The 144,179-nt window shown below is 36.6% G+C and overlaps 1 protein-coding gene and 1 long non-coding RNA gene across 6 annotated transcripts; both read right to left on the reverse strand.

Moving 5' to 3' along the window:
* Positions 1-2,330: 2,330 nt before the first annotated feature.
* Positions 2,331-44,540, reverse strand: LOC141279173 (uncharacterized). Of its 2 annotated transcripts, XR_012333066.1 has the most exons (5): positions 37,680-44,540; positions 36,326-36,482; positions 34,054-34,111; positions 20,597-20,785; positions 2,331-7,185 (listed from the first exon to the last, which is right to left on the reverse strand). It is a non-coding gene; the product is annotated as an uncharacterized lncRNA (long non-coding RNA). The 2 variants fall into 2 exon arrangements; XR_012333065.1 differs by having other exon boundaries at positions 36,326-44,540.
* A 6,704-nt stretch (positions 44,541-51,244) lies between these two features.
* MTX2 (metaxin 2) lies at positions 51,245-114,943 on the reverse strand. 4 transcript variants are annotated; one of them, XM_019923185.2, is made up of 10 exons: positions 114,735-114,943; positions 91,472-91,519; positions 90,378-90,424; positions 68,263-68,335; positions 63,182-63,258; positions 61,835-61,927; positions 61,289-61,327; positions 60,778-60,903; positions 59,483-59,559; positions 51,245-51,709 (listed from the first exon to the last, which is right to left on the reverse strand). In XM_019923185.2, the coding sequence occupies exons 1-10, from the start codon at positions 114,772-114,774 to the stop codon at positions 51,535-51,537; spliced, it is 795 nt and encodes a 264-aa protein (XP_019778744.1). In that variant the 5' UTR covers positions 114,775-114,943; the 3' UTR covers positions 51,245-51,534. The 4 variants fall into 4 exon arrangements, with proteins under 4 accessions (XP_019778744.1, XP_019778746.1, XP_019778745.1 ...); XM_019923187.2 differs by lacking the exon at positions 114,735-114,943 and adding an exon at positions 70,365-70,442; XM_019923186.2 differs by lacking the exon at positions 114,735-114,943 and adding an exon at positions 76,544-76,690 and having other exon boundaries at positions 91,472-91,517.
* Positions 114,944-144,179: the final 29,236 nt, after the last annotated feature.

A 144,179-nucleotide genomic window follows, 5' to 3' on the forward strand; every position in this document is an offset into this window, starting at 1 on the left:
GAGTTATTTGTAGTGAGGTGGATGGACCTAGAGTCTGTCATACAGAGCGAAGTAAGTCAGAAAGAGAAAAACAAATACTATATGCTAACACATATATATGGAATATTTTTTAAAAAGTGGTTCTGAAGAACCTAGGGGCAGGACAGGACGTAGAGAATGGACTTGAGGACACGGTGAGGGGAAAGGGTAAGCTGGGACGAAGTGAGAGAGTGGCACGGACATATATACACTACCAAATGTAAAATAGATAGCTAGTGGGAGGCAGCCGCATAGCACAGGGAGATCAGCTCGGTGCTTTGTGTCCACCTAGAGGGGTGGGATAGGGAGGGTGGGAGGGAGACGCAAGAGGGAGGAGATATGGGGATATATGTATATGTATAGCTGATTCACTTTGTTATAAAACAGAAACCAACACACCACTGTAAAGCAATTATACTCCAATAAAATGTTAAATATATATATATATCTCCTTAAGGGGAAAAGAGAAAATATCGTATCCATGAAATAAGAAGAAGGTATAAAAAGGGAACAAATAAAAACGAAGAGCTTTTAGAAAAGAAAAATATGACAGCGAAAAGAAAAAGTCCAGTACAAGAACTGGAAGATTAAGTTAAAAAAAAAAAAATCTGCCAAGGAAATCCACAATGAAAGAAAAACATAAGAGAATTTGAGTATCAATGTAGACTGTTGTTGAACAGCTGACGAACAGAACTGACAGAAAGGAAAGTGAAAGTGGTTGGGGGAAAATTATCAAATAAATAATATAAGAAACATTACCAGAACTAAAGTTTACAAATCTGAAAAATGAAAGGCCTTGTGAGAGTCTGGTATAACTAATGAAAATATCCACGTCAAGAAATCTTAGGACACTAGAGATAAAGAGAAGATCCTAATAACTTCCAAACGAGAGAGTAGTAAACCCGAGACACACAAAGGGTCAGGAATAAGAATGGCATCAGACTTGTCAAAAGCTATATTGGAACACAGAGGACAATGAAACAATTTTTTTTCTCAGGAACTCTTTTTTCTCTCAAAACAAGTGAGCAAAAGAAGAAAGAGGAAAATATGCGCTTCAAGAAAACAGAAAATTCAATGAAGGAAAAAGGCAAAGGAAAATCCCGGGACCACAGCCCTCCAGAGCTACTGGTTCAGATCAGGGCAAGAGGACACAGGATCCAGGAGAGATGTTTCCAGGGAGAAAAAGTCAGGAGGGAGGGTACAGGGAGAATGTGAGAGAGATCTGACAGATTAACCCCGAGGGGAATTGTACTGGGAGACCAGAAGAGAGTATAGAAAGACATACTAATGGGTACAAAGAAAACAAGTCCAGTGAAAATCAAGGGAGTTAGTAACTCCAGAGAAAGGAAAACATACATGAGAGAAGAAATGTAATCACAGTACACTACATGGCTCAGGCAACAATATTTATAGTCATAATTTTATAAACTCTGAAATACTGATTGAACCAAAAATCATGGAGAAAGACTGGAGGGTTGTGTAAGAGAGCTAAGTTCTCTCTACCAGAGGAGATATTCCACAGATAGTGAGTAAAACTGATGACTCAAGGGGAAGGATCATACACTTATTGAGAAATATGGAAGTCATTCCAAGAGAAACAACTAAAAGAGCTGAAAGTAGTCAGAGGATGAGAGGGAGAGCTTTATCATGTAGTGAATAAGACAATTACTCTTCACGGAAGACTTTTATAGCTTTTACCTAACGATGAACATCAGTTCTGATATACTACTACGAAGTGCCTTAGCTCTACACTTTATTTATTATTTATTTGGGTTGCGCTAGGTCTTAGTTGCGGCATGCGGGCTCCTTAGTTGTGGTATGAGGGCTCCTTAGTTGTGGTATGAGGGCTCTTAATTGCGACATGCATGCGGGATCTAGTTCCCTGACCAGGGATCGCACCCCAGCCCCCTGCATTGGGACCACGGAATCTTAACCACTGCACCACCAAGGAAGTCCCTAGTTCTACACTTTAAAACGTAGATTATCATGTTCCTGTAAACACTTACTATCAAAAGGCAAAGAAATTCCTCCTATCCTACCCCTTTCATCACAGGCCTGCAAAGCCCTCCGTGCCAAGATGAACTGAATCAGACTAGACAGTCTTCTGCTGGCCCGAATAAAATACCAACTGTCTCCAACTTGCAGATGGATTTGTTTCAGAAATCCCCAGGCCAGTTGTTTGGAACTTGGGAATGTTTTTTCTTCCTCATCCCTATCCCAGGAGACATATTTTAGATGATTATTCATCACAGGATTCTGGATGGTGGCTTCCTTGGATTGAGGAGCAGGGAAATGGATGGGGGGAAGGGGGGATGACCATAAGTAAGATGTAGGTTATTGTTAAGACTGAGCTTTTGTGTTGGATGGTGGGTTCACGGATACTTATTACCTTATAAAATTATATTAATAAACAAGTAAACAATAAAAGCAGGACGAATGATAAGAATGTGTCATGAACCAAAAATTATCAACCCATTTCTACATACCTGAAGCCCAGTGGAGACAAAAACACATTATCCCAGGATCCTGTTTAGCTGATAATATAATAGATGGCACATTTACCTATATAATCAGCAATTACCTGAAATAATTTTTTTTTTAATTTTTATTTATTTATTTATTTTTGGCTGTGTTGGGTCTTCCTTTCTGTGCGAGGGCTTTCTCTAGTTGCGGCGAGCGGGGACCACTCTTCATCGCGGTGCATGGGCCTCTCACTGTCGCGACCTCTCTTGTTGCGGAGCACAGGTTCCAGACGCGCAGGCTCAGTAGTTGTGGCGCATGGGCCTAGTTGCTCCGCGGCATGTGGGATCCTCCCAGAGCAGGGCTCGAACCCGTGTCCCCTGCATTGGCAGGCAGATTCTCAACCACTGCGCCACCAGGGAAGCCCTGAAATAAATATTTATTAAACATATCCTCAGGGGTAACACACTGAGCAAGTCCTATAGTTATGGTAATCCATAGAGACACGGCCCCAGGGCTGGGGGTATTGGAGAATCATCTTTATCTTTCAGAATTCATAAATTATATGTAAATATATGGACCATTTCAAAGGTCTTTAAAACATACACGTAGTAGTTCCCTTATGTATCCCATGACTAGCAATCCAAAAAAGAAAAAGAAACACAACTGTAAAATACGTTAGGAAAAGTATATTTTTATCTTGAGTGTTGGGACTGTGAAAGCAGATTTGATTAAGAATATGGAGAGTTCCAAGAAGATCCAAGCAGGATCTGAAGAGATACCAGGGCCCTTTTGAGGCCTATAGTTGCTGATGGTGCTGGTCCTTCCCTCTCCCTTGACACATACGTCCTTGAGTGCTGCTTTAAGCTCATCAGTCAAGATTAGGGACATATTTAGGTATAGTAAGTACATGTTAATACCGTGAAAGTAACTAAAGTCTCTAAATTCTCTACAAAAAGCAAATTTTCCCATTATTTCTTGATTCTTCCTCTCTTTTAAGCACATTCTTCTTCCAGAGTTTCTCTCCAGTTCTCTTGAGTTTCCTTCTCTCATTCTAAAAATGTCTCTGAGAGTCTCAAGTACGAAACAGGCTTTAACCCAGAGAGATTCTGGTTTGACACCGTATTCCACACACCTCACAGACTACACACACTCACCTCACATATACCTGCTGGCTGCTCCACAGCCTGCAGAACCCTGGAGGTCAGGTCATACATCAAGGCCAAGGCTCCACATGGGCTCATTCAGAGAAAATGTACGAACCCTGCAGTTACACCTTTGCTGGGGGCTGGGCCTGTAGGCAGGTGATGCCTGATTCCTGGTCCCAAGACACAAAGCCTTGTCTGCCTGCCTCCCAAAGGAACAAAGCTATAGGAAAATAATAGGCAAGGTAGTTAGCAGAAAGGTTTAGGAGGAAAACGTTCTCATGATTTGAGCAACGCTTCCATAGCATTTGCTCTTTGCCAGGTCCAAGTGCTTTACGAAAACTATTAACCTGTGAGATAGACACTGTTATACACATTAAAAGATGGAGGCCAGAGAAAGTAAGTAACCTGTCTAAGGTCACACAGCTACAAAGCGATGGATTTGATCCAAGCAGTCTGGCTCCAGAATCTGTGCTCTTTATTATGATTCTGTGCAACCTCCTTCAGCCTGAGACAGGAAGCCTTCTCTCTACCCTTCTAATTCCTGGAATCACTAATGAGCTGATTTTTCTATAAAAACAAAGAGAGTGCTTAGCATAAACCCAGAAGCTACCTTTCCAGCCAAGCAGAGGGGCAGAAGCTACAATGGGGAGTGAGGGAAGGAGGGCCAGGGAACAGGTGCTTTAGACACTGAGAATCGGGTCTTCCTGACCAGACACACATGCAGTGGATAATCCTAGTGGCCAAGGGAGGGAGAGTTGATGCCAGGTATGGAGGTCACTCACAGATAGAAAATAAACCACAAGAATCCACTTGCCAATGCAGGGGACACGGGTTCGAGCCATGGTCGGGGAAGATCCCACATGCTGCAGAGCAACTAAGCGTCACAACTACTGAGCCTACGATCTACAGCCCGCGAGCCACAACTACTGAAGCCCGTGCGCCTAGAGCCCGTGCTCCGCAACAAGAGAAGCCACCACAGTGAGAAGCCCACGCACCACAACGAAGAGTAGCCCCCTCTCCTCGCAGCAACTAGAGAAAGCCCGCGTGCAGCAACGAAGACCCAACGCAGTCAAAAACAAATATAAATTTAAAAATTAATTAAAGAAAAAAAAAAAGAAACCAGAAGCGGAGGTTAACGTCTGCCTGAACTGAGAAGAGGATGCTCTGGCTCTCTGTGGATGGAGCACATTGAAAAATGAAGCCAAACCACTCTCATCAGAGAAGCATATAAATAGCATTTACAGACCTTGGCTTCTGTGCCCATTTAATTCTGTGAACTCTCAGAAAAGGCCTACTATGAGGAAAGCACGACATACGACAGAATGGAGTAAGGAACACGGCCCAGATTTTTCTCGTCTCAGTGAAGTCTTGATTGTGGGCTTGGTATGCGTGAGTGGAGACCTCAGCTGCCAAGGGCACTTGAGAGCATCTGACAGCACAGTCTGCGGGGCTGAGAGCAGCTGAGCTTCTTGGAAGCACCACCAGTTGGAGGGAAAATAAATAAATAAATGGGGAAAAACCAGAGAAGCCCACGTTCGTCAAGATAAAAGAAATCCACAATAGGAAGGTCAGTCACTCTAAGAATAACTGTCCTGCAAACACAAAACCAAGGCAAATATAACGTCCCCCATCTCAGCCCCAATCATCTGCCTTTTGAAGTCAGTGCTATGTTTCTGTATTTTTTTCTCCTTTATTCCCTATGGGTTCTTCTAAGGTAGGCCATTCTCTGTGAAAAGATATATGTGAGGGAGGTTTCATTTGACATCCGTTTTCCAGCTATTAAATTTGCGTTGGTTATTTTTAGAACAAAAGATAGTTTAAGAAATAATTAGATGCCCATATGTGATACAGGCCAGATAGCGGCAAGTGTTTTTAAGATTATGTCTAAAAAATTCAAACTGACTGAAAAGTAGGAAAAAATGATGTGGATTTGAAGTTTATTCAAATGATCAGGTTTTTAAAATTCAGCAGTATAATGTAGCTGTACCTCGATTTCCCCAGTTGCATGCCTCACTGTTGTTTGCATAAAACAACTGCCCCGACCCCTCCCAGCCCCCAGTCTGTGAGGCCAGCATGATCAGTTGGGCTTCCAGCAGTGGTGATGGATTTGCTGTGATCCACCCTCACCCTCTCCTGTTTCTGCCCATGATGAATGGACACCATTACAAGATGGCGTCTGGGGTTAGGAGTGCAGCCTAGGGGAGCTCACCCCCATGGGGGAATCAAACCCTGGACCTTGGCCTCTTTTGTGTGATGCCTTAACCTACAGAACTAATCAGCCATGGAAAAATAAGGATGCTTATCACTGACTTGCCAAATAGCAGTGTTCGAGAATATATTCTTTTTAAAAAAGAAAGAAAGAAAGAAGGGTGATCTTAGAAGCTTTGCTTCCACAGTAAAACACCTATTTAAACACCAACTAATATTATTTTAAGTCAGGAACAGAGGCAGTGGCAATAAAAGAGGTTTCTCTAAGTCAACAACTGGCTAGAGACTACATGTGCCTACAAAACGAGTTTCATAAGATCGTGCTTATTTTAGAAACATCAATACTAAAACAACAGTAACAGTTTTTCCCCTTAGTTTAAGCACTGCTTGGATATGCATTATATCCAGCCAAGCGATAACTGAACAAATTCCCCTCTTAAATTTCCCCAAGTTCAAGTACAAGGCTTTGAGCATACCACAAGCTTTATAAAACAGCCCAGCTTTAAGTATGCAATAATCGCTCATTTCCTGGCCATTAATTCAGACATCATGCAATCACTCAAAGGCATCCATTTTCCTTTGCTGCTATTTTGGGGACTGCCGCCCTATTGTCATCCCTGCCTTAGACCCCTGACTTCGCCTTCTTTTAATTAGAGCAGCAAGAACGACAGGCGGAGTCAGTCTGCTGAGGGTGATCCATCACAGGGCTCACTTTGCTCCCTGGCCTCGTAGATGACAGTTTATAAACAGGACATCTTGGATATCAAGATAACTGCTTAAGGAAACAGAAGAACAAATGGTGACCATCTTGTAAGCTACTTGCCTAAGACTATAAACTCTAGTCTAGGGCTGTATTTACTGACACTGTGTTTTTTTTTTATATAAATTTATTTATTTATGGCTGTGTTGGGTCTTCATTGCTGTGCACGGGCTTCTCATTGCAGTGGCTTCTGTTGTTGCGGAGCACAGGCTCTAGGTGCATGGGCTTCAGTAGCTGTGGCTCAAAGGCTCTAGGGCACAGGCTCAGTAGTTGTGGCGCACGGGCTTAGTTGCTCCACGGCACGTGGGATCTTCCTGGACCAGGGCTCGAACCCGTGTCTCCTGCATTGGCAGGCGGATTCTTAACCACTGTGCCACCAGGGAAGCCCATGACACTGTGTTTTGATTAAATATCCAAATAGACTTTACCAATGATGATACTTTAGAAGATGTTTTGTCTGAGCTTGCTCTCAAACTGATGTCATAACCTAAGAGTTGCCCACGGCGTTAACTCATATTCTCACAACTGAGCGATGGGATCTGCTTTTGAGCTAAATCCTTTCCACATTGGTCAACAGCAGTAGTCCCAGTCCTGAAAAAGAAAAAAACTCAACACTCGTGGGCTCATTCATTGTCATTACAGAAAGCACTACATATTAGCCTGCAGAGTATTGAATACTACTATTCAATAGTATTTTCCAGGTAAAACTAAAGGACTGATTTATGCCTGCTGTAATCTAACCCTGTTATCCGGAAGAGAAGACATAGGACCCAAAGTTATATTGCGCTGTAATTCAACTCTACAATGTGGTGAGCTGGTGCGTGTGCTAGGTGCTGGATTACAGATACCCAGCCTTGCACTGCAGAAGCTCATGACACACGTAAAACCAGCAGTGTACAGTACCGAAGATGCTAAGACACAGGCTAGAGCCAGTCTGCCTAGATTTGACTCCCAGCTCCTCCATTTAGGGTGCAGTTTACTTAAAACATCTGTATCTGTTTCATTACTATTTTGATGTATTTCCTTCCAGTCTTCTGTGTCTGTACCTAATGTATATATACACATATACATACAACAAAGTTGAAATCATATTTTTGCATATTTACATATTTTATACACTAAAGAATACATCAGAAGCATTATTCCATGTTAATATTATTTCTCATGCCTTATAAGAATACACTGTATACATACCCATTAACTTATCAAGCAACTGCCGATTGTTGGACATTTACACTGTTTCCATTTTTCACTATGGTAAATTGTGATGCATATTTTTTCCTATCTTCTAAAAGAGTTTAACAGTATTGGGTTGAAATATTCCATGAAAGATTTAAAAATCTCAATAAAATTGTTAAAACCCAATAGTTTAGGAGGTAATTATTCCATAACTTTTTCATTCTTCCTTGGTGATGTTCTATTCCTTTTTTTTTTTTTTCTTCTTTTTTTTCGGTACGCGGGCCTCTCACTGTTGTGGCCTCTCCCGTGGCGGAGCATAGGCTCCGGACGTGCAGGCTCAGCGGCCATGGCTCACGGGCCCAGCCGCTCCGCGGCATGTGGGATCTTCCCCGACCGGGGCACGAACCCGTGTCCCCTGCATCGGCAGGCGGACTCTCAACCACTGCGCCACCAGGGAAGCCCTATTACATTTTTTAAAACAATGCAGACTTTACAGATACTGTAAGATAGAAAATAAATTCGATATTGAACAATGAATGTTGATTGACTTCCTAGGCTATTTCCAGGCATTGATTTAAGTGCTGAAGATACAGCACTGAACAAAACAGACCAGCTTCAGCCTTCATGGAGTTTACCTGCCAGCAGAGGAGACAGAAAAACAAACGCACAAATAAACATAAAGTATTTACATCAGAAGGTGACGGTACTTGAGAAAAAGCTTGAGAGGGACACAGGTAGTGCCTGACAGGATGGGGGAGGTGCTATTTTTTTCTAGAGTAGCCAAGGAATAATTCAGTAAGAAGGTGATATTTGAGCAGTGATTGAAGAAAGAGAGGTGAGAAAGTGGTCCAGGCTTAGTGAACAAGAAACAGCATGGAGGTCCGTTTGACTGGAGCCTGGTAGGTGAAGGAGGATGTGGTAAAGGTGTGTTCAGAGAAGTAGGAGTGGCCAGATCGTGTTGGGCTTAAAACAACTTTGTAAGCACTTGGAGTTGATTTGGTAGACATGAGTTCTTAATAGATGCTTTCATACACATTCTGAAAGTATCCAATTCTTTCTAAAGTCGTTACACTCCAAATAACACTATCTAGTATGCATTCTCATTGACGCATTTTTATAGACCTTCTTCCCATTCTAATAACCCAATATAAGTCCTATTAAAATCATTCTTATCCAAATGGCTATTCATGAGTTTAAGAGCTCTGTTCTTAAAAGCTTTGTGATTTTGTCAAGGAGAGAGAAGTATAAAGGCTAAAAACAAAAGGCAAGTAGAAGTCAACATTTTCCTGTACAAAAAATGAGTTTCCATAGAGATCAGAATTGGGACCATCTGATGTTTTATAAGTATCCTGCAAGACAGCACAAGAAAAAGCTCCTGGATTATAAATGATACTAAGATAGCTAACATGTGAAATGCCCATAGAAACAAAATACTAGAAGGATCTCTCAAAATTCTGTGATTTCATGTAAATGAAATGAGTGATGAGTGTCAGCATTTAGAAGTCATGCAAAATGTCCCTATGAAACTCCAGGATCTGGGTTTTCAGTTATACCAAAGAATTCAGGGGCTTTCTCTACAGATACTGCCCCCCTGCCATGGGTACAAAGAAGTGGATAAATGTAGGATGGCATCAGAAAATGTAACAAATAAACATTCTTTCAAATAAATATGTACTGAACACAGACTATGTGCACTGTGTTTGCTGCTGGAAATACAAAGCTTAGAGTCTCACAGCATGACAAATTGATGGAATGTGATGAATTCTTTCCTGGATGACATCACATAATGCTACATGGAAGGAGAACACATAGCCTAGATGGTCAGGGGCAAGGAAGGTAAAAGAAGTGGTGGGAGTTAGCTGGAGGCAGATGGGTTGAAAGGATTTGGTGTCCCAGAATGAAAAAACTAGAAGAGAAAAGGCCCACAGGGAACCTAGGAGGTGTTGATGAAGCTCTTCTGAGTGGGTGGAATGGAAGTGGAGAGATGGGGTCTGGGAGTGATGAGGGGTGAGAGGTAAATACTTGTTCTTATCCTCCTGAGTACAATGGTACATCTGTATCTGGAAAAGTGTATGCAATTCTGGTCCTTGTACTTAACATCCACACATGGCCAGAAGCTTAGGTAAAAGGCGAGTAAAATGATCATGTTCGTGAAGCAGTTTTCATAGAAAGAGAGTCTTAATAAATTAAGATTCCCTACCTCATAAAGACTAAAAGGGAAAATGTACCAAAATCTATGAAATTAAGATAAACAATTAGTAGGGTAACATGATGTACTTACTCATTAAATCCCACAGATCAAATTCTAGACAAAATCCAGCCAACCAGAGTATTTCATACATTAACCCTATCTAAGTCAATGTCTCCTAAACTTGCAGAATCTCCAAAAGATGGGCCTTGAAATTTATATTTTAACAAATGTCTCAGATGCTTCTTACACTTAGGCAAGCCTTATACAGCTTAATGAATACGGTATGTAGATGCTTCTAAAACATACTTACGTTTCAATAGTTTGTAATAAATGAATGTGTTCTAAGTAAGAGCTCGGCTCTTACTTTGTAACTAGAATTTGTAACTAGAATCACAAATACAACTGTTTCACAGCCCAAATCCCAAACTCCAAATGGTTGGACAAGGGTAAGAGCTTCATTAGTCTGAGTCAAATTTGATCCCTTGTTTTTTGGTCAGTTCACTGCTTGCTAAAGCCTTCAACAAATGGCAGGGGAAACATCACAAATCAACCAAGGACAGATGCTGATTCACTATATAGGGACACCCACAGTCTGAAAAGTCCAGAAAGACCTTTTCCTGGATAATATAGGAGACCAAGAGAAGTTTCTTCCGGGCAAAATTTCTCATATGCTGGGCTCCCCTGGTGGCGCAGTGGTTCGGAGTCCGCCTGCCGATGCAGGGGACGCGGGTTCGTGCCCCGGTCCGGGAGGATCCCGCATGCCGCGGAGCGACTGGGCCCGTGAGCCATGCACCTCCGGAGCCTGTGCTCCGCAATGGGAGAGGCCACAACGGTGAGAGGCCCGTGTACCACAAAAAAAAAAAAAAAAAAAATTTCTCATATGCTAAACAAGTGCAACAACTGTACAAACTAGGTTTACAACTTAATAAAGGTTACCAGCCAAGATCAGGATCACCCTACTACAGCCAAATAACTTCTTAAGAGAAGTATGTGAATTTCTTGTATAATAGGGAAAAGACACTATCGCCAAAAGAAGGCACCTGTTATTTTTAAAACACGTATTGCCCTCACGTGATGAGTGTGTAGGCCATTTGATAATGGTAATTCACCTATTCAGATGCTTTCCCAGGAATGGGTTGTGTTCATTCTATCACTTCTGTTTCTCCATATAATTAAAGACTGGCCACTTGTGATGTGGACCATTATTTAGAAAAGGAGATAATTCTCTAAAAATGTCAGCCCTAGTCATAGGTACCTATCAACTATCTTTCATTACTTAGCACTTTGTATTACAAGACCCTTTTCAAAATAAATTATGAGCCAATATACTTGTTCATCTGGTATATCTGTGGACCCCAGACACACATCAATGTTATTTTCTTATTTCCCCTTCAGTTCACTGGATGATAGATCTTAGCGCTGAAATGTTTCTTTCAATTAAGCTTGCAGTAGATCTAAAGATTCAGGATTGTAAATTCATTGTGATGGGGGTAACATAGGAGAACAATACCACTGCTGGTGTCCCTGGATATCCAGATGTAAGCGGGTAGGGTCCCTTATAACAAGTTTCAAATTATATCTTTGTGTGAGTAGATTCAATGTCTATGAAGGAGACAGAATCGAAAAATCAAAATCCAATAAAAGGAACACTGGGCATGCAAAATTCGTAGTTGTGAAATATTTAACAAAAGCCAAATATTGAACTTGGACTGGGGAAAGAAGACTTTGTTCCTATTTTGACCTGTTGGAGGTGAAGTGGAAACACCCAGTCTCACAGCAAGCCAGAAAGCAGAAAGTGGCTGTGTGAGCCAGCTCAGAGAGACTTAACTCCCTACGGAAGGGGAGTGTTTTCATTCTCAGAACATTGTACCTTACTATTTAATCATTCTAAAGGTTCTAAATGCCAGACAGGTAAGTTGTACCAGGGCCTCTGGACAAGGATTACAGACAGATGTCTATAAAGACAAAATAAACACATAGGTTTGGGCTTATTTTAGCCACAGTTCTGTGTTAAACTTTATAGATAGTAAATTCTTACCATATTCTTACCATGAATATGGTTGCCAAATTTAGCAAAGAAATATACTGAACACCAGTTAAATGTGAATTTCAGATAAATGATAAATACATTTTTATTATTGAAGTAGGTCCCACACAATACTTGGAACATACAAAAATATATTTGTTCTTTATCTGAAATTCAAATTTAACTAGGCATCCTACATTTTATCTGGTAATTCTACCAGCTCACTGCCACAAAGGGAGACCACACTTGAGTCTACTATAAGAAACTAAATTTAAACTAATTTGCCTGGTTCAATATTAGCTGAAGACCACGAGTGCTTAGGCCAAGAGCAGTAGATTTGGTGCAAAGGAAAACCTCAGTGATAATCTTGTCCTTTCCTAAAGTAGAAGGACATTGCATGTTAATGTAATGCTTTTATTTTTGTTAAATTCCCTGGAGTTAACATAATACAAAAACGTAATACTTTGCATTTTATAGTAGCCTGTGTGAGGAATGTCGTCTCTACAAGAGTTTATGCACATTTCTCACGAGACTACAGTGACAAGGGACTAAGTACACACCTGAATTATATTTAACATAGGGAAGGAAGGGGTTGTTGATATGACCCTTAACACTTATAGATGGGCAAATTTGGGGGGGGGTTGACTTGTTCGGGTTTAAGGTTTGTGTATATGCGTGTGTTTCAGGGTTCCCCCTTACAACAAAATAAATCTCAGAAAAGCACTGACAGGACTTCCCTGGTGGCACAGTGGTTAAGAATCCACCTGCCAATGCAGGGGACACAGGTTAGAGCCCTGGTCCAGGAGGATCCCACATGCCGCGGAGCAACTAAGCCCGTGCACCACAACTCCTGAGCCTGCACTCTAGAGCCCGCAAGCCACAACTACTGAGCTCACATGCCACAACTGCTGAAGCCTGCGTGCCTAGAGCATGTGTTCCACAACAAGAGAAGCCACCACAATGAGAAGCCCACACACACCGCAACGAAGAGTAGCCCCCGCTTGCCGCAACTAGAGAAAGCCCACGTGCAGCAACAGTGACCCAACGCAGCCAAAAAAAAAAAAAGAAAAGAAAAGAAAAGCAGTGACTATTGCACTGATATGAACAAATTATTTTTTTAAGTTGGCAATAAAAAATAAAAGTATAAATATTTTGGGCAATGCAGAATATGTTTACCTCTTTTTATAAAAAGGTAACTGTAAAGGGCACAGAATACCTCTAATTAAACATTTATTTGATTTAAGAAATTAATTTGTAGTAAAAATACCAAGGTGACTCAAGATCAAAGATTACCATATATCATTCATTTCCAATTATACGAGATATCTTTGAGACTGAAGAAATTATTCAGCCAGCTACTATATTTCTTGGGTATTTGGATTTTCTTTTAGTATACATAGAATCCTATTATTTCCCGTTATGCACCTGGAAATCAGAAACTGATTTCAAAATAAAACTGAGATTGCACTTTATTACACACATTAGTTTCCCTTTTTTTATCTAGAAATCACTTAAGCAAAAGAAATTCACCTTAATTGTTTTTTATGTCCCTGAAACCTGGCAGTGCCTTACTCACCATAGGCACTCAGTAAGTTGTGTTAAATGGCTGAATCAATGATTCCAGCAAGAATTGTTTGGAAAATAATTCAGATATTATACACAATATTAAAAAGTGTCAAATGCCTTTTGGCATGGGTTTCATCAGATAAGATTTGAAACGAGTTTTTTTTTTTTTTTGATCTATATAATTGGGGAATCTAAAAAACAACTGAAGTCAAGCTTGAGCTCTAAGCCAAAATGGTGTATTGGTTTTCTCTACATTGGGGAAGGACTCCAACTGTGTCTGTGGAGGAGAGCAGCAGACATTCCTGGATCTATTCATATCTTCAAGGAGACTCCCTCATGAAAGGAGGAAGTTTACCTACCACTTTCTAATTTGCCAGCTCTTGTTTCGAATACCATTCTAGCAAAAAGACAAACATTCTTTTTCTTCTATAACATTCTAACTCCAAATAAAATGAAATAAAAATTAAATGTGAGTTTCTTCACCAACACAGTGATAATAAAGCCAAGATCACAGTTTTAACTCCCAGATGTGTCCACTGGCATACTACAGAGAAAAACCAGGGCATGAAAATAAACCATAGCCCTCTCTACTCACACCTGCATTCATGATGCCTTAATAAAAGAGACTACTACGCACTTTACATTTAACTAGCTCAGCACCTATAAGGTAAGCATTACATACTCATCTTACAAACAAAGAAACTGACTGCCCAAGGTCATAACCAGAAAGAAGTGCTAAGATTTGAACCCAGGTCTGATTGATTCCAAAAGCATTGCTTTTGCTAAAGCATCTGGATGTCCCCCATTATATCAAGGGCAGATGGCTTACGTCAGGCCATCATTGCTACTGGCTAGTTACTTTGGTACACATATCTGATTAAGACTGGATCAGGGGTGTCTTTTCCTATCTGAAAGGGCAGCAGACAATTCTGTTCTTTTATGGGGTGAGAAATGCCAAAGTTAGGACAAATCAGCTTTCACTAAGAACTGCAGAGGGGCACATAAAATCAGATTAGCACAAAAAGAATGAGATACATTATTATTTCTTTCACTGTTATTTTTGGATTTCTGTTCTCTGTATTTTTCATGCTAGCTTGCTGAAATATCAAGGTTAATGTCTCAGTCAGGTTCCAACTTCCCAAATGACCTTTATCCCAATTACCCTTTGATGCAACACCTACTTCAGAAAAATTAACCTTCAAAGTGCTCCTGAAATAGAACATTCTCTATAGATCTGTATCCCCTAAAAAATAAGCACTTCCCTCTCATCTTCCACTCACTTTTGGAGTTAAACAAGTTGAGGTAGCTGGGTCTACCGAATATAGCACATACTATCAAGGCTCAAATATTAAAACAGTATCATTTTGATACACTAATAAACAGAACAATAAAACAGAATGAAAATCCAGAAGTAGATCCAGCTGCATATGGAAATTTAGTATATGATAAAGGCAGCATCTCAAATCAGTAGGGGAAAATGGATTTTTTAATAAGTAGCATTGGATGAACTTGAGAGCTATATGTAAGTTTTCTAAACCTGAGAATGATATAAATCCAGAGATCCCAGAATTTCAATAAACCCCAGTAAGAATAAATGTACATGCATGCACGCACACACACACACACACACCACCACCACACCAAGGTATCAAATTGCTGAAAACTAGGAAAAATTAGAAAATCTTAAATATAGACAGAGGAAAAAAGATACATTACATAAAGAGAAACATAAAAGGAATGACCACAGATTCACATCCAAAAGAATGTAACAAAAAGACAATATCTTTAAAATGTTTAAAGAAATTATTGCCAATTTAAAATTCTATGCCTAAAAAAATCCTTCAAAGTGAAGGCAAATAGACAGTTTTAGAGACAAATAAAAGCTGAGAGAATCTGTCATCAGCAGACCTGCACTGCAAGGAAGGTTCTCAGACTAAAAGCACAAAAAAGAATGAAAAACACTTAGCAATGACAAATATGAGGATTTATGTGAAAGACTTTTTTCTCATTTATTAATTTCATTAAAAGACAATTGACTAAGAGCAAAAATAATAAAAATATATTTTGGGGTGTATAACATATGTATCAATAAAATAAATGACAATAATAATCAAAGGATGGGAGGGGGAAATGGAAGTATATCATTGTAAAGGCCTTACGTTATACAGGAAGTGGTACATTACTATTTGAATCTAGACTGTAACAAGTTAAAGATGCTTATTCCAAAGCCTACAGCAACCACAAAAATAAATAAATAAATAATGAGCGAGAGGGGGCAATAAAAAGCCAACAGTAAAATTCAAATGGAATACAAAAAAATTACTCACTCTCAAATAAAGAAAGAGAAGAGGAAAAAAGAAGGAATGAAGAACAGATAGGATAAATAGAAAACAAAGAGGACTATGGTAGACTTAAAGCCAAATACATTGATGATTACATTAAATATTAATGGAATAAATATTCTAATTAGAAGTCAGAGATTGTCATACTGGATTTTTTTTAAAGCAATATCCAACTGTATGCTGTCTAAAATGTACTTTATAAGCTAAAAAGTAAAAGTATGGGGAAAATATACCATACAAGCACTAACTATAAGAAAACTGGAGTAGCCACAGAAATATCAGACATAGTAGATATCAGAACAAGGAACAAAGAGGAACATTTCATAATGATAAGACAGTAAATGTATCAAGAAGATATAACAATATTAAATGTGTATTCACTTAATAAGAGAGCTTCAAAATATAAGAAAGCAAGAACTAACAGACCTGAATGGAGAATTTACAATCCACGAGTATAGCTGAAGACTTCAATGCTCCTGTTCTAGTAATTGATAGAACAGGTATACATAAAATCAGTAAGAATATAGAAGACAAACAACACTATAACCAATTTGGTCAAATTGACATTTATAGAACACTATAGACAAAAACAACAAAACGTAAATTTTTTTCAAGTGCATATGGAACATTCACCAAGATAGACCTTATGGTGGACCATAAAACAATAAATGTAAAAGGACTGAAATCATATGGAGCATGTTTTCTGACCATAATGGAATTAAGTTAGAAATCAATAATAAAAAGATACTTGGAAAATCCTCAAATATTTTTAAATAATACATATATGGATTAAAGAAGAAATCACAAGGGAAATGATATGCTATTTTGAACTGGAGGATACTAAACAGTCATCATAAATCTAAGCAGTGGCAAGAGAGACTTTATAGCTTCAAATTCTTATATTAGCAAAGAAAAAAATGTCTAAAATAAACTATGCTTCCACCTAAGGAAGGTAGAAAAAGAAGAATAAATCAAACCCAAAGTGAGTAGAGAGAAGGAAATCATAAAGCTGAGTATGGAGCTAATTGAAATAGAAAATGGACAAAGTACAGTGAAAATCAATGAATCCAAAAACAGGTTCTTTAATAACATGAATAAAATTATAAACCTTTGGCCAGACTGATCAAGAAAAAACAGAGAAAACAGAAATTAATAATACTATGTATCAAATAGGGGACATCACTACATATCATACAAATATTAAGAGGATAAGAAGGGAATTTTATGAACAAGTTTAAACCAACATATTTGATAACTTAGATGAAGCGGACAACTTCTTTTAAAGACACAATCACTAAAGAAACACAAGACGAAACAGAAATTCTCAATATTCCTATATCTACTAAATATATTGAAATCATTAACAAAACTCCCAGAAAGAAAAGTTTGGGACCAGATGGTTTCACTAGTGAATTCTATCAAACGTTTAAGGAAGAAATAATGTCTATAGAAAATAGAAGAGAGGGAATTTTTAAAAAATCATTTTATGAGGCCAACATTAATCACGTTGATACCAAAATAAGACAAAGACACTACAAATCCCTTAAGAACACAGGTGCAAAATTCCTTAATAAAACATATGCAATTTGAATTCAGCAATATCTAAATATAACATACTATACCATGACCAAATGGGTTTATCTCAGCAATTCAAGGGTGGATTGATACTTTAAACCAACCAATGTAATTCATTATGGTAACAGAACAAAAGAGAAAATTTCATTTCACTAGAAATTAAACAGAAAGAAGAACCCCACAACAAAATATTGGGTTGGCCAAAAAGTTCATTTGGGCTTTTCCATAAGATGTTACAGAAAAACCCAAACGAACTTTTTGGCCAACCCAATACAACTAGAAGGGAACTTTCTCAACCTGATAAAGGGAATCTATGAAAAAAATTACAAAAAATGTCATGTAATGGTGAACATATGAGATTCTAATATTGAATAATAACATGGATTACTTAGTGATAAAATTTTTTAAAAAGTGTTAAGAACTGTACACTAAAAACTATAAAACATTGCTAAGAAAAATTAAAGAAGACCTAAATATGTACTACAATAATTAGATGGAGGAAACAATATTATTTAGATGTCAATCTCCCTAAATTTAAGGAAATCCCAGTAAAAATCTCAGAAAGTTTTTGTTTTTGGTAAAACTTGATTAATGGATTATAAAACTTATATAGAAATGCAAAGGACCTAGAATCACCTAAACTATTTTGTTAAAGAAGAATAACATAGGAGGACTTACTCTGCCTGATTTTAAGACTTATTATAGAACTATAGTAATCAAAACAGTGTGGTGTTGGCATAAGAACAGACATATAGATTGATGAAACAGAGTAAAGTGTCTAGAAACAAACTGTTACCTATGTGGTCAACTGATTCACAATAAAGGTACCAGAGTAATTCAATATGGAAAGAACTGTCTTTTCAACAAATGGTGCTACAACAGCTGAATGACCATATGAAAAAAAAAAAAAAAGGTCTATGACCTTCACACCATACACAGAAATAAATGTAAAAACTAAGACTCTAAAATTTCCAGAATAAAATACTAGAAAATTTCCAGAATAAAATAATAGAAAATCTTTGTGGCTTTGGGGTGAGGAAAATTGTTTTTAAATGGGACACAGAAAGTACAAACGTAGAAAGAAAATAATAATAATTGTACTTTATCAAAACTTACAACTTTTGTTCTTCCAAAAACATTCTTTATAAAATGAAAAGGCAATCCACGTCCTGGGAGAATATATTCATAACGATGACAAAAGGCTTATACCCAGGATATTTTTAAAAATAAACTCTTAGAACCCAATTGAAATTGGACAAAAGGTTTAAACAGACACTTCACAAAAGGCGACACATGACTGGCCAGTGAGCCTACAAAAGATGCCCAATATCACTGTCATCAGGAAAATGTAAAATAAAATCACAGTGAAATACCACTACTCATGCACTAGAATGGCTAAAATTTAAATGACTGCCAACACCAAGAGATAGCAAGGATGAGGAGCAACTGAAACTTTTAAATATTGCTGGTAGGAACGCCACATAGTACAATCACTTTGGAAAATATTCTGTAGTTATTAATAAGTTAAATATACATGTGTCATATGACTCAGCAATTCAACTCCTAGATGTTTACCCAAATGAAAACATATATCCACACAAAAACTTATACACAAATGTGAATGTTTATAACAACTTTGTGCAAAATAGTCAAAAACTTAACACAAATGTCCATCAACAGGCAAATGTATAAACAAACTGTAGTATATCCATATGATTTATAAAATGGATTTTTAAAAATGAACAACTGATACATGGGACAACAGGGATGAATCTCACATAGTGTTGATTGAAAGAAGTCAGACACAAAAGAGTACATATAATATGATTCCATTTATATGAAATTCTAGAATAGGTAAAGTTAATCTATAGTGATAGAAAGCAAATTAGTGGTGGTCTAAGATCAGGAGTTGGGTAGGGAGTGAGGATTGCCTGCAAAGGGTCATGAAGAACTTTGGAGGATGATGGAAATATTCCATAGGTTGATTTTGATGATAGTCACCCAGATGTGTACTTTTCTAAACCTGAATACTGTACACCTAAAATTTACATTTACTGTATGTAAATTATACCTCAATAAAATTGATTTTAAAAACTAGACTGAGATACTATTTCTTACCTATCAGATTAGTAAAAATCAAAGAGTTAGAAAACATATTTTGTTGATGAGGCTGTGAGGGGAAAAGTAACTCTCATACATTACTATGGACAATACAGAATTGGATTATCCATAGGAAACTTGCCAATAGTTACCAAACAACATATGCATTTACCTTTAACCCGCATATCTCACTTCTAGGACTTTATTACAAAGGTATATTAGCAAAAATATGGAAAAATATGCACACAAATTTTTATTAAAGCACAGTTTGTTCTGCAGTAGAATGCAGAACAATGGGAAAACACCTAGATACCTAGAGAATATGGTATATTCAGGACAGAGATACAAGCTAGACTTCTCTGAACATGTCTTGTGTATCATTTACATATATGAATATACTTATAATTATAGTTCCTAGCTCTGTTCACCGAAAATGCCTAAAACGATGACCAGCCCCAGGAGCAATGAGTATCACTAAATACCACTAACCACCAAAAAGAACCGGAGTTTTTAAGAGATACAGCTGATCCCAGGTCTGAGAAAGAAAATGTATAAATGGATCACAATAAAAACCAAGGAAGCTGCCAAATACTACCCCAGTCAAAAGGACTCAGAGGTCAAGCTGAAAAACCTCCCACTGGCCAAAGATGGGACCATCTGAGCGTCAATAAAGATGACAAATGCGTGGATTAAACAAACAAACTTTTAAAAATCCATTTGTTCATAATGATTCTAAAACAACAACAACAAATACACTCATTGGTCATTGAAGAGCGTTAGGGAACAAATTCATTTATTTGGAAACTGGTAGATAAAGGGAAAGAAGATGCCATCAGCAAATTCAGACTGCAGAAAAGGCTACAGGACAAATACCTAGTTTTTGCCACAACTAAATGCCAAGAAAAAATAAAGAGATGGAGGAGTTCTTTATAGCTTAATCAAGAGTAAATGATGCATCAACCTGACAGCAATGTGTGGACTTTATTTAGATCTTTATTCAAACAAACATAATTTTCAAAATACCTTTATGAGGGCTTCCCTGGTGGCGCAGTGGTTGAGAGTCCTCCTGCTGATGCAGGGGACACAGGTTCGTGCCCCGGTCCGGGAAGATCCCACATGCCGCGAAGCAGCTAGGCCCGTGAGCCATGGCCGCTGAGCCTGCACGTCCGGATCCTGTGCTCCGCAACAGGAGAGGTCACAACAGTGAGAGGCCTGCGTACCGCCAAAAAAAAGAAAACCTTTATGAGACAACAAAGGAATATGAACATTGACTGCATATTAGATGATAGTCAGGTATTATTGTCAATTTTTCTAAGTGTTATAATGGTGCTTAATAAGGTTTCAAGAGAGCCCTTACCATTTAGAAATATATACTATGTTTAAAGATGATATATATCATCTAGGATCTGATCCAACACAATGACTTACAGAAAAAATGGGAAGAGAGGTATAGATGAAACAAGACTGTCCACGAGTTCATTACTGTAGAAGCTGGGTGATGGGTACAGGGAGTTTATTACATTAGTCTCTCTAGATTTTTGTATGTTTAAAATTTGTCATAATAAAAAAGATTTTTTAAGTGCCAAATGTTAACAGTTGAAAGAAAAAGGGAAATCAAGAACTGGACATGTGAGTAAAAATAGTCACGTACAGGAGAGATCAGACCTGGTGAAAGCTATTAATAACATGTAAAGAATTAGTTCCAAATCTCAATCAATGCAGAGAGTTAACAATCAGATAATATTTGATAAGTCCTGTTTGATTAATTAATCAATTAATTAATTAAGGCCATGAGGTCCCTGGAGCAGGAAGGGAAAAGCAGCATATGGACCATGAGGAAACAGGTGCCCAACTAGAGCAGAGACAGAAAGGGGGCACCTCAGTCTGGAGGGAATAGTTAGCAAAAAATAAGAGAACAGTGAGGATCTGAAACCAGGAACAAAGCAGTGGAATGAAGATGATGGGTGAATTCTAGAGACTATTCATAAGAACAACTGACAGTACTTAATATTGCAATGAGGAAGAGAGAGGAGCTAAAGCTGACTCAGTTCTGTTCAACAAATATTTACCAAGTATCTGCGTGCCTTTCAAGATCTCGAAGAACTAAGAGTCTTCTTGAAGAGATAAATAATTCAAACTATAACATATACAAATGTTTTATAACAGAAATTAGCATGAAAGTTGTAGGAGAACAGAGATGAAGGAACAACTGAATAAATACTGATATTAACCAAAATGGGGAAAATACTGGAGGAACAGTCGTTTAGAAAGGACTGTATTTTTTTTTAGGTGCTTATGGGACATTCTGTTGAATAGCTTCAATAGAGATGAGACATAGAGGTCACACATCAGCATAACGGCAATGACTTTCAAAATAAATAGACTAGTTAAGTTTGTTGGAAGACAGTTGCCACCTTTACACTTTGGTCCTATGAGTAAAATATTTGCTACTATCAGCATCTTCATCACATCTATTTATTTAAATCTTTCCTGAATGCTAAGTAAAGAATATTCTAATTTAATGTTACAATAAAGAATTCCTGAAATCACCTAAACCTTAATGTCAAATTCCCTGATGTAACATTTAAGTGCATCATTTAAGAGAGATTAAAACAATTTATTTATAAATGCTTGCCTCACTGTACTTATCAGTACAGATATAAAATAGCATAGTGATAATGGCTACCTTCAATGAGAAAAAATGTTATTTCAAAGATGGAAATGTAATAAATCTTTGTTTTAAAGGTTATATAATGAGAGAAGGCAGATGCAGCTCTGCTGATATAACTGAATGGAAGTAACTTTTCCAAATGAAAACAAATCATATTTCTCTTTAGAAATTTTTGTACTCGATTTCTGAATGCCCTGTTTTAGAATTTATAATTTCCTATAAATTAGAATTTATAGTTTTCTTGGAAACTCTGGGAAATTGAGAAACTGTCTCTAAAGTTCATTTATCAGTGATCCAAATACCTGCAATAGAGCAATGACTCAGGAGTGTTTATAACATTTGCTGTGAATGTTTACACTGAAAAACAGTTTTCAATAACAATTGGCATCAAGAACTCAATAGTAAAAAGTGCCATATGGTATTACAGTCATTTGGTAGAAACAGGGACAGTGCTGCCTCATTTTAATCACCATTTACAGTCATTTTCTTGGGTTGAAAAAGAAATCCAATAATACCATATATAAAATTAAAGGTGACTATGACGTATCATTGAACATTTGCACTTTAACTTCTTAAATTTATTAGAAAACATAAGAAAAATCCTTACGATGAGCCATTTTCATCTTACACACATTCTATATATCTTTATAGTGAGAAACGGAAGTCAATATTCTAAAAAATAGCCCCACCAATTTGAAAAATGAAGTAAAGTTGAGTAATGGTGTGGATGGAAAAGTTTATTTAACTACAACCTCACCTAGATATGGAACGGAAGACTGCCTCAAGATCCCTATCCCATACAATGCGCGTTTTTATTTTTATCTAAGCACGATACAGTCCATGACTAAACATAATCCAATTTGATTTGTGTTGCCGTGGTTCTCCAAAGAACAAATCTGTGAAATTACAACATGTGAAAGCTTAACACAGTGATATAAAATGGCAGTGGCACGGTTCATATCTTAAACTGACAGACTGATGGTGATTATTGCAAGGACAATGCCCTGCATATGTCAAACGATTTGCAAATAATTTATGTCACCTTCCCCTCCATTATTGTTTTTGCAGAGGACATAAACTGTGTCACCAATATTAAACTGTCTGCAGAAAGAGCCGAGCTCAGCTCTCTCCTCTGTGAGAACGCAGAGCCATCTGCACCCAGACAAACATGCACGTGGCCATCATTTGTCCAACATCTTACACAGTGTGAAGGTTTTTTACTTGAAATGCCAACCTGTGTGGCAGATGATGTATGTGTTTCCTCAGTCCTGTGATTACCGGGCCCGCGCCGCTGCGCCGCGCTCTCACCTCATCAGTTCCACAAGCTGCGCTCCAACGTGCGTGAGGCATTTGCCGCAATATGGCTTCTGACACGTGCGGGGTGGAGGCGCTCTGGTGTGAATACCCGACTCCGGATTTTGTTCCAATCAGGGTCAAAGTCTGACCCGCAGAAATTAGTGTGGGTAGGGATTTAGGACTCAAAAACAGCGATTTAAAAACTGGAATGAATATATTTTGATAAAGGGGAAAGCAAAGGGCACTCTTGCTATCCCCTGGTTAACTACTGTGTCAAATGCCTCGGGAATGGCCTTTGTTTTGTTCCTTTGGAAGAGAACAAGGTGTAAGGTATACTTGAAATCACCGGTGGTAAACCAAACTGGCTACACCTACAACCAGAAGGTGTGATTAGTTTTAGGGATTTGCTACAGACAGGAAGTAGAGGGAATCGTCATCCCTGCAGGCTCTCTCACACACACAGACACACGGTAAGAGTGAGATCGTAAAACATAATTTCTAAACTATTCAGATATCTTTTAAGAGCTCTGCAGAATCCAGACACTCGATTCAAGGCAGAATACAGCATTTGCCTCTGTTTTTATCAGGGAGGGAGAGGGAACCACAGAGGAAGAGAACTAAGAAGTTTAAAGATTGTCCCAAAGGGATCCGTTTAGACATCAAATAGCTTTTACAAAACCACACATTTTGATGAGTGAAGTGTAAGTTCATCAGAAACAAATGGATTTACTTTCCTATAAAATTCACGTGGACATAAAATATCTCCCCAACCTCCCTCTTTCAGTGATGGGTGGGCAGCAGGGAGGGGGAGAAGCACTAAAATCAGACATGATATTTAGCTCTTGTCCTCCACCATTTATCAGATTTGGACATAAAAAAGTTTTCTAACATGGACATTGAAACTTCGACCAAAAGTACCTAATTTTAATTTAAGAAAATAATTCCTCAAAACTTTTTTTTTTTTTTTTTTTTTTTTTTTTTTTTTGCGGTACGTGGGCCTCTCACTGTTGTGGCCTCTCCTGTTGCAGAGCACAGGCTCTGGACACACAGGCTCCAGACACACAGGCTCAGCGGCCATGGCTCATGGGCCTAGCCGCTCCAAGGCACGTGGGATCTTCCCGGACCGGGGCACGAACCCATGTCCCCTGCATCGGCAGACAGACTCTCAACCACTGCGCCACCAGGGAAGCCCGCTGACGCTACTTTTTCTTTCTCCACATCTGATTAGCTATCAGCCCTGTAAGCTTTTCCTTCCACACTTTTCTCAGATCTGCCCTCTATTTCCTTTTACTTGGTGACCTTCCTAATCCAGGTCTCTTACCTCAATTTAAATTAATGAAACGGCCTTTCATTTTTGCCTCCTAGCTACAGGAAGCATCCAACACCTCACTTCCTGATCAAGCTGGCTCAACAGCCAATTTAATCATATCTTATTCTTCTCTCCAATTACAATAACACTTTGGATTTGTGGAATGCTTCATAATCCACAAAGCACTTTCACATTAATTAATTTGTTTGATCGTCACAACAAGCCTGTGAGGTTGGCGGAACGGGTATTCACATTTCTGTTTTGTAGACCAGGAAGCTAAAACTTGGAAGGGGAGTGACTTGACTGAAACCATGTACATAGCTACCAACTGGAGCCAAGGGTCCAACTCAAGTCTTTTTGACTCCAAGCCTGGAGCAATTTCCATTATACCATTCTGTGTAGGATGACTGCACATTGCCTAAATGTCAAAATTTCTTAAGTGCACTCAAAGTATTTTGTAATCTAGTACAAATTTACATTTATAACTTCATCTTTCATGGCTATCCTAGAGAAACCTTCTGATCCAACCACATTGATTTACCTACTGTCCATGAACTTGCTGGGCCCTTTTTACTCATACTGTGACCTTCTAACAAAAGTTTTCCCCTATTCAAAATCTACCTACCTACATTTAAAAATGTAATTTAGTTGACCTTCTCCATGAATCTTTCCACAATCATTCTATTAAATGTTTATAATTTTTCACATGTTTAAACTCAGTGTCATTTCTTGAATACTTAACTATGTATTACCATGTCCCTTCTTAAATTGTTGCTTTTTTGTACTCTCATTTAACTTTTCACACATCTTTGTCTCATCTACCCATATAGATTATATATGGGTATATATGGCTTTTTGACAGCAGGCGCTATGTCTATCTTTGTACCTCCTTCAGAACCTAACAAATGCAATATTAAAATGTTCAACAAATATTTTTAATTGAATTGAATTCATTTTGATTGAGTTTTGTTAGTAGATGGTTTTTAGACTTGGCATTTCCATTCTGGCATTATAATAGGATTCCATATACAGATATCCTGACTACCCTCTTTTAGATACTTTCAATCTAATTTGATATATTCTTTTAAATTTTATTTTAAATACTATATTATTAATCATCATTAAATGAGGAGTTTAAAATAAAGTAACCTTTTTCTTGGCCTCTTCTGGAAATCAAGTTTTCATGTGACACATTATTTTCTGATTAGGTTTACACAGAGATGGTGTTCACTGACTCCTATTAGAAAACCACTTGAAACAACTTCACTAGGAGAAATGTGTCATTAATCAGTGGTAATTATCAAATATATTGTAAAGCTTTGATGGCATACCAAATGAAAAGAACATAAACCTACATTCTGTTTATTCCTTTGTATATTTTTAATCATTTTAGGATAATTTTAACACAAGCATAAATATAATAAAGTTCAGCATTTCAATTTGCCATTCAGGATAATTTTCCTATTGTTTGAAAATACAAATGACAAATTTCTCAAGGCTTTCTCTACTTACTAAAATGCATCTTCTGAAAAGTCAATCATATTAATCCTGGCTTATTTGCATTGATTCAGTCCTTAGCACACTTTTAAAGCTCTAACATCAATTGTCTACCTAGAATAACACTTATTTTACATAACACTCTCTCATCTACCTTCTTGTACATAGGAAGTATAACAGCTGTTGTAACATCCTTATGTACTAATTGTGTCACCTCTGTCATTTCTGGGTCTACTTCTACTGACTAATTTTTCTCCTCATGTTTCTTTGCATGCCTGGTAATTTTTTCTTGCAGGCCAGACATTGTGAATTTTACATTATTGGGTGTGGCAGATATTTATGTTAAGGTTTTGTTCTGGGATGCAGTTAGTTATTTGGAATTAATTCCGTTCTTTTGAGACTTGCTTTGAAGCTATAGTAGGCAGGTCCAAACAGTCTTCAGTCTAAGTCTAATTTGGCCCTAATCCCCTTCTGAGGCAATGCCCTTCTGAGGACTCCATTTGATCCCCATGTTTACCAGGTAATCTTTCCAATCTGAACTGGTGGGACCACAAGTTCTTTGCAGCCCTCCATGAGCTCTAAAGATTGGTCTGCTTGTTCTTTTCCAATAGTTTTTTTCCTGAGTCTTGGTAGTTTCTTCATACCCTTGTGATGATCAACACTCAGTTGAACACTAGAAGTGGAACCCTCTACAGCTCTCCAGAGTTCTCTCTCTGTGCAGTTGGCTTATCACCAGTAATTTGTGAATTCTAACCACCTTGGCCTTCGTGAACTCTCAACTCTTGTCTTCTCAACTCAGGAAATCTACTGAGCTCTGTTAGGGTTCCTCTCTCCTTTGCTGCAGCGTGGAGATGCTGTCTAGGCAGAAGCGGGGGTAACTGAAGGTTCACCCTGTGTTTCCCTTTCATGCAAGGATCACTGTCCTGAACTGACTATTGTTTCGCGTCTGAAAACCATTGTTTCATCTATTTTGTCTGTTTTCTTTAGCTGTTTAAGGCAGGAAAATAAATCCAGTCCCTGTTACTCCCATAATGACTGGAAGTGGAAGCTCTTAGATGGCATTAATGAAAAGTAAAGATTACTCTAGAAGTCAGAGTAAAAATGAGTTTTTCTTATTTGGAGTTGTGAAAAAACAAAACAAAACAAAACCTAACGAACAGAAATGAAACTTTACCCTTTCTAAAATAAGCCCTTCAGAAATGGTATTTAGTTCAAAGTAGAAAAAGTAAAATACATTGATGTTTATAGTAAAGTCTTTAATTTATACATGTATGAGGAGATAATTCAACATTTAAAAGGTTATTTACCTAACCTCTTTTGAACTCAGTTTAATTTCTTAATGGTCACAAAAATCATTGCTTTGATAGCCAGAAATATTTCCTAATGTACTATTAAAATATAAAGTATTGGCCCACTTGTGTTATTTGGTAGCAAAAAGCAAAAAATAATGTGACTGGCTACACAAGTCTGTTCATAGTAAAAAAAGAAAAAAGTGAGGGAGAATGGAGAAAGGGCAAGAAAAGGAAGGAATGAAATAAACAGAAAAATTGGTCTGAGCAAGCTGGTACTTTTTTGCTTACATGCCCCACTTTGTATTGGTAAGACCAGATAATGAGTAGCACTTTTTCTTTGTAACAATTCATTAATCAGAGAAATGATCCTTGCTAGTGTTTGGATGTTTTACTTAATTTGATACCTCTGGCCTGCTGCCCCACTAGTGCCAAAATTATTATTTCTCACCCAGCAGGTGATAAATAACAACTTCAGTCCTGATTAATACCATGAATCCTTCAACCTGACTAATGCAAAAAACTTGAGACCTACAGAACAAGAGGGTGATAATTGTTGTGAGAACTGTTGAAGCTCTGCTCAGCTTGTGAGGAAAGAAAGCCACAGGAAATGAAGCATTTGCTAGCAGTCCAGCTGATCCTAAGAGGCTTCATTAAGCCCATCTCAGTGACATTCACCATTTGAATACCAGTGCTAGATATTCTCCCACCCAACACTAAGTTTTAAGTATCTTCAGAGAAAAGAAACCACTAACTCATTTTTGCATACATTTAAATATTTATTGAATGGATGAATAAATGGATAGATGAATAATACATGAGAAAAGAGAATTCTTGCCCAAGTACTCGACATTGTAATATGGGTCATTTGAGAACTACATATGGTTATCTCTTGTCATTTCTCTAATAATGCAATTGTGCACAAATGTAGTTCTGCTAAAACCCACAGCAAAATTAACATTCTCTGCTGGCAAAAAGAAAATTGTTAGCAATGGCCAGTAACTAAAGCCACATGGTGCCATCAACTTGATTATGATCATTTAGCACCGGATACCAAGGTAGTATACCCGTCATCCTCAGTTAGGCAGATGGTAAGGGGAATATGTATTGTTTGAAAAGCTTCCCAGGATATTCCCTCTTAATTGAGAAACTTCTTTAAATGGTACTATATATTTTAAGTCACAAGTCAATGGATTCATAATGGTGTCAACCAGTTGAACGTGGCCTAAAGACATATTTGCTTGGCAGGCAAGTTGTTTTAATTTCTTTATGCTATTTAAATGCCTTAGTCAGAGGGATGCGTTCTCCAGTTTTGCACAGCCTCCACCATTCTCTATTGTCTTAATATCCTGTCCAGCTCACTCATTCTGACTTCCAAACTGAGTTTATGATCCCTAGCTAAATGGAAAGATATAAATAATAACAACCAAGGGAAAAAAAAACTGAGACAGTAACCTGGATCAAGATATGTGGCTAAATATATCCAGAGATTTTTCAAGAATCACAAATTATCTAAGCATCAATTTCTTCAGTTAAGAAATATTTTACCTCTGCCCTACCTAAACAAGCAATGCCTGGCATGGTATCAAGATCTCTTGAAAATTGCACAATGTTATAAGTGATATGGAAACACAGAAGAGCAGAATGTAACCCAGCCTAGATCTCAGGATAACTCTTAAGAATAGTTTAGCCAAGGTTTGAAATAAATGGAGAAAGAAACAGAATGAAACAAGAACCCTCTTCCCTCAGTAACCAAACATCTCATAACGCTTAATAAGAAGTGAAGAGGGCTTCCCTTGTGGCACAGTGGTTGAAACTCTGCCTGCCGATGCAGGGGACACGGGTTCGTGCCCCAGTCCGGGAAGATCCCACATGCCGCAGAGCGGCTGGTCCCGTGAGCCATGGCCGCTGAGCCTGTGCGTCCGGAGCCTGCGCTCCACAACGGGAGAGGTCACAACAGTGAGAGGCCCGCGTACCGCAAAAAAAATAAATAAATAATAAAAAAAAAAGAAGTGAAGAAAAGTACCTTAAATTGAAATTCTAGACTATTGATTCATCACTGATTTTCGCTTTAAATTAAAATATAAAATCTAAATAAATTAAATACAAATAATATAAATTGAATTGGTAGTCAAAAATCTACTCCTCCCCCAAATCCAATAACCTTTAAGAATGACAATCCCTATAAGTTTCAGAGAACAGAGTGTCATCTAATTCATAACTTTATATCAACTTTATATAGGTACAATTTGCATAGAATAAAATGCAGTTTGATGAGTTTTGACAAATGTATACAACTTATAAACAAAATCAAAATATATAGAATTTTTTCATTCCCCCCCAAATCTTCCTTGTGCCCCTCTGTATTCAAGCAAAAACAAAAACCCCCCAAACCCAAAATACCTCACCCCAGGCAACCACTGATGTGCTGTCAATATAGGTTAACTTTCCCTATTCTAGAATTTCATATATCCATACATAGAGTATGTATGTTCACTTCTGGCCTCTAACCTTCAGCCTACGTAATGGTTCTAAGATTCATCCAGGGTGCTGTAAGTCATAGTACTCTGTCCCTTTTACTATGAGTAGTATTCCATTGTTTGAATAAACCATAATTTGTCGATTCATCTGTGGATGGAATTTGTTTTTTTTTTTCAAACTCCAGGCTATTATGAATTCAACTGCTATGAACATTCAGGTACAAATCTTTATATGGACGTGGTTTCATTCCTCTAGGGCAAATACTTAGAAGTGGATTTGCTCAATCATACAGTAAATGCATATTTACGAAACACAGTTTTCCAAAATGCTTGTACCAATTTATACTCCCGCTAACAGTGTGTGAGAATTCCAATTTTTCTACATCTTTGTCAACACGTGGTAATGTCAAACTTTCCAATTTTAGCTATTTTAATAGGTGTGTAGTGATATCTTGTGGCTTAATTTACTTCTACCTGATGGCTAATGACATTAAGCTTGTTTTCATGTATTTATTGGCCATTTATATCTTTTCTTTTGTATAATGTCTGTGTTATGTCTTTTGCTCACTTCTTAACCTGGGTTGTCTTTTTATTAATTTCTAAGAGTTATTTATCTGTTCTGGATAACAAGACTTTTATCAGATATATTATTACAAAATATTTTCTCCATCTGTGGCAAGCCTTTTCATTTTATAAAGTGTCTTTGGAAGCGCAGAGTTCTAAATGAAGTCCAATTTTTCAATATCTTTTTTTCGTAAGTGCTTTCTGTGTCCTATCTATAAAACCTCTGCCTACCCAAGGACACAAAGATTTTTCCCCAGTGTTTTCTTCTAGAAGTTTTAGAGTTTTAACTTTTACATTTAGATCTATAATACATTTTGAGTTGTTTCTTATGCTTGAGGTAATATTGGGGTTTTTTTTCCATATGATATTGAGTTGTTCCAGAATCATTTATCTAAAAACCTATCTATTCTCCCCTTTGAATTATCTAGGGTTTTATTGGTTTTCTCTATCTTGTCTCTGTTTTCTATGTCATTTTGGGTTTACTTTCTCTATTGTTTGTCCATTTCCGATTTTATTGATTTTCATTCTTTGTTATTTCCTTCATAGTACTTATTGGGGGTTAATTGCTCATCTTTTTCTGGATTCTAGAGATGGAAGCTGAGATAGTTGATTGTAAACTTTTTTCCTTTTCTAATATAAGCATGTACAGCTATAATTTTCCGACTAGGCACTGCTTAAATTAAATCACATGAGCTTGGATATATTTTCATTATTCCTAAATTCAAAACATTTTCTAATATCCTTTGTGATTTCTTCCTTGACCATGGGTTGTTTTGAAGTGTTTTGTTTAATTTCCAAATGTTAGGGGGTTATCCATGACCTAAATTTACTCGGAAACTATTTGTTGAGCACCTGCCATATGCTCAACAAGTTAGTAAGTTTCTGGAGATACGGGACAGGAAAATAGCAGATCTTCATCCTGACTACTTAACCTTGCACAGTCCCTGGCAAATTAAAGGTGTTTACTGAATGAATGAATATAAGCACTTTGGGGGAACGTACAAATGAAATGTGATTAGAACTTAACTCTCAAGAGTATTAATCTAGTGATGAAGAATATGATTGATACCAAGGGACAAAGACTACATGGGTATTCAAGAACTTGCCAAAATAATGCTTCTTGTGCTAATGAGAAATTCAGCACTTCTAAATTCTCCAAGGGAACAGATAATGGATGTCTAATCTGATACTGCTTTTAGTTGGAAAAAACTTTTAACATCACATAGTCAAATGACTGCCAATAAATGATACAGTAGATCTACCCCGTATGAATAATGTGTTAAATTCTTGTTTACACAATTATAGCCTTATATGCAGGAACATATCATAGACTGTTAACTAACTTTCCAGTCTATTTAAAAAATCAGGGACTTCCCTGGTGGCACAGTGGTTAAGAATCCGCCTGCCAATGCAGGGGACAGGGATTCGATCCCCGGTCTGGGAAGATCCCACATGCCGCAGAGCAAGTAAGCCCGTGCACCACAGCTACTGAGCCTGTACTCTAGAGCCCCTGAGCCACAACTACTGAAGCCTGCATGCCCTAGAGCTTGCGCACCGAAACTACTGAAGCCCGCACACCTAGAGCCCGTGCTCCACAACAAGAGAAGCCACCGCAATGAGAAGCCCGCTCACCGCAACGAAGAGTAGCCCCTGCTCGCCACAACTAGAGAAAGCCCACACGCAGCAATGAAGACCCAATGCAGCCAAATAAATACATAAATAAGTAAATAAATAGTCAACTATCATAATAAACACCTAGCTAGTTGGAGAAAGATCTTTCCTATTTAAAAGCCTAGACATTTTTAAAAATTCAATTGACTTAATTTAATTAATTAGCTTTGTCTTTTCATTTTGAAACTCTATGTATGGTCAATAATGAGACTCTCGTATGTTTTTCCTCATGCACTTTCTTCTTGTCTTTCAGTTTCCCTGTTTGTGATACAAATTCTCAATGATATCCTTAAGTACATACCTTGCTTATTCCAACAGAAAAAAGTAAAGAGAACTGGGAATTCAAACTAAATATTTACAATAAAAAGCTAAAAACAGCAATATCCTTACTGTTTTATTTTTAATGCTCTCTGGTTTTATAGGAGTGAAACATTACACTGATGAAAGTACATTGTATTAAACTCGGTAAGCCAACATTTCTGATTAAAATCCCATAAAATTAGTCATTTTTCTGGTCTAAGCTATATTATAGTCTTTTATACATTATTTTTAAAATAACTTTTGTTTAGTTTTAAAACCTAGGCAGTGAAAAACAATAAGGAGCTAATCCCCCAGAAACAACTTTGTGCCTATAAATGGTATTTCTTTTGAATGTATGATTAAACCAAAATGAAATAATTACATGTTCAACATTAACAAAATACACGTTATGTGGGCACAGAGAGATTTAAGTATGCTCTTCCCTCCCCAGTTTCAATTAAATAATCACTGAAAGTTCACATATTAAATATTTGGGTGTGAAATGCACAAACATACTGAATAATATCTAACACACCAAACTTGGGACATTGATCTAATACTCAGTATAAATTAACAATCCATCACCTAAGATATTAGGTAATATTTGTAATTTGGTAAAGTTTTCAAAATACTTAGTAAATACAAAGGGTATGATTGTTTTTTAAGGTATAGCCTTTTACTCTCTCTCACTAATGGAGGAAGTTAGGACTCAGGAGGGAGAAACATTGTTTTTCAAATTAGAATCAATATTTTTTCCTCCAATACGATCTCATCAAGTAGGCAGGTGAGGATAAAATGAATACTTTATATCTTTAGTGTTTAAATAGAATGCGAGCAAATCAAATAAGCTATGTTTTAGAACTTTATAAATATTAATAATTATGATGTATCTAGCATTCTAGCAATAGATATAATCAATTGGCACTAAAATTCTTCATTCTAATTATAACTGATTTTCATAAAAATAACCTGAAGCATTATAATATCCTAGAATACCTTCTGCTTCATTCTGAGTAATTAAGTTATGCCTGATGCTATTTCACTATTAATTACATCCTACTGCATTTTAATGATTTGAAAACTGAAAATCCATGTAACAAGCAATACTGTAATTTACCATAATAACAAAAGTTAGTGTAACATTTCTGGACAAAATTTCAAATTGGAATTTAGTATGATAAGTATGGCATTTCTAATCAGCGAATTCATAAAATTCTGTTGGACCAACTGGCTAGCCATTTGTATGAATAGGTAAATAAATGAACATACAAATAATAAAGCCAAATCCTTAACTCTCTCAATTCTTGCCTCAAGATAACTTCCAGTTAGACCAAAATAAGCATACAAATCAAGCCATAATAAAAAAGAATATATGACAATACATTTAAAAAAGTTTAACTTACTTCTGGAAAAAATGAAGTCAAAAGCAAATGGCAAGCTGAGGACAAAGATCCACAATACCTATGAAAACAATGGGTTAATTTATGCATGATACAAAGATCACATGTAAATCAATAAGGAAAAGAAACAATCTAATTGACAATGAGCAAAATTAGACATTACAAATAACTAATAAAGATATGAAAATATGTTTAATCTCACTTATACAGAAATACAAAATGAAAGAGTAATGAAATACTACTTTTCAGTTAGATTGGCAAATATTTAAATGTTTCATGGTGAAACACAGTTTTGTGTGATGTGAACTGATATAATTTAGCTATATGACCGTGAACAAATTTCTTAATCTCTCTGTGCCCCCTTAGTTTTCTCATCTCTAAAATGGGGATAATATTACATCATAGGGTTATTGAGAAGAACACATTATTTAATATCTGTAAAGAGCTTAGAATAATGACTCACATCTGCAACTACTATAAGTCTTTACTAAATAAATACACTTTTAAAAATTAAGACTTTGTTTTTTAGAGCAATTTTAGGTTCACAGCAAAATTAAAGGGAAAGTACAGAGATTTCCCATATATTCCCTGCCCCCAAGTATGCAGAGCTTCTCCACCATTATCAGCATCCCTCACCAGAGTGGTACAACTGTTACCACTGATGAACCTACAATGACACATCATAGTCACTCAAAGTCCACTGTTTGCAGTTCATTCTTGGTATTATACATTCTTTGGGTTTGAACAAATGTAAATACACATTTTTAGAAGGATAATTTGACAACGTATACTCTTAAAATTTATCAAAAGCAAGAAACATATATGCTTTCACAAAAAATTTCCATTAAAAAATTTACCCTTCAGAAATATTTACATATTTTAAGATATATGTTCAAGAATGTTTACTACAATGTAACATATGTACACTGTAAACCACCTAAATCTCTTATTAATAAGGGTGATAAACTACTTATGGTACACCTTCATATAATGAAACATGTAACCACTGAACACGTGTCCACAATATTCTACCCTATAGCCCATAAACTGTCAGAAAAGATAAGTATTTTAAAAGAATATATCTATAGCAACAGTAGAAAACAAACAAACAAACAAAAAGGGCTACCAGAGAGGCAGAAATTCTGAAGAAATTGTGCTTTAAAATATAATGCAGGGGCTTCCCTGGTGGCGCAGTGGTTGAGAGTCCGCCTGCCGATGCAGGGGACATGGGTTCCTGCCCCGGTCCAGGAAGATCCCACATGCCGCGGAGCGGCTGGGCCCGTGAGCCATGGCCGCTGAGCCTGCGCGTCCGGAGCCTGTGCTCCGCAATGGGAGAGGCCCCAACAGTATGAGGCCCGCTTGCCGCAAAATAATAATAATAATAATAATAATGCAGATGGCATAAGATTTACACAGAAATAAGTTTGGAGGAAACCAAAGCTCCAAGTAGAAGCAGAAGGTTATCACAAAAAATGGCAACAGTCCAAGGAAACTCCGCTGGTAGGTACCACCGTATTATACAAATTGCAGGAAGGGATTTTAGGTATTCAAGTGATTAATTAGGAAAATTAATTCAGAGCACCTTGGCTAATGGGGCTCTCCTCCATCTCCAGCTTTGGCTAAGAAAGAGGTGCTCAACAGCAATATAGTATTTGCTCTCAGAATGATGTAGTGAACATAGATCTGAGATTAGAGAGACAGTGAAGCACACAAGTAACAACTAATCCCAAGAATGAGGAACAACACACTCACAAACTGCCACCAAACTCTATTTAGAAGCACATCATGGAAAATGAGAAGAACCAGACAAGGTAATATAACTAGCACCCACAAAGAAATGTGTAGCAATTCTCAAAAACAAAGAAAGACGAGCAGACAATGAAGAATTGGCAAACATATAAAGAAAACCAATTCCATGAGAGAAAAACACCCAAATTCAACTGAAAACTGCATCCCAGAACAAAGCTCAAGAATATTCATAGGGGGTTTCCCTGCTGGCGCAGTGGTTGAGAGTCTGCCTGCCGATGCAGGGGACACAGGTTCCTGCCCCGGTCCAGGAAGATCCCACATGCCGCGGAGTGGCTGGGCCCGTGAGCCATGGCCGCTGAGCCTGCGCGTCCGGAGCCTGTGCTCCGCAACGGGAGAGGCCACAACAGTGAGAGGCCCGTGTACCGCCAAAAAAAAAAAAAAAAAAAAAAAAAGAATATTCATAGGAATACAAAAATATGCAGACCCCCAAAAGACATAATTAACAATATCTGACATCAAAAGTTACCAAGTATGGGGCTTCCCTGGTGGCGCAGTGGTTGAGAGTCTGCCTGCCGATGCAGGGGACACGGGTTCGTGCCCTGGTCCGGGAAAATCCCACATGCCGCGAAGCGGCTGCGCCCGTGAGCCATGGCCGCTGAGCCTGAGCGTCCGGTGCGTGTGCTCTGCAATGGGAGAGGCCACAACAGTGAGAGGCCCGCGTACCGAAAAAAAAAAAAAAAAAAAGTTACCAGGTATGCAAAGAAGCAGGAAAATACAACTTGTAACAAGGGGGAAAAAAATCAGTTTATATGCAACACAATATAAAACTTTCAAGAAGTACTCAAAAGAAAATCTAAATGAATGGAGATATTTACCATGTTTTAAGAGCAGAAACTCAATATTTTTAAACTGTCAATTCCCATCTAATTAATCTACAAGAAAAGGATCTTCCATTTTTATTTAACATTAACGTAGAGGTGCTAGTTACCACAATGTGACAAGTAAAAGAAACGAAAGTTTAAAAGAAACAAACCTGCCATTATCTAGGCATTATATTATTTTATCTATAGGAAACCCAAAAGGATCCTTAGAAAGATCATTAGAATAAAAACATTCAAAACATTACTGGGTAGATTTCATACAAAAGTCATGAACATTTTTTATATCAACAACTTAAATTTTTAATTGTTATTTATAATGGCTAAAAATAGAGTGAAAAAATAGAAACAAAATCAACCAAAGATGTTCAAAACCTCTATGGAGAAAAACCTTACTGAAGGACATTAAAGAGATATGTGGAAGCATGACACATTCATGAATATAAAGACTCAATTTTGTAAACGTAGTGATTCTTCCCAAAATGATCCAGAGATTCAATGTAAACACAATCAAAATTCTTCTTGTTTTTGATGGAATTTTAAAAGTTGATCCTAAAACTGACATTGAAGGGCAAAGGTCCAACTTCAATTTATGAAGATAAAGAATAAAATGGGGGATTTGCATTATCACATATCAAAATTTGATATAAACTATAGTAATTAAGAGAACTTGATTTTGATGCAAAGTAGGATAGCCATACATGGCATAGACCAATATAATAGAGTCATCATAAATTATCTCCAAAAAACTCTGTATAGAACACAGAAGCCAGGTAGACAGAGTTTAGTTTTTTGTAGAACAATTCTTCAAGCTAACCAGTTCTTGAAGAACTTGACTTTTTTTCTTTTCCTTAAGTTTTATATAGGAGTGCTATGCAGTTGAAAATTATACCTTTCTCAACATATCTGCTGTCAGTTTCCCATTGTCTTTCTCCACAAATTTCAACAAAAAGTAAACTGAATGTGCTTAGGAATTTCATAAAGTGTTCTTTGTGGTATTACCTTTAACATCTCATTTAAGGTCTCCACTCAGTTGGTAAAGCAGGCAAGAACTTACAAGGGGAACACTAAAATAAATACATGGAAATATTTTAACATCATACAATGGGTATAGTTTCCAGTTACCCGCTCTATGACACTGAGACCTACCATAACCATACTGGTTCACAAGACTGTGTGCACTGGACTGATTAAAATACAGAAAGTAAACTAGCCACAAGGCTTTAGGAGTCACTTCCCATGGAAAAAAAAGTAAGGCCTTATTTTGGAGTCCCATGAATGAGAGGACTGTAAGACTGAAGCCTGACTTATACATAAGGATTGGGAAGGATGTCCTGTATAAACTAGGCACAAATATCTCAAATCATGAAGGAAAAGATTGATCATCACTGACTATATAAAAATTGAGAACTTCTGTACATTAGAATACACCATAAAGGGAGTGAAAAGACAAACAACAAGCTAGGAGATATTTGTAACCCTTATAACCAAGTAGGCGTTAATATCTATAATACAAATAGGACTCCCATAAATCATAAGAATAGGCAAACAACCCAGCAGAAAAATAGGCAAAGCCACTAGGAAGAGTCATTTCAAAAAAAAAAAAAAAAAAATGGAAGAAGAAAATGGCCAATAAATATAAATATGTACTCAGTTCATTGGTAATCTGGAAAATACTAACTAAAGCCCAAATGGAAAAAAAAATGTCCAATAATTCCAAATATCTGCAAAGTGGTAGGTAAGTGTAAGTGTGTAAACTGGCACAAACATTTAGGAAAGCAATTTGGAATTACCTAGTGAAAGACACATACCTGACAACCCAGCAATTACACTCCTAAGTATATACCCTGGAAAAATTCTTACACATTTATATCAGAACATACGTACAGAACTGTTCATAAGCAGCATTTTTTTAACAGCAAAATTCCGTACACAGCCAAAATGCCCACTGACAACAGAACAGAGAAATAAAGTGTTGTATTTGCATATAAAAGAATACTATGTAATTAACCACTGCTAGGTGCAACAAAATGAATGAAAATTTTAAACGTAATATTGTGTGAAAGAAGAAAAACACAGCAGAATGCATATAGTATGATTCCATTTATAGAAATATCAAAAGTAAAAAATTAAATCACGGGAATGATTAACACAAAATTCAGGATAGCGGGAACCTCCAGTGGTAGAGCAAGGAGTTGGGATTAGATGAAAATAGTGTCAAATAGAGGTTTTAAGATACCAGTAATGTTCTATTTTTTAACCTAGGTGTGGATATAATCTACATAACAACAAAATATTTTTAAGAACATGTTTATATATTACATCTTCAAAAGCAGACTTACATGAACTTTTGGGCAACATACATTATAAAGTAAATAAAGCATATAAAAAAGAATGGGAGTACAGACCGCCCTGACTTGGTAACTGTTGAAGTGAGGTAGTGGTTCATACGTACATGGGAGTTCTTTTTATTTTCTCTTCTTTTTGTATGTTTGAAATTTTCCATAATAAAAATGCTTTAAATAGTCAGCACTTAAAATTCTTAATGAGCATTTCTTGCCTCAAGAGTAAAAAACAGATGGCGGAGTAGAAGGAGGTGTGCTCACTCCCTCTTGTGAGAGCACTGGAATCACAACTAACTGCTGAACAATCATCGACAGGAAGACACTGAAACTCACCAAAAAAATACCCCACATCCAAAGACAAAGGAGAAGCCGCAATAAGATGGTAGGAGAGGCGCAATCACAATAAAATCAAATCCCATAACCACTGGGTGGGTGACTCACAAACTGGAGAACACTTATACCACAGAAGTCCACCCACTGGAATAAAGGTTCTGAGCCCCATGTCAGGCTTCCCAACCTGGGGGTCTGGCGATAGGAGGAGGAATTCCAAGAGAATCAGATTTTGAAGGCTAGCAGGATTTGATTGCAGGACTTTGACAAGTCTGGGGGAAACAGAGACTCCACTCTTGGAGGGCACACACAAGGTAAGTGTGTGCAACAGGACCCAGGGGGAAGGAGCAATGACCCCATAGGAGACTGAACCAGACCTACCTGCTAGGGTTGGAGGGTCTCCTGCAGAGGCGGGGGATGGCTGTGCTCACCATGGGGACAAGGATACTGGCAGCAGAAATTCTGGGAAGTACTCCTTGGTATAAACGCTCCCAGAGTCAGCCATTAGCCCCACCAAAAGGCCTGTAGGTTCCAGTGCTGGGTAGCCTCAGGCCAAACAACCAACAGGGAGGGAACTCAGCTCCACCTCTCATCAGACAAGCTGATTAACGTTTTACTGAGCTCTGCCCACCAGAGCAACACCCAGCTCTACCCACCACCAGTCCCTCCCAACAGGAAGCTTGCAGAGCATCTTAGATAGCCTCATCCCCCAGACGGCAGACAGCAGAAGTAAGAAGAACTACAATCCTGCAGCCTGTGGAACAAAAACCACATTCACAGAAAGACAAAATGAAAAGGCAAAGGACTATGTACCAGACGTAGGAACAAGATAAAACCCCAGAAAAACAACTAAATGAAGTGGAGATAGGCAACCTTCCAGAAAAACAATTCAGAATAATGATAGTGAGATGATCCAAGACCTTGGTAAAAATAATGGAGGCAAAGATCGAGAAGATGCAAGAAATGTTAACAAAGCCCTAGAAGAATTAAAGAACAAACACCTAGAATAATTAAAGAACAAACAAACAGAGATGAACAATACAATAACTGAAATGAAAAATACACTAGAAAGAACCAATAGCAGAAGAACGGATAAGTGACCTGAAAGAATGGTGGAATTCACTGCCACAGTACAGAATAAAGAAAAAAGAATGAAAATAAATGAAGACAGCCTATGAGACCTCCGGGATAACGTTAAAAGCACCAACATTTACACTATAAGGGTCCCAGAAGGAGAAGAGAGAGAAAGGACCTGAGAAAATATATGAACAGATTATAGTCGAAAACTTCCCTAACTGGGGGAAGGAAATAGCCACCAAGTCCAGGAATTACAGAGTCCCAGGCAGGATAAACCCAAGGAGAAAGATGCTGAGACACACAGTAATCAAACTGACAAAAATTAAAGACAAAGAAAAATTATTAAAAACAATAAGGGAAAACGACAAGTAACATACAAGGAAACTCCCATAAGGTTAACAGCTGATTTCTCAGCAGAAACTCTACAAGCCAGAAGGGAGTGGCACAATATATTTAAAGTGATGAAAGGGAAGAACCGAAAACCAAGATTACTCTACCCAGCAAGGATCTCATTCAGATGTGACAGAGAAATCAAAAGCTTTACAGACAAGCAAAAGCTAAGAGAATTCAACACCACCAAACCAGCTCTACAACAAATGCTAAAGGAACTTCTCTAAGTGGGAAACACAAGAGAAGAAAAGGATCTACAAAAATGAACACAAAACAATTAAGAAAATGGTAACAGGAATATACATATCCATAAGTACCTTATATGTGAATGGATTAAATGCTCCAACCAAAAGACACAGGCTCACTGAATGGATACAAAAACAAGACCCAGGGCTTCCCTGGTGGTGCAGTGGTTGACAGTCTGCCTGCTGATGCAGGGGACACGTGTTCGTGCCCCAGTCCAGGAAGATCCCACATGCCGCGGAGCAGCTAGGCCTGTGAGCCACGGCTGCTGAGCCTGCACGTCCGGAGCCTGTACTCTGCAACGGGAGAGGCCACAACAGTGAGAGGCCTGCATACTGCAAAAAAGAAAAAAGAAACAAAAACAAGACCCATATATATGCTGTTTACAAGAGACCCACTTCAGACCTAGAGACAGATACAGACTGAAACTGTAGGGGATGGAGAAAGATATTCAATGCAAATGGAAATCAAAAGAAAGCTGGAGTAGCAATACTCTTAAGAGATAAAATAGACTTTAAAATAATGTTACAAGAGACAAGGAAGGACACTACATAATGATCAAGGGATCAATCCAAGAAGAAGATATAACAATTATATATACATATGCACCCAACATAGGAGTACCTCAATCCATAAGGCAAATGCTAACAGCTCTAAAAGAGGAAATCGCCAGTAACACAATAATAGTGGGGGACTTTAACACCTCACTTACACCAACAGACAGATCATCCAGACAGAAAATTAATAAGGAAACACACGTTTTAAATGTCACAATAGACCAAATAGATTTAATTGATATTTACAGGACACTGCATCTGAAAACAGCAGATTACACTTTCTTCTCAAGGGCACATGGAACATTCTCCAGGATAGATCACATCTTGGATCACAAATCAAGCCTCAGTAAATTTAAAAAAATTGAACGAATCAAGCATCTTTTCCTACCACAATGCTATGAGATTAGAAATCAATTACAGGGAAAAAAACGTAAAAAACACAAACACATGGAGGCTAAACTATATGTTACTAAATAACCAAGAGATCACTGAAGAAATCAAAGAGGAAATAAAAAAATACCTAGAGACAAATGACAATGAAACATGACAATCCAAAACCTATGGGATGCAGCAAAAGCATTTCTATGAGGAAAGTTTATAGCAATACAATCCTACCTCAAGAAACAAGAAAAATCTCAAATAAACAATCTAACCTTACACCTAAAGGAACTAGAGAAAGAAGAACAAACAAAACCCAAAGTTAGTAGAAGGAAAGAAATCATAAAGATCAGAGTAGAAATAAATGAAATAAAAACAAAACAATAGCAAAGATCAATAAAACTAAAAGCTGGTTCTTTGAGAAGATAAACAAAATTGATAAACCTTTAGCCAGACACATCAAGAAAAAGAGGGAGAGGACTCAAATGAATAAAATTAGAAAAGAAAAAGGAGGAGTAACAATGGACACCGCAGAAATACAAAGCATCCTAAGAGACTACTACAAGCAACTCTATGCCAATAAAATGGACAACCTGGAAGAAATGGACAAATTCTTAGAAAGGTTTAACCTTCCAAGACTGAACCAGGAAGAAACAGAAAATATGAACAGACTAATCACACATAATGAAACTGTGATTTAAAATCTTCCGACAAACAAAAGTCCAGGACCAGATGGCTTCACAGGTGAATTCTATCAAACATTTAGAGAAGAGCTAACACCCATCCTTCTTAAACTCTTCCAAAAAATTGCAGAGGAAGGAACACTACCAAACTCATTCTACAAGGCCACCATCACCCTGATACCAAAACCAGACAGAGATACTACAAAAAAAATTACAGACCAATAACACTGATGAATATAGATGCAAAAATCCTCAACAGAATACTAGCAAACAGAATCCAACAACACATTAAAAGGATCGTTGACCATGATCAAGTGGGATTTATCCCAGGGATGCAAGGATTCTTCAATATATGCAAATCAATCAATGTGATACACCATATTAACTAATTGAAGAATAAAAACCATATGATCATCTCAATAGATGCAGAAAAAGCTTTTGACAAAATTCAACACCCATTTATGATAAAAACTCTCCAGAAAGTGGGCAGAGAGGGAAGCTACCTCAACATAATAAAGGCCATATATGACAAACCCACAGAAAACATCATTCTCAATGGTTAAAACTGAAATCATTTCCTCTAAGATCAGGAACAAGATAAGGTTGTCCACTCTCACCACTATTATTCAACATAGTTTTGGAAGTCCTAGCCACGGCAATCAGAGAAGAAACAGAAATAAAAGGAATACAAACTGGAAAAGAAGAAGTAAAACTGTCACTTGTGCAGATGACATGATACTATACATAGATAATCCTAAAGATGCCACCAGAAAACTACTAGAGCTAATCAATGAATTTGGTAAAGTTACAGGATACAAAATTAATGCACAGAAATATCTTGCATTCCTATACACTAACAACGAAAGATCGAAAAGAGAAATTAAGGAAACAATCCCATTCACCATTGCAACAAAAAGAATAAAATACCTAGGAATAGACCTACCTAAGGAGGTAAAAGACCTATACTCAGAAAACTATAAGACACTGATGAAAGAAATCAAAGATGACATGAACAGATGGAGAGATATACCATGTTCATGGATTGGAAGAATCAATATTCTGAAAATGACTATACTACCCAAAGCAATCTACAGATTCAATGCAATCCCTATCAAATTACCAATGGCATTTTTTACAGAACTAGAACAAAAAATCTTAAAATTTGTATGGAGACACAAAAGACCCTGAATATCCAAAGCAATCTTGAGGGGAAAAAAACAGAGCTGGAGGAATCAGGCTTCCGGACTTCAGACTGTACTACAAAGCTACAGTAATCAAGATAATATGGTACTGGCACAAAAACACAAATAAAGACCAATGGAACAGGATAGAAAGCCCAGAGATAAACCCACATACGTACAGTCAACTAATGTATGACAAAGGAGGCAAGGATATACAATGAAGACAGCCCCTTCAATAACTGGGAAAACTGGACCGCTACATAAAAAAGAATAAAATTAGAACACTCCCTAACACCATAACACAAAAATAAACTCAAAATGGATTATAAAGACCTAAATGTAAGACCGGACACCATAAAACTCTTAGTGGAAAACACAGGAAGAACACTCTTCGACATAAATCACAGCAAGATCTTTTTTAACCCACCTCCTAGAGTAATGGAAATAAAAACAAAAATAAACAAATGGGACCTAATGAAACTTAAAAGCTTTTGCACAGCAAAGGAAACTATAACCAAGAAGAAAAGACAACCCTCAGAATGGGAGAAAATATTCACAAACAAATCAATGGACAAAGGATTAATCTCCAAAATATATAAATGGCTGACACAGCTCAATATTTAAAAAAAACCAAACAACCCAATCAAAAAATGAGCAGAAGACCTAAATAGACATCTATCCAAAGAAGAGATACAGATGGTCAAGAGGCACATGAAAAGCTGCTCAACATCACTAATTATTAGAGAAATGCAAATCAAAACTACAATGAGGTATCACCTCACACTGGTTAGAATGGGCATCATCCAAAAATCTACAAACAACAAATGCTGGAGAGGGTGTGGAGAAAAGGGAACCCTCTTGCACTGTTGGTGGGAATGTAAATTGATACAGCCACTATGGAGAACAGGATGGAGGTTCCTTAAAAAACTAAAAATAAAATTACCATATGACCCAGCAATCCCACTACTGGGCATATACCCAGAGAAAACCATAATTCAAAAAGACACATGCACCCCAATGTTCATTGCAGCACTATTTACAACAGCCAGGACATGGAAGCAACCTAAATACCCATCAACAGACAAATGGATAAAGAAGATGTGGCACATATATAAAATGGAATATTACTCAGCCATAAATAAGAACAAAACTGGGTCATTTGTAGAGACATGGATGGACCTAGAGACTCATAGAGAGTGAAGTCAGAAAGAGAAATACAAATATCATATATTAACGCATATATGTGGAATCTAGAAAAATGGTACAGATGAACCCATTTGCAAAGCAGAAATAGAGACACAGACGTAGAGAACAAACGTATGGACAGGAAGGGGGAAAGCGGGGGGAGGGGTGGTGGGATGAATTGGGAGATTGGGATTGACATATATACACTAATATGTATAAAATAGATAATAAGAATCTGCTATATAAAAAATAAATAAAATTCAAAAAATAAAAAGCAACTCAGATTTCCCATTTTAGAATGTAGAAGGCTAAAAAGAGCATTGCTCCCCCCCTTACAGTAATGATGAACACCATACAATCTGCAAATTCACCCTGGTTCTTGTACCCAGCAGCAGAGAGCTGAGGTTGCAGGGCCAACTAACCCAAAATCTAAGGAGAAAAGGGACATAAGCACTTGCTTACCTGAGACAGACACTACTGGACAACAGCAAGAACTTAGCTAATATTTTAAACTAATGGTTAAAGGCTGAGTGTGAGCTAACAAAAGCCTAGCAAAACCCTGGAGGCCACAAACGAAAAGAGGAATTCACATTTACTCACAGGGTCTTCTCGAAGGAACTCACAGGAAGTTAACCAAAAAAAAAAAAAAAAAAAAACCCCAAACGGGAGACATGGTGGGAATCTGAGAAAGTGTCCCGTGTGGTTCCCTGGAGAGGAGAATAGCAGCAATTACAGGAAAGGCACAAAACCCCCACCTAGATCCTTCTTCCCTATTTCTCACATGAAACAAATATATCAACAAATCAGTTGTATATCCACATGCAAAAAACCTCCAGAAAACACTTAAGACTCTTACCTCACCTCATTAAAATTAACTCAATATGGATCATAGACTTAAATGATATAAGAGCTAAAACAATATAACTTCTAAAAGAAAACATGGAAGAAAATCTTTAGGACTTTGGATTAGGCAAAGATTTCTTAGATATAACAACAAACGCATAATCCAGAAAGACTTGATAAACCGACTTCATCAAAATTAAAAATTTCTGTTCTCCCAAAGACACCACTGAGAAAACGAAAAGACAAGCCACAGACTGGGAGTAAAGCAGTATATACTATTTGAACACAGGCTCTGATTAAAGATATATATTGTAAACCATGGGTAATCACTACAAAAAAAAAAATTAAGGTATAAATAATAAGCCAATAGTGGGGATAAAATGGCCTCATTTTAAAAAACACCTCAATCAATCCAAAAGAAAGAAGAAATCATTAAAAGAAACATAGAATAAAAGCAAATAGAAAATATCTGGCACGACGATATATTTTAACCCATTTTCATCAATAATTACATTAAATGTTAACACCTTAAACAATTAAAAGAGGAATTGTCAGGTAATCCAAGATCCAATTCTAAGCTGTTTATAAAAAAAAATTTTTTTTAAGTATGTAAGAAGGCTAAAAGAAAAATGATAAGATATATATAGACCTTGCAAACTTTAAAGAAAAACTGAGTAGCTATATCAAATAACTAAATTAACTGAAATAACTAAATTAATATCAGACAAATAACTTCAGAGCAAGAAATATTACCAGCAATAAAGAAGGACAGTATATATCAATGAAGGGATCAATTTTTCAAGAAGAAATAATAATCCCAAATATATATATACCTAACAAAAGATCTTCAAAATGCATGAAGCAAACTGATAGAAATAAAAGGAGGGGAAAAAAAGCCATAATTCAACACTCCTCTCTCAGCAATGTAGAACAAGTAGGCAGAAAATTAATAAGGATATAAAAGACCTGAGCAACACTACCAATTAGATGAGCTTAACATATATAGAATTCTCCATACTATAACAGAAAAATGCACACTCTTTTCAATTACACATGGAACATTCACCAAGATAAACCATACACTGGACCATAATGCAAATATTAACAAATTTAAACGAACTGAAATACAAAATATGTTCTAGAAATACAACAGAATTAAACTAGAAATCAATAATAGATACCTGGGAAATCCTCAAGTATTTTCAAATTAAAGAATACACTTACAAATAGCCCATGGGTCAAAGAAGAAATCACAAGGGAATTAGAAAATATTTTGAACCAAATGAAAATAAAACCATGGCATTTCAAAATTCCCTCCAAGCAGTGCTTTGAGGGAAATTTTTAGCATTGATGCTTACATTAGAAAGGAAAGCTTTGAATCAGTCTATGCTTCTATATTTAAAAACTATAAAATGTAGAGCAAGTTAAACTCAAAGCAAGAAGGAAGGAGATAATAATAAGGGTAGACAAGAAAATGAGAATAACAAAACTACAGAGAAAAATCAATGAAACCGAAAGCTGGATTGGGGAGGGGGCTGATCAATAAAAATTGATAAACCTAGCACAGACTGATCAAGAAAAAGAGAAGATAAAAATTACAAATATGAAGAATAAAAGAAAGGACATCACTACAGGTACCACAGAAAGGATAAAAATGGAATACCAAGAACAACTCTATGCCCATAAATTCAACAACTTAGAGAAAATAAATTCTTTGAAAGGCACATGCCAAAGCTCACTCAAGAAGAAACAGATGATCTGAACAGTCCTAAATTTATTAAGTAAATAAAAATGTTAAGCTTAAAATCTTCCAACGAAGAAACCTTCAGGCCTAGTTAGCTGCATTGGTAAATTCTACCAAACATTCAAGGAAAAAGTAGTACCGAATCTAAACTCCAGAGTATAGAAGAGGAAGGAATACTTCCTAACTCATTTAATGAGACCAGCAATAACCTGATACCAAACCCAGAAAAAAGCATTACAAGACAGCCAGAGACCAACATGCCACATGAATATGGAAACAAAAATCGTTAACAAAATACTAGGAAATCAAATCCAACAATATATAAAAAGAGTAATACATCTTGACCATATGGGGTTTATCCCAGGAAACTAATGTTGATTCAACATTTGAAAATCAATTACATAACTCACCATTTCTATAGTCTAAAGGAAAAAATATATATAATCACCTCAACAGATATGGAAAAAGCTTCTGATAAAATACACCATTCATTCATGATTGAAACACACACACACACAAACTCTGAGCAAACTAGAAACAGAAATTTTCTCAACCTGATAAAGGGCAGCTAACTACAAAAACCTACAATTATACTTAATGGTGAAAGACTGAATACTTTCCTCCTAAGATCATAAATAAGGCAAAGACGTCCATTCTCACTACTCCTGTTCAACACTGTACTGGAAGTCCTACTGCAATATGGCAAAACAAGCAAAAGGCATACCGATTATAAAGTATTAAATAAAATTATTTCTATTCACAGAAAACAAGACTAAGTAGAAATACTCAGACTGGGAATTCCCTGGCGGTCAGTGGTTAGGACTCTGTGCTTTCACTGCTGAGGGCCCAGGTTCAATCTCTGGTCAGGGAACTAAGATCTCACAAGCCAGCATGGCCAAAAAAACGGAGAAATACCCAGAGATTCTACTACAGTCTTATGACAAATTCAATTACCATAATTTGATAAAAATGTAAAAAAAAATGAAAAATAGAAATCCGATCCCAATTCTTAGGAACTTAAAAATAGATTAGGAAAATATTTCTATCGATCTAGATATAATCAAACTTTTCAATATTTCCTTTTGACTCAATGAAATTTACAAATTATCTCATAAGAAGCAACTGGTTGTAATACTTTAAAAAAAGAAAGTAAAATAAGTGCAAAAATTTGTATCTTAAATTTTACTTTAGAATGTAGTATCTTGAAATATCTCAATGTACAACTGCTTTTTACCCATTCTCACTAGACAATCATAAACAACAGTAAGAAAACTACTTGTTATCTATTCATCAAAAAAGTATCAAAATATATTAGTCTCTTAGATTGACATATTTTATAATTTCTCCTTTTCCTGGATTTAGGGTTCCAAATGAATTAATACAATATCTACTCATCCAACATTCAAATCAATTAAAAAAGTAACAAGTTGGGCTTCTAAAGGGTTTGATAGAAGATACAGTTGGCCCTCCATATCTGCAATTTCCACATCAGCAGATTCAACCAACTGCGTACCTAAAATATTAAAAAAAAAAAAAAAACCAGGAAGTTCCAAAAAAGCAAAACTTGAATTTGCCTTGCACCAGCAACTATTTACATTGTGTTTACAACAATTTACATGGCATTTACAAGTCATCTAGAGATGATTTAAAGTATATGGGAGAATGTGTGTAGGTTATTGCAAATACTGTACCATTTTATGTGAGGGACTTAAGCATCCAAAGATCTTGATATTTGTGGGAGGTCCTGGATGACTGTAGTTATTTTAAACCCAACAATGTACATCATTCAGAAGTCATCAAATGACAGGGTAGACTATACCCATCTTGATTTAAAGTTTCTCACTACTTATGACTTAAATTTTAATTTAAATAAGGAATCATGCTACTTACTTTAAAATTCAGTACACACCTAAGTGTTTTGGCAGCAAAACCTTTAACTCTTTGGTCAGCAAACTAGCTTTTCAGTGGTAACTTTTAGCTACTGTGACTTGGTTTGATGGACCCAAATTTAAAAGATAAAAGCAGGTATTAAATAACCATAATTGAATGTCAAGTTTTCTACTTTTTAAGACATTCTGTTTTGAGGGTGATTCACTCAACACTAGAGAAAAACAAGACCTCTATCAAAGTGATCCATAGTCAGTAAGTCTTAAATAAGAGTAAATATCTCAACTTGGAATAAACAACCATTGTCTGCCAAAGTTTCTCATATTAAGATAATACAGCCAGCCAGTTGTAATGATTAAGATTAAAATATCAGAGCCCATGTTGTTGTAATATCTTTATATCCAAAAAGCTCGAAGAAAAAAGTCTAGATTTTATATACTGAGTACAGAAGGTACTTGTTCTATGAAATGAACGTTATGGCATTATTATTATTTTTTTTCTTTTGCGGTACGCGGGCCTCTCACTGTCGTGACCTCTCCCATTGAGGAGCACAGGCTCCAGACGCGCAGGCTCAGCGGCCATGGCTCACGGGCCCAGCCACTCCGCGGCATGTGGGATCTTCCCGGACCGGGACACGAACCCGCGTCCCCTGCACCGGCAGGTGGACTCTCAACCACTGCGCCACCAGGGAAGCCCTATGGCATTATTAAAAGAGCATCATTCAGTATAAAACAAGCATACAAAAATACATACCAAAAAAAACTGTCATAAAAATTGTACAAAAGCACAGATAACTTGGAAATTTTTATTTTAATAATAAAACAAATTACAAAATTAGTTCAGGAAAATAATAAATAGCACCATAGTCAAAAGGGAGCACCCAAAGTTTATGTGGGACTTGGGCTAAGGAGAACCTAATACATCCCTTATAAGGTATAAATCTATAATCTTAAAAAAAAAAATGTAGTTTTCTTTAAAAGCCAAACAGATGCCAGACGCCTAGGTTTGAATTCCAACTCTACCACTTACTAACTCTATGACCTTGGGCAAGGTATTACCCATTTTGTGTCTCCATTTCCTCTTCTGTGAACTGGGAATAATAACCTTCATAGTTTTTGTAAGGATTAAATGAGTTAAAATGTCTGGTACATAAAAAGGAATATAGAAGTACTACTATTCTAGACATTTTCAAGAAATTATTTGTACATCTGACTCTTTTATAGCATCTCTGGCTTTACATAAAATATTAGAAAAACTGAAAGAAATACAGCATATAATCTTTTATGCTTATGTATAAATTGATACTTCTGTGAAATCTATCCTCCCTTCTCCACAAAAGGAATAAAACAGCATTATTAAAATATTATTTTCTCCAAAAAGAAGTTTCAAAAAAATAAGGTCCTTGAAACTTATCCCTTTATCAAATGTAAATAATAGCTGCTCTGATAAAATGTTTTTAAGTTCAATAAAGTTTAGATAAGAAAAATGCTCTTAAATGGTAATCTGTTCCAGGATTTAATCACTTTGTAATCATGCGCATTTTCTAAGTGCTCACCGTTAAGAACATTCTTCCCGTGACCAGGTTTACCATGCATTACATCTACAAAGTAATCTTGGGAGTATGGAATACAAATTATTGCCTTAGAAAAGACACTGTTTATTCCATGTATAAAGCTCAGAGAGTAGCTTTCAGAAAGATGGAAAGAAAGTAAATACACCGGCCACACAGTTGTTTGAGCTTTATTTTTATATGCATACATGTGTCAAAGAAACCAAAAATTTCAAGATATAGAGTACAACATATCAAATGAAATCATTCAAAATTATTTTAATGTATACACAAATAGCAGTATAAGGTACACGTATACGATACATTACGTAATTTGTTTTGAGGTTGTGAAAAGCAGTATTTTTGGTTGTAAAATTCTGATACTATTATCTATTACATCATTCAAGTAACATATATTTCAAAAGTCAAACTTTTTAAAAATAATAACTAAATTAACACATAACTCTAAGACAATCTGATGGATGAGCTGACTTTACCAAAATAGTGTTGTTCGATTCTTCTACAGAAAGCAAGGAGGTTGCTATAGTTTTTCACCTTCTCAGAAAGTTCATCATTGGTCAACTGTGTGGTAAGAATGGTGTACAGATGGCCAAATACCAGTGCATCTAGTTCAGTAGGCCTAAGACAAAAGCAGAAATGAGAGTAACATGAACAGTGTTTAACTTGTATGGTAGACTATATACTATTTTTTTAAACACTTTATTCATCTATTTAAAAGAAAAAAAGTCATGTAAGCAATAAATCCTACCCCAACTTGATAGAATTTATTCTATTTTATTGGAGTTTCTGTTATAAGATATGAAAGAAAAAAAGATCTTTTAAACTACGATTTGCTAGTTGTGTGACTTGCTTTTTTAAATAGCATCATTTAAATGTGTTAAAATAATATTGGTGTAAAAGAAAAAAGAATGTCACACAAATGGAATTATATAGTGTGTAACCTTAAAATAATAATAATATTGGTGTAAATGATCATATTCATTTTATTCATTAATTTATTCACTAAATATATACAACAGGTCTCCAGTGTGCCAGGAACTATGCCAGATGCTAAAGATATAAAAGCAAGAAAGATATTCTAAGACATGGACACAAAACATAAATTACCACAACACAATTTAGTAAGTGCTTTTGTAGATGCATAACCAAAATGCTGTCAAAGCAGAGAATTTCACTGTGGTGCTAGGAAAACAGAATGATACCTGATTACCTGATCATCATATTACAACATGATTTAATTTTAATTTTACCATTTTAAAAGTAAACTTAGATTTCTGAAGGAGATGTAAGAATGGCTTCAACAAAATTTTTTCTATGTTTTCTTTCCCTTTAATTATATATTACTAACAAAAAGATGAAATTTATCTACCTTGCTACTAACGGTCTATAAATGGGACATCACCAATCTATATTACATTAAAATAATTACAGTAGACCCTTGAACAACACTGGTTTGAGGGCTTCCCTGGTGGCGCAGCGGTTAAGAATCCACCTGCCAATGCAGGGGACAAGGGTTCGAGCCCTTGTCTGGGAGGATCTCACATGCCGCGGAGCAACTAAGCCCGTGCGCCACAACTAAGCCCATGCACCACACCTCTCTGAGCCTGTGCTCTAGAGCCCTGAGCCACAACTACTGAGCCCGTGCTCCGCAGCAAGAGAAGCCACTGCAATGAGAAGCCCACGCACTGCAACAAAGAGTAGCCCCCACTCTCTGCAACTAGAGAAAGCCCGTGCGTAGTGACAAAGACCCAACGCAGCCAATAATTAATTAATTAATTAATTTTTAAAAAATACTGGTTTGAACTGTGAAGGTCCACTTACACGCAGGTTTTTTTTCAATAAATACGTACTACAATACTACACAATCCAGGGTTGACTGAATCTGCAGATGTAGAACCACAGATGCAGAGGTCTGACTGTAAAGTTATACATGGATTTTCAGCTGCAGCAAAGGGTCAGCACCCTGAGCCCCCTCATTGTACTGTACTAGTACAATATTACAAAAGGAGAAAATACCATCATTATTATGAACTAATTATTGCTGTCAGCCCTACAGTGAAAAAGTTACTGAGAAAACATATTAGTCGACCTAAACTGTAAAAATATGTTGCAGTAATCTGGTTTGGCAAAACAGATTTGGGGGTCCGTCAAATCCTAATTCTGTCACTTACTAGCTATGTGGCCTTGATCGCCACTGATGAATGACTTCTTTTAATAGTTGCATGGCTTTGTATCTCTTCATGCCACTAATTCCTAAAATATTTATCTCCAATCTGAATCTCTCCCCTGAAGTCCAGAATCATACATTCAAAGGCCTATATAACAATTCCACTTGAATGCTGAATAAGCATCTCAAACCTGCTTGTCCCCTCATCTTCCCAAAATAAAAGTCACCACTACCCACCACCTGTTCAAGCTAAAAATCTGAGTTACTCTTCAGTCCTCTCTTTCTCTTACCCTCCCATATCCATTAGCAAGCCTGGTGAGACACAACCACCAAAATATGTCCTGAATGCCACCACTTATCTATATCTCCTCCAAGCATAAAACATTGGAATGAATTTCCACTCCACTTACACTAACATGCCAAACTCCTTATCCAAAACATACAAATCTTAGAAGATCTGGCTCCTGTTTACCTCTTCAGCCTCATCTCCTACCATTCTCTACACACAACCATAAATGGTTTTGCTTCTTCCATTTGAACATAAACTCTAGCCAATCTTAGGGCCTTGACCCAACTATTCCTGCTGCCTGGAACACCCTGCCCTTGACTTCATACTGCTGGCTCCTCCTTGTTTTTCAGAATACAACTTAAATATCACATCTTAGTTTGAGTGGTCAGCGTCCCCTGACCACTCAAACTAAAGTGGACATATAGCCGCTTATTGTGATGTGATTCTATTTTAATTCTCTATATGGCACTTAAAACTATCTAATATTTGTTTTTAATTAACTGTCTATCTCTTTCTACCAGGACATAGTCTACTTGTTTCCTGCTGTGTCCCCAACACCTGCAACAATGCCTGGCCCAAAGTAGGTTCTCAATAAATATTTGTTTAATGAATCGATAAAAAGGTGAAGTACTTCTCATACCATACTATAACTGTTTACTTAATGTTTCCCCCATTATACTCTAAGTTCTCTAAAGATAACACTGCATATATCTTTATAACCCCAGTTCTTAGCAAAGTATCTAAGGAACTGAATGGTTATTTGCTGAATGAACACACGAAAGAGAAAGAAAGCATCCTGCCTAAGTTGTATAGGATATTTAATTTTTCAATAGTAGTTACTCACATTCTTCCAAAGCCTTCCCTCTTTTGACACATTCATGAAGTATTAATCAAAGTCAAATGTGCAATTTATGGCCATGTTTAAGAGGGTAGTCAATAGGATAGTTTTAAAAACTCACAAGTGTCCTGGGACTTAATAGCACCATGATCCTAGCATTACAGATGAAGAATCAATAACAAATGGATACCTGAGAAAAACCAAGGATGTAGAAGGTGGATAAATATTGAGCTGAGGCACTTTGTGAGAAGTAATATAAACACCAACTCTTCCAGATCCCTAAACATATTTCTTAAAACGTGTATCTTACCAATTTAGGATTTATTTTCCTAATCCTTATTTAGGATTAACTACCCTCTGCTTCTTGTACAAGAGCCTAAGAAAAGGTGAATATATTCTCTGATGCAACTTCCAGTAGGGTAGATGGGCATCTTTTATCAATAAGGGAAGGCTCTGAATGAGCTCAGGAATGAAGGTATGTTCAAACCAGAGTAGTCTAGAAGTACCCCTGAAGTGGTCAAAATATTATTTGCTTCAAATATACATCCACATAACTCAAAAGGTGCTGAATTATGTAGGGTAATGAGCATACAAAAACTGATCTGATGTTACCTAAAGATAGCAACTTCGTGACAAATTACTTTTAGAGCATCTAACAGGAAGCAGAATACACTATACTAAATCAAACAAAACACACACATAACTTAATGCATATTTTTTGTAATCCTTACAAATTTCAGCAACTACTTATATTAGTTGACTCTGACATATATGTTATCAATTCCCACAATTCTTTCTTTTTAAAAAGTACACTGTGGGCTTCCCTGGTGGCGCAGTGGTTAAGAATCCGCCTGCCAATGCAGGGGACACGGGTTCGAGCCCTGGTCTGGGAGGATCCCACATGCCGCAGAGCAACTAAGCCCATGAGCCAGAACTACTGAGCCTGCGCTCTAGAGCCCATGAGGCACAACTACTGAGCCCGCGTGCCACAACTACTGAAGCCCACGCGCCTAGAGCCCGTGCTCCACAACGAGAAACCACTGCAATGAGAAGCCCACACACCGCAACAAAGAGTAGCCCCCTGATCGCCCCAACTAGAGAAAGCCTGTGCGCAGCAACAAAGACCCAACACAGCCAAAAATATATTTAAAAAAAAAAAAAAAGTACACTGTGGTAATGGGGACACAACTGTATACCACTGCTAAAACTCACAGAACTATACACATAAAAGCGTCAATTTTACTTTTTGTAAATTATGCCACGATAAACCTGACTTTTAAAAAAAGCAATAAGCTCAGAAAAATATTTGCAACTCCTATGAGAGACAAGGACAAAAAATTACACTTTAGCCAATACTTCCACTGAATTGTTTAATCAAGCCAAGATTTCATGTACCTCCAGTTTTAATTACCTTTTCTATACAATATGGAGAGAAAACATAACATTTCCACCCTTCTGCTTACTAAGTAGTTTGTAGATTGTAATTTGGATATAGATAGCAACTCTCCTCCTAAGACCTTCAACAACTTTCACATTGTTGCCTTCTCATCTTGCATTATCATTCTTTCCACATTTCTGTTGGTTACCTACTATTCTTTTCTTTTCCAGTTTTATTGGCAAATAATTAACATACATCACTGTATAAGTTTAAGGTGTACAACATGATGGTTTGATTTACATAAATATATTGTAAAATCGCTGCCACAACAGGTTCAGCTAACATCCACCGATTATCTACTATTCTTTCATTTGAATATCAAAATAAAAACAGTACCATAAAATGCGAATGTTTTCCTAACCTTTCCCACTAAAAATTTTTTTGTACTTATCTTTTTCTTCAATTATTATGGTTCCATATTTCTTTCTCTCTTTCTAATACGTTTCACAGTCTAGTTTCAAAAACATTAATTTTGTCTGAATGTTCCCCAATTTTTCTTTCCCATTATACTATTAACTTGTCATTTCTTCATACTAACAGAAATAATCTACATATCCTTTCTTTATGTATCAATCACTGATCTTTAGGACTATCATTCAAATTTGTAAATCAAGCCCCTTGCCATCAACTTTGCTATATTTTGCTTTTGGATATTTTTGAGCAATTTCCCCTTAATTTTCTTAACTAGTGATTTCTCAGTTGAATAAACTTCAATGAAATCCCATTACCCCCTGAAATTTTTCTTAAGGTTCCCAAGTATAATTTTTGCATCATTTCTTCAAAATACTTTCCTATCAGTATATGAAGGTATATTTTCAAATTTTACCATTTACTTAATGGTTAATAGCAGTACTTTTTCTTTTTCAAACCTAACTCCTTTTCCAATTTCTCATTCAATTTAATCTAGTCTTAACCAACATTTACTGAGCTTCCTCTAATAGGTTTTGTTTGGAAAACAAAAACCCTCAAGGAGCTCATAAATGCTTTGGAGTAGTATTAACTCTTTCTATTCTGATTACATTTAGAAAAATTATTTTTTTCTTCTTCTTCCCCTTTATTAAAAAGGTAACATGAAAATATCACTTCAAGAACAGTTCTGGTTTTTTATTCCAAATGCACTCACCAGGTGAAAGGGAATAAATTACCCAGTCTTTGTGTAGGTGTGTTAACAGATATCACATCAGCAAGATCACAGATTCAACAGATAACACAGATTTTGTTTGAGCTGCATTTTAGAAATATGATTTAAATATTTAAAAGCTACCAACTATATATTATGAAAGATAAAAAGGACAATTGTTAGTATCTACTTTGTATTATTTCTAATTTTTTTCAAATTCGCTTTCCTTTTTCCTTTCCACCATTTAGCTTCTTTGTCCTCTTTTCCCAATTACTATTCTTGCTGCAAGATCTCCCTCAACTATCTTTCCCTTTCTCACATCAAGTAAAGCTACTGAGTTTCTTTCATGAGGCCTCTCAACATGTCTAGTAGGTAAGCTAGAAAAAAAGCTGATTCTAATTTTAGAGGGTAAGGAGAGGATACACAGGGAAATAAATTTTAATATTAAACAATTAAAACTAAAAATTAAAACTAAAAATTAAAACTATTCTATACTTCAATCATAAAAATGTTTATCTAAGTCTCATATAAGGTAAAATTATTTCAAAAACCTACATCTTAATACCAGTTAAACAGTTTCTCAATTGTTTTTGTACCTATTCTAAATTTTGAATTTTTCATTACAAGTTTAAAAATAATTATACCTGAGCTGATCTCCCTGGGCTATGCAGCTGCTTCCTACTAGCTATCTATTTTACATTTGGTAGTGTAAAATAGCTCGGTGCTTTGTGACCACCTAGAGGGGCGGGATAGGGAAGATGCGAGGGAGATGCAATAGCGAGGAGATATGGGGATATATGTATAGCTGATTCACTTTGTTATAAAGCAGAAACTAACACACCATTGTAAAACAATTATACTCCAATAAGGTTGTTAAAAATAATAATAATTATACCCTTATGAAGAAAAATATTTCTTGATATTTCCACTGAATCACATGCCAAATGATACCTGGTTACTAACTCTTTGACACTGAGTTTCAATGAGGAGAAAAATAAGTTAGATCTATTATCCTGGCTTCCCATGGAGACAGGGTGCATAACAAAACTAACTCCTAAAACAGAGTGATGCACTTCAAACAATAAAATGCACCCCTTCTGAGCTTTTCAGCTCCTAAGAATTCCTATATCAGAAAGAAAGGGGACTACATAATACTAACATTTTGATACCTTTCTTTTGTATTAGAGACGAAACAACTAGAATCAGCATAGCAAACATCACTAGAAATAAGAACATAGCTGTAGAAACTTTACCTACCAGGATTTCATGGTTTGAACTCTATGACCTTTCTGCTTCAAAGATCAACAGAGCCCAATTTTATTTTAATATCAGTTGTATAGCACATACATTAATATAACTTTAATATTTCCAAGCTATCACCATAGCCATTTTTGCTACAAATATTAACATCTCTACCAAAAGATGTTTGATATAGCTATAGATGAATGCCTATGAAGATGTAAATAATAACAAATAAACCTTTTTAAAAATTATCAATCTAGGGCTTCCCTGGTGGCGCAGTGGTTGAGAGTCCACCTGCCGATGCAGGGGACACGGGTTCGTGCCCCGGTCCGGGAAGATCCCACATGCCGCGGAGCGGCTGGGCCCGTGAGCCATGGCCGCTGAGTCTGCGCGTCCAGAGCCTGTGCTCCACAACGGGAGAGGCCACAGCAGTGAGAGGCCCGTGTACCCCAAAAAATAAAAAATTAAAAAAATTAAAAAAAAATTATCAATCTAAAAGTCAAGAGATTTTTATTAAAAAGCCAAGAAAAGATTAGAATTCTAAGCAAACCAATGAGGTTAAAATGCTAATTTAAACCCATCTTAAACTGGATCACAGGATAGCTGATTCTGATATACTAAAATTGTAACTTTAAAAAAAAAAGGAAAATTCATTCTTTGCCTATGTTAGATATTATTTTCCAAATTACAAAAAAATTCTGTCTTAATAAAACATGAATTACTCAATTTACATATATACACATACATATATTTAATCTATATCCTTCACAATTATTTCTATGCTTTACAAATATTTTCATTGAATTTTAAAAGAAAAGTTCATCATAATGCTTGTCCATCCAACAATATTGTTTACAGTTTAGTTTTATTCACTTTTCTAGTCCTCAGGGTATCATCCTTTACAGACAAGTATGGCTACACTTCACGTTTTAATAGTAGTTTGCAAGCTCAGATTTTGTTAACATGTCATAGTTCCATACAAAGCACCTTGAACTACCTCTAGTAGAACCTCTATCATATCATACAATAATGACTGGTTTACATTGTCTACCCTCAGGAGAAAATTCTTAATAGCTAGCACTGCATTTTAGAAATCTTGGTCTCCCAGAAGCTAGTGCTATGCCTGACACCCAAGAAATTAAATGGTTAATGAATGCAAAAATGAACTTTAATATAACTAAATCTTTTCGTAAATATTTCTTGATAAAACAATTCCTCTATGATAAAATGTTTGATACGACATGTATGATAAAATAATAATACAGAAAAGAAACTAACTAAAAAGAATAAATTCTTACTGCTTATTGAAGAAATACGGTTGTGTTCCCAGTCTTTGAGAAAGAGCTTGACAGCACTGGTCTACATCTTCTAAGACCTAACACAAGCAACAGACCCCAGAGAAAAATATTTAAATTAGCAAAGCAATAAAATGTGTCTAAAACTTAATATGTATCATAGTTTATAATAAAAATATAAATTTAGGTAACCATTTTTAGTATATTTAAATCAGACTATAGACCACATAGAGAACATACGTAATAATTTCTATACAAGAAACCGGAAGAAAATTTGAAAGCAAATTTCCTTTAAATACAAGTACATTTAAGTTACTTATAAGGATTATGATCAAGAAAGTTTTTATCTCAAAATTCTACTCCCTACAAAAATGTTTTCCTGAATCCATATAATCAAATGACTTCACATATATTAAAAAATCTGCTTCATAAAGATGACACTGCTGACCTACCATGAGTAAAAATCATTTGAATTGTTTTCCCACTAGTGGAAATAGATTTTATTTACTCCATCCCTCTTCATTTACCCAATCCCCCTTGTGGCCAACGGCACACATCAATGAGTTGGCTGACTAGGACTAGGGGTATCCTTGAAAATGAGACATTAATTAGCTTAATGATGCTCAAACTCATGACCTTGACAAGATATATATTTTTATAATTTTGCTACTTCAGTAAATTTAAGACCAAAGAAAAGCAGGTATATTAAGCACTGCATCTAACAGGGTTGGGTTTTTCTTTTTAAGCCCTGATGCTGCAGATCTATATTTATTGGCATAAAAAAATGTCCACAATGTATTGCTGAATGGATAAAAAAAATTAGGCTATAGAGTGGCAGTTATACTATGACCCCATTTAAAGAAAATGTTATTAAGAGACACCTAGAAGAATGTTCTCCATATAGTTAACAGTGGCAATTTCTAGATGGTAGGATTCCAGCCAACTTTTATTCCGTTTTTGAAGTTTTCGGTATTACATAATTTGTTTTACAATAAGCATGTGTGATTTTTATAAAACAAAAAAGTACTTCATGTCAGAGAAAATAAGAGCAAATGTTTTGTTAATTTTTTTTATTATGTTGGGAGTTTGTGGGTTTTTTTGGCTGCGCCGCGCAGCATGTGGGATCTTAGCTCCCCGACCTGGGATGGAACTGGCACCCCCTGCATTGGAAGCGCAGAGTCTTAACCACTAGACCGCCAGGAAGTCCCCTGGGATTTTTTTTAAAGGACCAACAATTAAAAATCTTTTTTCTTTATGTATTAAAGTTGAGGGTTTTACCAACTTCAATCTGAACTGACCTGGTCCAGAGTCTTGTTACCCCATCCAATAGCTTTCATCTTACGTTTGACTTCCCACTGTTTCTGATAGGCCAAAATATGATTCAGAGGCCAAGGGTAAGGAGATCCATACCTAGCATGAGTGATCTAAAGCAAAAAGATTATGTTAAAAATATGATTCTAAAGACATAGCCTGTTTTCACAAATAAAATTCTAAGGGAAATATATTTCCAGAGACCACAAACAGAGCAATCTGAAAAAATAAAACAAAACATAGCTTGCAATCTAAAAATTAAAATTTTAAACCATTCTCTTTAAAAATATATAAACTTTCACATACTCTGCAACCAGTTATATCAAACAATGACACACAGCTTCCTTAAAATGTATGTGCAAGCAAAATTAAAGTGAAAAACTATATCACTAATGGTATAAACCACAATGTTTCATTTATGAGCAGGGACCTATGATTCTGAGCAAAAGTGTTTTTTCATTAAATTTTAATTAAGATAAATGTTGCAGAACCACTCACCTCCCCTACAGTAGCTTCATCACACCACTGAAGATACAACTAGGAAAAAAAAAACAGTCACCAAAACTTTAAAGTATCAAAGAGAAAATGGATAAAGAAAGTTACTTCTTGCCAGGGTAATTTTTTATAAGCCAACGTCATAAAAGTCACATATGTGAGGGTTGTTTTTGTTTTTTCTTGGCTAATGTTGCTACACAGAATTATTAAACTTAATGGTGGTACCTATAAAAATATTTCTTATTCATAGAATACATCTCTAAATGCCATTAAAGTATTTTACAGATACCATTTAAGTGAATTTCACAAGACCAAAATAAAATAATGAGTGGGCAAGAGTCACTCCTGTTTACAAACAGAAAAACTAGAAATGATAATATCAGGCAACTTGTTCAATGATAATGATCAAATAATTTGGGTAACGACACTAGCCCAAGAAGTGGCTTGAATGTTTTCCTATTTTTCAGTAACTTTAACATAACCCATAAAAAAGATGATCTTTTATGAGAGAAAAAGCTTATTTTCAAGGCCTATTATCTTCTATTATACCTCTGCAGTCAACAGCATATTGTTGACTAATTCCATGTAGGCTTTCATTTCTGCTTTTTGGACTTCATCCAGCCCATCACTAAGAGAATGGCCCTAAAGGGAATTTAAAAAACTTTAAAAGAGCATCATATTAAATATACAAAAACTTTCAGTTATCTTACTACCAAGTAATACACCATCAATGTTTTACTGTAAATGTCCAATGGATTCATTTCCAAAATGCCCCCTAAAACATAATTATTTTATGTGAAAAAATAATACTTTGCTATCACTACAAAATATTAATAAGAAGTATTTACTTGTCATTATAAAAATGTATCTTTCAAGAGACAAAATTTATTATTTCACAAAAGAAGAAAAGAGCGATGGTCAGTAAACCTTGTTTTTTTTAAGAGACTAACCTTTTTAGTAATAAAATAAATTCCAAAGATTGACATGTGTTACTTACAAAGTGGTCAAAGATTTTCTTAAATGTTATTAGTAAAGGAGAGGGAAATAGACACTAATTTTTAAATTCTAATACAGTATAGTAATGAGTAGATGCATAAAATAGTATAAGCTTTAGTTGTAAGATTTTTAAAATGCATACCCTATAACACTGTATTATCACTCTTAGGAATTTATCCTAAGGAGATAACTTAACGAGTGTACAAAGGTGTACGTACAAGAATATTTGTATTAGCACTCAATAACAGCAGAAAATTGGCAACAATTTCAGTGTCCATCAATAAAGACTTAAATAAATCATAATACATCCATATGATAGAATATTATACAACAATTTAAAAGGATGACATATATCTATAGTCATTAAATGGAAGAATTTCAAAACACACTTATGATTTTAAAAGGCAGGTTGCAAAATAATACATAATAGTATGACCTGTATTTTTCTACATATGCAAAAAAAAATTCTGGAAGCATGTTCCCCAAAATGTTAATGGAGGTTGTTCTTTGATAACTATTAAAATCTAAACTGAATAATAATTCAAATGGGTAAATTAGCATTGATACATTCAACTTTTAAACATATTCTATAACTCCCTTCTCAAAGGTTAACCTGATATTTTACAACAATGAAGAGTTTTCATTTGTGACCAAAATTCTCTTAAGCGTGAGTTAGAAAATTATCTATCACTTTGTAAAGGTCAAATGGCCTCTTCTGCCACTGACTTACATTATGGGGGGAAAAAAACTTACTCTTTAGAAATATTTCTCTGGTAGTTTATATCAGCATTTTGTAAAACTAGGTTAAAATCAACGTAAATGTTACAACACCCTAAAGAATGATGAATGACTTATTTAAAAGTAACTGTGATCAAATGCATTTAATATCTTTTTTATTACCTTGGCTTTAACGAATTGGACTATTGGACCAAGTTCCGATACTACTTGATTTCCTACGTGAATAAAAGGTACTTTACCTGTTGAGGGGGAAAAAAAATGTGAAAACACTCTTCATAAATTAAAGTTTGTGCTAAAAAGGAAATCAACACAAAACTGGGATATGTTTTATTAATACACACAGTTTCCTAACACTATGACTTTTGAAAATCATAGTTAAATGTGTATGTTAAATTCTAAAACTTTTTAAACATTACTAATTTTAAAACAAAAGAAAAAAAAAGGAGATTCATTTCTAGAGTTCTTATATGTAATAACAGATCAAAATATTCCCTTTTCAGAGCTAACACTAATAAATCACTATATAGCAGTAAATACTAATTATTCAAATTATATGAACCAAGCCTAGTCATTGGTTCATGACCACTGATAGATCCGAAAAAATTAAACTGGGCCTTCTCTTCAGAGTACAATGAATCAATCTATATTTAAGCTACATTTATGAAGCTTATTTTTTTTTTTTTTACATCTACTACTTTCAAATCTCAGGTACCCATTCAGATCAATTGTTTAAGCACATAATGGTGCATTAATAAATGTTATCTGACTCAAAAATTTCAGGAATTAAGACAATAACAATCTTTGAAGGTATGCTAGCTTATGAATTATAATACAAAGTATGCTCCCAACACATGTGGGGAAAAAAGAATTAGTATGCTTACAAAAACTGGTTTCCCTAAATAAATGCCACATTAAAAAAGTAATATTTCATTTTTTTAAATACTAATAATAGATGAAATTATCAGAGATGACGATCTCCAAATAGCAATAAAGTCTACCTCAAATGCTAGAGGATGAAACTTTGTCAGACCTAGTTCAAATAGAGTTCACACTAACAGCTGGCTTCTTCGTGGTCCTTTTCAAGAGATTCACTCCTCTCTGGCTTAGACAGCCTGAGGGTAATGGATGAGGTGCACAGCACCAACAAAAGCTTCATCTGCGTCCACAGGACATTACAAAGGAAAGGCAGGCCTTTTGGAATACAACTCAACAGAGGTATTTAGAAGACATTTCCATTTACCAATATAAAAACACTGAATTCTGCATTCCTTTATTCTACCGCTTTATAAATATTTCAAAAGAGAAAAAAATTTCTTATCTGCATTAAGAATTAGATCATACTCTTTTTAAACTTGGGATAATATCTTTGTAACTACTATACTGATAGAAATAGTGCAGGTCCTCTGAGATAATATGACCAGAGAATGAAAACGATTTGTGAATGAATGTCTAGACTGAAGAGTATTTTGTGGTGGTACATTTTGAGATCAAAGTATATTTCTCATTTTCATTATCCAGTTTGGAGTTCTTGGAAGACAGAGTTTATACTGGCATACCTTGTCTTATTGTACTTTGCTTTATTGTGCTTTGCAGATATTGCGTGTTTTTACAAACTGAAGGTATGTGGCAACCCCGAATTGCGTAAGTGTATTGGTGCCATTTTTCCAACAGCATTTGCTTACTTTATGTCTCTATATCACATTTTGGTAATTTTCACAATACTTCAAACATTTTCATGATTATTATATTTGTTATAAATATAAAACTTTAAAGGATGAGGAGTTGCTTCTTATGGATGAGCAAAGAAAGTGGTTTCTTGAAATAAAATCTACTCTTAGTGAAGATGCTGTGAAGACTGTTGAAATGACAACAAAGGATTTAGAATATTACATAAACTTAGTTTATAAAACAGCACCAGGGTTTGAGAGGATTGACTCCAATTCTGAAAGACGTTCTACTGTGGGTAAAACGCCATCAAACAGCATTCCATGCTACAGAGAAATCGTTTGTGAAAGGAAGAGTCAATCGAAAAGGCAAACTTCAATGCTGTCTTATTTTAAGAAATGGCCAGGGACTTCCCTGGTGGCACAGTGGTTGAGAATCCGCCTGCCAATGCACGGGACACGGGTTCGAGACCTGGTCCGGAAAGATCCCACGTACTGCGGAGCAACTGAGCCCGTGCGCCACAGCTACTGAGCCTACACTCTACAGCCCGTGAGCCACAACTACTGATGCCATGTGCCACAACTACTGAAGCCCACGCACCTAGAGCCCGTGCTCCGCAACAAGGGAAGCCACTGCAATGAAAAGCCCCCACAACACAACGAAGAGTGGCCCCCACTGACCGCAACTGGAGGGGGCCCGCGCACACCAATGAAGACCCAACACAGCAATCAATCAATCAATCAATGAGTGAATGAATGAATGAATGAAAGAAACAATAAGAAATGGCCAGAGCCACCCCAACCTTCAGCAACCACCACCCTGATCAGCCAGCAGCCATCAATATGGAGGTAAGACCCTCCGCCAGCAAAAAGGTTTTGACTCACTGAAGGCTCAGATGATGGTTAGCATTTTTTAGCAATAAAATATTCCTAATGGAGATATGTATAGTGTTTTTTTAGCCACAATGTTATTTCACACTTAACAGACTACAGTACAGTGTAAACATAACTTTTATATGCATCGGGAAACCAAAAATATCCATGTGACTCACTTTATTGCGATATTCGCTTTACTGTGGTGGTCTGGAACCAAACCCCACAGTATCTCAAGGTATGCCTGTATTTTATTTCTTTTCTTAAAAATACTTCGAGCATTGTAGATTCTGAAGCAGGGAAGCAGTGTGGGGAGCCAATTGAATACTCATATATCTCTAAATACAAAGAAATAAATAAAAATCAAGGCAACAAGGGACTTACCTGGTTGGCGCAGTGGATAACAATCCACCTGCCAATGCAGGGGACACGGGTTTGAGCCCTGGTCCAGGAAGATCTCACATGCCATGGAGCAACTAAGCCCACATTCCACAACTACTGAGCTTGCGCTCTAGAGCCCGCGAACCACAAATACTGAGCCCACGTGCCACAACTACTGAAGCTCAGGCACCTAAAGCCCATGCTCCGCAACAAGAGAAGCCACCACAATGAGAAGCCCGCGCACCACAATGAAGAGTAGCCCCTGCTCGCCACAACTAGCGAAAGCCCGTGCACAGCAACGAAGACCCAACGCAGCCAAAAAATTAATTTTTTAAAAAAATCAAGGCAACAAATTAGAAGTAAATAATGTTTTCTGTCACTAGCCTGACTTAAGGTGGAGCCAGTGTTATATCCTTATTATTGGAGGTGATCAGGCAAATGCAGAGTGAGACAGTTATTCTCTGGTACCAATCAAAGGTCATAAAAAAAAAACCCCAAAGGCCCTGCTTCTCATTTTAGGCGGAATAATCATTTTTGGAACTTTTATATTTAAAGAAAGCAAGATGTTGCCAAGCAAGTTTATTTATTCAGAGAATATTAGAAATAGAAAGGACCTTGGATGTCATCTAATGAAACCACCTCATATTACAGATGAAGCCACTGAGGCTCAAAGAAAAGAAGTGAATTTCCCAAGAAAACTGTTAACATGTGACAAAGTCACAGAAGGGTTAGACTAAAAATTTCCTAACTCTTAGCCAAGTGGTCTTCTGACTATTCCATGATGTTCTCTGCTTTAAAAATCTACCAACAACCAGATCAAACAAGCAAATAAAATATAACACATTCCCATGGTCACCCAAATCATATGATGAAAGAAACACTAGAGATGATGAAATTTAAATACCTTAATAGAAAGTGTCATTTTCATCTACCTATAGGAGACTTCTCCTATGCATATATGTATATATGCATGTATTGTAGTCTCTATACTATTTATGTTTGTCTTTCCTAGAATCTATAAAGATGGATAACTACCTAGGTAATACTACATATAGTACAGTCATTTTAGGAAATAGGTGGATAAGCTATATGGCTTCTCCTTGATTTGTCAAAGATATTAACTTTAGTATTAGATTACTAACCTTTTTATATGTATATCTACACTCTTTGTATGACTACACAGAGGAAAAAGATGGACAGAACCCAATATAATTCATTTCACCACAATTCAATACAGTTTATAAAACCTATGTATAAACTTAAAACAAAATGATTCAATTAATAGCCTTCAAGAATCTAAAAGATGTATATGTTTATAAGTCTAAAAATTCTTTTATTGAAACGTTTTTAAAATGTATATTCATAAACCTATAAATGTAGAGATATTCATATAGAATTTTCAGTGTGTATAGAGAGGGTGTCTTCACAACTGTTGACGATTATTACCACCCTTAAGAGTTTATGATGAAAAAAATGTCATTCCTAACAATCCAAGTCATTCCTAAATTATCACCGCAATAAAGAGATCGATAAATGTCTCCCTAAAAAGCAACGTAATACACTTGTACCAATCAGTTATATTCAACGAATTTATTCATAAAGCAGTGGTTCTATGTGTTATTATTGCTCCAGCAAAACCATAATTATAATAACCCATACCAATTCTATTTATTTATCAGATTTGGTGGCACTATATTTTTATATTAAAAATTACCTGAATCATATTTATTTAAAACTGTACCTTAATCTACTAATACATGATACACAGAAAAGGCAATACTGATTATAAAAAATAACAGAAAGGCTAAAACCTTAGTAAGAAAAAGTAACTTAAAAACTTAAAATGAAACAAAAAGAATCAGAAACCAAAGACCAAAGACATTCAAAGACAGATCTATGACATGTTAATTTAATTATTCCACAATCTCTCTTCTTCCATTGGCATAATGGCAGAATACAATTTAGAGAAGTGTATTTAATAATAAATGGATTCATATATTAAAATTTGTTTTCTGAAGAAGGAACAGTCTTATGTAAATAAGACTGGGGGAAATCTGAGATTATGCATTTTCTTAACATTTACTATTTGAAACAATTCCCCTAACTTTCCAGTAATCATCTCTGACCACAGAGTTGAAATGAGTAGACATGTCACCCCAAGACTGTCAAGTTTGCAACTGTTACTTTATAGAGTGGGAAAATTCTTCAAAGGGTAAACAAAAAATATAGGCATTTAAAAAATCTAGGTACAAACTGGACTATCACTGCAATTTTATCAATGCAGAATATTAACAGAGAAGAAAAACAAAACTAAAAAACACTTACCAGATGGAGACATATATTCTGCATTTGCCCTGCAAACCACTTTGACGGGCAGATTACACATCTGCAAAAAGGCCTGTCAACCAAGAGAAGTCTACAGTAAGTCTAGTGAAAGTATATGCATATTCGAACACAACTTTTTATTTATTTCTTTTCCAAACTTAATAGCTCAGGAAAAGAAAAAGAATGAATCAACCTAAAGTGAAAGATTTGTACTCTAAAACAAAAATAAAATGTCATTTCAATACTAAAAATCAATATGACTTAGACACCAGTAAATGTATAAAACTTAAAGCATTTATACACAAAAATGTAAATTATCCACTTATTTTACTGCATTAGTTTATGTAAGTCAGCAATACTGTGTATTTATTTAATTTTCTTTAACAGATGACTGAAGTCCAAACTTTATAAGCTATTACTAACTTCCACCACTCTTTACAGAATCCTTATCTTTCCCGTCTTAGGGGAAAACTCTCAAAATGTTAATTTTACTACTTCAAAGTTCTCTCCAATAATACTCAGCATCCTAATGCGTAGCTTTCATGCTTATTAACTCACTTTTTAAAGATATAGAATTGTTTATTTTTACTTTGTTTATAGCAACAAAAATTTTATAAGTGACTTAATTGTCTAACAATAGGGAACTGTTAAATTATTTATGGTAAATGCAAACCATATAATTTTATACAACAATTTTTTAAAATCATTAATTATATCTTCACACATGACTGCCTGAAATAAGAACTTTATTTCCAAAGCTTCCTTCCAACTGGGTGTGACCAATGTCTAAATTCTGGCCAACAGGACTCAAAGTTCTGGGCAACTGCTCGGGAAGTTTCTTTAAAAAGAAGAGATATGACCTCTCCTGTTTTTCCTTCTTGCTGACTAGAATGTGAAAAAGATGACTTACAGCCACCGTAGCCAAACTGAATCACAGTAAAAGCTGAATGTTGAAGATGGTAGAGCAACAAGAAGAGGCAGGAAGTCTAAGTTTTTGATAATCATTCAGTCCCAAACCTGGATTACTTGTATTAAAAAAAGAAAGAAAGAAAAGAAAGAAACTTCTACCTTTTTAAGCCACTGCTATTTTGGGTTTTCCATGACTCACAGCCAAACCTAATCCTGACTAATTTACCAACAATTACTGTTTCTAAGTTGAAACAGCACCTCACCCAAACAAAAGTTGACTCCTCTATGTCTATGTAAGTATAACTAACAGTCCTCTAAATACTATAACCTATGCTCCCAATTTATAACAATAATAGTGAGCTTCTTGGTTGGCCCACAAGTATGGACTCCAGGTAGTGGTTCTCAAGCTTCAGTGTACCATCAAAGTCATGTGGAAGGCTTGTTAAAACACGGATTGCTAGGAAGGGAAGAATTAGAATAAGTATAAAGAGACCTTTCAAGAAAACTGAGAAGGAAGAAGGGAATTAAGAAGGGTCAGCTCCCTTCTATTATATATGTATCTGTACCCAATGATGGAAAAAGGTTGAGCTCATTAAAACATATATAGGAAATAGGCTGAAATGACAAGAACCAGGCAGAATAACTGACATACAAGATCCATGAGAAGATAAAAAGGAATGAAATAAGAGCACAGGTGGAAGCATCTGTTTTTTTCAGGAAACAGGACACTTTTTCCACTGTACTTGCAAGGGGTGGTCAGCATCAGTGATGATGACTGCAAGCTGATAAGTGAGAAGGACAAGAAAATGAGGGAGTGCTCATATTCTGTGAAATGGGAGAAAAAACCGTCTGCCGAGAATGTAGGACCAAGAGGGGGTTTAGGCCTTCAGAAGAACAAAAAGAATTTGAAAGAACTGCTTAATGCGTCTTCTCAAAGGTCAGAATAATACTCAGTTGTTAGTTAACAATCATAGTACTATATAAAATAGTAAATATGGTATATTTTGCTAACCTCCATGTATATTGGTAACTGTACTAATCATTGTTCCAAAAAGCTGTGTTTCACTAAAAGAGATTAAGCAAAATTGAAACATTCTACAATTGAAGCCGTGTTTCCAGTCCTGTGAATTTTTTACTTCTTTACTAAAAAATAACTGGCTTAATTTTAACCAATTTAACAACATTCAACTTACCACAGACCTCAATTGATGGCACAATTCTACTTAGCCAAAGATTAATTTTATGGCATTTACTGCAATTATTCTTCATCCCTGATTCAAAAGAAATTTTCTGAATTAATCTGAATTAATCACAAAGAAGTCTGATGTCACAAACACAGTATTTTCATCCAAACATTAAAAATGCAAACCAAAACATTACCATTACTGTCTTCAAGAATATAAAAATTCCAAATCCAAAACAGACTTTGATTCAACAGTATTTCTCCTTTCTCTTGTAGCACAGGAGAAAAATCTCTGAGGCTCCAGAATAGGACTTTCACCTTTCACTTGCATTTTCAATCTCTTATCAGCACCTCAAATACTCTAATTAAAACAGGTGTGATACACCAACCTAAAACACATTTTATTTTCAATTCTGAATAGCAATCTGCATACTTTTATTCTTATGTAAATACAAAGAAAAATGTAGTTCTAATCATAATAAGGAAAGTTAGGAAAATTCAGCCAACTCCTATTCCTCTGTTGGATACATTATTCCAAACTAATTCAAGTGATTGACAACATAAAATAATTTAAATAAAAAATTTAGCACATCCTATGAGAACAATGATTTATAACTGTGCTGTCTAGTATGGTAGCCACTAGCCACCTGTGGCTATTTAACTTAAATTTAAATTGATTAAATTTGAATAAAATTTTTAATTCAGTTCCCCAGTCACACTAGCCATTTCACATGCTCAATAGCCATTTCACATGCTCAATAGCCATATGTGGCTAGTGGCTACCATATTTATTGGCCAGCACAAATAACAGAACATTTCCATCATCACAGAAAGTTCTACTGGACACTGTGGGTCTATTGCAATAGCAATGGTAATAGCAATAGCAATGGTAATCAGTGCATAAAAGATACCTTAGCAAAACAGGCTGACATCATCTGAAAGAGATTAGGCTAAATATTATAAAAACAACCTGCATAGTATTACAGTGATGACTGTGAGACATTAAACACCATAATATTTTCAATTTTCAGAAAGAACTAATATAGGGTTTACTCATTTGCTGAGCAACCCCAATTGACAAAATGGGTCAGGTAAGTTTATTAAAATGTGAAAACTAAGAACTTTAGAATGAATAAATTAAAGCACAGCCAATCAATATATTCTTTGAATATAAATTTACTGAGTACCTAAACATATGACATGGTAGGACTTTTTTAAACACACACACACACACACATGCACACAGAACATAATACCCAGTACCTAAAGTCTAAGACCCTGAAATTTAATCAGCTTCATGTAGTTTCAACATATTGAGTGAATTAATTGAGTTCATAGCGTCAAAAAAATTCATTGAAGGGTATGTCTGTATATTTTTTTATTTCCACAAAAAAATTCAGAGGAAAAAAGTAATACTAGATCATCGAGAACCAGTTAAACATGAAGGATTGAACTTACACATTTATCTCTGCAACCTTTCAAAAAATCCAATGAAGTAACTGTGAAGAAGCAGAAAATGTGTAAACCCAGAAAAACACAAAGAATGGAAGAGGAGACCAAAGCAGACCAGAGATGTCAACCCATTTTTAAAGATAAAAAGCAGACTTAGCAGGGCAGAGCAAGCTGAAACCTAAGGGCATGCAGAGGAGAAAATCAATACATTTGCAACACAGAAACTGGGAAGATTCCGAAACTGGAGGCACCAAGTACCACAGAAGGCAGAGGTGAGGTAAAGGACTACAAATAGGAGAATTGGATGAAAGTCTATAAAAGCATCAGACAACTAGCCCGCCCCCAATCTGGCAGGAGACAGGGGTTCATTCTCTGGAGAAACCCAACCAGAGAGGCTCCTGACGCAGGACCCAAGCACAGCAGAGGGCCCTGGGTAGAGGGTCACACTGGAAGGAAGGTTAAGGGAAAGTATGTACACTGTAGAGAGCCACAGCACCCTCTCCCTCTCAGCTCCCAAACACTGGCAGCCACAGTAAGTCCTCCAGAGTACCCCTCCATAGAAAACACCTACCAATACTGATGATTTTAGTGAGGGGTAGGGACAGTGGCCAAAAAATGGCCACCGTGCAATCAGTCTATAGTGAAGCCTGCATGTCAAAAAGTTCCTCAATGCCCCATCAGCTTTTTAGTGCCTCAATCTTAAATATAAATTGTTAGCAGAGATCAACAGATATTTGAGGAAAGCCTCAAACATACAGAGCCAAAACAAACTACAAAAAAAAGTAGTTGAGAGGAAACAGAAAATGCAGACAGCAACTTCAAAGAAAAATTATAATGGCTAATATTCATTGAGCACTTACTATGTGCCAGGTACTTGCATAAGAGCTTAACTCTATGAGGTAGGTACAAAAAAAAAATCCCTATTTTAAGATGAGAAAACAGAAGTACAGGGAGGTCAAGGAATCTATTCAAGGCATATAGGAAGAAAGGAAAGGAGGGAGGGAAGAAAGGAGAGAAAAAGGGAAAGAAAGGAAAAAAAGAAAGAAAGAAAAAGGGAAAAAAGGAAAATGAAAAGAAGCAAAGCATACAAAGGACTGAGATGACACTGAATGTCTCAAAAGAAGCTCCAAAAGCTAAAGGATGACAAAAGGCTTTCAAAATTCTAACAAAAAATCTTGCCAACCTAAAATTCTACATGTGGCCAAGGAATCAATCAGGTGTGACGATAGAATTTTAAAAAAACATAACACAAGCAAGGTCTTTTTTAAAAGCCTAAAATAAAAATAATAAACCAAGAAAAAAAGAACATAGGATGCAGAAAATTAGGGAATCCAACACAAAAGGAAGGCAAGAAGAATTCCCTGAATGATGATGAACAGCAGTCTTAACAACGAGCTATGACGCCAACCAAGTAAGAAACTGTCCCAATTAAAGTAGAAGGAACAGGGCTTTCAAAGGTAATAGTTCCAAGAAATAAATAAATAAATAAAGGACCTGACGCGTTTGACCATTGTGAGGGGGAGTTTTACAGTTCAAAGAGTTTAGGAGAGAAAACTACCCAAATGAATTAAATAAAGCAATTATTTACTCAATGGAAAAAAAATCATATAGAAAGAATATGTTCATTGTACACTAAGCCACTCAGTTGGGGTCAATATTTACATTCTAATTATAATATAAACACTGAATATTAATTTTACAAAAGTTAAAGAACTATTGGGAAAATGGAGAAGGAAAAGCGGAAGAGAGCTGCAAATGGTAAATTTCATAGTGGAATTCAATAGATATATTTAAATTAAAAAATGAAATGGCAACACAAGCATCTTACTTAGAAATATAGAGGTAAATACCAAGGGAAAAAAAATACAGCTGAAAGAACAGAAAGTGGTTGTTTCTGGGTATCAGGATTTGGGGTGAGGTAAGGGTGGGACAGTCGACTGTTTTCTGTGTGTGATAAGACTCCCATATATTGATGGTGGGAGTGGTAAACGAGCCAACCACTTTGAACTGTTTGGTAATATTGACTATTAAGCAGATGCCTACTCTGTCAGCCAACAATTCCCCTCCCAGAAATACACCAAAAAGAAACGAGGCATATAGCCACTAACATACAAGAATGCTCCTAGCAACTTCGTCCATATAATCAAATAAAGGAACTCAAATGTCCGTTAACATGAGCAGCAACTCTAAAATTCCTGATTCCAAGCTAAAAAGGATATATAATGTTACCAACTGCTATTATAAAAAAGCAAAAAATATAAAAAGATTACACATTTTTCTTAACTCTAAATTCTTTAGAAATAGCATACTTGGACAACTTTTAAATCAGAGAAATTCTAGAAACAATCCCAGAAGGTAACACCTATGATAATCCATGAAGATTCTAAATTCTATTTCTTCAGTAATTACTTCTGAATCATATCTTCTGGGAACTACAGCTCAAATATTTTGTAAAAACTAGTTTTGAGAAACAATATATTTCATTTACATATAATTGAAACTAAGGCCAGGAGTCTAAAGAAATAAGAACAATCTGTTACCAATCAATTTGACCCTTACAAATACTTTAAATCCTATATTCTAAAGTTATTTTAGATAACAGTGCCACTCCTTTTATTAGATCATAAAACTAGCATCTTAAATGTTGGGGGAAAACCTAACACATGTTGCAGATAAAGGAATGTCTTGTGATTGCTGGGGTCAGGTGGGGTGGGGGTGGCAGCAGTGGGAGGGATGAATGAACTGGGAGTGTGGGGTTAGCAGAAACAAACTACTATATATAGGATGGATAAACAACAAGGTCCTACTGTAGAGCACAGGGAACTACATTCGGTATCCTGTGATAGACCAGAATGGGAAAGAATATGAAAAAGAATGTATATATATGTATAACTGAATCACTTTCCTGTATAGTAGAAATTAACACAACATTGTCAATCAACTATACGTCAATAAAATAAATTTTTAAAAAAAGAATGTCAGAAATATAGACAGGGATCCTGTAACAGCAATCCTTCAGTAACACGGTGGCAAGGCTTCTGATTCCTCTTCCTTCTCATTTCAGAACACTCTGTCTTCTAAAACTAGCTTTTACTGCTGTAATTCCCAGTTATGTGCCTGGTACATAACAGATAATAATTATCAGCTCAATGAATAAATGAACAAACACACAAAAATCTGAACAATACGTAAACCACAAAATAAACAAAGAGTAGAGAATCCAAAACTCAGTACACCTAGTTCTAGTCATACATGAACTTTTCTAAATGAAACAATAGAAACTTCTGATTTACCAAAAACACAGGGGGAAAAAAAAGGCTGCTTTTGTCAGAATTCAAAACAAAATTTATACTCAACCACTGGTCCGGGTATAAATCAATGTAATCTTTTTAAAGGGCACATTGGTAACATCTACCAAAATTCTAAATACACATAGCCTTTGACCCAGTAATTGTATTGCTAGAAATATATCATATGGGCATATTTACATAAGATTATATAAGATATATATAAGGATATTCACACCTAAGCCCTATTTATAGTAGCAAAGTAATAATTATAACAATAGCCTAATATCCATCAATAAGAGACTGGTTCAATAAACTGTGGTGAATCTATTAATGGTATATTTGTAGCCTTCAAAAGAGAATGGGGTTGCCCCTCAACTGAACTTCTCACACTAAACTCCAAAGACATTTCTCATCTGGGCTACTGAATGACATAAGACAGTATACACCAAATGCAGAATTCTTTTTTGTATTATTTTTCTTCTAAAGGCCTGGAGCAAATCACTTAAACCATAGCTTAATAAGGCCTGCAAAAAGCTAATTTATTTGGTCCATTGCATAGCTTCCTGTGAACTAACTTGGTAGGAGGATATAATTTTGAATATCTAGAAGAATGAATGGAAAGCAATTATTCACTCACTCACTCAGTATTATTGAGCACGTGCTATAATATCAGAAACTGTTCTTGACACTGGGAATAGAGTGGTCCCAGACCTCATGGAGTTTACATTCTAATGGAGACAGATGATAAGCAAATAAGCAAGAATAGATCCACTGTGATTCCTGCTACTTAGAAATACAAAGCAGTGTGAGGGTATTGCCACTATATGTAGGATGGTCAGATAAGGGTTCACCGGTAACATAACATTTGAGCATAAACCTGAAGAAAGTCAGGGAGCAAGCCATGTAGGTTTCTAGGAGAAGAGCAGTCCAAGTTCAAAGCAGTTCTGTGCTTCAACTGGAGTGTTTGAGGAACAGCAACGAGACCTGTGTGACAATGCAGACTAAGGAAGTGAGTGGTAAGAGACAAGCTCAGAGAGACAACCAGGAGATCATGTAGGACATATAGATAATTGTAAGGATTGTGGCTTTTAATCCGAGTGAGACGAACAATCATTACAGGGGCTTGAGCTGAGGATTGCTGGAATCTGACTGACATTTTAAAGGATTACAAACCACTATACAGAGATTAGATTGTAAAGACTGGAAGGGTGGAAACACAAGAACTAGTTAAGAAAATTTTGCACTAATCCAGGCAAGAAATGATGGCAGCCCAGGCCAGGATAGGAGAGCTGGAGGTGGTAAGAAGTCAGATTCTGGCTATGTTTTCAAGGTAGGGCCAAAAAGATTTGCTGGTAACTGGATGTGGACATAGCAAAAAAAGAGAGGACTCCAAAGATGACTCAAAGTTTCTCACATAAACAATAAGAAAGACAGAATTGCCATTTACCAAAATAGGAAAAACTGTGGGATGAGCAGGTTTTGGTGCGAGGAGGAGGATTCAGGGGTCTTTAGATGGTCTTCTCTAATTACCGCTTCTCCATTAGACTTCTGACAGGCAATGAACAGCAGAAAACTCTGCTCTCTTTTCAAAGGTCTGGAGTTGCAAATGGCACAGTTATATGCTTTGAAACCAAATAAACAGATTCTAATGAAACATCAAGAAGCCCAATCTCAAAGGCCACCCCATCTCTTTTATGAACAAAGGTGACAGAAATACCCACAAATCAGTATCATCTTTGTCAACACTTTCCTGCAAGTATGGTAATATCAAGGTGTTAAGAAATGGGTAGAGCTACAGATATTATGCAGAATAAAAACACAATCAAGGACAGTTTTAATCTTTGATCTTTTCTGCATCTATAGCCCACCACGCTTAAAAACTGAAAAGTCAATTTAACACCTGGTTAAACAAGAAGCTTTAAGAAGCTAAGAAACCATCTGATAAGAACAGTATTATCTTCTGAAAATTTACTGAGAAGTAACACATGAAGGAGCCACTGTCAGCCGGAGTCCTTTAAAATCTCAGCAACTATGTCCCAGTTGTCAGAAAATTTAAAATAAGCATGCAAGTCTCACAATTAATATAAGCAGGTAAGCAGAATAACATTAATGAGCAAATCAAACAAAACGAAACATCTCAAATAGTGTTCCAGAAAAAATCTAGAGGGAAATCAGTGGAATTAAATTTAAGCCAAAAAGTCATCAATTTCTTTTACAGAAAACAATAATTATGATGGTCCCTGACAAAAGTAAGGAAATAGAATCTACAACCTTAAAAACCTTAAAATATCAAATATCCTTTGTTTTAATTGCATTATGTTAACAACAACCAAAAAGGTAATTAAAAATATTCAGTTCATGAAATGGTGTAAAGGGCTCAACCCTGGTTGAATGGAAACACAGCCAGCCAACAACAGGCCCACCCTGGTCACTGCATTTGCACATGGAAGATGCTGCCTCATTGAGATGCTGTCCTTACCATCATTTAGAGTAATTTGACTTTCTGTTGCTGACTCATAAGCCATACCACTCTTATGACTGGGCTACTATTAGCACACTCTCACTCCTTATTTGTCACTGGTTAAGTGCCCTAGCAGAACCTAATGGATCCTAACAGAGTAGAGATTTAAGAAGCAAACTGTTTAAGTGGGAGACTATAGTGTCTTTTGAAAAATGGGAATCCCCTGCATCAGTCTTAAAAGTCAATATAGAACAAAAAAAAGTTAATAGAGCAGTAAGACAGCTCTGGGTGGAATCTTGGTGATGACTGTTAATCTGAGAAAGTTTCTTTACCTTGTAAGCTTTCCCATTTCTAAAATGAAGACACCTTATTCTGCAAATTAACTGAAGTATTGTATGTAAAACACTTTACATACTGTCTGGCAAATAGTATTTCAATAAATATAAGGTATTATTATTAAAATTAGTAGTAATAATATTAGTAATAATAAATACTCATAAAGCTATCTGCAAAAGAAGAAAGACTATTTAACCTTGGTGATTTCACAAGAAAACTTCACTTATTTTATTACCTATTAAACACCTCCTTAAGAGAAAAGGGCAAATAATAATTATATACTGTAACTTAGTTATATTTATTTATAATCAAAATAGAAAAATTGTGCACTAAGACAGAAATCTCTAAGTAGATATTAAAAGAATAAATAAGGGAACATAACCAAAAGCTTATACAATATAAAATCTTCTCAACAAGGCAAAAACAACTGAAGACATTTTGGTATTGACATAAACTTTTACTTTACAAATAATTTTTCAAAGTCATACACACTGATGAAACTGATAAAAGGCCTCCCCCTACAGAACATAAGTTCCATTAGTACATGATGACCACACCTATCTTGTTCACTACTTTATCCTCAGCACACCACAGGTTCTCAATAAACGATTGCTTAATGAATAAGACACAGATATTCACAATAATAAATACAAACATACCTAAGTTCATAGAAAACGAGTAAGCTACAACAAAGATTAGCATTTTATGTTACCAAAGCTCACTGCATTAAAAAGATCAATGTAACTCCTGTTAAATTCAGAGGTATTTAAGTAGGTATGTTTTAGAAAAACAATAACAGGAATTCAACTTCTTAAAAAATTAGCTATGCAGAAATCATCAGAAACCACAATTCAATATGCACAAAAAGCTCTAAATACAGCAAGTTTGTTACCAAAAACATGAAATGCTATTGGGAGCACATATGAAACACCACATCAGAAAATAGGACCTTCCTAATTAACACAACTCTCACCTGAAAACCACTCTTGGAATATATGACTCAAGTTTAAATATGTCAATATCTGACAGCTGTAGAAAAAAATCAAGTGCAGAAAGAAAGCAACAAAAAAGATAACCAGAATAGGAAAAGATATAAGCTTTCCCTGTTAGAATTAAATATAAATAAAAGTAAATCATAGGGTCAAAATTAAGTAAAAGAGTTATAAAATAGTCAAAGACACAGAAAGAATAATTCTTGTAACCCAAGAACCTAATATAGTACCAGTCACAGAGCTGGCACTCAATGAACAATTTGGGAATAATGACAGGAAACTACTTTTTTTCTGAGTTCCTATAATGAATGTTGTAAAGTTTTGTGATTTACAGATTAAATATTCCCAACTGAGAAAAATAACAATAACAACAACAACAAAACCCACTAAATTTAAAATTCTCAGTATAAGTTAAATAGTAGATGGCAGCAATATAAAATGTATTCATTTCATTTTAATAACCTAACGGTAACTCGATACTGAATCATTTACCAGTGAACAACACCAATTAACTTCTTTTCTTTATTCCAAAAATAAAATGAACATTTATCTTATAAGTTAAATACATAACAATACTCTTTAATTGCACTTAAGCAATAAAATCAACATTGCTTGCCAATAAAAATATTAAAAGAACTCAAAATTTTAAAGAATTGTCCTCAATAACCTTTTAAAAGATTGAGTGCTTTAAATTGATTAACACTGTAGAATTTAAGGGATTATAAACATAGTTTCTAAATGTATGTAAACTTAACATTAACAAAATTATCCAAATTCTAAATAGAAAAAAATCCATTTTCAGTCCAACCATTACCAGTTATCCTTAGACAGCAGGCCTCAGGTTTTCTTCTTTAGGACAAAGCTTCTATTCATTTCATAATTAAATTTGAAATATTTTAGGTAAGAACTCACTAAGAACTATTCTAAAGCACGCAATACCATTTTCAGGGCACAAAATAAAAATGGTTCTGAATTTTAATTCATATCTTGTTTTACCCAAACACAAAGGAGAATCTGTGACAACAACTGAAGGATTATTTTCCACCTTACTGAAGAGACATGTTTTAAAATTAAAAACCATGAACAAATCTATCTACAAAATAATTCACTTTTTATATCAAACAGCTGCAGACCCTGTAACTGAAATAATGTATCTAAGGTTACAAATGAAGAGTGTTAGGTATCGTTCTTGAAGTGACAGATTAAGTTCCTAATCCAGTTAAAATAATAGCCATATTTGTAGTTTAACATAAATTAAGACCTTAATTATATTTGTGACTATTTTAAACAAAATAACAAATTCCTTTGTACCTGGCAATGTAATTTATATCAAAGCCAGGTTCATTTTCCAAACCAATCTATTTCACACTGCAGAAATACTCTGGTATAATGGTATAATGTAATTCTTGTTGTAGAATGTTGAAAGAGTAGATTCACTAAAAGCACAGAAGAGGTTTGAAGATAAATGAAGATGCTATTCATTCAAGGGTAATTTCATCTTAGAACTATATGAAAGATGTTTCGCTCACACGGGGTAGTGTATGGTCTCAAATTTAAGTGCATTTTCAGCTCAAATATAATGCTGCTAGATCGATTACGTTGATACTGTATATCTAATCATGAAGAATTCTAGCCTTTTTCTGTTTAAAAAATAGACTGTCATTTTTTTCATCTTACTGCTATGTCTTTATTGTTCTGTTTAACAGTAACAAATTTTAAAATCCTGCTTGCTATTTACTTTTTAAACAGAAAAGTATACGGTTGATACTCTAACTTGCAAACTCTCAGAACTACAGAAATGTAAATTTCTGCTAAGTTAAATAGATATTTATATTAGCAAACCATTATCCTGTATAACCATTTTACATTATTTCACTAATTACTAAAAATGACAACTCTAATAGCCATCTAATTCTATTTTGAATATACTTCATTTTCACAAATCTGTAAGATTAATTTAAATGTTTTATATACACCATACCATTTATGTGTTGAGGGATTAATATTAACACTGAGAATTTTTTTAATCTGCTAAATTCTATTTGCACTTTAAGTTCACAATCATCCCTCCTAAAGGTCACATTTTATACATTTAAATCATTCCAGGTGTTATATGCATATATCACCAAAATGCTTTATAATACTTCTGATATAAAAAAGGTAATGTAATGTAACACATTCAATCTGAAGAATTTAAATTCAGTGATATCAAGGAAACATCTGCAGCCTTTATTTTGCTCATTTTAGAACACTGAAAAGGATCCACTAAATTCTCTCTATCCCTTAGCTTTCCTTCTCCAAATCCTGAAAGTGAACACAGAAGCCTCATCTTGCAGAAAATGATCAAGTGGAAGGGATAAACATACTTTAAAAAACTAAAATTTTATACTTTATAAAACTTTAAGAAAGATATCAATTTAAAAATGTTTTACATAAAATAGTATTCTATTAATTCTCTATTAAAATGAATGTATCACTGCATTCCCACCTATTGTATTTATATCAGGTTTAAACTGACACTTAGAAACTACATACAACCATAAACAAGCTGTTTAAAGTAGAAAATGTATTAAACCAAACTGAAAATTCAAAATCATTTCCTCTAAAGTTCTATAGGTAAGTTGTCCACTGTGACCATCTGAATGACACAACAAGTTTACAACAGCTGTAATTTCATAATCACAGTTCTTTCTCCAATGCAACAATTGACCTGCAGTCCTGAAGGAAAGAGAGATACTCCTCTTTCCTGTTCCTCCCCAATCACTACATTAGGATGTTATCATTTAACTTCAAATTATTATGTCCACCTAAAAAGCATCAATTGTGAAAAGGAAAAAGCAAGGGTCAGCTAACTGCTTATCAGCAGATCTGACATGTTAGTGTTCATGGCCCAGTATTAATGGGGCCTATAAAAATGCTGACATTTTTAATGATTAAACTTGGGGGAGCATACAGAGAGGCAGGCTCTCAATGGAATAGCTTAAACTATATTTTCCTACTGTTAAAATAGGACTTCGGTCTCCCAGTTTATTTCCTTTTGTACCAATAGTAAATAATTCTTTCTAGTCTATCTATATGACTAGATATAATTTTAAAAAGCAAAACAAATTTTTTTTTGTAACAGCCTGTGTTAATAAAAACCACAAAACCTGAAGGAAAAAAAACAACATATTCAACAGAAAGAATATCGTTTTTTTCTGTGTGTTCCCTTTCATTTTTAGAGATTAAGTATTTATTCACAAAGGATAGGAAAAAATAAGAATATTATTTCCCTTAACCTGAGCTTAAATGTTATTCTTACGTGAAGTAACTAAAAAATGAAGAAGTAAAAAGTAAGACTACTTTTTCATTCAGCATTCTAATAATCATCAGTTTGAGACACTCTCTAAAAAATAAATTCAATAACTAAACTTTTACAATATTTAGATTAAGCCATACAAAAAAGGAAAACAGGTTTCTTTTTAAATTGGCTTCATATATAATAAACAAAAATCCTTTCTAAAACTTACTAGAAGTAACATTTTATTATATAAAGACATTCACAAAATATGTATATAAAATCTTTGAAGCAAAAATAGGCACTAACTCAGCATTCAACATCATCTTGTAGTTCTATTGCTTTCACTTTTTTCAAAAGAATTTCCCATTTATTACCTAACTTGAACTTCCTAATAACCCATAACATAGGTAATACTACCTTTATCACATCTCAGAGATCCAAAAGCTGCAACATATCTCTCTCTCACATCTTAATGTAATCCGTAAACTGTAAGATATAATTTGCTAGGAAATGTCAGAAATGATTTTTGAATTAAGTGTCTACTTATTTTTGGATAAAACTCCAAAGGTCTGTATCACTGGACTGGACTGGTATGCAGCAAGGTGTTACAAGGGTGGACTCTAGACCCAGACTCCCTGGATTTGCATTCCAACTCTGTCAACTACTAATTATATAAGTTTGGGCCAATTGCTTAACCTCTCTGCCTCAACTTCCTAATCTGCAAAATGGAAATAACAATGCTACCTACCTCATATGGTGCCTGTGTGTAAACATTATCTATGATACCTAAAGTACACAGAACAAGACCTGGCGCATGGAGTAAGTGCTGTGTAAATTTTAGCTTCAGTTATTACTGTTGTTCTTATTAATATTATCTGCAGAATGGGGATTATAACAGCACTGACCTCATAGAGTTATTATAAGGATTAAATGAGCTCATAAGAATTAAGTGCTCAGCACAGTGATGAGTACATAGTAGGCACTCCACCAATGCTGTTGGTGTCTGTTTACCTCCTCAATTTGTGGGCTCTATGACCTTGGCCAGAGCTTTCCTGAGCTTCAGTTTCCACATCTTTAAAATGAGCTTAATAATAGTGCCCTACACTAGGGTTACGGTAAAGATTGAATGAGATAATGCACATAAAAGCTCTCAATAAGGTGCCTTAGACAATAAAAGCATTCAATAAATACTCAACTTTAAAACAAACCTTATTTAGTATTATTAAAATAATGGTTTGTTTGAATTCAAGCACTCTATATTAACAACTTTTAGTTACGGAATGAAACAATGAATATAAAAATTATTAATGTTCATACAGCTTTAAATATGTCCAAAAATAATTCTTACACCTAACATTTATTTTAATTACTTTAGGCATTACAAAGCCTGCAAGCTTCCATTCCTGATGCTGACACTGATTATGTATATTTCTGTCAAAGAATCAGGAAAGAAGGAAATAATAACCAATATTCATTGCATGTTTACAATATGCCAGGTGCTTTTCTAAATGCTTTAATTTTTATATATATTTTACATATTTTTTAACACATTCAGTCTTCATGACACCCAGTAGGATAGCTTCTATTATATCTCCATTTTACAGATGAGGAAACTTGAAACAAAGAGTAATGTTTAAGGTATTTGCAACAGAGACCAACCACCCATTTTCATTTGTGGAATCTGCTATAAAAAACAACATATACTGAATCAGTAAAGACATAAACTTCTTGAAGAAAAATCAAATGAAACATTTTCTGCAGAAAACTTTGAAGTCCATATGCATTTGCTCATACAGTATTTCTGGACACGTACTGCCCAATACAAGAGCCACCAGCTACATACAGAGTACTTGAAATGTGGTTGGCAGAAATTGAGATGTGCTGTAAGTGTGAAATACACAACAGATTTTGAACTTAATATAAAAAAACCAAAAACATCACATTAATAAATTATGTACTGATTACATGTTAAAATGATAATATTTGATAATATTAAATAAAATATATTATTAAAATTAATTTCACCTGTTTCTTTTTACTTCTTTTAGTGGGGCTACTTCAAAATTTTAAATTACATATATGGGCAACATTATATACATTATATATTTACTGGACAGTTGATTTAGGTTTAGGGGATGAGAGGATAGCAACAGAGAATTGTTATCAAAATTCTTTTACCAACCATTACAAGCTTCAAAGTGGAAGTAATATTATGAAATAGAAGATTTCTCTCCCCCATGTTTGTGTATGTAATACTGTGTATGTGCACCTTGCCATATATATGTGTGTGTGTATATATATTTATACACACACACACTGCTCATGAGAACCAGAGGAACACGCTACTCTAATACTTCAAAATATTCAACATACAAGATTATTTTATGACTAGGCAAACACTTCAGGTAATACCAATACTTTGTGGATGAAAGAAGGAAAGCAAATCTAAGAGGAAATAACAGCCATGGGGGAAAAAAAAATTATTTTCTTTTAAACTGAAATCATAAAAGTTCCTTTAACAACAACAAAAAAAAATCTAACCACTCAGTTCCAGGAATATAATAAATGCCAATTCTATGTGGTAAGTAAAATTTAAATTTCCTGATGGCTTAACTGGCAGACTACTAAAATATCCGATGCTTGATATCTGATATCTTCTAGAAAATAACCAGTTTATGGATACCCATCACATTGTTTTGATCAATTTTATACATTTAACTGATTCTTCTAAACGGATACTGGTCCACTATATAGAAGAAAATTACTCCATAAAGTTTACATCAGATATCTGGAAAAGTCACATTTATAGTCATGGCTACTATCAGCTGTCAAGTCAAAGAATATTGAAGAAAACCAAGAATTTTTAATATATGCTGGTTAATTTATCATCTAAGTGACATACGTAGGATAACAAAAAAAATTAAAACAGTTATGCAAAATTCTGCATTTTAAAAGGTTCTTATTTTCTGGTTTTAATTGCAACTGTGATTTGAGATGCCATGGTGAGAAAGGAAATTAATAAGAACCATAAAAACAGAATTACTAGATAAGGTACACACTAAGATTTCTTTATTCTTTCCTTCCCCAGATTATTTAAAATGTTAATTTTTTTTAACAGTAATATAACGATATCTTGGTTTGGGCTGAAAACTATTTAAACCATCTATTCTAGGGTTTCTCAACATTGACACCATTTACATTTGGGGCTGAATAATTCTTTCTGTGGAGGGACTATCTCATGCACTGTTTCACAGCATCCCTGGTGTCTACCCAATAGATGCCAAAAGCAGCCTCCCTAGCAGTTGTGACAATCAAAAATGTCTAAACACTGTCAAGTGTCCTCTTTGGGGTAGTAATCCTCCCTCAGTTAAGAACTACTGGTCTATTCCTACCCAAAATACAAATGGGACCTAATGAAACTTAAAAACTTTTGCACAGCAAAGGAAACCATAAACAAGACGGGAAAACAACCCTCAGAATGGGAGAAAATATATGCAAATGAAGCAACAGACAAAGGATTAATCTCCAAAATACGCAAACAGCTCATGCAGCTCCAGATCAAAAAAACAAACAACCCAAACCAATGATGGGCGGAAGATCTAAATAGACATTTCTCCAGAGAAGGCATACAGATTGCCAACAAATACATGAAAAGATGCTCAGCATCGCTAATCATTAGAGAAATGCAAATCAAAACTACAATGAGAAAAAAAAAAAAAAAACTACAATGAAGTATCACCTCACACCAGTCAGAATGGCCATCATCAAAAAATCTACAAACCATAAATGCTAGAGAGGGTGTGGAGAAAAGGGAACCCTCTTGCACTGTTGGTGGGAATGTAAATTGATACAGAACTACCATATGACCCAGCGATCCCACTACTGGGCATATACCCTGAGAAAATCATAATCAAAAAAGAGTCATGTACCACAATGTTCATTGCAGCTCTATTTACAATAGCCAGGACACGGAAGTAACCTAAGTGTCCACTGACAGATGAATGGATAAAGAAGATGTGGCACGTATATACAATGGCATATTACTTGGCCATAAAAGGAAACGAAATTGAGTTATTTGTAGTGAGGTGGATGGACCTAGAATCTATCATACAGGGTGAAGTAAGTCAGAAAGAGAAAAACAAATACTGTATGCTAACACATATATATGGAATCTAAAAAAAGAAAAAAAAAGCATGGTTCTCATGAAACTAGGGGCAGGACAGGAATAAAGATGCAGATGTAGAGAATGGACTTGAGGACACGGGGACGGGGAAGGGTAAACTGGGATGAAGTGAGAGAGTAACATTGACATATACAGTACCAAATGTAAAATAGATGGCTAGTGGGAAGCAGCCGCATAGCACAGGGAGATCAGCTTGGTGCTTTGTGACCACCTAGAGGGGTGGGATAGGGAGGGTGGGAGGGAGATGCAAGAGGGAGGGGATATGGGGATATATGTATGCATATAGCTGATTCACTTTGTTATACAGCAGAAACTAACACAAGTTTGTAAAGCAATTATACTCCAATAAAGATGTTAAAAAAAAAATAAATGTCTAAACACTGTCAAATGTCCTCTGTGGGGTAGTAATCCTCCCTCTGTTAAGAACTACTGGTCTATTCCTACCCAAAATAACCTTCCTATTGGTGAAAATTACTTCAGTACTTCCTAAACTACTATTCTTTAGTTTTAGAGGCTCTTAACAAGGGACCCCCAGATACCTTCAGCAGGGATATCAGTAAGCCTCCTGAAACCACATGCAGAATTGCCTGGGTATGTTTATACTTCTATACGCACTGGAATGTTTCCTAGAGAAACATTCCATAGTAGCTTTCATGAGATCCTGAAAGAGTTATCCCAAAAATGGCAACTAAAAAAGGGTTAAGAGGGGGCTTCCCTTGTGGCGCAGTGGTTGAGAATCTGCCTGCTAAGGCAGGGGACACGGGTTCGAGCCCTGGTCTGGGAAGATCCCACATGCCGCGGAGCAACTTGGCCCGTGAGCCACAACTACTGAGCCTGCACGTCTGGAGCCTGTGCTCTGCAACAAGAGAGGCCGCAATAGTGAGAGGCCTACGCACCGTGATGAAGAGTGGCCCCCGCTTGTCACAACTAGAGAAAGCCCTCACACAGAAACGAAGACTCAACACAGCCAAAAATAAATAAATAAATATTTTTTTAAAAAAAGGGTTAAGAATTAGTGCTTGAGCTAAAATATTCACTGTGCCCTCATATGGTCACCTGATTTTTGATAAAGGAGGCAAGAATATACAATGGAGAAAAGACAGCCTCTTCAATAAGTGGTGCTGAGAAAACTGGACAGCTACATGTAAAAGAATGAAATTAGAACACTCCCTAACACCATACACAAAAATAAACTCAAAATGGATTAAAGACCTAAATGTAAGGCCAGACACTATAAAACTTAGAGGAAAACATAGGCAGAACACTCTATGACATAAATCACAGCAAGATCCTTTTTGACCCACTTCCTAAAGAAATGGAAATAAAAACAAAAATAAACAAATGGGACCTAATGAAACTCAAAAGCTTTTGTACAGCAAAGGAAACCATAAACAAGACGAAAAGACAACCCTCAGAATGGGAGAAAATATTTGCAAATGAAGCAACTGACAAAGGATTCATCTCCAAAATTTACAAGCAGCTCATGCAGCTCAATATCAAAAAAACAAACAACCCAATCCAAAAATGGGCAGAAGACCTAAACAGACATTTCTCCAAAGAAGATATACAGATTGCCAACAAACACATGAAAGGATGCTCAACATCACTAATCATTAGAAAAATGCAAATCAATACTACAATGAGGTATCACCTGACACCAGTCAGAATGGCCATCATCAAAAAATCTACGAACCATAAATGCTGGAGAGGGTGTGGAGAAAAGGGAACCCTCCTGCACTGTTGGTGGGAATGTAAATTGATACAGCCACTATGGAGAACAGGATGGAGGTTCCTTAAAAAACTAAAAATGGAATTACCATACGACCCAGCAATCCCACTACTGGGCATATACTCTGAGAAAACCATAATTCAAAAAGAGTCATGTACCACAATGTTCATTGCAGCTCTATTTACAACAGCCAGGACATGGAAGCAACCTAAGTGTCCATCAACAGATGAATGGATAAAGAAGATGTGGCACATATATACAATGGAATATTACTCAGCCATAAAAAGAAACGAAATTGAGTTATTTGTAATGAGGTAGATGGACCTAGAGTCTGTCATACAGAGTGAAGTAAGTCAGAAAGAGAAAAACAAATACAGTATGCTAACACATATATATGGAATCTAAAAAAAAAAAAATGGTCATGAAGAACCTAGAAGCAGGACGGGAATAAAGATGCAGACCTACTAGAGAATGGACTTGAGGACACAGGGAGGGGGAAAGGTAAGCTGGGACAAAGTGAGAGAGTGGCATGGACATATATACACTACCAAATGTAAAATCGATAGCTGGTGGGAAGCAGCCGCATAGCACAGGGAGATCAGTTCGGTGCTTTGTGACCACCTAGAGGGGTGGGATAGGGAGGGTGGGAGAGAGGGAGACACAAGAGGGAAGAGATATGGGGATATATGTATATGTATAGCTGATTCACTTTGTTATAAAGCAGAAACTAACACACCACTGTAAAGCAATTATACTCCAATAAAGATGTTAAAAAAAAAATTCACTGTGCCCTGAAGCTATCTTTTCAAAAGTATAAAGATTGAAGACACTATTTCACACACAGCAAGTAATTTACTTGTGCTATCAGTTATCAAGCAAGATTGCTTCTACCACACTTATAAACCCTTCATTCAACAAATATTTATTGAGTACATTTTATAAGCTAGACACTGTGTCATTAGTATTTGAAAACTAAACTTAAATTTCAACTTCCTTATCCCCCCTGCCAAAAAGGCAGTATAAAGTCCATATTTATTAAGTATAACCAACTAAGAAGTTCTGCCTCTCAAAGATTACCGTAAGAAAGAAAATACACTAGTTATAGTACTAGTGCCTAAAGATAAAATAAAGGTAAGTAAATAAAATAAACAAAATTTATATTCTTGGTAAAAATATATAAATCTTCTAAAAGAAAGAAACTTAAAAAAGCTCATACTCATACAAATAAATTATTGTCCAAACACATTTCTTTCTGTCTTTTCTTTCTTTCCCTGCCTTAAACAAAACTAAAATGTACTGAATGACAAACTATGTATCAGACATAGTTATTAAGCCCAGATGATTATCAAGTTGAATTTAAAAAAAACAAGATGACCAAGTGCCTAGCATCATGCCTAGAACGCAGCAAAAGCACTCCCTCTTCTTCCTTTTCTTTCTGTCCTCAAGAAGCTCACAGTCTCATCTCCAACAAATGTCACGTCTTAGATTTCTCTTTTAAGTGCTACACAATAAAATCCTCTGTGATTCAAACTATGTAAGCTAACCAAACAGCAACTAAATATGTAAAATGTTTCAATAATTATAATTCCATAATCTACATAAACATTTCTCTTTTTTTTTTTAAGGCAAACAATTCCCAAGTATCCTATTCTTCCTATAGTGCAGTTTAAAGTTTACAGGGCCACTAATCTTTTGGATTACACAACTGTGATATACAACTTGAAGAGTTATTATATTCAGTAAGTGGTCTGGGGATAACAGACACTAATGTAATCGATAAATATATAAGGAATGGCTGGAGAAGAATATGTTTGCTTCATGATTACCAAATGGATTAAGGCTAGAATGAGAGAATGATGCTTAAAAATATGTAGTGAATAAAACTTTACAAATAAGTTAGAAAATAGTTTTGTGCCTATAAATGAACATATCACCCCAACTAATCAATACCATCATATCTAGCCAAAAGCAAAACAGCAAATAAAGAAAATGCACCCACAACATAAGTGATGTTTATAAAAAGAATGAATAATGAAGATTTTTATGTTCACTTTACATACTGGCAACAATTACCTGAATAATATTACATAATAAAATTATACTTCACAAAGAGATGTTATATTGATAATGTACTGGCAACAATTACCTGAATAATATTACATAATAAAATTATACTTCACAAAGAGATGTTATATTGATAATGATAAATCATAAAAAATTCTAAACATACAGTATCAGACTGGAGAGGAAAAAAAATTTGCAACTCAAAATTTAAAAAATTACATTATTTACATACTTACCTGCACAGCAAGAGAAGCTGCATTGTCAGAAAGCAAAATTTGCTCCCCTGTGGAAATACAATGAAAGGTCTGAGTCAAAAGCATAACTGCTAAACAAGTAAAATACATTTATAAGTGTTTTTATTTTTTAAAAGTATTCCTATTTCTAAAAAGAAAATGTAATCATGAAGTTCTATATCAATGCTGTTGTGTCTATATGTCTATATCAATGTGTGATTATAATTTTGATTAAATTATCATAGTATGTAAATAACAATGAAACAAAACTATTTACTCTGAAACTATTTGATCACTTATTGTATATTATCAACAATTTCCTCTAAAACTAATTGATCACTTACTGTATTTTATCAACAATATATAATGAAAATCGCTCACTTAAAAACAAATTCGTTTTCCAAGTTTTCAAGAAACTCCTCTTCTTTTCATTAAAATTAAGTAAAATAGTATCTCTACTCAAACCTCTCTAGTTAAAAGTAAAAGCATTCAAAATCATATAAAACCAGCTTACAGTTAATATTACACAGTGTGTCTAGGTCTGTCACACAAAAGAAAGATGACAAGTTCGCTGCAATAAAAATTCCATGCTTAGAAGACTAGGGCTGCTGCCTATTAGTCTTCATTACTTTGCAGTCTTCTGACAACTGTAGCAGGCTGCTGAGCCCCAAATGGGGTCCATAATGTGACCTGATGATATATGAAGAGCTGCTAAAGGGAGCCTGAACCATCCTAGCCTATACATTTTAACAGTTCCTTTTTACTGAGAGCCCACTTTACCACAGGACTTCAAAAATCTGCTGTGTCAGCTATTGGCACAGTAAATCTGCCAACTGCTCCTGCAACCACATCATTTTACACTGCCTACAGCAGCCAATATAATGAGTCAATAATAAACTAAGGACCTTATATGCCATGAATAGTTGGTTTACACTGGCAGATATAAATTTAGGTAAAATCTCCTAGACAAATTATACAAGGGAATCCCTTCTTTATATTTTATGTTCTCTTTGCAAAGGATTCTATTATTGAAGGGTGTTTTTGGTAATAAATATATTTTGATACAAAGCCATTTTTAACTGAGAACAAGTACCTACCTTTCAGCTGCTGATATAATGTAGCATTTTCAGGCCAAGGTTCTGCAGCTGTGGAAACACAGCAGTGATAATTAGGCACATAGGGTAAAAACATATCAATGACCAACCAAATTAATAATCACATACATTTGCCTAGAGCATTTAAAGTCAATTGCCAAGGACACCTTAAATATGGCAACTAGTCACACTACTTCAGATTCTATGGGAACCTATATAAGCAGGTTAGATAATTTCTTTTAAGTGAATGTTTGGTGGCAGTTTCATTTTTTATGGGGAGGAGGTGGAAGACATCTTGCCCAATCAAAAGGGAAAATTAAAAAAATAAAACAGCCTAAATGCTACTATTCCTTTAGCCTCCTTCAAACACAGACATATCCAAAATGTTACTCATGCATATAAAAAGATACTGAATTTCAGTTCACTATCAAAAAGAAAAGTAGTGAAGCAATATTTATAATATTTTACTGTAAACTTTTAACAAAGCAAATTTTCAAAAGACAACACTGTATGAAAGAATCAAATACATCTGTATCAGGCTGTGCATCTTTCCTCATAAGCTGGTAGTATTTAAACAGACAGAGGAATCCTGTTGTTGTCTACATTTCATTGCCTTGACCTCACCAATACCATCTCACAAAAACAAAGGGAAGTAACATGATGAAGCAGTTAAGTACCTACAATGTGAAATAGAGCTACTAAAGCTAATTTTAGGCCTGAAGCCAGGCTTGACCTTGACTCAATCTCTCATCCAGAGAAGACTCCAACTACAAAGAGAATATTAGCAACCTACCAGTGCTTGGAAAAAGCACTGGGATTGAATTTGTCTAATCAACTGCACTTAAGAAGCAATGCCTCCACTGACAGAATATACAGTATATCATTTGTTGAATTCCTCTTTGTAAAAGCCATAAAACATCAGAGTCACCAATTCTAACATTCTAACTATATTTGCTGTCAGCAAGAAAGTCAAATATGAAATTTGATAATAATTGGTATTTTTCTTACTGTGTTTAAATTAATACAGTCTCTGTGACACAGTAACAAATTATTTTTTTAATATATACTTCCAGCTGGTTTTTTAAAAAAGAAATTTATACACATGAAGCATTTTTTTCTTAAGACTGATCATTTAAGATGCACTAAAACAGTCTTAGGAGTGGGAGGGAGGGGTGGACACCTTAATTTCCTTTTACTTCCACTTTAGAATGAAAAGAAAAACATTGTATTATTGTAAATTATAAATTTTGGTTTGGTCTGGGCTACACAAAATTAAACTCATACTTAGGGATAATACATGAAGTCACCAAGCAAATAATGGACCATACACAGTTTTGCACACTGTTATCCACAGTATTACAGACCTCCCTTGACCTACCATGGGTTTACATCCCGATAAACCCACTGTAAGTTGAAAATGCATTTAATATACCTCACCTACCAAACATCATAGCCTAGCCTAGCCCACATTAAATGTGCTCAAAACACTTACATTAGCTTACAGTTGGGCAAAATCATCTAACACAAAGCCTGTTTTATAATAAAGTGTTGAATACCTCATGTAATTTATGGAATACTGTACTGAAAGTGAAAAACAGGATGGTTTTATGGGTACAGAATGGTGGTAAGCGTATCAGTTGTTCACCCTTTTGATTTTGTGATTTCGTGGCTGACTGGGAGCTGTGACTCCCTGCTGCTGCCCAGCATCAAGAGTATCTAGTTACATATCGCTAGCCCAAGCAAAGATCAAGATTCACAACTTGAAATACAGTTTCTACGGAATGCGTATTGCTTTTGCTCTATCATAAAGTCGAAAAATCGTTAAGTCAAACCGTTGTAAGTTAGGGACTGTCTGTATACATCTATGTAAAGGCTACTGAATTTCAACTCACATAACAAAAAGGCAGTGCAACTAAATATTACTATATGTTACTGTAAACTTTTTAACAAAGTAAAATTTCAATAAGAACCCAATTAACCTGTGTAACAGTTTTAAAAATAAAAGTCAGGGAAACAAAAACAAGCTGACATCAGCAATTTACTAAAAAATAACCTTTTAGGATAAACTGTATGATCAGCACACCTACACTGTTTACATCTATATAAGAAACAATACAATGAGGTTCATTCATTATAAGAGTCTACATCATCAAAGACTCAATTATATGCATTATATTAATCTTATTAAAGAAAGCAATAAGGCAGAGGAATAAAATTTACAGAAGTTCCAAAGACATTGAAATTAAGTTCCTTGAGGACACAAATATGTCATATGCATCTGTGTATGCCACACTGTGCCATGTTTTGCGTACAGTTGGTGATCATTAATTGTGCATGGAAAGAAACCTACCAGTCAATCTCCTAAACATTCTGGCTAATCAAAGTTTTACTGAACTTAATTATCAACTATGTTAAAGTAATACGGTGCTCTAATTAAATATTCCGGTAATTTTAACTTTCGGTTAGCTATTTTGTGTACATATTAGACATGAATTACAAATTTTCAAAACAATGGAAAAACATACATTTAGCATTAAATATATGCTGAATATAAGTGTTCTTTGATAAATCAGAAGCTACATCACTACTCTGCAGTATCAGAGTTCTCATATGAATAGGAACTTCTGTGTTCAGTAATTCCAGTTAAAAGTTCATTTATCATCACCCCCTTTCTCCTGATATAATACAACCGACATAAGTAAAAGTAACAGAAATCTTGCAACATATTACCCGACTGCAAGTAAGAACAAAGGAGTTATCTACAAATACTAAAAGCTCTGTTATTAAGAACCTAAAGCTGGAAATGGGGATGACGGAGTATATTTTCCTTGCTCCAATATACAGACTATGTTCCAACTCAGGAATTATTATTGAAAGTAAATTCTCAGAAAGTAACTCTGCCAAAACATTTGATGTTATCTTCACAAACAGAACCTATCATTTAAAAAGAGAAGGCAAGTAGGCGGATATAAACCTATATAACCATGCTATTTTAGCAGCTTGGAATTCCAGTATATCCATAGTCCAGGAGGCAAGAAATAGCAGAGTATGCAGGGAATGATCAGGGAATGAATGACATGGGAGAAGAAATGGCTGGTGTGTTATTCAACAGAGAGACAATAGTGAAAATACTAAGTTGTGTGACATGGCAATGGATCTACAAATCAACCATGTAGGTTTCTTTCTAGGAAATGAGCTTTCATAAGTAAGTCCATGAATCATGAACATTATCTACACATAACAAAGTACAAAGCCTATTTCTTGGTTTGGGTAATATTAATTAAAGCCTTTTCACTGAGAATGCCTGTTATGTGAAAGACAAAGTCCAAAAATACAATTTCTTCCCCACTCCTCTTTCCCAAGGTTAGGGAAGTTAATATCCACCCTTGTCCCTGATCATGTGTAAAAGAGAGGGAGATTAAGAATTCAAAATAATAGTACTGACAACAGACCTTAAAAATCTGCCTCATTTAAAAAGAAAAATCTTTAAAAATAAGTAATAAAACATTTTCATCTCTTACTAGTTTTACTTTAGCCAACCTAAAATGTTTTAGACCACAGACTAATTCAATAGTGAATAAAATTTCATGACTCACCTATCCTATTTTCAATTTCTACCACCAAAATCTCTCCCTGATGTGAAGAGCCTTTTTAAACCTGCCTTAGGGAAGGGCCAGGCTTAGAATAAATATAGAAGGTGAGGATAAATGTTTCTGAAAAGGAGACTGATAGAAAATGAGGACTGAGAGACAACGTTGTCCAACACTGTCAAGGTGCCAATTACTGGTATTATTTGCATATCAAAAGTAATTTTTATGCTTCATACACATCAGTAGTTTGTGTGGCTCTTGGAATAAAGATCGGCTTGGCCTTACACATCACCCTCTCTCCCTCTCTGGCCTCATCATTCCTCTCCACCCACTCTATACACCAGCCACAATGGCCTTCACCCAGTTTCTGAATGCATCACGTTCCTTCCTGCCCCAGAGATTCATTTAAGCTGTTTCCTCTACCCTGGAGCTATCTTCCCCTCCTTTAGTGTCCTTACATCTTAGCGAAAACATCACTTCCTCAGGTTGGGCCAGCTTCATGGACTTACAACCTAAACAGCTGCACAGAGCCCGTACTTAGAAGGGCTCCACGGGTGCTTTTATGTTCTGCTGTGCCAGTCTTGAGGCCCCTGTTCTTTTAAACAGGGGCCTCATATTTTCATTTTGCCCTGGGCCCTACAAATTATATAGCTGGTCCTGTCCTCAGGGAAGACTTCAGTGACCTCCGGAATAGTTCAAACCCTCTCTGTTTCAAGCTTGAATAAGATGCACACTTCTTTGAACCACTTATCACAGTCAACATTTTTACAGGGATTTGAGGACTACTTGTTTACCTCCTCCACTAGAAAATAAGCACATGAATCCAGTGTTCATGTCTGATTTTTGCTTACCACCTAATTCCTAGAACCTAGCACCAAACAGGCAATCAGTAAATGCTGGTTGAATAAATGTTTGTGTTTACTATTACTACTATCATTATTATGATTCTGTACTGTTTAGGCTAAGAATGAATCAGGGAAGATAAGAAAACTACACAACCTGGCCAAAAAAAGGGAAACTTTTACCCAGAGAACTCCAATACTACAACCAATCGCACAACTATGAAAATATTAAACAGCTGCCTGAAATAGTTGGCAGAATCTAATCCTGTAAACTTACCTATGCACTGACCCTAAAACTGGAAATCTGTTTCTATGTTTTATACCAAATATACAATTTTCACTGGATGTTACTGTTGAAATGCTCCTAAGACCAACACACGGCCCTCAACCATCTGACAAGTCATCTCACTATTCCCCTTTCCATATTCTTTAACTCTAACATATCACTTTTTAAAATCTCATGTCCCCATCAATAAAATACTTGAGGGGGCTTCTCCGGTGGCACAGTGTTTGGGAATCTGCCTGCCGATGCAGGGGACACGGGTTCAAGCCCTGGTCGGGGCGGATCCCACATGCTGCGGAGCAGCTGGGCCCGTGTGCCACAGCTGCTGAGCCTGCACTCTGGAGCCCGCAAGCCACAACTACTGAGCCTGCGTGCTGCGGCTGCTGGAGCCTGTGCTTGACAACGGGAGAGGCCACCCAATGAGAAGCCCGCCCACCACCACGACGGGTAGCGCCGGCTCGCTGCGCTAGAGAGGGCCCGTGCGCAGCAAGGAAGACCCAACGCAGCCAAAAAAAAAAGAAATACTCGAGTATACAGACCCAAATAGATTTGGAAATCATATGGCTGGTATTCCTAAGCTAATAAATCATGCACATTATAAAACATACACTAAAAAAAAAAACCAGTTAAAAATAAACTGAAACCTAAGTTCCAATATTTTCTTCCTGTACTTCAAAGGATTGTCCTGCATAAAACAGGGTGTATATATACCTCACCCCACCTTGGAAAACATTGTTCTAATTAAATAACTACTTATTTGAAGTTTCAACAGGGAACCCAGCCATTCACGTACCCTTGAACAAAGAAGAGTCCTCCTCTATTCTAGTGAAATCACCTTTTTTGACCACGAAAAAAGCTTGGAAAAAACACACACAAATTAATGGCAGGGGGGGGGAATACCTGCCTACCCATCTACCTAATAATAGTACCCTTGTATCCTACCAGAGTACTTAAAATTTCCCCCATATACTTCATACTTCCTCACCTTAGTGACTTTGCTCAAATTGTTCCCCTCTGTCCAGAATATTCCTTCCCTACCACATATCCAAATCCTACACCTTTTTCAAGACCAAGCTTAAAATGCTACCTCTATCAAGAAGGCTTTTGTAACTAAACAAATCTAATTTCTCCTTTATCTATACTGCTCATAGCAGTTTGTACTTGTCTTATATCATATATTGCTTTCTTCTCTATTCTATTATTATGTCAATATCTTATCTCCGTTTCTAGGCAGTTAAGTTCCTAGAATGTGAAAATTCCTATGGTCCTGAGATTATTTATTAAAGACTAGGCTTCTCAATTGCTCCAAACTTGAATATAGCATTTATAATAATATGTACAATACATGCCAAAATATGAAATTCAAATTAAGCAATATTTAAATTTTTTTGGTCTAAGTATCATTTAAAACTAATCTTTACCACAAGAGTTCCAAAGTAAAACTACCCACCTTTCAGAAATTAATTCTTTCACAATCAGAAACTACTATATCATTTTCATACCAAAGCAATAACTTACTCCAAGATACTCTTAGTGACCTACATTCATTCTTGAAAATTAGAATGACTTCTTATTCCCTAGCAAAAGGTCCATGAAAGTGTTTATCATTTTTATAAAGAAGAAATATATTCCTATTTTACAGGTATAAATAAAAAACATCTAGAAATAAAGCAAATATCAGAACACCGCATAACTTTCTATCCAAATAACATTATTAAAGGTCTTTTAACCCCTTTATCCTTTACTTTCTTTCCAATTTTGCCCAGGTAAAACTGCCCTGAGTATTTCACACTAGTGTCTCTTTTACCAGGAGCAAAGGTGATTCCTCTTAAAGTCTCAGCCTTTAGTGATAGCTTTTTTTATGCAAAGGAATGTTTTTAAATTTTTCAAAGATATTTTCTACCTCCCACAAGTATTTATGTTGGAGGAGGAAAAAGCTTAGAAAGAGAGAGAACACATACTTTTGGACTTTTGAAAGCCCTAATATAAAACAAACAATACAGGGCTTCCCTGGTGGCGCAGTGGTTGAGAGTCCGCCTGCCGATGCAGGGGACACTGGTTCGTGCCCCGGTCCGGGAGGGTCCCACATGCCGCGGAGCGGCTGGGCCCATGGGCCATGGCCGCTGAGCCTGCGCGTCCGGAGCCTGTTGCTCCGCAGCGGGAGAGGCCACAGCGGTGAGAGGCCCGCGTACCGCAAAAAAATAAATAAATAAAATAAAATAAACAATACATAAATAAATGAATTTGTGCTAGAAATACACACATGATAAAGCAAAACCCATAGCCCCCAGAAATACATACTTGATTCTCATTTAATTATCTTTAAGGTACCTATTACTTTTTTTTTTTTTTTTTTTTTTTTTGTGGTACGCGGGCCTCTCACTGTTGCGGCCTCTCCTGTTGTGGAGCACAGGCTCCGGACGCACAGGCTCAGCGGCCATGGCCCACGGGCCCAGCCGCTCCATGGCATGTGGTACCTTCCTGGACCGGGGCACGAACCCGTGTCCCCTGCATCGACAGGCGGACTCTCAACCACTGCTCCACCAGGGAAGCCCCAGGTACCTATTATTTTTAAGCTTTATCAACCAATATAACAAAAACATCAATATTCTTTACTACAAAACCATTACAATTTTTAGAGAAATGACTACTGGCCAACAAATTCACATATGTATATACCTAGGTTTCTTAAAGACTCCATTTTACCTGCAGTATTCTCTATAGTATCAAGTTGGGTGATAAGTCATTCTGGTGGCAAATGATCTATCTATTCCATTCAATTCAGGGTATTTCACAGTATGAAAGTGCTATGACCTAATAAACAAGTCTAATTCTAAAGTCCATCTCTTGATGATCTAATCTAAAAGGACAAGAGAAGGGCCATAAAAAGAGATGCCCTCTGTTGTCGGGGTTTTTTTTTTTTTAATTCTTCATTCTTAATGTACAACATGACTCCTCTGGCATATGAATGTAGGTGAAGACATAATTTGTAGGATAATAGGCACTAATATTACATGCTGCTTCAGTACTGTCATATTTCCAATCCATCAAGTAGATTAATGCTATAATAACTGTACACAAAACTATCATTTGTGCACTAATGAAGTCAAACCCAGTTTATCCTTAGGCAACTAGATTCCAAAAGCTCATTGATGTCATCTCTTCTGCTTCCAAAGACTATTTAGACAGTCTAAAGAAATAAGAAACGCATGCAACCTATCTCCAAATTTGGATGTCGTTCTGCCAAAGGTGTAAATGCAAATACGACTAATATAACAAAATGCTCAAAGAACATTTGACAGCTCTTAAACATGGACAAGTTACTGCAAGACACACAGAGAAAGGAAGGAAATAAATTTCCTGTTTGACATAAATACTATACTGATGATCTCAGCGATATCAACATAGACACTAAGTTCAACACCTGTCAAGTTTTAGGCAGTTATGATCTGAAGCCTTCATTTAAAGTAGATTTTTAAGATGTTCAGAGTTAAAATATGATGACATGTGACTTTATCAAAGCTAGAATTTTAAGAGCTATATATTAGATTCAACAATTCAGCCTGCAAACTATAGTACAATTCAAAGATGTGTAAGCAGGACATGACGCTTCGCACAATAAGAGTTTAAAATCATTCTCAGACTTCCCTGGTGGCGCAGTGATTAAGAATCCACCTGCCAATGCAGGGAACATGGGTTCGGGCCCCGGTCCGGGAAGATCCCACATGCCGCGGAGCAACTAAGCCCGTGCTCCACAACTACTGAGCCTGCGCTCTAGAGCCCGTGAGCCACAACAACTGAGCCCATGTGACACAACTACTGAAGCCCACACACCTAAAGTCCGTGCTCTGCAACAAAGAGAAGCCAACGCAGTGAGAAGCCCAAGCAACGCATCAAAGAGTAGCCCCCGCTGGCTGCAACTAGAGAAAGATCGCACACAGCAACGAAGACCCAACTCAGCCAAAAATAAATAAATAAATTTATTAAAAAAAAAAAACAAAAACATTCTCCCATCACCTCAACAGTTGGAGATCAATGTTCACGTCAGAAAGTGGCTCATGTATCGTACAACCCAGGGAATATACCCAATATTTCATAATAACTATAAATGGAATATAACCTTTAAAAATTGTGAATCACTACATTGTACACTCATAACTTATACAATATTGTACATCAACTATACTTCAATTTTTAAAAATTTTAAAGAAAGTGGCTCATGTTAGAGAATGGAGAGGTGTAGTGCCATGCTGTCATTTCCATAAACTTAAAATAGTTCCAATAGTTAAAATACTGACAGGTAGTATTTTGTAACACAGTGGTAAGGCTACTCTCTGTCTTAGTCCACTTGGGCTACTATAACGAAATACCACAGATTGGGTGGCTTATAAACAACAGAAATTTGTTTCTCACAGTTCTGGAAGCTCAAAGTCCAACATCAGGGTGCCAGCATGGTTGGGTTCTGGTAGGAGACCTCTTCCAGGTCACTGACTGCAACTTCTTGCTGGGTCCTCACATGGTGGAAGGGGCTAGGGAGCTCTCTGGGATCTCTTGGCACTAATTCCAATCATGAGGGTTCTGCCCTCATTACCCAATCACCTCCCAACGGTCCCCACCTTCTAATACCATCACCTTGGGATTAGGGTTTCAATGCATAAATTTGGAGGGGACACAAACATTCAGATCACAGGAGCCACTTAAAATATATACTGCAAGGAAGTGCAGATAGAAAGATCAAAGAATACCTTAGGGCTTCCCTGGTGGCGCAGTGGTTAAGAATCTGCCTGCCAATGCAGGGGACATGGGTTCGTGCCCTTGTCCAGAAAGATCCCACATGCCCCGGAGCAGCTGGGCCCATGAGCCATGGCCGCTGAGCCTGCGCGTCCGGAGCCTGTGCTCCGCAATGGGAGAGGCCGCAACAGTGAGAGGCCCGCGTACCACCAAAAAAAAAAAAAAAAAAAACACCTTAGATTGAAATAAGGGTCCTGAAGCAAGGAGCAGACATTCTAAGACAGACTAGAGAAGTGTAAGACAAAAATACAAAGGGATTGCCAAACTTTGGAAGAAGATTCACACTAGAACCATTCCCTTGGCTACAAGTTATCATCAGTCCTTAAAAACTTGTTGATTGACATCAGAATCCACTGCATATTCTATATTGCTTGCTGCATATAAGTATGTGTAGTAAACTGTACATAGCTCTCATTTTAGAAAGTAAATTAAGCCACATTCTACAAATCCATTTTATCAGTCGTTCAATAAATATTCACAGAACACACACACACACACACACACACAAACACCCACACACACACACACCCTGAATATAATGTGCCAGGTACCATTCTAAGCACTAGGGATAAAATTATAAAGAAAATCAAGTAACTGCCTTTAAGGCACTTAGACTTTAGTGGTACCATATGGCCCATCTCCCTATCTGTTATCTTTATAATGTTTCAAGTTTAAAACTCTGACGAATACTGGAGCCTATCTGAAAATAACAATAAAGATCATCTGATACACCCATAACAAGGCTTAATTCTGTCTACATGTTACACAGAGCTAAGAAAAAAAATTACATAAAACAGCACACAATCTCCAGAATGCCAAATGAATGCCAATTTACTGAGCCCATGGCAGACAAATCATCAACCCCACAAATCCCTCATCAATATCTCCAACCACCTATTCATTTGTAACAACGTGGTAAACAAAGGACTAAAATGATTCAAAGTGAGGGCACATGAATGAATGATACATTAGAATTAATATCCAAGGCAAATGGGTTCTAATATCCTGCCATTCAGGAGGCAGAAGAAGGAAAGCAAAACAGATTGAAAATTTAGGAAAACTTGTAAAGGGCAGAACTTCTCTCTTACAACCAAAGCCGGTGCCCAAATGAAACTAGAGAATAATGAGAATCTACCTCTTTCTGGTCAAAAACTACCTAGACTGCTACTGAGGCAGATGATAATGGTGGGGGGCGGGGGGGATAGTGACAGCAGTTAAGAGTCCCTTAAGACCCTTATAGCTAGTATCTAGAATATATAAAAAACTTACAACTCAATAACAAAGATGACAAATAACTCAATCCTTTCAATGGGCATAGGATATGAATAGATATTTCTCCAAAGGAGATACATGAATGGCCAAACAAGCACATGAAAAGATACTCAGTATCATGAGTTGTTAGAGAAATGCAAATCAAAACCACAATGAGATGCCACCACCTCACACCCACTAGAATGGCTTTAATCAACAAGACAGACAATAACAAATGTTTAGAGGATGTACAGCATTTGGAACTCTCACACACTGCTGGTGGGAGTATAAAATGTTTGGAGGTTTCTTAAAATGTTAAACACAGAATTGCCATTATGACTCAGCAATTCCACTCCTAGGTATTCACCCAGGAGAAATGGAAAAACATATCCACACAAAGATTTGTACAAGAATGTTCACAGCAGTGTTATTCACAGTAAACAAAAGGTGGAAACAACCTAAATGACCATCAACTGATGAGTCGATAAACTAAATGCGGTATATCCATACCATAGAATACTATTTGGCAATAAAAAAAGAGCCAAGCATTAATACCTGTTACGACACAGATTAACTTCAAAAGCATTATTCCCAGTGAAAAAAGCCAGTCACTAAAGAAAACACATTGTATGATTCCATTTATATGAAATGTTCAGAATAGGCAAATCTACAGAAACAGAAAGTAGGTTAGTGGTTGATTCAGGCTGGGATGGGAATGGGAATGACTGTAAACAGGCAAGAAATTTCTTTTGGGGGTGATGAAAATGTTTCTTCTACAATTGGATTGTGGTAATAATCACAACTCTGCAAATATATTTTAAAAATTAATTGTACACTTTAAAAGGGTATATAAATTATACCTCAGTAAAACTGAAATCGATTTTAAAAGACTTATTGCATTTATTGTGCACTTAAGTGCCTGACATAGTAACTACCTCACAACAACTTTATGAGGTAGACACTACTATTATTATCCCTATTTTACAATAAGAAAATTAAGGAACAACCATAAGTAATTTGCCAAAGTCACAGTGACTAGTAAGTGACAAGAGCCAGGGTTTGAACCCAGGTAGTCTGGCTCCGGATTCAATGAACACAGAACTGTATTAGCTAACTTCTTACAAAGCCCACAAATAAACGTTCTTAGGTAATAATTATAATAATTAATTAATTATAATTAAAGAAATTACAATCATCCTACAACAATGGTTCTCAACCATTAATGTACATGAATCCGCTAAGGAACTCTGTAAAATTGCATATTTCCACCAAACCCTAAACTCAGATATTCTGATACTGTAGAAACGAGGGCCAAGAATCCAAACTTGCCACACACACTGCCAGTAAATCTGATGCAGATGGTCTGCGACCACCATCACAAAAAAAAAAAAGTACTGTCCACAGGACATGGAGTACACTTCAAATAAGATTAAGTTCTTTTCACCCCTTTTATTCATTTGCCTCATAGAATGTGGCAGTAAGGATCTATGTAGATTAATTTTATTCAAGAAGATTCTTACCCATCTTATTCTACTTAAGTATTTGTGGATATGGCTTAAAGCCATGTTTTAAAACATGCTTTAGTAACATGCTGCAATTTAATAGTGTTCCAGAATAAGCTTTTAAGACTAATGAACTGAGGCTGCACTTGCTTTGGAACCAAAAAGTGGTTAAATGATAGTTTTTCCATTAGATGTAATCAATAAGGAAAGTAAAATTAAGTTAGTAGTTATGAGACTTGAACGTGAGCCATCTGAACCTATCTATGTGACACTAGAGATCAATTTCAAAATAGTATTCAAGGATCAATTTCATAAAACTGACAAACTTCTGGAGGTTAACAAGGGTGAAGAAAACAAATTCACAGCATCAGCAAGCCAATAACTCAGGCTAAAATGAATACAAGTTAAACTGAAAACCTTCCATTCTTAGTAAGGATTCATGTGTCATCCTCTCAAATGGTTATATTTAGACTTCACCCCATTATAAAAAAGATCCACCATTTTTCATTAATTTCCAATAAACAGCAGGCCAACTCCAGGTGACTATGAACAGATATGAACCTTGTAGCTAGGGCTCAAAATTTGAATTCTCTTTTTAAAAATGGTAATCTGTAATTCATAAAAGAGGAAACACTGACACTGTGTCTGAACTTTTCTCAGAAATAGAGATGAATATGAGATCGATAGCAGAACTATGCAAAAACAGCTGGTTAAGATTAAAAGTGCAGTATCTGGCCAAAAAACAGAGAGAAGACAAACAGTCCCACACAAGTATCAGACCTCAACATTGTTAACAGTGTTAACCTTCAAGATTTAATGGTTCTCTAAATCTAATCCTAGAAAATGGAAAATAAATGTCCCTCCAACTAAGAAACAATCCTCTCCACTACTCTAAACCAATTACAATCACTGTAACAATAGTACCTATTATTTTAAGTATCTGCCCTTTTCTAGTACGTGACATATACTCACTCTCTCATATCAAGCTAGGTAACCAAAGAACTCTCTATTCCTCCTCCCTCACTCCTCTCAGCTAGCCGTGAAACAGATGACTCCCTACAGAGGATTTGATCTGTTGTTATACCTGCAGAAGTCTTGGCAGAATTGCCAGATTCCCCAAGAACAACAACAACAAAAAAAGGAAAAAACAAACAAGAAATAAGATAACATAGACCAACCATCACAGAATCCCTTCATGAACAGAAGCACAGGGACAGAAAATCCTCAGAGAGGCTAAAAAAAATATATTAAAGCACTTAACTAAACAACCATAGGTTATTAAACTTGGAAAATGTACCAGGGACTATGATAAATGGACAAAGATGAATATAAAACTGCCATTGCTCTCTAAGATCTAATTTTGTTGAGCGGGTGGGGGGCACAGAGCAGAGGAAGTGAGAAGAGGTGACTGAGATGCACATAACCATTTACAATACAATAAATGAATACAGGTGGTGTAGGGAAAAAACATAAGTCTTGAAGTGAGACATGCCCGGGTTCCCCTCCCAACTCTACAACTTATTGCCTAAGTGACCTTAGACAAGTTGCATAGCCTCTTCTTGCCTCATTTACTTCATCTGTAAAAACGGGAAATATCATCTACCTTGTAAGGTTCTTGGAAGAATAAAATTAGATAAACTACGTAAATGCCATATACAGTCTCTAAGCTCACAGAATGTACTCAGTAGCAGTTATTAATATAAGCATCAGACCAGAGGGATGTATAAAGCACTACAGGAATCCTCTTGAAGAAATAACAATCAGCTTGAGGAAAACAGGAAAGAATTCACGAGAGGAGACGAAATATGAACCGGGTAAAAAAAATAATCACAAGTGCGCTAGACAGAAGGTGAGGGGCAGGGAGAGGAGTTGAGATGTTCACTAAATATCTAACACCCCTAATTCAGTTTGAGAGAAGTGAGGTAAAAGGCTCAGTAAATTAGCATTTCTATTACAGGATACACCACTTTGTATTTGTTTCAATGGATCTGACCAACACAAGAATATAAGTTCACCAAAGGCAACAACTGTTACTCATTTTTGTACCCCAGCACTTAGCAGAGCACCTAATGCAAATTAGATACGCAACCTAAAGACATATTCTGTGGAAAATACAAGCAGGTCTTTTGCTATCTAAAGCCTAAAAGATATCTGACAGCAAAAAATTGCTGTAAGTCTAGCAATAAAACCATCTAACCAAATTAGGAATGATAACATCTCAGGTTAAGCCATGAAGAAACTTCTCTGGTTTATAAAAGTTCTTAGAGATAAAAATATATAATCAATATATATGTATAACTGATTCACTTTGTTATAAAGCAGAAACTAACACACCATTGTAAAGCAATTATACCCCAATAAAGATGTTTAAAAATATATATATATATATATATAATCAGTACAAAAACATAGCTAAGTGTACAAGCATAATGAAATGCTTTTTATGGTTTCTATTTTGCTAATGCAGTTACAGTTAATGGGAATTGCCATGACAAAATGATTGTTTTTATGAAAAGAACCTTCTTTATTACTAACCAATCAAATTTCATTTTTATTACTGATGTAGGAAAGTTCAAAACCATGATTCATTTATAGAGCGTACAAAAATAAGAAGTGTTCAAGAATAGAGTACAGGATCATTTACAAAGCAATAAAAAATTAAAATGTGCATTTCTCTTACTGGCAAGGCAGAAACTTCTACACATAAATGTCTGTGGCTGGATTTGCTGAATATTATAACTTCTGTCTTTGAACAAAAAATGAGAAGCCTGAATTTAATATCTCATCTTCATGTGACATCTTCAGCCCATCTGAAAACTACTTATCAAGAAATATCAAAAATGTTTGAAAAATGTTAAGAAGTTTGATGTTTTCTTTCAATTTTCACTCATATATGAAAGGCTTGAGCTAACATTAATAACTCAGAAGTCTTCACAGAAGGGGCTTCCCTGGTGGCGCAGTGGTTGAGAGTCCGCCTGCCGATGCAGGGGACACGGGTTCGTGCCCCGGTCGGGGAAGATCCCACATGCTGCGTAGCGGCTGGGCCCGTGAGCCATGGCCGCTGAACCTGCGCGTCCTGAGCCTGTGCTCTGCAACGGGAGAGGCCACAACAGTGAGAGGCCTGCGTACCGCAAAAAAAAAAAAAGTCTTCACAGAAGAAAGACTGACAAATTTTATGGGGCATACATCACCAAAATCTTTTAAGTTAAAAATGAAAAATCATGTAATTTCAGAGTACAGAATGTTAATGAAGCACACAAGAAAATCAAAACTCACATTATGCTTAATATGGACTATTATACGAGATCAAAAACAAGCGTTCCAAGTGATCTTAACAGCATACCAAAGTTTTCTAAAAGGAAATAAACATTGTCTTTAAGAATTTGGTTTTCAACCTGTTCATATGATAAAAGAAAATAGGTCACACTGCTGTCAATAAACTGTATTTTGCCTCTAATCTAAAGTATAACCTATTTTGTCTTTGTTTTGCTTCTCCATCTGCCCCTTCAATATCAACTTTACATGTGCCAAGGTGATAAGCACTACGGTCTGAGTCTATTCATACAACTAATACAAATGAAAAAAGATTCTCTGAAATGTAATGGCCACTTCAATAACCTCTCAATAATTCCTCCGTGCCTCCCTCAATACTGGAGAATCCTCAGAATGTGGACTACAAATAACTAACAAAATATCTTTATTTTCAAGAGCAAAAGAATTGAACGCATTGTATTTTTTCAAATATCTGTTGCAATTATTAGATATTAGATATACAGATGTAAGAGCCTTGACTATCATTTTCTTCACTCTTAATATATCTTGTGAGCAATAGCATCACTTCTATCTTACAAAGGACCTTTAACCCATAGTTTCCACTTTGGGCCTCTAAGACGCTTCTGAGATGCTTTCAAAGTCCAAATTTCCCAGTATTCATGTGGAAGAAAGATGGAATAAAAAGCACTTTATTACTGATATAAAAACAAAATTTTTTAAACATGCCTATATTGATTATACTTACTTTCAAAATGCTTATATATCGGTGCCATGGAACCTATAAAACTACTTTCCTAGATCATACCATAAATTAATGCAACTGCGAGAATGAAATTAATAATAAATTTAAATAATTAAGCACCTGCATGCCCACAATGAGATAAATGAAATATTCCAAGTCTTCTTTTTCATCCTTTACATAGTTTACAGAGCTTCTAAATAAAGAACAGAACAGATATTGTCCTGATTTCAAAAGATTAATAATCATAGTATGATGAAATTAACTAATATGCTTAAACTATATCAACACATTAGTGAAGTAATAAGATCATTCAGAAACGATGGTATAGAAATTAATAAAAATAAAGACACTTTGGATATTTTGCTGACCAAAATGGTAAAGGGATAACAGTACAAAGGTAACATCCTCAGAGGCACCTAGGGAACAAAAGCAGTAACAAACTACCACATACTGAACATACCATGTACTACCCTCGGTGATTAGAATACATTATAAAATATACTATCCCCTTTTCACAAATAAGGAAACTGTGGCCTAGAAAGCTCTGCCCAAGATCATAAAACAGAAAGCAGAACTGAGCTTAGAATTCAGTTGTCTCACTCCAATGGCCTTGTTCCTAACCTTTATACTCTATTACCTAACAGAGTTTCAATTTCCTCATCCATAAAACAAGAAAAATGCCTAACATGATCAAATTGTTAATACTAGCAACTATGTATCAATATATCATCTAGCACAGTCGGTCAAAAATGGACGCTTAGGGGCTTCCCTGGTGGCGGCGCAGTGGTTGAGAGTCCGCCTGCCAATGCAGGGGACACGGGTTCGTGCCCCGGTCTAGGAGGATCCCACATGCCGCAGAGCGGCTGGGCCCGTGAGCCATGGCCTCTGGGCCAGCGCGTCCGGAGCCTGTGCTCCGCAACTGGACAGGCCACAGCAGTGAGAGGCCTGCGTACCGCAGAAAAGGGAAAAAAAAAAAGGACGCTTACTCTTATCATCAACCAGATACTTAGCAGCTAAGTTTTTAAGGCTAAAACCTTTTGGCAATGCTAACAAACAAATCACCACTGAAAAAGTCTCAGAGTATTTATACCTATGACCTATACTGAAGATCCAATTATATAATGAAGATAAATATGGTTGGAACTTATCAAAGGTATAATCTTGAAACAAATATCTTATAATAATTTATTACAGGAGTAATTTTAATAAAAGTAACTGTTTACAGATGTTTTATATTATTGAAATAAATTATGTATTCTATTTATAGGTAATTTTTTTTTTTTCCGGTACGCAGGCCCTTCACTGTTGTGGCCTCTCCCGCTGCGGAGCGCAGGCTCCGGACACGCAGGCCCCGGACGCGCAGGCCCAGCGGCCATGGCTCACGGGCCCAGCCGCTCCGCGGCATGTGGGATCCTCCCGGACCGGGGCACGAACCCGTGTCGCCTGCATTAGCAGGCGGACTCTCAACCACTGCGCCACCACGGAAGCCCTATTTATAGGTAATTTTAAAAGCTTTACCAAACTTATATCTTCACACAGGAAGACAGAAGCAAAGTCCAGTAAAAGAGAAAAACTGATAGGTAAATGAGCTAAAAATAATATTAATGAACACTTATTGAGTGCTTACTATGTCCCAGACACAATGCCAAGCATTTTCTATCCTTTGTCATCTATTCCTTAAATAATCTATAATTATCTTTACCACTTTGCAAATAAGAAACCTGAGGCTTAAAAAGGCAAGTAATTTGCCCAAGGTCACACATTTAGCAAGTAGCTGAATAAGAACCCAGGTCTGACTCTCACTTCCAAGTCCACAGGAAGAAAGCAAGGTGAAGGAAGTGATCAACACTGTAAGAGATTCCTGCAGTTTAGCGCTCAGCACCTCTCTAAGCTTTTTGCGTGTATCTGGTGGCACTGTGGAGCCCTAAAAACTGGAGTCGCTCCTGGTAAAGAGATGGGCAAGTGAGTCAGGCCTGTCCATCACAGTACTCTGTCCTTTCGGCTACAGTAACTACTCCAAATATGGTCATACAACCCAAGTGGGAATACTCAATCCTTCCCCGGGATATGTGCCTACCCAACTATCTGAAAAAAATAATTTTTTTTAACCTGAAACTCGACTAATGTATTGGAAAAATTTGCCAGTTAAAAAAACAAGTTAAAATTTAAAATACATACGCTATTACAAAAGATTTTGAAAACCACTCAATATCCAGGACTATTTTCATCCTCTTTTTAAAGTTCTTAATCTAGCATATCATTATCTAGAGATCCAAGCTATTAATTCAAAATCATAAGTTACCATTTATTTCCATGTCACTGAGTTAAAAGAAAAATTCAAAATTCTCTCCCACTTTAAGAAATTTATCCAAAGAAACTACTCAGATACACAAATATGTATTTGTAAGCACTGTTTACAAAGTCATATACACCTGTGATGGTTTTGAGGTACGTGAAACTGGCTAGACTGAACTACATCTGCCAGAATACCCTTTCTACTGTTTATTAGGGTGAGCTACAAGGGGTATCCTCCAGCAGGTGTTGGGAAGACAGAAGGGAGGCAACAGCCATTTTGTAGCAAACACCTCCCAGTTATTCAAATACTAATCTAGGCGTTGCTGTGAAGGGATTTTGCTGATATAATTAAAGTCCAGGATCAGCTGACCTTGTGTTAATCAAAAGGGAGATTATCCTGGGTGGGCCCAACTTACCAACAGAGGACCTAAGTCCTCCCTGAGCTCGGGCCCTGCAAGCAGCACCTGTGGCACGTGCTCCCTCCTCTTCCTGGACCCCCTTCAGGGCTGTCTGCCTTTGGACTTAGCATTTGCTTGGCCAACCCCACAACAACAGCATAAGCCAGTTCCACGTGCGTGCGTGCATGAGGGGTGGGGGTGTGTGTGTGTGTGTGTGTGTGTGAGTGTATACAGAGCTAGAAGTAGCGCTAGAGCTCCTACCACTTCTGCTTCTCAGGCCGAATTAATACAACACCCAAATACCCATCATAATAAGACTAGATAAGCTAATTATGATTTCTTCATTACCGTGAAATACTAATGCAACCATTTAACAATGATGATATATATGTCAGTCCATTCATAGACATGGAAGGAGATCTCGATATGCTACATGACTAAACAGATTACAAAAAAGTAATCATATTATATATTATTTATGTTCATTTTTTTTATTTGTAGGGAGAGTAAATGAGGTAGCTTTGTTCACCAAAGTTTTAATGATGAGGATGAGATTTTAAATTTATGATTTTAGGTGATTTTTACTTTGTATTCTTTTGGATTGTTTTCATTTTCTACAGTAGTAATGTATCATTTTTATTATGAGAAAAAAAGAAAAAAAACAATAAACCTTTCTTATTACACAGGAAAAAAATGTCAGGTAGACTTACAGGCTAAAATGTGCTCAGAGTCTTAAAGGACAAACAGGAGTTATCCAAGCAAAGTGGACAGTTCAGGGAAAAGGCAACATTTGCCAAAAATGGACACTACTAATAGTTCATTTATTTACTAATAGTTTAGAAAGGCAAGAGTTCAAGGAAAGGGGTGATGAGAGATGAGGCTGGAGAGACAGACTTGGAATAACTCACGGAGGCTCTTGTATGCCTCACTCCAGTCTACTGACAGTGGGGAACCAATGAGGTGTTAAAACAAGAGGAGTTAAATCTGCATTTTAGGAAAATAAAAATAAAACAACACAAACAGACAAAAACCCACAGAGGCTTTGCAGTGTAGAGGCTGTACTAGAAAGAGAACAGACTGAAAGCAGGAAAACCTATTCAGACACTACTACAGTAATCCAAGCAAGAAATAACAAAGCTGTAAACTAAGGTAATAATATAGCAGTGGAGACGGAGAGAATAGCTACTGAGTCATAATAAGGAGTAAGAACTGAGAGGACTTGGTGAGGGATACACTAGTGGTAAAGCGACAGAAGGTTCATTTAAATGGGGGAGTTCAGAGAAGGCTTTCAGAAAGATGTCCTTAAGAATGAGGTTCTCAAGGAAGGCACTTCATGAATAGCACAGATAGATGTAAGATGTCGTTAAATGTTTCCAAAAGAAATACCAGTTTGTTGGCCCACTGAAAGAAAGAATAATAAGCAAAGTGTTAAACACATTAAAAAACAGAGCTCTCAACTACAAAAACAGATTCACATTTACTTATTAAGTTATAACGGGACTATGTAGATATATATCTCTAATCTCTTGAGGTTGATCTCTTCCAAGAACAACGTTATTACTGCCAGAAGCAGACTGCTGTGATTAGTTGTTAGATTTGAGTCACACTTACAAGTCAAATACAAGGTTTCATATAAATTATTGGTATAGCCACCCTTTTTTCGCTGTTGCCAAAATATAATCTTTCAAATTTTTAAAATTAGAACCATTTAAATTCAAAAGTAAAATATTCTCACTCCACCAACATCCTAACCTTATTACCCTGACATTACTAGTTAAAATTAGTTGAATATTCTTCTACATTTTTCTTTGCTTACATATACATGTTTATACAGGGTTCGTTTATTTAACGACAGTGGGTTCATACTATATACATATACACACATACACTATTCTATAACTTGTTTTTACTTAAGATAATCAGAGTTTTCAAGCCAATACATTTAACAGATATACCTCTTCATTTTTAGTATCTGTAATAATGTGGGCATGCCATAACTTAGGACATTTCTGGGTTTTTGCTATTACAAATAATACCACAATTATTACTGTTGTATATTTCTTTAAATACTGGTCCTTCTATTTCTATCAGATAAATCTCATTAAGAAGAATTTCTGGGTCAAGTAACAGCATTTAAATAAATATTGCTATGTTAAGTTCCCAAAAGGCAGTGATTTCTTACAGACTCACCAATACTTTGAGGGTCCAACTGAGTGGAAATTAGTGGAGAGCATCTTTTCATACCTTCACTGCTGATTTGCATTTCCCCTTTTGTGAACTGCCTGTTCCTGTCCTTTATCTTTGATTCTGTTGGACTGTCTTTTTCTTAATTTGTAGAAACTTATGTCTCTCATTGTACAAAGCTTTTTAAATTTATGTGCAATAAAATCCATAATTTTTTTCTTCCATGAACTCTGAATTCTGTGTCTTGCTTGGGCCTCCTACGCTATATCTCCTATATTTTTTCCTAATTATTTTATTACAGTTTGGTTTTTGTTCTTATTTTACACTTAAATCTTTAATTCATCTGGAATTTATTCTAGCAATGTTATGACTTACGAGTTGTCCCAACACCATTTATTGAATTATCCATCTATAAACGCCTCCTCCTAGAGTGACCACTCCAAAAAGCTAAGATGAAAGACTGATAAAATTCCTAGAAATTCTTAAATTTCACTAATGGAAGCAAAGTTCCAAACTTATTAAAAGCTTACTAAAAGATATTCATCATTTTTTCTTTAAAAGAAATCACACATTAGGGAATACAGTATACTAATATCAGCATACACTGAAATATTTTAACATAGCAGCAATCTAAATTAAATTAATGATCTAATTTGTTTTAAACATAAATGGTATAAATAGAAATAATCGTTGTTTGAAATCTCAAGAATATTCATTGATTCAGGTCACGAATATTTACTGAGCACCAACTGACAGGTCCTCAAGATACTAGAGACAGGGACTTTCCTGGTGGTGCAGTGGTTAAGAATCCACCTGCCAATGCAGGGGACAGGGGTTCTAGCCCTGGTCCAGGAAGATGTCACATGCTGCGGAGCAACGAAGCCCGTGCGCCACAACTACTGAGCCTGCGCTCTAGAGCCCACGAGCCACAACTACTGAGCCCACGTACCACAACTACTGATGCTCACATGCCTAGAGCCCGTGCTCTACAACAAGAGAAGCCACTGCAATGAGAAGCCTGCGCACCGCTACAAAGAGTAGGCCCTGCTCACTGCAACTAGAGAGAAGCCCTCACGCAGCAATGAAGACGCAAGGCAGCCAAAAATAAATAAATAAATTTTAAAAAGAAAAAAGGATACTAGAGACAAAGTAAGTATTATCCCAGCTTTTATGAAGCTTGCAATCTAGTGGGAGCCTCCCTCTCTTTTAGAAAACAGTCTTTAAGTGAAAAAAGGAAAAAAAGAAGTGTATGTTCACACAAATGCAATGAAAAACATTTTGGCAAATTCTGTAACACATTCAGTACTTTCCATTTCAAAAATACTACCTTATTGTAAATGTACCTATTTATTCTCGTGACTGAATATTTACCATACTCACCGTGAGAATACTGCTAGGCTGTTTAAGGTTAACTCCATTTAAAGATTAACGATGACCCATCAACCTACACTTACAATAGTCTCCTCACTTTCTCAACAATATGTAATTTCTTTCACTACAGTAAATAAGAACCTCGATAACAGAAATACATTATAAATCTATTTACATCAGTCATGTTCAGTCCGTCAAGTCAAAGGTGTTTCAAAAAATTCATGTAGACTTAAAAATGTGTCAATGAATCCTAGAGACGTAAAATGATAATACTGTGCTGCTCGGAGAGGAAACTTCGGTGGCCACTCAAATGACAATGGCGACTCACTAGTGACAATCACCTTAAACTTCAGGTCCCACACCGAGGTTGCCCCCATACTTAATCACTGAAGCCTTCGGAAGCCCTGCCCCTGTGGCCACGCCCCTACCTTAATTCCAACCCACGGCGTTCTCCACGCACCCCAACACGTCCAGACCCAGTGGGCAGCTGGACAAAGCAGTGCCCAGGAAAGACAGATGGAACTCCCAGTCCTACCGGGTGACCTTGGCCAAATTTCTCCCCCTCCGTCTTCTCATCTATGAGATGCGGCTGGTAGTCAGTGCCCACCTCCATCCCCAGGCCTGAGTTCAGCGTCTAATGCTGCAAGGCTGGAGGAAACCTGCAGTCCTAAAGCCCACAGTGCTCCCCACGACTGCCCCACGCCGGTCCCCGCCTCCGTCCGGGTCCGCGGCCATGCACGCTACCTGCAATCTGCGAGACGAAGGCTTCTGCCACTAGAGACATGTCGGCTGGGCGGCCCTGCGCCCGCGGTTCCTACTCCCCGGGAACCTCAGCGAACTCCTGCGCACCCCGGCGATTCCTGGCACCTAACAGACCTGGCACCGGCTGAGGCTCGGACTAGAAAAGCCCACCCCCGCGGCGGCCGTGCCTGCTCCTGCGGCGAAGACCCTAAGGTTACCTCCAGGCCAGGCCAGGAACTTCCGGCGCAGCTGACAGCGGCGAGCAAGCACTTCCGCCGGCCCCGCCTCTGACTCCTCCCGGCGGTGCTGTTCCGGGCTCACGGCCGCTGGGGGCCGCCGGTGGGCGGGGGGAGGGGAGGGAGAGGGGAGAAGGGTGTTTGATTCCCGACTCCAGCCTACCCGGAAGGCGGGGGTACCCCAGACGTTTTCAGTTTCCTTTCTAAGCGAGGATTTTGTAAGCAAGTAACTTTTTTTTAAAGTCGTTTCAAACAACAAGCATTTGTTTGCTCTTAATTGTATAGGTTGGTGATTTTTTTAATTCTATTTTTTATATAAGTTTTAAAGGTTAAACTCTATTTACAGTTATTACGAAATATTGGCTATATTCCCCGTGTTGTATTGATACAGTACATCCCTGTAGCTAATCTTACACCCCGTAGTTTGTACCTCCCACTCCGCCACCCCTGTATTGCCTCTACCCCCCGCCACTGGTAACCATTAATTTGTTCTCTATATCCGTGAGTCTGTTTCCTTTTTGTTATATTCACAAATACAATATTTGTTGTAGTTTTTAGATTCCACAAATAAGGGATATCATCAAGGCAAGTAACAGTTTTAAGTGTCCACTGGATACTAGGCACTTAAAAAATATGTACAGTATTCTATTTCATGTCATCCTCTAGATGACCAATAAGATGATGTTATTGCCATTTTACAGATAAAGAAACAGGCTTAGGGATTTTAAACTGCCTGCGCAGGGAGTCCACTCAAGCCCAGATTCAAACCCACATTAATTTCCTCTGTTCAACTATACTGTTAGGTTGATTAGTCCATGGACAGACGTTAGTGTTTATTTCTTTATTCAAACATGCTTGCCAGAGAGAAGGCGGCTTGAGCAGCACCTAAGCTAAAAGTTTGCCCTTCATCTCTGTACACCTGAAATGAAGCTCATCTTGGAGAATAAAATACTCTAGTCACACACTTCAGTTCATCCCTTTCAGGGGTAAGAGGGGCAGGAAGTGGAGACACCTAAATCCCATAGGTGACTTTTTACCCCTTAACCTAATAACTTTTTAAATTATACATAAACAATTCAAGAAAACTCAGACTATATTACAGATTTAGAGGAATGAAATATTACAAGTGAAACAGACTTCAGAGATCATCTGGAGGGCCAAAGCCCCTCTTTCACTGATGATAAACAGGTTCAGAGTGATGAGGTGACTCATTTTAAATCACACAGTAATTGGAAATCCAAGCCATAGCAATTAGGCAAGAAAAGGAAATAATAGAAATTCAGTTTGGAAATGAAGAAGAAAAACTGTCACTATTTGCAGATGCTATGATATTAAATGTAGAAAACCCTAAAGACCACCAAAAACACTTTAAACTAATAAATGAATTCAGTGAAGTTTCAGGATACAAAATAAATACATAGAAATCTGTTGTTTCCATACAGTAACAACAAAATGTCATAAAGAAAAATTAAGAAAACAATCCCATTTACAATTCCATCAAAAATAATAAAATAGGGACTTCCCTGGTGGCGCAGTGGTTAAGAATCGGCCTGCCAATGCAAGAGACACAGGTTAGAGCCCTGGACCAGGAAGATCCCACATGCTGCGGAGCAACTAAGCCCGCATGCCACAGCTACTGAAGCCCACTCATCTAGAGCCCATGCTCCGCAACAAGAGAAGCCACCGCAATGAGAAGCACACGCACCACAACAAAGAGTAGCCCCCACTCGCCGCAGCTAGAGAAAGCCCGTGCGCAGCAACGAAGACCCAACGCAGCCAAAAATAAATAAATAAATAAACATAAAAAATAATAATAATTGATTTTAAAAAATTGAAGAAGACACAAATAAATGGAAAATATTCTGTGCTATGGATTGGAAGAATTAATATTTTTTAAATGTCCATAATGTCCAAAGCAATATACAGATTCAATGCAATCCCTATAAAAATTCCAATGGCATTTTTCACAGAAATAGAACAAACAATTCTAAAATTTGTATGGAACCACAAAAAACTCCAAATAGCGAAAGTAATCTTGAGAAAGAAAAACAAAGCTGGAGGCATCATGCTTCCTGGTTTCAAACTATTTATATTACAAAGCAGTAGTAATCTAAAGAGAATGGTATTAGCATAAAAACAGGCACATGGATTAATAAAACAGAATAGAAAGCTCAGAAATAAACCAATGTATATGTCAGTTAATTTATGACAAAGGAGCCAAGGATATACAGTGGAGAAAGGACAATCTCTTCAATAAATGATACTGGGAAAATCGGACAGCTGCATGCAAAGGATAAAACTGGACCGCTACCTTACACCATACACCAAAATTAACTCAAAATGGATTAAAGACTTGAATATAAGACCTAAAACCATAAATCTCCTAGAAGAAAACATGGGCAGTAAGCAACTTGACATCGATCTTGGTGATGATTTTTTTGGATTTGATACCAAAAGCAAAGGCAACAAAAGTGAAAATAGGGCTTCCCTGGTGGTGCAGTGGTTGAGAGTCCGCCTGCCGATGCAGAGGACGCGGGTTCGTGCCCCGGTTGGGGAAGATCCCACATGCCGCAAAGCGGCTGGGCCCGTGAGCCATGGCTGCTGAGCCTGCGCGTCCGGAGCCTGTGCTCCGCAACGGGAGAGGCCACAACAGGGAGAGGCCTCCATACCGCAAAAAAAAAAAAAAAAAGTGAAAATAAACAAGTGAGACTACATCAAACTAAGAAGCTCTGCACAGCAAAGGAAACAATCAACAAAATGAAAAGGCAACCTACTGAATGGGATAAAATATTTGCAAATCATATAGCTGTTAAGGGGTTAATATCTATAATACATAAAGAACTCATACAACTCAATATTTTTTAAAATATGGTTTTAAAATGGGCAGAGGGAATTCCCTGGCATTCCAGTGTTTAGGACTCTGTGCTTTCACTGCTCAGGGCCCGGGCTCAATCCCTGGTCAGGGAACTAAGATCCCACAAGCTGTGCAGTGCAGCCAAAATAAAATAAAATAAAGTAAAATAGAAATGGTCAGACAACTTGAACAGGCTTTTTTCCAAAGAAGACATACAGATGGCCAACATGAAAAGATGTTCAACATCACAAATCAATGCAATTCGAAATCACAATGAGATACACCTCACACCTGTTGGAACAGCTATCATCAAAAAGTCAAGAAATAACATTGTTGGTGAGGATATGGAGAAAAGGGAAACTTGTGCACTGTAGATGAGAATGTAAGTTGGTGTAGCCACTATGGAAAACAGTATAAAGTTTCCTCAAAATAATTAAAAATCGAACTACCATACAAACCAGCAATTCCAATCCTGGGTGTTCATTTGAAGAAAGGAAAATGCTAACTCGAAAAGATATATGCACCCCCATGTTCACAGCATTATTTACAATAGCCAAGATTTGGAAGCAACCTGTGTCCATCAACAGATGAATGGATAAAGAAGATGTGGTACTCGTTTATACATGCAATGGGGTATTATTCAGCCATACAAAATAATGAAATCTTGCCATTTGCAACAACATGGATGGACCTTGAGGGCATTATGCTAACTGAAATAAGTCAGAGAAAGACAACATATGATCTCATTTATAAGTGAAATCTCAAAAAAAGAAAGAAAGAAAAGAAAAGAAAAAAAGCTTATAGATACAGAGAACAGATTGGTGGTTGCCAGAGGCGGGGTGTAAGTATTGGGTGAAATGGCTGAAGGGAGTCAAAAGGTACAAACTTCCAGTTATAAAATACGTCAAGGGGATATAATGTACATCGTGGTGACCATAGTTAACAATAATGTATTGCATATTTAAAAATTGCTAAATCTTAAAAGTTCTCATCACAAGAAAAAACTTCTGTAACTATGTATAGTGACAGACTGTTAACTAGACTTATTGTGGTGATCATTTTGCAACTGTACATACAAACATGGAATCATTTAGCTGTACATCTGAAACTCATACAATGTTGTATGTCAATCATACCTCAATAAAAAAAGAATCACACAGTACATTTAAAAGTCAGATAGCTTACTAAGTTTCTGCAAAGAAACCTGATGTTCCAAAAATTATTGCCCATGACATTTAGAAAGCAATGTCTCCTTTCTTTACGCTTCCATAGGTCTCTAAAACTGTGTGACAGTTTATTGTTCACATTTCTGCCTCCTTAACTAGTGCAGTAGTTTCATAACAGATAACCACAAACTGAGTGGCTAAAAACAGTAGAAATTTATTCTCTCAAAAATGTGGAAGCTAGAAGTTTGAAATCAAGGTGTCAACAGAGCCATGCTTTCTCTCCAAGCTGCAGGGAAGAATTTTTAGGGAATTCCTCTTTGTAGCTTTCGGGGGTTGCCAGCAATCGGTCCTTGGCCTTCTTTGGCTTATAGACACATCACTCAAATCTCTGCCTCCGTCATCACACGGTGTTCTCCCTCTGTGTCTATGTGGGCACATTTCCCTCTTCTTATAAGGCACCAGTCATTGGCTTAGGGCCCACCCTAATTCAGTATGACCTCATCTTAAACTGGTTTCATCTGCAATGACCCTATTTCCAACTAAGGTCACATTCACAGGTACCAGCGTTTAGAAATGTGTACATATCTTATTGGGGGTGGGGGGTAGGGAACACAGTTCTACCCACTGTACTAGATAATAAATTTTTAAGGATAAGTCATCAATATTTGTATCACCTTCTACAGCTAGGAAACTTGTTAAACTAAATTTAAATTTACCAAAATCTCACGGAGACATAAACATAGTAGTGTTTAAGAAGCAGCATCGGGCTTCCCTGGTGGCGCAGTGGTTGAGAGTCCGCCTACCGAGGCAGGGGAAACGGGTTCGTGCCCCGGTCCGGGAAGATCCCACATGCCGCGGAGCGGCTGGGCCCGTGAGCCATGGCCGCTGAGCCTGCGCGTCCGGAGCCTGTGCTCCGCAATGGGAGAGGCCACAACAGTGAGAGGCCCGCGCACCGGAAAAAAAAAAAAAAGCAGCATCTTCTCTCTGGCTGAGATTAAGAGTTGCCAAGAGGCAGAGATAATAGGTTTCTTCTTGTGCTGAAGGACTTAACACTGATAGTAAAGTGTATGCATGCTATGCCCAGTTTCCTCCTCATCCCATGGATGACATTGACCAAGGGAAATGAACTGTTCCGGGTACTTTGGTGTCAACTGAAAGAAAAACTTTCAGTTCCTGTCTGTTCTCTCACAACAGGGAATTATATATAACTTTTAAAAGTGAAGAATAGCCATCATCTGTTCAAGTTCTATTACCAAGTATAGTTTGTCACCTTTAAAAAGCTGAAGATAGAATGTTTTGACTGCTTTTTGACACAAGCACGTTTTTTTTAAAAGATTTCTCCATATCATAGACCCTGTGTGGGAACCTGAACCAAAGCCCTGAGAAAGTGCTGAGGATTTGGACTGGCAAAAACAAAACAAGTACAAAGGGCAGAGGTGAGCCCCAAAATGGAAGAGAATGGCAAGAGCCAGGGACTGGGCACACATGTAAGAGAAACAGAACAAGATTAGAAGAAAAGGAGAATTCACCCTCGATATTTCAGTTGAGCGTCTATGACTTGATGCGTGGTACATGGATGAGCTGGGCTGGCTGAAAGGTACTGCGTTGGGACTGACACCAATCCTGTTCTAGCAAGCTTTTGAGAAAAAAACAAAGATCTGCTAGGGGAAACCGTCTACGCTCAACTCTTTCTTCATTGTAGCCAGGGAAACAGAATCATTGGCACCATATGGATTCACTTTTTCTCCCTGACTGATAGTTCTTTGCTTCCCACACAGGCTAATTTGTGCTGGAAAGAATCTATAAATGTGGGAGGTCTTTATTACTAAAAATTAAATCCAATAAAATGCAGATGTCCTGACGGTGCCCACAAACAAGCTGTCTTTGTAATAAATAGCCAACTGGAGAAAATATATTTATGCATCTGTATTAGAACAACTGGCAGATTTAAAACTGAAGATCTGTTTAAGATCACCACAATTAGGGAACATACAAGAAAACAAGCCACTGGAATTTCTAAGAATGAGGTCATAAAACAAAAGTGCTAGGGAATTCATATGTTACTAAAAGGATAATCACACAATTATTTAAAATAAAATATTAATGCATGATGCTAACAGCCTTACTGTTTGCCCTAACAAAATCACTTTTCTTGCAAAACTGTTCTGTCAATGTCATTTTCAAGTCTTAATCTGGATTTTATATTACCATGTTAAATTAAAAATATATAGTGATCATGATGAATATATGCTTTATTAAGCTTAAAGTACTATGGCATTTTATCTTCGTTTCGTTTTTCTGTAGCAGAATGTTAATATTTTAAATGTAAATATTTTCTTTTTTCAAAAATGCCTGCAAGAGAAAATTTGAGGCTGAGATTTCTTCAAAATTATACTATTTACTTAACAATGATATAATAAATTCAGGTCTTTTTTGTCAAATTAGTTCCCCCCCCCAACTCCCATCAACAGAATTAACTATGATGAATTCAATCAATCCAAATAGAGTGTTAATATAGTTTAAAACACTAAGGTAACCATGTTATGCACCAGAGCTTTTCTGTTCATCTGTTAACAGTTTTTACTTCTTTAAAAACAATGGAACTGTAGGCAACTATAAGCAATCTAATATATTACAGAGATTTTTTTTTTAAAGGGTACAGAAATGTGACAGCCGTTGGTTCTTATCTCTCTCAACCCCTCTTTCCCGCATTTTGTTTAATTCCTAAGAAATCATGGTCAATCCAGGACTATTAGGTTCTTACCCCTTTCTCACTTTCTGATCCCACCCTCCTGCATTTTACGTTAGCACACCCTCATATGAACTGCAAGTCTATTGGCCTACACTTTGGGAACTATCTACATTATCGATTCTAGTGGGCCTAGATTCTTCAAACATTAACTGGTTATCAAAAGAAGTGAAAATGCTTAATTTCCAAAATATTCTGCAGGATATGTATGTTACCTCATTTTCACAGCTTTACATTATTATTGGGAGCTGAGTCTCTTAACCGGATCTACTGAGGGTGCTCTTCACTGGTGGTGGATAAATGTCTTATCTACAGTTACAGGAACTGAATGAGTTAGGACTTCTCTGGTTGCAAGTTATAAAAACACAATTAAACCTAACATAAGAAAGTTTAAGTTTTTTGCCTCATAGTGGCAGAAAAGACACGAGAGTAATTCCCAGAACTGAATGAAGAGCTCTAGGAACCAGGACCTTAGTGCTTCAGCTCTCTGTCTCACCACCTCTCATCTCTGTTCAGCTTTTTTTTTTTTTTTTAAATTGAAGACACACCTTCTCCCAGATGGCAGGAAAGATAGCTGCCAGCAGCACCGACTTAACACCTTCCTAGTCGGGCAACCCCAACTTCCTTAAATCAATCCCAGGGAAGAATGATAATTGCTTGGATGTTCTCACCTCTGGATTAATATTTTGTCCAAGTGAATGAGTTCAGTGATCAACCAGGCCAGGGAGAAATGGGACGTGTTATAAGAAGTAAAAATGGAAGAAAAGATGCTAGGAGCCAAAACCATAGTACCACAGTCTACAGTAAGACTCAAGAGTGCTACACTGTGGCTGCCACTTGTTTTAAAACTAGAAAAGCCATTTAACCTCTTTGGTATTTTTTATTTCTACAAAGGGGATAATAAAATGCAATGACGTCTTAACTACAGTCTCTGAGGTGGGGGAAAGAGAGAGAAATTCTGATGATTGTGTTAACTAAAAGGAAGAGCTGAGGATACCTTCAACAAGTTATATTTATTATTTATATATATTTATTATGACATTATTATACTTACGGAAAAGTAATTACTTTTACATAAATGTAATAAGCTAACTCAGTCCTAAATCACTAGAGCAGTAAACTTACAGGTTTGCAAAACAAAACGAAAAACCCACACACAATTGTCTCATCCCTTGGTGTATATATTATCCTTCCAGAGCGGGCTAACAAGGATATACGCTTTCTGAAGCTATAAATAATATGTGTGAATATAACAACATGGAAACATGGAAAATATGAATGATGCAATGTTAAGTAATAAGAGCAGAAAGTGAAATGTATTTTATTGTGAATACCACGATGTAAAAATATGCACAAAAATAACTGGGTGGGATTTCTCATATGTGGTAAAACTGTCGCAACATAGGGATGGGATTTTGATCTTTTTTCTTTTGGCTGTCTTCTAAACTTTCTGCCGTATTTTCTACCACTTTTACAACTTAGGAAAAAAGTGTTTTTATCACACTGAGTAGAACTTTTTAGAAGGTGACTAGGAGGACAAGCACGCTGGCCTGTCTACATGCAGGCCTCACAGTACAGGTCTCCACGGCCTTAATTATACTCTTGAGAACCTGCCTTAACAAGTTGCATGTTCCATAGCAGAGATTCACTGCTACAGTAGCGAGAGAAGAACACGTGCAGACAGAACAACATCCAAAATACATTACTGCTTGATTGCATGTCCTTAGTCAATGCTGCACACACCTGGACGAGATATATCTCAAAGCGTGACTCCTATCGTCAAATACTGATTGGTGCATTGAATAGGGAGAAACTAGCAAACTTTGTAGACTAGTTATAGAGACTCTTGCTTTTGATGATGGTTTGGCATTGACTTTAAACTTTGTCTGAGTTTTCATGTTTTACCTTATAACCCTTAAACAAAGCTGAAGAGGAAAGTGGTTAAGGAACCTGAAGCAAGAGTGTCTACAACATGTGTGTCACCAACAACTGGTAAAGAATGGGCCTAAGACAGCAGAAATTTGAAAGGACGCCTGAACACTTGGAGACACTTGGAGGAAAAGGTTCTCATTATGGAAAAATAGGTCACCTCTGATATAAAGTTGGCATCTATAAGATTATGTCCATCAACATGGCCACCACTGTTTTCCTTTGCCCTTTTTTCAAATCAGAATCTGTATTAGAGCATGAGATTTATTCACTCATTCATTCATTCATCAGGTAATTATTGGCCCCCCTTTTGTAATGCTAGGCCCTTAACATGATCATGGAGATACTATGGTGAACAAAATTCAGTGTCTGCTCTGAATTACCATCTAATTGAGATGGACCCAGTTGAGAAGATGCACAAGCAAACAAGCCATTTCAACAGTGTAACAAGCGTTATGAGTGTCCAAACCCATTCAAAGTCACAGGCAATGTGACGTAAGAAATATTTTAAGTTGCTGTGTTGCCATAGCTACCACAACTCTTCAGGGTAAGTGAAATGCCCTTGCCAGGACACCAAATGCCTTTCTGAAATTAGATGTCTGAAAATTAACTCCTTAGGCTGGTACGTAGTGCACCTTCAGTAACCTGAAAACTCATCAAATATCTTAGCCTTCACAGGGGTAACGAGCAACCTTATTTTGGCACATGTGTGAACCTCACAGTCTCTCAGGGGCACAACGTGCTTCTGTTCATGGCAATTCATTATTTTTTTCCTTTCTAGATAAAATGAAAACATCTCACCATATACTCCTCAAAATTAAAAGCAACGATTTTAAGCTGTTGGTCAGCTCAAATTTCAGCATGAAACATTTGGTATCTTACCAGCTTCCCTTTTTTTAAAACAGTATCCCAGAAATAAAACACAGGAACTCAAAAGGAATAGAAGCAACTAATATTGGAAAGCAGCACTTCTCACCAATCACAGCAATGTTTCCCATTTTCTTCCTGGAAAGTTTTTAATAAGTGACTGAATATTCCTCTCTTTGCTGTTGAACCCGGTCATTCGCATGAGCCCACATGAACTTTACTGAGATCTTCTATTTAGTTTTGTCTGTATATTACTGTCAGTAAAGAACCTAATTCCAACTATAAAATCACAAAGAATAACTGCCTTTGCTTTGTTTAAAGTCGTATTTATAACACCAGCAGTGTTAGGCTACTACTCCAAAATCATGAGAAAAAGTACTGTATGAGGAGCACTCAAAGCACATTAGTTGCATCTCAACTGTAATCTAAAGCTGAAGTATTAAAAACTCAAATAGGAAGGCCTTTCACTAGCTAAGGAGGGATAAGAGAATTTTGTTTCTTTGCACAGGACTCCCTCATCCAGTTTTCTCCAGAGGATTTGTAGCTAAACTCCCCCATATCTGAGAAAGAGAACCTGCATATATAATGTATCTAGAAAGATGTAGTTTCACACATACATAAACACAAGTGTAAAAAACAACGAATCTCAGTATCTTAAGATGCGATGAAGACAGAATGAAAAAAGATGATACCTAAGAGAACTTTTTTTAATAATAATAAATTTACTTTGGTATCTAACAACTTAAAGGTCATATAAGTAGCCAATATATTCCTATGATAAGCTAAAAATATATCTTTCAACTTTTCTTTAATGTCCATCATGTTGAAGTGTATGTTAACAGCAAGATATAAGGCTTTTAGAAAAAGAATGGCACACTGGAAAACACTTTAAGCTTACCAGCACTGCCTGATCATTTTGTGGTAAGAAAGCATATTAAGGAAAGTGTAAGTTGGATTAAAACACACAATAACAAGCCTAAAATTAAAATTAGTATCATAGCCTTCCCAGTATTTTTAAAATTTCCATTCCTGAGTATTGAAGTATATCTTCCTAGTAGCTGTAGTTAAGTCCTTTTATCTAATTGTTTTTAACTATTGTCTTGAATAATTTTAGACTTACAGAAAAGTGACAAAAATTGTACAGAGTTCCCATATAAACTTTATTCAGCTCTGTCTAATGTTAATATCTTAGAGAAAAATATAATTTTATATTTTATGTAAATACAAAATTGTATTTGTAAATGTAATGTATTTGTAAAATGTATGTGCATTTGTAAATGTAAAATAAAACATGATAAAATTACTGAAACCAGGAAATTAACAGTGATATAATACCATTAGCGAATCTACAGACCTATACTAATTTCTCCAGTTTTCCTACTAACTTACTTTTTCTGGTCCAGGCTCTCACATGCATTTAGTTGTCATGTCTCTAGTCTCCTCCAATATGTGACAGTTTCTCCGGTTTTCTTTTTCTTTGTTTTCCATGACATTGACACTTTTGAAAAATACTGCTCAGTTATCTTGTACAATGTCTCTCAATTTGAATTTCTCTGATATTTCCATGATAAATTGAGGTTATGAGTTTTTGGCAAGAGTCCCCCAGAAGTGATGTTGTGTCTTTTTCAATACATCATATGAGGGGTAGACATCAATACATCTTATTACTGGTCATGTTCAATCTGATCATTGGTTAAGATACTGAGTTTTCTCCACTGCACAGGTACATTTTATTTTGTAATTGATAAGTACATTGTGGAAGATACTTTGAGACTATACAAAATCCTGTCTCTGATCATACTTCTGTCCACTAATTTTGATACCCATTGATGGTTCTTGCCTGCAACAATTACTACTTTGATGTTTGCCTAATGGTGATTTTCTACTTTTGTCTTTCCTCTCACATTTATAAATAGAATCCTACTTCGAGAAAGGGCTGTGCTTTCTCCTCTTTTTTAAATTTATTTATTTATTCATTTGATTTTTCATTTATATCAGTATGGATTCATGAATATTAATTTTATTCTATTGGTTATAAACCAAAGCTATCATAGTTTATTTTGTTGCTCAAATTTCCCCAGATTTGGGGAAGATCTATTGGTAGATCTTTCAAGTTGATTCCTGTGTCTTTTCAAAATGGCTCTATCATTTTTTGAGCATTTCCTTATTTTCTAGCACTAGAAGATGTTCCAGGCTCATTTTGTATTTTCCCTGCTCCAGCCATGGAATCAATCATTTTCTAAGGAAGCCTGATTTCTTTTAGTGGAGTGGTAGTTAGAAATCAAGATCTGGTTGCTAGGTATGCCCAATGCCACTGGGTTTTTATTGCTTTCAGACCCACTCAGTGAACAAAGGTAGGAAATAAATGTGTGTATGGTAACGCATGCACACACACACCTATATTTATTTCTAAAACTATTCATCCGTGTGTGTGAATATATCAACACATATATCTGTATGTATGTATATATATATATATATATATCAACATATATAAACAAAATGGTAAGTGGTTTAGCTAGCAAAATTAAGTTTATTCAGGAATAGCAGAGGAATTGCAGTTCGGGACATGCAAACCATGGTGAACCATACATAGACAAATCTAGAGAACAGAGGAGAAGCCATCTTCTTTTACAGAGAAAAGGAGGAGGTTAGGAGGGGCTGTCTGCCACAAAAGTTTATTGGAAGGGAGCGGGAGTTCAGGGTGGTGGTAGCTTCTGGTTGGCTGAGTGTAGTGGTTTCTCATTGGCTAGGGAAGGAGAAAAATCTTTCCACCTTCTGCAGAGGTGTAAAGCAAGCTTCTTCCTGCTGGAGTCTGCAAGGAGTGGCAAGTGGTAGTATATGAGAGCTCCTCCTTCAGGACTTCCCCACTCCAGTTCAGATGAGGTTTCCTTTATTTTCACAATACATATATGTATACATTATATAAAATATACATTATAAATATATAAAACCATGAGTTCATACTGATACCTTCAATTTTAATCCAACACCACAAAATTCATTTTAGCCTTCCCCCCTTTCCTTATTTGTAACTTCTTTCTCTGACAGTGAGAAGCCTGGCTCGCATTATCCACAATATATTTTCTTATTTGTTCAATCATAGTGTACACATAAAGTAGTTTCAGAATTGCAAAGCCATATCTCCATGGGAAACAAATTTACTAAATAGAGTACAATATTTCTGTGCAGGATTTTTGGCTTTAGCCTTATAGTTTATAGCTAAAAAACTATTTTTCCAAGGTTAGTTAAGTTAGTTCTTTTCTTCCCCACACATTTCAGTGTGACTATGTTATTCATTTAATACATTTAGGTTCATTTATGGCTCTTCATGTTCTAGTTGAGGTTACCCCCAAGTCCTGGCTTATTTCAATTATTTGTTTTGGGGAGGGGGGAGCAAGTGAAACACTACCATGGTTCTAAGAGTCAAAGCAATATAAAAAGACGGTCACAGAGAAATGTCAGTCTCCCTCATTCATCGTACACATTCTTTCCACCCATTCTCATCCACTCCCTATAAGTAACCAATCTCATTATTTCTGGTTTATTGTTCCTGCATTTCTTTTGTAGAAGTTAGCAGATAAATGTTTCTTTTCTTAAAACCTCCTTCCTTTTTACATGAAGTAACTTATCTTCTTCAGTGTCTTTCTCTTCTCATAAATTTTGAATGTTATCCTGTATATTCTTGCATGTTTATTTTTACACATGAACTTCAGTATCAACTTATATTGCTCCATAAAAAAAAGCTTGTTGGTATTTTTATTGGAATTGCATTAAATCTATACACTGATTTAAGGAGAACTGACATCTTTATAATGTTGACTCATCCTATCCAGGAATAGAGAATGTCTTTCCATTTGTTCAAGTCTACATTTTTGGCTTTCAGGAGTGTTTTAAACTTTTCACATCTAGGTTTTTCACATTTCTTATTATGTTTATTCCTGAGTATTTAATCTTCTTTATTGCTATTAAAATGGGGTTTTCTCCAAATTTATAAACTGTAACTGGTTATTGTTTGTGTATATACACAGAAAGGGGCACATATTGTGGGAAGAGAAGTGTAGACATGTCGAATTTGAGGTGGCAGTGAAAATGTTTTGGAGGCATTTTGAGATGCAGGACTCAAGCTAGGAGAAGTATTAGGGACTGAATTTTTTTCTTTTAATCTAGGTATGGATGATAATTGAAACCAGGAGAGGGAATGTAATACCAAAGGAAGAGAGTTTTTAAAAAGAAGATGAAAACTGGAAGCTGAGGCCTGAACTTTGAAGAACACCCAGGCCTAGGACACACAGTGGTAGGAGGAACATCAGACTAAGGGAAGTCACAGAGGCCAAGAAAGAAGAAAGATCCAGAGAGTAAAAGTGAGCCTCTATGCAGAAGCTGCAAAGTCAGTGAGGCCTGAGCAAACGCCATTGAATGCAGGTAATTCTGGTGTTTCCCAAAGCTCAGTTCCCAGCATTCTAGTTCCTTCAGGCTGATAACAGGTATTATTCGAAAAATGTTAATGGAGAGCAAAAAGTTTTGAAAAACATTGGATTAATCAAAATTAAACAGGATTTCTCAGAGCTATTAACATACTTCCATGGATTATGAATTCCCATAAGAGAGAACAGTATGCAGATCTCTACACTTTTTTTTTAACCAACTAAAAGTTAAAGAAATTATAGTAACAGTGGAAGCCAGATAACAAAGAGTTGGATGGATTTCTCAAAAATCTGTTCATTGAGTTGTAGCATTCATTTTAATAGAGGTCATACTATGTGCAAAAAGAAATATTTTGCATACGTTTTGTAGTAAATTAACCTAATGATGCCTTTTTTTTTTTTTTTTTGACTGCGCCGGGTCTTAGTTGCAGCAAGTGGGATCTTCACTGCAGCATGTTTAGTTGTGGCATGCAGTATATTTAGTTCTTAGTTGTGGCCTGCAGACTTCTTAGTTGAGGCATGCATGTGGGATCTAGTTCCCCGACTAGGGATGGAACCCGGGCGCCTGCACTGGGAGAACGGAGTCTTACCCACTGGACCACCAGGGAAGTCCCACCTAATGATGCCCTAACCAATCTTTTTTTCCAAAGGGATCCTCAGGACAAGATGTATCTTGGAATACACTTTGGAAATTTTAGAGCACACTGTAAACCAATTTTCTTCAGCCTCCTCTCTGCCTTCAAAGTCAAACACAGAATCTAGGAATTTTATTTTTATTTTACAGGAAACAGAACTTTCCTACCCTGGAAGATTGCCAGAGTACTCCTAGTGTTGACACACCGCAGCCCCAGCTGAACAGCATGCTGAGAATTACTCTAAAGCCGGCACCTGTGAGCTTGGGGGGAGCAGGAGGGTGCTTTGAAGACGAGAGGGACGCTGTTGAGGGTTAGGGAGAACACCAAACCAATGGAGTCAAAAGGCCCAGGAGGGGCTTCCCTGGTGGCGCAGTGGTTGAGAGTCTGCCTGCCGATGCAGGGGACACGGGTTCATGCCCTGGTCTGGGAAGACCCCACATGCTGCGGAGCAACTAAGCCTGTGAGCCACAACTACTGAGCCCTTGTGCCACAACTACTGAAGCCCGCACACCTAGAGCCCGTGCTCTGCAACAAGAGAAGCCACGAGAATGGGAAGCCTGGGCACTGCAACGAAGACCCAACACAGCCAAAAAAAACAAACAAATAAATAATTTTTTTTTAAAAGTACCTTCAAGAAAAATAATACAAGATCTTACAGTGATGTATTTCAGAGAATGTCTCACTATAGTTTATATATTAGTTATAAATCAGAAGGCTTAGGATACAATTTCTGCTCTGTGAAATAATAAAATATCATTCATTTCCTATTATCTTTTTTCATATTCCTTGTACATCTACTATCACCCTGGTTCAGGCCAGTACCTCATGCCGGAATTTATAAAATAGACTCAACCAATTTTACCATTTCCAGTCTCTCTCAATTCCAAATCATGCCACAGGTAACCACCAGATTAATCTTCCTAAAATCTGCTCTTTGAGTGACATGCTTTCTACATTTCTCTCATACTTCCCTATACAACTTAGACATTTACTCACTATCCGCCTGTACTCCTTGTTAATTCTTGATTTTGTTCATAATTTTACTCTCATCTAGAATGCCCGTCTTCCTTCTCTATTCCTTTTCAATCCCTGCCCATTTTTTAAAGTTTCTATTCAAATCTTTCATCTTGAAAAGCTCTCTCACCTACACCCTGGAAGGAATCTTGCCCCTCTGAGTACACCATTAGGTTCTAGCATCTCAAATATTCACCCATCATTGTCACATAGAGTACAAAGAATCCCCAATTTACAAACAAGTTGTATTCCAAAGATATCTTTATAAATTGGCTGCTTGAAATGCTGAATACGATCTCCCTCAGAAGTCAGATTATAAATGCTGGTTGGATTTTTTTTAACTTTTTATTTTATATTGGCGTATAGTTGATGAGCAATGTTGTGTTAGTTTCAGGTGTACAGTAAAGTGATTCATTTACACATATACATGTATCTATTCGTTTTCAAATTCTTTTCCCATTTAGGTTGTTACATAATATTGAGCAGAGTTCCCTGTGCTATACAGTAGGTCCTTGTTGTTTATCCATTTTAGACAGAGCAGTGTGTGCACGTCAATCCCAAACTCCCTAACTATCTCTCCCCACTACCCTTCCCCGCTGGTAACCATAAATTCGTTCTCTAAAGTCTGTAAGTCTATTTCTGTTTTGTAAATAAGTTCATTTTTATCTGTGTAGATTTTGAAGCTAGCTCACAGAAGTCTACTTAGCCTTTAAGGAAACTGAACCCAAGAGCTCAGGACCAGTTTAAGAATCTGTGGGTCAAAATTTTATGCTGTCCAAAAAAAGCAAAAAGATGAATAACAATTTACTCCTCCCTTTTGATAAAGCAATAATTTCTGCTCTTGGGCAACTTTCTACTTAATTTAACAAACATTTATTGGACAATTACTAAGTGACAGATTCTGTAGAAATACAGTGATTAAGACAGGCACATCCTTTGGCCTCATAATGGTTCCTTATCCCTACCCCCTTCGTGTATGCCATACTCCCTCATCTCATCATGCCCTTCTTACAGGGTCCAAAATTTCTGACCTAGTGACTGGGTTATTGGAAGTAGTGCCATTCACCAAGGTGGGAATTGCCAGAGAAAGGATGGGTTTGGATTTGTTTGGTTTGGAGTTTTTTAGTGGCTGCTTTTTTATGATGGTAGTGGTTTCTGCTTTTGTTATATTTTGTTTGGGAGAGAGATGTTGTGTTGGGGAGAGAAGATTATGTCAAAATCTATTGGAGCTTAAAGTTTGGCATGCTTGTGAGATACCAGGTAGAGATCCGCAGAAAAAAATAAAGGAAATGCTGTTTCAGAGCTTATGAGGGTAAGAAGTGACTTGGGGGAATTCCCTGGCAGTCCAGTGGTTAGGACTCCTCACTTTCACTGCCGAGGTCCTGGGTTCAACCCCTGGTCATGGAACTAAGATTCCGCAAGCCATGTAGCACAGCCAAAAAAAAAAAAGTGACTTGACCAGAGCTAGAGGTTTAGACTGATCAGCATACCAAGATAATCATTCGCATCGTGGGTATGAGTAAGATCATTTTTGTAAGTATAGGTGGCTTGAAGGTTTATTTTTTAAGGTGCTAAACTGGCTATATTGTCTTGTATTTTATTTTGCTTTTCCTCGAGGGCATTTTATAACAGCAGCTAGTGTTCTCCCTTAGGGCCAGAAACTTTCCAATCCAGCTTTAGGCCCCATAAAGACTTGCACGCTATATGGATTCAATAAATATTTGTCGATTGTTCCATTGTGTCAATGTTAGATTTTGAGACACATCAATAATTTCCCTAGGGTTAATAAAAGTAATTGTAAACAGTTGGATAGTCTGATGCACCACAGGCTGGCTAAACATAGCAATAATAACTACCACATTTGCTAAAATAACAGCTAAGCTGCTGTACACAATTTGGGATTAAAGACTCATTAAATAATAACACAATTCTTTCCAGCTGAACTGGCCTACGCATTATTCCAAGACAGACATTAAATATTCCTGCTCCTATGTTCCCAGTGACTCTGTTTATCCCACCTAGAAAGGCTTTATCACTCCTTCGCACAGGTCCACCCTCTTCTACCTTGTTAACTCTTTCCAGTCCAATCTGTGAAGGCCTTCCTCAACACTCTGGTCCTAGAGCGTCATTCCCAACCAGTACACACTATTCTGTTCCCTTAATTTTATCTATCTAACCTATCTTCCCAATTAGACTGAAGAGGAATCTTTTAAACTTTTTAGTATCCTCCTTGCCTAGCCCAATAACACCCATAACACATTGTTGTTGAAGATGATTGAAAGATAGCCACCAAATAAGTCATAGGATCATAGATGGTTAGAGATGGAAGGAAACTTTGAAAACCCCCTCATCCTAGCCTAACATCAAACAGACATTGTGCATTTGTCCTCAGATTGACTACATAAGCTAATTAGAAGTTCCAAACTAGGACACCTCTGACAACTGCTGAAATGAGGTACTCTGATGATAATGCTAACTTCATCAGTCTAACCTAACTTTCTTATTTTGAAGATAAAGAAACATAGTTCCAAAGAGCTAAAATTACTTTTCCAATGTTGCACAACTGCCCACTGTTAGAGTTTAGAAATCTTGTTTACTGATCTATACCTTGAAGGTTTTTGCATAATGCCAGAATATTTGGAGACTGGTACATTAGCTATATTACTTTTATGAAGGACAACTTGATAACTTTCCCTTTCTGCTTTCTATAATGATATTTTGAGTTCAAAATCTATCGAATAATTGAATGAGACAGTGACTGGATAAAAATTTTTCTTTGGGTTAACCAAAATAACTTTGCACTTAAAAATGTTCTTTGTGGTTATTATCACTGAATCTCAACTCTGAATGGAGTTAAGTAGGAGAAAGTTTCGAGAATGAAACTGCTTTTACTATTCTATCGTCGCTACCAACTCGCACAAGGGGAAGGATGTTATGGATTCTCCAAAATACTTCTGTAACATAGGTGTGGCTTTTTGATGTTGTGAAATCACCATGCTTTGTTTTGTTTTGAACATCTTAGATAGAATTCAACCAATTGTCTTAAAATATAGGAAGCTTTAAAAATGGAGTATACTATAACACGGTCAATACCACAACAAGAGAGTTTATTAAGTAAATTAGCATATTTACTTTCCATTATTTCCTCCTGAAGATCTGTAATAGGAATATTCAGTGCCAAAATTAAAAACTATTCATTTCACATCTATGCTTATTAAGAATTTACTTATAATTTTGATAAGAAAAATATATTGTTTAATAGCGGAATTAGCGCTCTTGCTCTTTCTCTCCCCCATCTTTCAAACTAACAATAAAAAAGAAATATGAATTTTACTTTTCAGACAATTTATTCAGTCTTGCTATTGTTATATCTCCAGGGACTAGATTTACATTTTGAAAAAATACCACAGTGTACATGTGGTACAGGGTATTCAAATACCCTACTCAGCCAGCATATCACAGATACTGTATAATAACATCTGGGAATATTAAACTTTGCCCTTACTGGCAGCCCAATTGGCATCTTTAACTTAGAGTGCAGATGTTTTATACTGATGTGTTTTGAAAATATTTGAAGTATTCTCAAGACAGTATTCTGAGGTTTCTGCAGTGGTCCACTTTAGTCTTTTGAAGTTTTCTATACAATAGGATACATGCATAGATTTTCCAAAACATGCTTTGGCGGGAAAAAGAAAAAAAAAATCAAGGTGGCATTATACAAAGCTTCCCTGAGTGGTCTGTACCTAATTCCTTTCGGGCACCGTTGTTTTGGCAGTTCATGAACTTTATGACACGCATCTGATAAAACCGTTCCTGTTCCCACACTGCTTTGTGAAATCTAAATCATTTTCATGCCTTGTATTTATGAAATGCTTATATTTATAAAGTACAGATATAAACTTTTAATTTTCCCTCTGAGCACATCGTGTTTTGGCTGTGCATTATCCAGAGGTGATGCCCCATGACAGCAATTACCGCCTGTGTGTGCAGAGATGGCTGAGGAATCCGATGTATGTTGGTGAGTCCTTCGGCAGTGTTCCCACTGAGCAGTGTTCTTTCATTAAAGGCCTCGGTCACTTCTCCTGGAACTTGCTCTGGTTCACAGCACTGGCTTCTCAACTTGAGCACAGTCTGGCTTTTGTCTACAAGAAGCTGCCTTAACTGTCTGTTGCTAGTGTTTGCCAGCGGTCTGCTACTGTGCCACATGCTTAAATGTGGACCTCAGAACATTTTAAAAACAGAACTGACATCTCCCCTATTGCAGTGTGATGGGATTAGCATGTAGAAAGCACATACACTTTGGAGACACGTTTGCTTTGATATAATTCCCAGCTCCATTGCTTACCAGCTATATGACTGGATAAGAATACTCTCTGGCTAACAACAAGGACCTACTGTATAGCACAGGGAACTATATTCAATATCTTGTAATAATCTATATTATATATACATACTTTTTCAGATTCTTTTATATATATATTTTATATGTGTGTGTGTGTGTGTGTATATATATATATATATATATATATATACACACATATGACTGATCATTTTGCTGAAACTAACACATTATAAATCAACTAAAACAGAAAACAAACAAAAAAAAGGAACACTCTCTGGTTCTCTGTTTTCCCTTATGAAGATAGTTATACTTCCCTGATGAGGCTGAGTGAGGATTAAACAAAAGGAACTGAGTAGAACACTTTCCACAGCATTAGACCCCTATTAGTGTGTGCAATTGACATTCTGTGAACTCACTTGGATTAAAATGCACACTGCTTCAATTTTTTTATTGTGGTAAAAAATAAATGACATAAACTGTACGATTTTAACCATTTTTAAGTGTGCAGTTCAGTGGCGTGAAGTACATGCACATCGTTGTGCAACCATCACCACCACCACCATCTATCTCCGGAATTTTCTCATCTTCTCAAGCTGAGACTCTCTACCCATTAAACACTAACTCCCCTCCTTCCTCCCGTGGCCCTTGGCAGCCACCATTCTTTCTGCCTCTATGAATCTGACTACTCTAGGTATCTTAGGTAAGTGGAATCATGCAATATTTGTCCTTTTTCTTCAATTCTTATAAATTAGCTACAATTTGGGACTTCATTATTGATTACTTGGCCTTGGCATTAAATTATTAAGTTAACATTGCCACATGTATGTCACATTTAAGATGTTAGGGTCCAACCCAATGCATCTATATGTATACGTATCCCTACTACTCTTCTAATAGGCTGTTAGACTACACGGAGATGACGACAATGATGGTGATGATGATGGCGATGACATAACCTCCCAGTGTTATCTCCTGAGTCTTCTCCTTTGTGCCCTCTGAACAGTAATTCTAACGTTAGCAAATTCCTCTCATCCTCAGTCTGTTTACAAAATCTGACTCCTCTCTTGCCTGTGGAGAATCTGAGAACATTCTGTGCCCCAGCAACCCTCTGCAGCCCTCTGGAATGGAGGCTGCTCATTTTCCATCCCCATATGCAATGGGCACAGAGGCTATATTGGCATTCTCCTAGTATTTCTGTTTTAAAAAGTATTACTCTTCAATCTTTATGCAAAAACTCTTCATCATTTGGATAAACTGAGATACCTAACAAGAATCGCTGAGGGATTAGATGTGGTGTGTGAGAAAGAGAAATGCCAATGATGATGCCAAAGTTCTAGGGCTTTGGAAGGATGGAGTTGCTATTAACTAAAATACAGAGGACTGAGAAAGCATTTGGGGGCAGAAGGAAGTATCTGGAGCCATGCTTGAACATGTTAAGTTTGAAATGCTCAGTTGCTCACTAGACACCCAATGAGAGATATAAGCAGGTGATCTGGGATTCAGGGGAGAGGTTCTGAGAACCTCAGATTCATCAGCCTATAGATGATATTTAAAGTCATGAATTTGACTAAGATCATATAGAGAATAAATGGAGACAGGAAAAAGGAGAAATCCAAGGATTGGGTACTCAAACATTTCCAAAGGAAAGGCCAGAAAAGTCGGAGGAAAGGCAAACTAGAGTGATGTCCTGGAAGACGGTAGAAAGTGTTCTAAGAAACAGGATCAACTGTCAAATGTTGCCAATTGGTCAAGGAAGGTGAGGACTAAGAGATGACTACTGGTTTGGAAATGCGAATGCCTTTGGTGACATTAAAAAAAGCAGTTTCAATGCAGTGCTGGGGGTGAAGATCTGTCTAAAGTGGGTCGAAGAGAGAATTAGGGAGAGAAATTGGAGAGGGCTGGTATAAACAACTCATTCATAGAGTTTTGCAGGAAAGGGACAGAGAGGTAAGTGTGTAGCTGGACAGGAAGGGAGGGCCAAGGGAGGTTTTCTAAGATGGGAGCAATAACAACATGATTGTGTGCTGATGGGAATGATATATAGAGATAGGGAGGGGGAACAACGATGCAGAAGAGAGGGAGAGAATTGCCGTTGCAACACCCTTGAGTTCAGAGTGTGACGCTGTAAATGGATGAAAGGATTGGCCTTTTCAAGGAATGTGGCACTTCATCCACAGTAACATGAGAAAGGACAGTGCATGTGGATGCGGATACAGGTAGATGGTGAGAGCTGTGAAAATTCTCTTCTGATTCATTCAAGTGTCTTGGTGAAGGGAAGTCATCAACTGAGAGTAAAAAAAGGCAAGGAGGTGGTGGCGGTTTGAGGAGAGAAGGTACAAAATAGTCTAGACACTTACAGTAGTGCTACTCAAAGGGTAGCACGCAGACCAGTGCTTTCTTGCAAATTCTCTGTTACCTGTCCATGAAAGGATAAATACAGAAATTAAGAGTAAGCATTTAGAATCTTTTATAGCAATTTGACAGAGTAATTTTTAGACAAATTTAGAATTTGCATTTTGCATGTCTTTATTTCATTTTTCTTGTAACCCATTTCAGTTGTATTTTATAAAAGTATTATTCTAGGGCTTCCCTGGTGACGCAGTGGTTGAGAGTCCGCCTGCCGATGCAAGGGACACAGGTTCGTGCCCCGGTCAGGAGGATCCCCCATGCCGCGGAGCGGCTGGGCCCGTGAGCCATGGCCGCTGAGCCTGTGCGTCCGTAGCCTGTGCTCCGCAACAGGAGAGGCCGCAGCAGTGAGAGGCCCGCGTACCGAAAAAAAAAAAAAAAAAAAAAAAAAAGTATTATTCTAAAATGAATTTTAAATTATAAGAAACTGGCCCTTCACCACAGATAGTTTGAAAAACGCTTGTTTAAAATGTGGGAGAAACTGACTAAGCAAACAGTATAACTGCTAGGAAGCATGATGCCCCCACTTGATGCTAGTAATCATGAATTTAAAACACACAGTCAACATAGTTGTTTCTGTCTCATCTCATTAAGCATCACAGATAAGTTTTTATTGGTTGGAGAGCTGGATTTAAGCAGAGTTTTGTTTCTCCAGCTGAGTACAATAAACAGAGAAGGAACAGAAGAGTTGGGGTGTAGCAAGTGATCAATTATAGAGTGACTAGTTTGTCAAAACTCAACAAACATAAACTTAAGATTTGTGCATTCCCTTATATGTAAATTTCACACCAAAAGAAGAAAACTGCAAACAAATGTTGAACTCAACTTAATGATATGTGTACTGAAGAACTTAGAAAGTAGGGATGTCTAATTTACTTTGAAATGCACTTTTTAAAATTTATTTAATTTTATTTATTTTTGGCTGTATTGGGTCTTTGTTGCTGTGCGCAGGCTTTCTCTAGCTGCGGCGAGCGGGGGCTACTCTTTGTTGCGGTGTGCGGACTTCTCATTGCGGTGGCTTCTCTTGTTACAGAGCACGGGCTCTAGGTGCATGGGCTTCAGTAGTTGCGGCTTGAGGGCTCAGTAGTTGTGGCTCACGGGCTTAGTTTCTCCGTGGCATGTGGGATCTTCCCAGACCAGGGCTCGAACCCTTGTCCCATGCATTGGCAGGTGGATTCTTAACCACTGTGCCACCAGGGAAGCCCTGAAATGCATTTTTAAAGAGATGAATTGATAGATGAATAGAGGAATTACTAAGTGCATAAATATGTGATAAAACTTAATGGTAGAATTCAAGTGAAGGAGATATGAGTGGTCACTATAAAATTCTCCCCTTTTCACTGTTTGTCTAGTCTTCCCTGGTGGTCTAGTGGTTAGGATTCGGTGCTCTCTCTCACTGTTTGTCTAACAGTTTTCATAATAAATGTTGGGAAAATTTTGCCTTGAATTTTTGTGAGCGTTCATTTTAACTTTCCAGCCAGATTACTGTCCAAAAGACAGAGGACGTTATGTAAAGAAGGTTATTGAGTCCATTATTCTTTTTTCCACAGATGGAGAAACTGAGTCCTGAAGATGATGAATGACTTCACCAAGATCAAATGGCAAGTTAGGGGAATATCTGACTCCTACTTAGTTTCTTCCCAGTGCACTAGGGGCAACTGAAGTCCATAACTCACCCCAAGAGGATCCATGAAAGGGCTTCTGGAAAGCCCACTAAACTCCCCAAAACCAAATGTAAAATTTGGAGTGTATGTTCAGATGTGCATTTTCCTGAGGAGACAATTCATAGCTTTCAAATGATCCTTAAGTAGTCTGTGACTCAAAAGAGGTTACTGTCTCTTTAAAAAGTTATGAGGGCCAATTTCTTTTCATCTGCCTTCCCTGGAAGTACCAAACATGGTGTTAAGACATTCAAGAAATATTTTTAAACTGAGAGTGTTTTATTGATCAGTGTTAAACTGATAATATTTTTAACTGATTCGTCATAATGGTATTCCAGAAGGCTTTTTGAAGTTCCCAGATTGTAAGGTTGTTTATAACGTAAGATACTCAAGCTCTTTCTCATTTTTAATTATTGTTGAGCTTGTCCCTTAGGGTCCACATAAGGCTGGCTAAGCTCTGAAAAAAGAGTTGCTTCTCTTTTCCACTTCTTTAGCATTCACAGATCACTGTGTTGTTTAGCAAAATCCATCCAAGGCTTTCAATTCTTAATTTCCAGCAAAATACTTTCTTATGCAACATCCTTCAAGTTCAGGCTGTAAGTTACCTGCTTTTGCATATGGGGTGAGTAAGGGGTTGCCTGTAAGCACAGAGTTAGGCTTGTGTGCTCTCGTCTCTGCCATGAGCTAGAGGAAAGCCATCTTCCTGAGCTTTAGGGTCTTTTTTTTTTTGCCTCTGAATTAATACTTCCTGAAGTGTGTATGACACAAGGTTTTGTCACTATGAAGTGAATTATTACTTTTAAAATTGTTTGAAGAGTATGAAGCAACAAATAAGATATATTTGGTCAAGCCAAGGGGGCAAAAATAGATATATATATAATTTTTATACTCTAAGAGGCCCAAGAAGTTGTAAATTATTGAAGAAATGAATGATTTGGCAGAGCTGCTTCCAACATTGGGGGGGAAAATATCCCTCATCTCATATAAGCATCATACCAGAGTGACTGTCCCCTCTACCTGTGCCTGAGTTTGCCATCCCACTATTTTTCTTATTTGTCAACTCAGTCAATGCCTACCTTGATCTCCTAAAGGCCACATTTGTTAAGTAAATATCACAGAAGCTTATAAGCTAACTGCAACAGGTTTCACCTGAATCTCCTAAGGATAAATTGAATAAACAGGCCAGCACAGCTAAAACAGGAATGTCTGTAAATCTGCTTGGGCTTCCAAAAGAAAAAGAATTGTTCAGGAAGTAAAAGAGTCAATGAGACAAATTAAAGGAAATAAAGAATTCTGGTGCGGACTGAACTGACAAGCTCAAGAATAAAATGATAAAGACCTTTAATCACGTCAGAAAGTCTATAAAACTATGTAAGTACAAGAACAAGAAAACGTTAATGATAAACCTTATCCTGTTACATAAGAAACAAAATGAACTGCCGAAACTTCAGAAAGGTCAGCTCTATCAGATAGTATATCTGTATTGAATGCTCATATTGAAAACTAACTGGAAGCCCAATGAAGAATTTTCTAAGAAAGATTGCTCTTTTTAATGACTCAGATTATATCAAATATGGAAAGCTCTTGGACCTTTGTAATTACCCATGAGAACATGCTTGGGCTCATCCCATCCCACTGGACGCCACCTTAGATCAGACTGCTAGTTGACCAACTAGTGTGTGAGCCCTAGATGAGCCCAGAAAAATCACCCAGCCAAGCCCAGCCGACCCACAGAGATCAGTAGAATCACCGAGCCAACCTACAGCTCAGTCTCCCCAGAAAATACCCCTTATGGAGTGGGAGCAAGGGCAAAGTGGGGAGACCAGTGAGAAGGATACTACAGTGCGCTCTACTGACAGCCCCTAAACTGCCGGTCAATGCTAGCCTCACACAGAGAGAGACATCCAGGCATGATGCAGCTTCCGAGGTAATGTAGCAGGGAGTACACAGTACCACTTATGAAGTAGTCTTCCCCAATAATAGGAGATGCTCTGACCAAACATCCAGATCTAACTACTAATTTACAAGAAATACAGGGGACAGAAAACATGTTGATAACGGGGATGCAATCAGCAAAATTGAAGCTACGGAAAACTCTGTAGGACAAAGTACCTGGTTTCTTCAACAAATAAAGGGTAAGGAAAAAAACAGAGACACAAGTCAACCATAAAAAACATTTATGAGACAATCAGGGAAATTTTAAGAGTAACTGTATACTTAACAATAGTAAGGAATTCCTGAGAATTTTCTTAGATGTGATAATGTATTGTGGTTTTTTTTTTATAGTCCTCGTAGGAATACATACTGAAATATTTATGGATGAAAAGATAGGATATTTGGATTTGCTCCAAAATAATTCAGTTGGGAGGAGGGGATGGGTGGGAGTATAAACAAAACAAGATTGTGCGTAAGTTGACCATGGCTGAAGTTGGGTGATGGATACGTGGGGCCTCGTTTCTCTCTACCTTTGTATATATCTGAATTTTTCCATTTAAAAAATGTTTTAAAAGTATGAGAGAATATCATTTACATACAACATATGACAGGAAAAGGTTCATGGATACTGCTCTTCCTCATGATTGACAATTAAGCCTTTCTATTGCAAGAAGTGCCTCTCCTTTGCAGACGCTTGTTTCTCTGGGGACCCCCAATGACATTATTCATGCAGAGATGCCCCCCTGGCTAGAGGCTGGCTGCAACCAACTTAAGAAAGAAATGAAGGCAAGGTAGAAACATGTGTCTTCCTTGTGTGCCTGTAGACTGTGTTTTAGTGTATACACACTGAATGACTACCTTTGTTAATTAACCAGTTTTTAAATTATTAAAACAAAATCAAGTTCCTGACAAAAAATCCAAATAGCATAGAAGATAGGGAAATGGTGAAAAGTAAAAGTCTTTCTCTCAACACCCAATCTCACTCCCAGAGGTGTGGAACCACCTAACTACACATTCTTGAACGTTCTTTTAGAAATATTCAATGCATAGTCAAGTGTGTGTGGGTGTGGGTGTGGGTGTGTGTACGTGCACGCATGCGTATGTGTTTGGAAGAGTTATTTTTAAGGAATATTTGATTAAGCACAAGAACAATCTGGCTTTTGGTTAATTTTATTATAAAATATTATTAGTGAGTGTATAATACATCTTTATTTGGCGGCAACACTTTAATACTCACAGAGCTGTATATTCATACAACTTAATCATGGCCCTCTTGTCACAAATGATTTTCTGTATCATTCTAATATAGCTATTTCTATTTTTATTGATCATTTGAATATATAGCTGAATTTTTCACCCTAATATAAAACAAGATACATTAAAATGAAAACAAATTAATGGCTTCTTTATCATTGTTTCTTTAAATTCTTCAAGTTGAAAATGTTTAGATGGATTTTCCTTTGGGGCTGTTATGGCGCTGACTCTCATCGACAAAGTTATACAAAATTTGAGTGCATGAAAAGAACAAGACTGTTTATTCTTAAGTCATCTCCCTGATTTAGGAGTAAACATGGTTATGTTAGAGATATATGCAACAAATTTTTCAAAATATATTAAAATTGTGAGTAGTTTTTTAATACGACCGCTCTGTAATTTTTAAACTTTAGTTCTTAAAAGTTGTAAGGTTTGCAGCAATAAACAAAAATGTTTAATTCTTTAAAAATTTTTAATCCACTAATTTTCCACACAACTATTATTGCACTTCAGATGTCTCTCAATTGAAATTTGCCTTCAGATTCTTTTTTTCCTATTAACTCTTTTAAATATTTCAAGATTCACCTCATGCTTGAGTTATCCATCACAGTACTATTTTTTTATATTGCCCCTATTGCCATGTGCTCATTTTGTTTGTGCTCCTCCTATGATTACACATTTTTCAACTTATTGAAAAAGAAAGAGTAACTCTTACTTTGGTTACTTGCAGGGCTGGCTTCATGGATGTGTGACCTGGGCAGTCACATAGCCCCACATTCAGAAGGGCCCCATACTTGGTTTAATGTGCTACTGTCACTGTGTTGAAATTCATAATAATTTTATCTTTGAACTTGTGTTTTGTAAGTGAAGTCCAAAGGCACAGCATAGTGCAGCATAAGCAGATATGCACAATATATGTGTGTCCATAGTTCCTTGCCAGCCCATTTGCATGTAGCGGTCCTGGTGCTGCATGAGCACAGAATTCTAGTGGACTCAGCATGGGAGTTCAGCAGGACTCAAAGCAAGTACAAGGTAAGCATTTTATGGAAGACATTGGCTTCTGTGGAGTGTTGGTAGAATGTGCATGTATCGAGAAGTGAAATAAAAAACAGTTGAGGGCTTCCCCGATGGCGCAATGGTTGAGAGTCTGCCTGCTGATGCAGGGGACGCGTGTTCGTGCCCCGGTCCGGGAAGATTCCACATGCCGCGGAGCGGCTAGGCCCGTGAGCCATGGCCGCTAAGCCTCTGCGTCCGGAGCCTGTGCTCCGCAACGGGAGAGGCCACAACGGTGAGAGGCCCTAGTACCGGAAAAAAAAAAAAAAAAAAAACTGGAATTCCACGATAAAAAGATGAATGGTAAAAATCATACCAGTAATTTAAACTGTCTAATTCTTCTTTACTTAAAGCAAAACTAAGTAATAATAAAAAAGCAATGTGACAAGTCAAGAGAGAGGCGGTGGAAGAAAGGAAAAAGCTTTATATTTTAGTAACTTTAATGGCACTTTTTTCCTGACTTTTGAACAAAGGGCCCCAACATCTTCATTTTGCCCTGAGCCTCACAAACTCTATAACTGGTCCTAGTTACATGATTTTTGTCTTCCCCAGGAATCCTCCTGCAGGAAGCATGTTTTCCATTCTTAAGTCATTAGTTCACTCTCACAGCTGAGGTTTGGCTGGAGAAAGAACGTCTTTATTTTGGCAAATGGGCAGAACTGGCAAACAGAAGTAGCAAAAGGAATAATCGTGTATCCTGACATGTAGTATGGAAAAATGCTTAAGCTCTTATAGATTAGGTTTTCTTTGCTTCGTTGTGGTTTACAGCTGTGGATTTTTCACACTGAAGAGCAGTTGTCAAATAAATATTTTTCCTTCATCACTTCTTTACAAAAGCTCAAGACTTCCCAGGGCCGTCTTGCTGTGAATTTTCTTTTCTCTTAGAAGTACTAAAAACAACCCAAGACTAACTAAGAGCT

Source organism: Tursiops truncatus, chromosome 7 (genome assembly GCF_011762595.2).
Source record: "Tursiops truncatus isolate mTurTru1 chromosome 7, mTurTru1.mat.Y, whole genome shotgun sequence".
NCBI classification, from domain to species: Eukaryota; Metazoa; Chordata; class Mammalia; order Artiodactyla; family Delphinidae; genus Tursiops; species Tursiops truncatus.

What these genes read in the sequence shown, in the direction of transcription:
- MTX2 (XM_019923185.2), bottom strand. Translation starts at nt 114,774, where the DNA reads ATGTCTCTAGTGGCAGAAGCCTTCGTCTCGCAGATTGCAG. An exon ending in CAGCTTCTCTTGCTGTGCAG is followed by an intron (nt 68,336 to 90,377) that starts GTAAGTATGTAA and finishes CTTGGTTGACAG; the next exon opens with GCCTTTTTGCAGATGTGTAA. An exon ending in ATATGCTGTTGACTGCAGAG is followed by an intron (nt 61,328 to 61,834) that starts GTATAATAGAAG and finishes TTTTTTTCCTAG; the next exon opens with TTGTATCTTCAGTGGTGTGA.